Raw genomic sequence first — 144,179 nt, 5'->3', positions numbered from 1 at the left:
GTTCGATTCGCCTCATAATGCACTATGAGGGTCAACTTTGACCCTCTGCATCACAGTCAGCATATGGGGAAGCTGACACACATACCCTGCATGGCACATGTCATGAATCTAGTGGTTCAAAGATTTGTGGCAAAGTACCCTGGCTTAGCGGATGTCCTGAAGCAGGCCAGGAAGTTCTGTGGGCATTTGAGGCGCTCTTACACAGCCATGGCACGATTTGCAGAAATTCAGCGTAAAAACAACATGCCGGTGAGACGCCTCATTTGCGATAGCCCCACTCGCTGGAACTCGACCCTGCTCATGTTCTCCCGCCTGCTAGAACAGAAGAAAGCCGTCACCCAGTACCTCTACAACTGGAGTAGAACGAAACAGTCTGGGAAGATGGGGATGTTCTGGCCCGACAACTGGACACTGATGAAAAATGCATGCAGGCTCATGCGGCCGTTTGAGGAGGTGACCAACCTGGTGAGCCGCAGTGAGGGCACCATCAGCGACTTAATTCCCTACGCGTACTTCTTGGAGCGTGCTGTGCGTAGAGTGGCGGATGAAGCTGCGAATGAGCGTGACCAGGAACCGTTACGGCAGGAACAGGCATGGGACCAATTTTCATCAGACCCAGCTGTTTCCTCAACACCTGCGGCAGCACAGAGGGGGGAGGAGGAGGAAGAAGAGAGGTCGTGTGCAGAAGACGAGTCAGACTCAGAGGATGATGAGCAAGGTGTTTCTTTGGGGGAGGAGGAGGAGGAGGGGACAGCGGCAGGAGAACAACCGCAGCAGGCGTCGCAGGGGGCTTGTGCTGCTCAACCTTCCCGTGGTATTGTTCGCGGCTGGGGGGAGGAGGTTGACTTACCTGACGTCACTGAGGAAGAGCAAGAGGAGATGGAGGGTACTGGATCCGACTTTGTGCAGATGTCGTCTTTTATGCTGTCCTGCCTGTTGAGGGACCCCCGTATAAAAAACCTCAAGGGGAATGAGCTGTACTGGGTGGCCACACTACTAGACCCTCGGTACAGGCACAAAGTGGCGGACCTGTTACCAACTCACCGGAAGGTGGAAAGGATGCAGCACATGCAGAACCAGCTGTCAACTATGCTTTACAATGCCTTTAAGGGTGATGTGACAGCACAACGCCAGCAAGGTACCACTGCCACTAATCCTCCTCCCGTGTCCACGCAGTCAAAGACAGGACGCTCCAGCGATCTCATGGTGATGTCGGACATGCGGACGTTCTTTAGTCCAACGCCTCGCCGTAGCCCTTCCGGATCCACCCTCCACCAACGCCTCGACCGGCAGGTAGCCGACTACCTGGCCTTAAGTGTGGATGTAGACACTGCTGTGAACAGCGATGAGGAACCCTTGAACTACTGGCTGCGCAGGCTTGACCTGTGGCCAGAGCTGTCCCAATTTGCCATCCAACTTCTCTCCTGCCCTGCCGCAAGCGTCCTCTCAGAAAGGACCTTCAGCGCAGCTGGAGGCATTGTCACAGAGAAGAGAAGTCGCCTAAGTCACAAAAGTGTTAAGTACCTCACCTTTATCAAAATGAATGAGGCATGGATCCCGGAGGGCTGCTGCCCGCCCCAAGACTAAGTCAGTCCCCGCACACACAGCATCTCTGCCTGCACGCCGTGTGACTGGCTGCCTGGCCTGCCCCAAAAAGACTAAGTCGCTCCCAGTCCCTCCACACAGCATGTCTGCCTGCAGGCCGCTTCACTACCTTCTCCGCCACCACCAACAGGGTCCGGGACTCCAGGCGGATTGCTGAATTTTTTAGGCCGCTGCTAGCAGCGGCCGCTGTAATAATTTTTATGGTGCGTGTACATGACTGCCTAATTTTTCTGGCTGCACTGAGGGCAGCTGCAACAACAAAAGAAAAGGCATGTACATGCGCCCATTCCCCTTCGTGATCATTACCTTGCCGTGGTGAAGGGGCTTGCGTATCACAATGAAGCAATGACCGGCGCCTAGATGAGTGTCTCGGGGGGCACACAAAAGATAATAAGGTCGTTGCTTCATTGTGGTCAGACCAAATTTGATCAGCTGGACAGTCACTGTTCTGTCATTCAGCTACATCAGCCAGGCCGACCATATGGGCTGTAAAGCCACCAAAACCTGCACTCTCGCCATGGTGCGCACCAGTCCAGCACGGCCGTCACTAGTACAAACAGCTGTTTGCGGTGCGTTACACGGTGAGTTTGGTGTGTCAGTGTGAAGCAGTACCTTAATTACACTACCTGATTGATGTATACACATGCAAGATGTTTTAAAGCACTTTAGGCCTGTCATTTAGCATTCAATGTGATTTCTGCCCTTAAAACGCTGCTTTGCGTCAAATCCAGATTTTTCCCGGGGACTTTTGGCGTGTATCCCACTCCGCCATGCCCCCCTCCAGGTGTTAGACCCCTTGAAACATCTTTTCCATCACTTTTGTGGCCAGCATAATTATTTTTTTTTTTCAAAGTTCGCATCCCCATTGAAGTCTATTGCGGTTCGCGAACTTTAACGCGAACCGAACGTTCCGCGAAAGTTCGCGAACCCGGTTCGCGAACCTAAAATCGGAGGTTCGGCCCAACTCTACTGGAGACTGACTAGGCCACTCCATGACCTGAATGTGCTGCTTCTTCTTGAGCCACTCCTTTGTTGCCTTTGCTGTATGTTTTGGGTCATTGTCGTGCTGGATCACCCATCCACGACCCATTTTCAGTTTCCTGGCAGAGGGAAGGAGGTTGTCGTTCAGGATTTCACGATACATGGCTCCGTCCATTTTCCCGTTAATGCGATTAAGTTGTCCTGTGCCCTTAGCAGAAAAACACCCCCAAAGCAAAATGTTTCCACCCCCATGCTTGACGGTGGGGACGGTGTTTTGGGGGTCATAGGCAGCATTTTTCTTCCTCCAAACACAGCGAGTTGAGTTAATGCCAAAGAGCTCTATTTTGGTCTCATCAGACCACAGCACCTTCTCCCAGTCACTCACAGAATCATTCAGGTGTTCATTGGCAAACTTCAGACGGGCCTGCACATGTGCCTTCTTGAGCAGGGGGACCTTGCGAGCCCTGCAGGATTTTAATCCATTGCAGTATAATGTGTTTCCAATGGTTTTCTTGGTGACTGTGGTCCCTGCTAATTTGAGGTCATTCACTAACTCCTCCCGTGTAGTTCTAGGATGCTTTTTGACCTTTCTCAGAACCATTGACACCCCACGAGGTGAGATCTTGCGTGGAGCCCCAGAGCGAGGTCGATTCATGGTCATTTTGTGCTCCTTCCATTTTCGAACAATCGCACCAACAGTTGTCACCTTCTCTCCCAGCTTCTTGCTAATGGTTTTGTAGCCCATTCCAGCCTTGTGCAGGTCTACAATTTTGTCTCTGACATCCTTGGACAGCTCTTTGGTCTTTCCCATGTTGGAGAGTTTGGAGTCTGCTTGATTGATTGATTCTGTGGACAGGTGTCTTTTATACAGGTGACTAGTTAAGACAGGTGTCCTCAATGAGGGTGACTTATTGAATAGAAGTGTCTAACCACTCTGTGGGAGCCAGAACTCTTAACCACCCTGGCGTTCTGATTAAATCGCCAGGGTGGCTGCGGGAGGGTTTTTTTTAAATAAAAACTGAAAGTTGGCTGCATGAAAGCCCACTAGAGGGCGCTCCGGAGGCGATCTTCCGATCGCCTCCGGCGCCCAGAATAAACAAGGAAGGCCGCAATGAGCGGCCTTCCTTGTTTTGCTTATATCGTCGCCATAGCGACGAGCGGAGTGACGTCAGCCGACGTCCTGACGTCAGCCGCCTCCGATCCAGCCCTTAGCGCTGGCCGGAACTTTTTGTTCCGGCTACGCTGGGCTCAGGCGGCTGGGGGGACCCTCTTTCGCCGCTGCTCGCGGCGGATCGCCGCAGAGCGGCGGCGATCAGGCAGCACACGCGGCTGGCAAAGTGCCGGCTGCGTGTGCTGCTTTTTATTTGACAAAAATCGGCCCAGCAGGGCCTGAGCGGCAGCCTCTGGCGGTGTTGGACGAGCTGAGCTCGTCCAGACCGCTCAGCAGGTTAATGGTTGGTAGGGGTTCAAAAACTTATTTCACTCAATGAAATGCAAATCAGTTGCTATCTTTTATTTAAGGTTATTTTTTCGATTTTCCTTTTGATGTGCTATCTGCCACTGTTAAAATAAACCTACCATTGAAATGATACCGTTCTGAGTCTTTTCATTTCTTTGTCATTGGACAAACTTACAAAATCAGTGAGGGGTCAAATAATTATTTCCTCCACTGTAAGGCAGGGTCCGGCGGCCATTACACTCACTCATGTGCCTGCTAGTGAGAGGAAAGGGACAGCTGCTGCAGACTTGTTCTTCTAGGGACAGATTAGTTAGGTTCTTGGCTGCTTAGTTTGCTCCTGGCTGATTGTTATTGCTTTTATAGCACCCTAGCTCATGTCAGAGCTCATCCTGTACTCTTTTTTTTTTTTACTGTGTGCCAAACTGACACTTTTGTTGCATGCACAGCCTTGCTAATTGATAGTGTGTGTGTGCCACTGCCAGCAGCCCAGCACATTCAGTGACTGACTACCTGTGTGTGTGACAGGGAGCTGCACATTGTACTACCCAGTACTGCATATACCCAGTACCTGTTGTGTTTACTTAACCCACCTCATCACTGCATATACCTAGCTTTGTGTTGAGTGAACCCAGCTCACTGCATATACCTACTACCTGTTGTGTTTACTTAACCCACCTTATCACTGCACATTACTACCTGTAGTGTTGAGTGAACCTAGCTCACTGCATATACCTACTACCTGTTGTGTTTACTTAACCCACCTCATCACTGCATATACCTAGCTTTGTGTTGAGTGAACCCAGCTCACTGCATCCTACTACTACCTGTTGTGTTTACTTAACCCACCTCATCACTGCACATAACTACCTGTAGTGTTGAGTGAACCCAGCTCACTGCATACACCTACTACCTGTTGTGTTGAGTGAACCCAGCTCACTGCATATACATACTACCTGTTGTGTTGAGTGAACCCAGCTCACTGCATACACCTACTACCTGTTGTGTTGAGTGAACCCAGCTCACTGCATATACCTACTACCTGTTGTGTTTACTTAACCCACCTCATCACTGCACATAACTACCTGTAGTGTTGAGTGAACCCAGCTCACTGCATATACCTACTACCTGTTGTGTTTACTTAACCCACCTCATCACTGCATATACCTAGCTTTGTGTTGAGTGAACCCAGCTCACTGCATCCTACTACTACCTGTTGTGTTTACTTAACCCACCTCATCACTGCACATAACTACCTGTAGTGTTGAGTGAACCCAGCTCACTGCATACACCTACTACCTGTTGTGTTGAGTGAACCCAGCTCACTGCATATACCTACTACCTGTTGTGTTTACTTAACCCACCTCATCACTGCACATAACTACCTGTAGTGTTGAGTGAACCCAGCTCACTGCATATACCTACTACCTGTTGTGTTTACTTAACCCACCTCATCACTGCATATACCTAGCTTTGTGTTGAGTGAACCCAGCTCACTGCATCCTACTACTACCTGTTGTGTTTACTTAACCCATCTCATCACTGCACATAACTACCTGTAGTGTTGAGTGAACCCAGCTCACTGCATACACCTACTACCTGTTGTGTTGAGTGAACCCAGCTCACTGCATATACCTACTACCTGTTGTGTTGAGTGAACCCAGCTCACTGCATATACCTACTACCTGTTGTGTTGAATGAACCCAGCTCACTGCATATACCTACTACCTGTTGTGTTGAGTGAACCCAGCTCACTGCATATACCTACTACCTGTTGTGTTGAGTGAACCCAGCTCACTGCATATACCTACTACCTGTTGTGTTGAGTGAACCCAGCTCACTGCATATACCTACTACCTGTTGTGTTGAGTGAACCCAGCTCACTGCATATACCTACTACCTGTTGTGTTGAGTGAACCCAGCTCACTGCATATACCTACTACCTGTTGTGTTTACTTAACCCACCTCATCACTGCATATACCTAGCTTTGTGTTGAGTGAACCCAGCTCACTGCATCCTACTACTACCTGTTGTGTTTACTTAACCCACCTCATCACTGCACCTGTAGTGTTGAGTGAACCCAGCTCACTGCATACACCTACTACCTGTTGTGTTGAGTGAACCCAGCTCACTGCATTTACCTACTACCTGTTGTGTTGAGTGAACCCAACTCACTGCATATACCTACTACCTGTTGTGTTGAATGAACCCAGCTTACTGCATATACCTACTACCTGTTGTGTTGAGTGAACCCAGCTCACTGCATATACCTACTACCTGTTGTGTTGAGTGAACCCAGCTCACTGCATATACCTACTACCTGTTGCGTTTACTTAACCCAACTCATCAGTGCACATAACTACCTGTTGTGTTGAGTAAACCCAGCTCACTGCATATACCTAGCATCCCCCCGAGATGGACAAAATGGACAAACCAGGTAGAGGAAGAGGTAGAGGCAGACCCAGAGGAAGGTCACCAGGCACCGGCAGGTCTGTGCGAGGTGGTGTTGCTGTGATTTCGTGCGGACCTGCCCGAAAATACAGTGCTCAGAAGAAGGCACGTGCCATCACTTCCCAAAATTGTGAGGAGGTGATTGAGTATTTAACACAGAACACTTCATCTCCCGCAGCCAACAGCGCTACAACAAGCACCACATCCGCTGCATTTGACACTTCGCAGGAGTTATTTGGTGGTGGTGGTGGTGAAATCACCGATTCACAGCCACTACTGCAACAACAACAAGAAGGCGCAGGTACACCACCTCCTACGTATGAGTTAGGTGGCGATAGTATGGACGTAACGTGTGTGGATGTGGATGATGGACCACCTGAAGTTGGTGCAGTTGAGGAGGTTTCTGAGGAAAGCGCAGCTGGCCAGGAGGATTGTGATGACGATTATACGGATACCACATATGTTGCCGGTAGAGGAGATGACCAGGGGGACAGTTCAGAGGAGGATTCAGAGAGGACTAGGAGGAGACAACTCCATGATAGAAGCAGAGGGAGCTCGTCCTCAGAAACAGCTGGGGGCAGTGTCCGGCGCCATGTATCGCCAGCTATGGCCAGACAGCCAACATGCCCTTCAACGTCAGCTGCTGATGCCACCGTAGCGCCATCAGCCCAGGGGGGCTCAGCGGTTTGGAAATTTTTTAACGTGTGTGTCTCAGATCGGAGCAAAGCCATCTGTTGTCTCTGCCAGCAAAAATTGAGCCGTGGAAAGGCCAACTGTCACGTAGGGACAAGTGCTTTATGAAGGCACCTGGAGAGAAGGCACAAACAGCTATGGCAAGAACACCTGAGGAAAAGCAGCACCCCTCAAAAGACAAGCCATGGAGAACAACCGCGGCAGCCGTCACAGGGGGCTTCTGCTGCTCCACATTCCCATGGTATTGTTCGTGGCTGGGGGGAGGAAGAATGGATACACTTTCAAACAATTTAAAAATACAACCATCTAAACTTTCAAACAATTTAAAAATACAACCATCTAAACTTTCAAACAATTTAAAAATACAACCATCTATCATTTTCAAAAATTTTTAAAAAAGGGCAAAAAAACTTGCCCTCCGTAAAACATTCTTGGCAAATGCTTTCGACTTGGTTTGTCTTCCGCTGGCCCAAGGGTCCATCTGACCACAGATGCCTGGTCTGCAAAGCACGGTCAGGGCAGCTACAGCATGGGTCTCAGCAGGCTCCCACTTCGGGCCGGAATCCAACCTTCATTCCCCACGGTGACAATGGCAGACTTGCCCTCCATAACGGATTCCCGTTAAAGGATTTAAAGTTAATTCATTTCAAATACACAGCAGGGCCTCGAAAGTCCGCCTCCTGTATTGTTATTTTTGGTCACTACCTCGGGGCGGGCGTGCATGCCTGCCTGCTGCCCTCCTTGGATGTGTAGTGGTAGCCGTTTCTCAGGCTCCACACCGGATTCCATCCCTCATTCCCCGACCATTACCCGGGGTCACAAATGGCAGACTTGCCCGCCTCCATATGATTCTCGTGAAAGGAATGTGGTGTCTTCTTTGCCCGCCATAACTGTTTCTCGTTAAAGGATTTAAAGTACATTCATTTCAAATACACAGCAGGGCCTCGAAAGTCCTCCTCCTGTATTGTTATTTTTGGTCACTACCTCGGGGCGGCCGGCGTGCATGCCTGCCCGCTGCCCTCCTTGGATGTGTAGTGGTAGCCGTTGCTCAGGCTCCACACCGGATTCAAATCCCTCATTCCCCGGCCATTACCCGGGGTCACAATGGCAGACTTGCCCGCCTCCACAGGATTCTCATTGTAGCGGTACTGAACAAGTACACAGCAAGTAGAAAATGTAATTTAAAAACAAAACGTAAGCTTTTTAACAATGCCATAGAAAGTTGAGAAGGAAGTCACACATTACCTGACATCACTGAGTGAGGAAGAGCAATCTCGCCATGTTGCGCAGTAGTCCAGCATGGCCGTCACTACACAAACAGCTGTTTGCGGTGCGTTACACAGTGAGTTTGGTGTGTCAGTGTGAAGCAGTACTCTAATTACACTCCCTGATTGATGTATACACATGCAAGATGTTTGAAAGCACTTTAGGCCTGTCATTTAGCATTCAATGTGATTTCTGCCCTTAAAACGCTGCTTTGCGTCACATCCAGATTTTTCCCCGGGACTTTTGGCATGTATACCACTCCGCCATGCCCCCCTCCAGGTGTTAGACCCCTTGAAACATCTTTTCCATCACTTTTGTGGCCAGCATAATTTTTTTCTATTTTTCAACGTTCGCCTCCCCATTGAAGTCTATTGCGGTTCGCAAACTTTTCCGCGAACCGAACCTTCCGCGGAAGTTCGCGAACCGAAAATCGGCGGTTCGCGACATCTCTAGCCCCAGGTAAGTTCAGTATTGCAATTTTTACGTCTGCTCAGCAACCCTTTAATGAAAGAATGAGCGTCAGAGTTTTCAACAAGACACTGGCATCAATTCACTAAGCTTATCTCCTGTCTTTAATAACGTTTCTATAGTTATCACCATGGAGGTGAGGCATGTAGTATTCAGGAAACATTTTACCTCAGGCAAACCTAAAGTTAACTCTTCAGTCCTTAAAATAACTCCAGAATTCTAGACAGGCTGTTAATTAACTGCATGTGAAAATAACTACAGAGGAGGTAACTTAACTACAGAGGAAGTAATTTAACTACAGAGGAGGTAACTTAAGGAATGAAGAGAGAAGAAAACTCTCTCAGGCCCAGTGCACACCAAAACCGCTAGCAGATCCACAAAACGCTAGCGTTTTTTGGTGCGGATATCAGATATTTGGCCCAGTGCACACCGAGCGGATTTGGATGCGATCCGCCGGCCGCATCCACCTGTAAATCCGCTTGGCTATTGTATTTTAATGGGCTGGTGCACACCTGCGGTTTGAGGTTTTTAGCAAACCGCAAACGTGCAGCAGGAGGCACGTTTGCGGTTTGCTAAAAACCTCAAACCCGCCAGTGTGCACCAGCCCATTGAAATACATTAGCCAAGCCAATGGCCTCAATTCACTAAGATTATGCTGGAGATAATAAGGCAAGAGAAAACTTACCACCACACAGTGAGAGAGTTATCTTATCTCTTCATTACTCAAGTTACCTCCTCTGTAGTTAAGTTATCTCCTCTGTAGTTAAGTTATCTCCTCTGTAGTTAATTTACCTGCTCTGTAGTTATTTTCACATGCAGTTAATAAACAGCCTGTTTTTAACTCTGCAGTTATTTTAAGGAATGAAGAGTTAACTTAAAGACAGAAGAGTTAACTTTAGGTTTGCCTGAGGTTAAATGTTTCCTGAATACTACACGCCTCGTCACCATGGTGATAACACTAGAAATGTTAATAAAGACAGGAGATAAGCTTAGTGAATTGAGGCCAATGTGAGGTTCAGTACATCAAGTAGGAGATGAACTGTACAGTATCTGCCCATCTCAAGCCAGGCACACACTTTTCAGGCTGGTTCACACCGAGAGCACTTCTGAGCGCTTTTTAACCACTTAACGACCGCCTAACGCCCATAGGCGTCGGCGGGTCGTTAGTGGTATAGCATGGAAACGGCCGCTCGATCGAGCGGCCTTTCCATGCTAGTTCACGGAGACTGTCTCCGTGAACAGCGTGCGAGCCGCCGATCGCGGCTCGCACGCATAATGTAAACATCCGGGGAAGAAATCCCCGCTGTTTACATCACACGGCGCTGCTGCGCAGCAGCGCCGTGACGTAGATCGGCGATCCCCGGCCTCTGATTGGCCGGGGATCGCCGGCATCTGATAGGCAGAAGCCTGTCCTATCCGGCGCAGGACGGAACTCCGTCCTGCGCCACTCACAGGTACAGGGAGAGGGAGGGAAAGCTGGGGAGGGCGGAAAGCGCTTCGGAGGGGGGCTTTGAAGAGCCCCCCCCCCGGAAAGTGCAGGCAGCCGGCGGCGATCAGACCCCCCCAGCAGGAAACCCCCTAGTGGGGAAAAAAGGGGGGAAGTCTGATCGCCCTGGCTATTTCCTGATCGGTGCTGCGGGCTGGAGAGTCCACGCAGCACCGATCAGAAGAAAACTGCGTGGTCCTTAAGTGGTTAAAAATGCCAGCACTTTGAAAAGCGCATGGCTAATGTATTAGAATGGGATGGATCACACCAGAGCAATGTGATTTTCTCTCAAATGCAAACGCGAGTCCTGCAGCATTTCTGCGCTTTTCTGAGGCGTTTCACCCTCAATGTTAAGTATAGGAAAATGGAAAACCACTCTGAAAAGCGCTAGATCAGAGCGATTTTCCAAGGGTTTTTATTACAGAAGTTGTTAAGTTCCAGCTCTACTGTAACAAAAAATAAAAAACGCTACATCAAAATGCTCCAAAAATCGCTAGGCATAATTAGAAAATTGCTAGGCACGTGCCTACAATCGCTCTGAAAAATCACTTCAAAAAGCGATGAGCGTTTGCGATTACGCTAGTGCTTTTTGGTGTGCACTGACTCTTAGTTATGATTGGCCAATCAGTGACCAATGTTACCACATTCCATGTAGTATGGTGCACACACAGCACATGGCAATATAACCCTTCCTTCCTCCTGTAGTACCGCAAGTTACACTAATAGCATGACTCGCAGTGCACGAGTAATGCGACCATTGCTACGGTAACACGCATAACTACGAGTTACACTAATAGCTTAACTCGCAGTTCTGCAGGCGGAAGGAAGGGTAATATTGCCCTGCGCAGTGTGTGCATGGCAGTATTACCACTGTTATGTGAATCAACGCCATGGGCCTTTATTCAATTCAGTTTTTCTCCTAAGTTTTTTCCTAGGTGATATTTTCACACCTTATCATTAAAGTGCCTTTTAAAGAGAACCCGAGGTGTGTTTAAAGAATGTTATCTGCATACAGAGGCTGGATCTGCCTATACAGCCCAGACTCTGTTGCTATCCCAAATCCTCCTAAGGTCCCCCTGCACTCTGCAATCCCTCATAAATCACAGCCACGCTGTGAGGCTGTGTTTACATCTGTAGTGTCAGTCTCAGCTGCTCCCCCGCCTCCTGCATAGCTCTGGTCCCTGACCCCGTCCCTTCCCTCCAATCAGCAGGGAGGGAAGGGATGCAGGCGGGGACTGGAGTTCTGCAGGAGGCGGGGAGAGCAGCAGACTGACACTATAGAGATAAACACAGCCAGCTCTGACAAGCTGTTTGTCAGCAGCGTGGCTGTGATTTATGAGGGATTGCAGAGTGCAGGGGGACCTTAGGGGGGGTTGGGATAGCAACAGAGGCTGGGCTGTATAGGCAGATCCAGCCTCTGTATGCAGATAATATTCTTCAAACCCACCTCGGGTTCTCTTTAAGCCAACAGCAAGCAAGGAAATACTCGAAATAATTTAACTTTACATGTACTTTTTTTCCAATTGCAGAATGCTGAAAAGTTATTTTAAACAGAAGTTGACAAATTATCTCCTAGGAGAAAACTTAGGAGAGAAGTAAATTTAAAAAAGGGTAATTTTTTCCCAGAACGTCATTGGACAGCACCCCTGGATGAGACTTGTCTCCCTCCCAACTGTGGACAGGAACTGCAAAAGAAAGATTTGCATAACAAATAGGCAGCCATATATAAGCTACTAGCTTACCCTCAGTACTTCAGTTCAGTTTCCTGTCCCGGACGGAATGCAGAGGAGAGGTCTCCAGGGTGCTATCTTTGACAGGTGTTCAGGGGCAACGTTTTTTCAGGGCTCCATTTAGGCTGATTCAGGTGACAGTGGGAGCCCTGCAGCGTGGAGGAGGCTTCTCCGTACAAGGCAGCGGAGATATAGCGCAGGCGCGCTTGAGAAGCAAGGTACTTCCGGGTCAACCCGGAAGTCGTCACACGCAGCGTCCAGTGTGACTCAGATCAGGCGGCAGGGAGCCGCGGTGGTGATTGCGGATCAGCATCAGCTGATTCGCTAAGGTAATGGATAATATGAGGCAGGTGCCTCAGAAGGGGGATAATTATGCTAATACGCATAAGCAATTAAGCGGCAGGTGCCACGACTGGCTAACCTTTGAGAGGCTTATGCAAATGAGAATCAGGCTAATGAGCTGGTGATTCAGGCGGCTGTTTTGCATTATTTTGTCATGTGATAATTTATTTAAGTCTGTTTCCTGACTCACTCTGGTTGTCAAAAGTGAGCATGGAGGACGCTTCTGGGTCAGCTCCTGCGCAGTCGGCCAGGCCAGCCCAAGATACCTCTCTGGCAAGTACTTATGTATAGGTTATGCTGTGTGTATATACTAGAGAGGGTACTAATGGTGGCTTGATATTATGTTTTTTAGCCAGAAAAACATGAAAAGCCTGAAAAGCATGACAAATCTGACAGATCTTCTACACAGTCTAGTCAGCATGGATCTAGTAAATCTGTGAAGAAATGTGCCATTTGCTCCTCTCGTTTGTCATCCTCTTCCTCAAAGAAGCTGTGCCAGGATTGTACAAACAAACTGGTTAAGGATGAATCCCCAGTAATATTTAAGGATCTGATGGGATGGATGCGGTCAGAAATGTCTTCAGCCATCAAAGAAATTAAGGATTCTGCCATTTCTTCACAGAATGTAGCTCCCAGCCCTGTTGATATGCCTGGTCCTAGCAATGAGGCTCCGGTTATACCTAATGTCAGTGGTTTATCTCCAATTCCTTTATCTCGTGCTCCTGTGCAGGCTAGGAGAAGCAGAGAGAGTGATGTAGAGGGTTCTCAATTTTCTGATGGAGAAATTTCTGCATTAGATGAAATATCTGAGGGTGAGGAGATGGATAAGGCTGAAAAACCACAAAAGTTTGCCTTCTCCACAGAGTTAATGAAGGATCTTTTGACATCCATGCATGAAACAATGGGTATTAAATCAGAACATAAACCCTTGTCTCCCCTTGACCAAATGTATGAAAGTTTGGCGGACCCCCAATCCAGGTTCATCCCGGTCCATTCTACTCTTAAAACTATGATTAAGAAAGAATGGGAAAATCCTGAAAAAAGGGCCTTTTGGCCAAAATCTTTATCTAAGCGTTATCCTTTTGCTCCAGATGACCAGGCTTGTTGGGGCCCTCCGCCTAAACTAGATCCTTCCTTTTCCAGGGTTTCAAGAAAGTCAGACCTTATGTTTGAGGATTTCGGGAACCTTAAAGACCCAATAGACAAGAAAATGGATAATGTTTTGCGAAGGGCGTGGGAGTCTGCTTCATTAACTTTCAAGCCAGCAGTAGCATTGACAGCAGTTAGTCGATCTCTGAAGACTTGGTTGGCAGAATTACAGTATAAAATAGCTAATGGGGTTTCTAGGGAGGAAATCCTTAACGACTTTCCTAAAATTACCAATGCCTCAAATTTCATGGTTGATGCAGCAGACGATACGGTTAAACTAACAGCCCGAACCACCGCACTAGTCAACTCAGCCAGAAGAGGAGTATGGGTTAAAACATGGAATGGGGATAACTCATCAAGATCTAAGCTTTGTGGTATCCCCTGTGAAGGAAATCTGCTGATTGGGTCTAAGCTGGACGATACACTAGATCGTACGGCAGATAATAAGAAAAATTTCCCAAGGAAGCGCCTCTTTCAGAATAAACGGCCATTTCGGGCCCCCGACAAAAATGAAACGGATAGTAAATCCTCCAAAGGTAGAAGATGGGCCCCTTACAGGCAACAGGGACCCGTAATACCTCTACTAATACTAAAAAGACAAACAAACAATGACGCCATCATTCCGGTGGGGGGGAGAATCACCAACTTTTACGAAAGATTGCAACAACTATTCACCAATCAATGGTTACTAAGCATAATATTAGAAGGTTACAGAATAGAGTTCGAACATCTTCCCCCTCAAAACTTTGTCTTAACACCTTGTCCAAAAGACCCAGCCTTATTGATAGCCCTCCAGTCAGAAGTAAAGTCACTTCTTCAGAAAGGAGTAATTCGTCAGGTTCCAGCATGTCAAAGAGAACAGGGATTCTACTCCCCAATCTTCCTGGTAAAAAAAGCCTCAAGGAGCCTATCGATTGATTCTAAACCTAAAGAAATTGAATCTAAAAGTCAAATACAGAAAATTCAGGATGGACAATATTCGATCTGTAGTTCATCTTTTACAGAAGGAAGATTTCTTGGCATCTCTAGACCTGAAGGATGCGTATCTACATCTACCAATCCATTTATCCTGCCAACAATACCTGAGGTTTGTCGTGTGGATGGAGGGGGAGGTAAGACATTTTCAATTTAATGCCTTGCCTTTCGGATTATCTTCAGCCCCATGGCTATTTACTAAAGTTATGTCTGAAGTATTAGCTCTTCTCAGGTTAAGACATGTTAATATTGTCGGTTACCTTGATGATTTTTTATTATGGGGTTCTTCTGAGAAATCCGTTAATGATCAGCTTTTTATAACTTTGGGCTTCCTCCAGGAATTAGGTTGGTTAATTAATTGGGAAAAGTCTGCTCTGGTTCCTTCCCAATGTCTAGAATTTTTGGGCTTCAATATTTCTACCAGAGAAGAAAAACTGTTGTTACCTGATAGGAAGATCATTGCTATTTTTAATAATATTTTCTCATTTCAGAAATTAAGAAGCATATCGCTAAGAAAAGCCATGGCTCTTCTAGGCCTTCTAACTTCTGCCTTTCCGGCAATCCAGTGGGGACAGTTCCATGCGAGATTCTTACAAATATGGATTTTAAAATCCTGGAACAGGTCGCTGGTGACTCTAGACAGGAAGATCATCATTCCACAAAGTGTGAAAGCTTCCCTTCTCTGGTGGCAACAGCTGGATCATCTATCTCCAGGTCCTCTGTGGAATTATCCACAACAGAATACAATCACAACCGATGCCAGTTTGTGGGGTTGGGGAGCCCACTTCAATTCTCTGCCGGCTCAGGGTCCATGGAATATGACAATAAAGTCACAGTCATCGAACAACAGAGAATTGCAAGCAGTATGGCAAGCTTTACTACATTTCGGGCCCCTAATAGAGAATTCTCATGTCAGGATAAGAACGGACAACAGGAGCATTGTAGCTTTCCTGAACAAGCAAGGGGGCACAAGTAGTGTTGGGCGAACAGTGTTCGCCACTGTTCGGGTTCTGCAGAACATCACCCTGTTCGGGTGATGTTCGAGTTCGGCCGAACACCTGATGGTGCTCGGCCAAACCGTTCGGCCACATGGCCGAACTAAGAGCGCATGGCCGAACGTTCCCCGAACGTTCGGCTAGCGCTGTGATTGGCCGAACGGGTCACGTGGTTCGGACCCCGAACGCGCTCTGATTGGCCGAACGGCTCACGTGGTTCGGCCCGAACGCGCTCTGATTGGCCGAACGGTCACGTGGTTCGGGTAAATAAATACCCGAACCACGTCATATCTCCGCCATTTGTCTGTGGGTTTAGCTTTGGGTAGGCAGGCAGGGTAGTTCGCGCTCCAGCCACGCTAGCCAGGGTCCCCCCAGTCATTGTGTGTCGCTGCTGGGAACAGTAGTACACCGCTCGCTCAGCCACACTATATAGCATTGTGTGTACTGCCACTGTGTACCTCGCTCAGCCACGCTATATATAGCATTGTTTACTGCCACTGTGTGTACACGGCTCAGCCAGACTATATAGCATTGTGTGTACTGCCACTCTGTGTACACCGCTCAGCCAGACTATATAGCATTGTTTACTGCCACTCTGTGTACACCGCTCAGCCAGACTATATAGCATTGTGTGTAATGCCACTCTGTGTACACCGCTCAGCCAGACTATATAGCATTGTGTGTACTTCCACTCTGTGTACACCGCTCAGCCAGACTATATAGCATTGTGTGTACTGCCACTCTGTGTACACCGCTCAGCCAGACTATATAGCATTGTTTACTGCCACTCTGTATACACCGCTCAGCCAGACTATATAGCATTGTGTACACCGCTCAGCCAGACTATATAGCATTGTTTACTGCCACTCTGTGTACACCGCTCAGCCAGACTATATAGCATTGTGTGTACTGCCACTCTGTGTACACCGCTCAGCCAGACTATATAGCATTGTGTGTACTGCCACTGTGTGTACACCGCTCAGCCAGACTATATAGCATTGTGTGTACTGCCACTCTGTGTACACCGCTCAGCCAGACTATATAGCATTGTTTACTGCCACTGTGTGTACACGGCTCAGCCAGACTATATAGCATTGTGTGTACTGCCACTTTGTGTACACCGCTCAGCCAGACTATATAGCATTGTGTGTACTGCCACTCTGTGTACACCGCTCAGCCAGACTATATAGCATTGTGTGTACTGCCACTCTGTGTACACCGCTCAGCCAGACTATATAGCATTGTGTGTACTGCCACTCTGTGTACACCGCTCAGCCAGACTATATAGCATTGTTTACTGCCACTCTGTGTACACCGCTCAGCCAGACTATATAGCTGTAACGATCGGTGAAGCACGGAGAGGTCTGATTACCAGTGATCTGCAGTATCACAGGAAATACAGACGTATACCAGATTATATGTGATCTGCAGTATCACCGATAATCCAATATACAAGCTAACCTCTGTTCACCGGAGTAGAGTGTAGTGATTGGTGCAACAGTAATACAGAGGACAAGCCTCAGTGCAGCAAGGAGAACTGCACAGATTCCTTCCGCAGATCTGAACTCTCCAAGACGGGAGGAGTCAGACTGACAGAGGGAAGGAAAGTCCGAAAGTGACACTCAGGAGAGAGTGTCACTAACAGGACGGGGAACCGCCTCCAATCGCGAGGTCGGTTCTCGAGGTCGGACAAGCCAGGTCGTACACACACGGACAGACAAGGTACAAGATCAGGAGGCAAAGGCGGAGTCAAAGTACAGGCAGGGTTCAGCAACGGGGTATCAGATATATCGGGGTACAAAATCAGGAGGCAGAAGCAGAGTCAAGGAACGAGCCGGGGTTCGGCAACAGAGTATCAGATATAACGAGGTTCAAGATCAGAGTTCAGGAGGATAGTCGAGGCAGGCAAAGGTCATAACAGATCATCACAATCAAACTAGTACTTTAAGCTATCAACAGAATCTAGCTTAGTGTAGGATTACAGCTCCAGCTGGTCCCGGCACACTAACGGATCTGACTACGGATCTGGGTGCTCCCACGTATGTGATCGCAACGCCAGACAAGATATGAGTGAACAGCCGGCAGTATATATACTCATACGTGTCCCCCAGCACCTCCCTGATTGCTGGACCAATGGGGAGCGGAGCTAGAGTCAGCTGACCTGCCTGATCAGCTGACTCTCTCCCGGGTGTCATAAACCTTGTTTGAGTGTGCGCGCGCGCGTCACTCTAAACCCTGTGGGACTACGAGTCCCAGCCACAGCAGCCCCGCTCTGCGGTGTCTCCGCAGCGGGGACATGTGCGCGAACCGCCGCGTCGCGTTGCACAACATGCTGCACGGAGGCAGCCGCCTCATGATGTGAAGAGGTGGCTGCCTCTCCGTGTGATGCGGAAAGAGCCGCCCGCCGCTGGCTCATGGTGGCGGCTCTTCCGCGATTCCTCACAGTACCCCCCCCCCCCGAGGAGTGGAGTCCGGACAGCTCCTTCCAGGTTTTTCTGGAAGTACCGCATGAAATTCCCTCACTAATTCGTCCGCATGCATGCGGTTCCCAGGTACCCATTGCCTCTCCTCAATCCCGTACCCCTTCCAATGTACGAGATACTGCACCGAGTTCTGCACAGTACGTGAATCTATGATCCTCTCCACCTCATACTCAGGTTGGGCATCGACTAAGACAGGAGGAGGAGGAGTGGGACCCACCTGGACTGCGGGTTTGAGAAGTGATACGTGGAAAGACCTTACTCCGCGCATGCTGGTGGGAAGATCAACGGTATATGTGACATCGTTGATCTTCCTAGTTACTGAGAATGGACCCACGAACCTGGGACCAAGTTTGTCAGAGGGTTGTTTTAGGGTCAAGTGACGGGTTGACACCCAAACCAAATCTCCTGGTTGGAATCTCCACTCTAACGAGCGTTTTTTGTCAGCCTGACCTTTCTGACTCTGGAATGCTTTTACAAGATTATTCTTGATGGTCCACCACATGTCCTTAAACGACCTTTGCCACGCCTCCAAGGCTGGGAACGGAGTGGCCGCAACTGGCAATGGGGAAAATTTAGGCAGCTTACCTGTCACAATCTGAAATGGACAGAAACCTGAGGACGAACTTTTTAAGTTATTGTGGGCAAATTCTGCATAAGGTAAGTATTTAACCCAATCACTCTGTGCCTCGGCAACGTAGCATCTCAGAAATTGCTCTAACGATTGGTTGACCCTCTCCGTCTGGCCATTTGTCTGTGGGTGGTAACCCGAGGAAAATGACAATTTCATGCCCATTTGGTGGCAGAATGCCTTCCAAAATTTCGAAACAAACTGGACTCCCCGATCGGATACTATGTCTTCTGGAATGCCATGCAGTCTGAAGACATGGATGATAAATAAATCGGCCAGTTCCTGGGCCGAGGGGAGTCCTTTCAGAGGCACAAAGTGGGCCATCTTACTAAAACGGTCAACCACCACCCAAATAACTGACATGCCTTCAGATCTTGGAAGCTCTCCCACGAAATCCATGGACAAGTGGGTCCATGGTTCACTCGGGGTGGGTAAAGGCTGCAAAGTACCTACAGATGCCAGCCGGGAGGGCTTGCTTTTCGCGCACACCGCACATTCCCTGACAAATTCTTTGCAGTCAGCGGCTAGCGACGGCCACCATGCACATCTGGCCACGAGATCTTACGTTCTAGCCGCTCCAGGATGTCCCGCGTTCTTATGAGAGTGGATCATCTCCAAGATCTGGAGACGGAATGGTAATGGAACAAATAATACCCCGTCTGGTTTCCCTTCCGGGATATCCTGCTGAAAAGGACACAAGGTCTCTTTCCAGTCCTCCCAAGTCTCGGTGGCGGCTAACACTACACTTCGTGGGACAATGGTCTCGGGAACAGAGGGCTGTGCTGTCTCCGGCTCAAAACACCTAGAAAGTGCGTCTGCCTTGGTATTCTTACTACCTGGCGTATACGTGATCAAAAATGTAAATCTCGAGAAAAATAGGGACCATCGAGCCTGCCTTGGGCTTAACCTTTTAGCCCCCTCGATGTATTCCAGGTTTTTGTGGTCGGTATACACTGTGATAGTGTGCTCAGCTCCCTCTAGCCAATGACGCCACTCTTCGAAGGCCAATTTGATGGCTAGGAGCTCCCTGTTGCCTATGTCGTAGTTTCTCTCTGCCGGAGAGAACCTTCGGGAAAAATAGGCACACGGGTGTAGTCTACCCTGGAGACCAGAACGCTGGGACAGCACAGCCCCCACCCCGATCTCCGAGGCGTCTACCTCAACAATAAACGGAAAATAAGTGTCCACGTGTCTGAGTATGGGTGCTGAGCAGAACAGTCCTTTTAACTTAGAAAAAGCCTGTACGGCCTCGGGAGGCCAATGAGTGGAGTCTGCCCCTTTTTTAGTAAGGCTAGTGAGAGGGGCGACTACTGTGGAGTACCCCTTTATAAACCTTCTATAATAGTTTGCAAACCCCAAGAACCGTTGCAATGATTTTAACCCCACCGTCTGCGGCCATTCCAGAACCACGGAGACCTTGGCAGGGTCCATAGACAAACCTGAGGTGGAGATTATATATCCCAGAAAGGCAACCGATGTGACCTCAAAAATACATTTCTCGAGTTTGGCGTATAAAAGATTCTGCCTCAGTTTGTCTAATACCATCCTGACATAGGTTCTGTGTTCCGGGAGGTTGTTAGAAAAAATGAGAATGTCGTCTAGATCAGTGTTTTTCAACCAGTGTTCCGCGGCACACTAGTGTGCCGCGGAACGTTGCCTGGTGTGCCGTCCTCTTCTCCCCCTCCCGCCCGTGCCGCCGCTGTTATTAGCATAGCAGCGGCCGCTCTCCCCTCTCCGGCGCCTGTATATTCTAGCAGCGTATCTCCGGCTGCTCTGTCTGTGTGATGCGGAAGGAGGGAGGGCTCGGTTCCCATAGTAACGGCGATACATATCGCCGTTACAGGAAGCCGCTGCCCGGATGCTTCCTTCCGCATCACACAGACAGAGCAGCCGGAGATACGCTGCTAGAATATACACGCGCTGGAGAGGGGAGAGCGGCAGCTGTTAAGGTAATAACAGCGTTGGCCGTGGGGACGGGCGGGAGGCACTATACTGGCTATCCTGGGGCACTATTCTGGGGCACTATACTAGCTATACTGGGGCACTATTCTGGCTATACTGGGGCACTATACTAGCTATACTGGGGCACTATACTGGGGTACTATTCTGGCTATACTGGGGCACTATACTAGCTATACTTGGGCACTATACTGGGGCACTATACTGGCTATACTGGGGCACTATACTGGCTATCCTGGGGCACTATTCTGGGGCACTATACTAGCTATACTGGGGCACTATTCTGGCTATACTGGGGCACTATACTAGCTATACTGGGGCACTATACTGGGGTACTATTCTGGCTATACTGGGGCACTATACTAGCTATACTTGGGCACTATACTGGGGCACTATACTGGCTATACTGGGGGGCTATACTGGGGCACTATACTAGCTATACTGGGGCACTATGCTGGCTATACTGGGGCACTATTCTGGCTATACTGGGGCACTATACTGGCTATACTGGGGCACTATACTGGGGGGCTATACTGGGGCACTATACTAGCTATACTGGGGGGCTATACTGGGGCACTATGCTGGCTATACTGGGGCACTATTCTGGCTATACTGGGGCACTATACTAGCTATACTGGGGCACTATGCTGGCTATACTGGGGCACTATTCTGGCTATACTGGGGCACTATACTGGCTATACTGGGGCACTATACTGGGGCACTATGCTGGCTATACTGGGGCACTATTCTGGCTATACTGAGGCACTATACTAGCTATACTGGGGCACTATGCTGGCTATACTGGGGCACTATGCTGGCTATACTGGGGCACTATTCTAGCTATACTGGGGCACTATACTGGCTATACTGAGGCAACTAAACTCCCTACACTGGGGCAACTATGCTAGCTATGCAGCCGCAACTCCGCCCGTCGCCGCCCCAGCACCACCCCCCCCCCCCCCGCGCCGTTCCCCGGAGAAAAATTTGGTCAGGCAGTGTTCCCCGGGCCGGAAAAGGTTGGAAACCACTGGTCTAGATAGACTAAAACGAACTTTTCCAACACCTCCCGAAAAACCTCATTGATGAGTTCCTGGAAGACGGCCGGGGCATTACACAACCCGAAGGGCATCACCCTATACTCGTAGTGCCCATCAGGGGTATTGAAGGCCGTCTTCCATTCATCGCCCTTCCTTATACGCACCAGGTTGTATGCCCCCCGTAAGTCCAGTTTCGAAAATATCCTAGCCTCAGTGACCTGTGTGAACAAATCGTCTATAAGTGGTAACGGGTAGCGGTTCTTCACTGTGATTTTATTGAGGCCACGATAATCGATGCAAGGCCGTAAACCCCCATCTTTCTTTTTAACAAAAAAGAAACCTGCCCCAGCGGGTGACCGGGACGGCCTAATGAAGCCTTTTGCCAAGTTCTCACGAATGTATTCCTGCATGGCAAGTTTCTCGGGACCAGATAAATTATATAAATGGCCTCGAGGGGGCATACAACCGGAACGAAGGTCAATGGGACAGTCAAAAGGACGATGCGGAGGTAACGTATCCGCGGCCTTGGGACAAAACACATCGGCATAATCAGCGTATTGTTCCGGTACCCCTTCCACCCGTACCTTAGTTAGACCCAATGTCAGTCTCCCCAAACACTGCTGGAAACAATGCGGTGACCAGGCTGTCAACTGTCCTGTGGCCCAGTCTATCTGCGGGGAGTGAACCTGCAACCAAGGCATGCCTAGGATAATAGTGGAGGTGGACATGTGTAAAACAAAAAATTGTAACTGCTCCCCGTGCAATACCCCTATGGTGAGCTTCACAAGCGGAGTCTGGGACAGGGGACAATTCCGCTGCAAAGGGGAATCGTCGACTGCCGTGACCTGAATGGGGGGTCTCACGGGAGTGAGTGGTAGACCCAACTCCTGAGCAAACTCAAAGTTCATAAAGTTAGCCGCTGAGCCGGAGTCAATGAAGGCTTCAGTGGCAACAGACTTATCATCCCATGTGACCGTACAAGGGAGAAGTAATTTTCTTTCTTTAAGGGGTGAGGTTTGTGTGCCTAGGGTGTCACCCCCCACTACTCCTAGGCAGACCCGTTTCCCGCCCTGTTGGGGCAGTTTCGCACCCTATGCCCTGCCTCAGCACAGTATAGGCACAGTTGTTCCGTCATCCTCCGCCTTCGCTCCACCTGGGTCAGTTTTGATCGATCAATTTGCATCGGTTCTGGTGGAGGCAAGGCCGAAACGGGCGAGACAGGCGGAGATGCTGTTATAGAGGATGCAGCAACCGGTGCCGCGTACGAAGTCACCCTAACACGATGACTGCCCCTAGCCTGCCTCTGATGACGTAGCCTGTGATCTACTCGAATGGCCGATGATATGGCCTCGTCAACTGTCTTGGGCTCGGGTACAGTTAACATTAAGTCGGAGACCTCCTCCGTCAACCCAGACAAAAAATAATCCATTAGTGCGAAGTTATCAAATCTAGAGGTGACTGACCACCTACGGAACTCCGCCGCATAATCCTCGACCGAACCTCTGCCTTGCCGCAAAAGTTTGAGCTTCCGCTCTGAGGACGCAGCAAGGTCAGGGTCGTCGTAGATTATGGCCATGGCCTTAAAGAATTCCTCTACCGAGGTCAGAGCGGTATCGGTAGAAGGCAGATTATATGCCCAGGACTGGGAGTCCCCAGTCAACAACATTTTAATAAAGATGACCCGTTGGGTCTCAGTCCCCGAGGATCGGGGTCTCAACTCGAAATACGACAACACTCTACTCCTGAAATTCCGTAAGTCAGATTTGTGGCCGGAAAATTTGTCAGGTACAGGCATACGTATGTCGTCACTAGGAGGGGATCGCACTGCATCAACTGACGTCTGGAGGGTTCGCACTGAGCCTGATAAGGCATCAATTAAGGCTTTGTGCTGGCCCAGTGCTTGATGGATACTGTCCACCGAAGTGGCAAGCGCAGTCAGAGGATCAGCGCGTTCCATCTGTCTTTTGGTCTGGCGTTCTGTAACGATCGGTGAAGCACGGAGAGGTCTGATTACCAGTGATCTGCAGTATCACAGGAAATACAGACGTATACCAGATTATATGTGATCTGCAGTATCACCGATAATCCAATATACAAGCTAACCTCTGTTCACCGGAGTAGAGTGTAGTGATTGGTGCAACAGTAATACAGAGGACAAGCCTCAGTGCAGCAAGGAGAACTGCACAGATTCCTTCCGCAGATCTGAACTCTCCAAGACGGGAGGAGTCAGACTGACAGAGGGAAGGAAAGTCCGAAAGTGACACTCAGGAGAGAGTGTCACTAACAGGACGGGAAACCGCCTCCAATCGCGAGGTCGGTTCTCGAGGTCGGACAAGCCAGGTCGTACACACACGGACAGACAAGGTACAAGATCAGGAGGCAAAGGCGGAGTCAAAGTACAGGCAGGGTTCAGCAACGGGGTATCAGATATATCGGGGTACAAAATCAGGAGGCAGAAGCAGAGTCAAGGAACGAGCCGGGGTTCGGCAACAGAGTATCAGATATAACGAGGTTCAAGATCAGAGTTCAGGAGGATAGTCGAGGCAGGCAAAGGTCATAACAGATAATCACAATCAAACTAGTACTTTAAGCTATCAACAGAATCTAGCTTAGTGTAGGATTACAGCTCCAGCTGGTCCCGGCACACTAACGGATCTGACTACGGATCTGGGTGCTCCCACGTATGTGATCGCAACGCCAGACAAGATATGAGTGAACAGCCGGCAGTATATATACTCATACGTGTCCCCCAGCACCTCCCTGATTGCTGGACCAATGGGGAGCGGAGCTAGAGTCAGCTGACCTGCCTGATCAGCTGACTCTCTCCCGGGTGTCATAAACCTTGTTTGAGTGTGCGCGCGCGCGTCACTCTAAACCCTGTGGGACTACGAGTCCCAGCCACAGCAGCCCCGCTCTGCGGTGTCTCCGCAGCGGGGACATGTGCGCGAACCGCCGCGTCCAACGCGGCGGTTTCGCCGCGTTGCACAACATGCTGCACGGAGGCAGCCGCCTCATGATGTGAAGAGGTGGCTGCCTCTCTGTGTGATGCGGAAAGAGCCGCCCGCCGCTGGCTCATGGTGGCGGCTCTTCCGCGATTCCTCACAATAGCATTGTGTGTACTGCCACTCTGTGTACACCGCTCAGCCAGACTATATAGCATTGTGTGTACTGCCACTCTGTGTACACCGCTCAGCCAGACTATATAGCATTGTTTACTGCCACTCTGTATACACCGCTCAGCCAGACTATATAGCATTGTGTACACCGCTCAGCCAGACTATATAGCATTGTTTACTGCCACTCTGTGTACACCGCTCAGTCAGACTATATAGCATTGTGTGTACTGCCACTCTGTGTACACCGCTCAGCCAGACTATATAGCATTGTTTACTGCCACTCTGTATACACCGCTCAGCCAGACTATATAGCATTGTGTACACCGTTTAGCCAGACTATATAGCATTGTTTACTGCCACTCTGTGTACACCGCTCAGCCAGACTATATAGCATTGTGTGTACTGCCACTGTGTGTACACCGCTCAGCCAGACTATATAGCATTGTGTGTACTGCCACTCTGTGTACACCGCTCAGCCAGACTATATAGCATTGTGTGTACTGCCACTCTGTGTACACGGCTCAGCCAGACTATATAGCATTGTTTACTGCCACTGTGTGTACACGGCTCAGCCACACTATATAGCATTGTGTTTACTGCCACTCTGTGTCTGCTGGGAACAGTAGTACACCGCTCACCCGCCACTGTATAGTATTGTGCTCTGTGTCGCTGCTGGCAATAGTGGTACACCGCTCACCCACCACTGTATAGCATTTCTGTACTGCCACTGTACTGCTGCCAGTCAGCGTGTACTTTAAGGATAAGTGAAATGAGGAAGAAATCCGGTGAAAGAGGGAGGGGCAAGGAAAGAGGTGTTTCCCCTGACGGTTCACGTACAGGCCACAGGGGAGCACCCAAGAAAACCCACTCAATACCGCCCATGTTGTTCAGGACAACAACCCTCACAGATCCAAAAGAACAGGACCAGATAATTACTTGGATGACCTCTCAAGCGTCCAGCAGTGGGTTAAGCAGCACCAGCACATCACGCACGAGGTCCGAGTCCTCAGCCAGTTACAAGGAGCCAGTGGGCACAAAGCTGACACAACCGGCAGCGACACCACGCACACAACTGCCAGATAACCAGTCGGATGAATTACCTCATGACACAATGGGGTATTCGCAGGAGCTATTCCCAGCCCAACAAACTTCCACCTTTCAAAGGTCAATGGAGGAACAGCCAGAAATGTTGTGCCCGGATTCACAACCATTAACTGTGGGAAATGCACCGCGCACTGAAATACAAGGCGAGTCCGAGGAGGACTCGGAAACCCAAATCCCAGAGCAAGTTGGGCATGAGGGGTTGCAATTGCAGGAGGTCGGCCGACAAGATCTGGAAGACGACGTTGGAGTGAGCTGCGCAGAGGTTGTTCTGGGGAGCTCTACTCCACGGCGGCGGCCCCCCACAATGACATATGACGAGTTTCAGGAGATGGAAGAGGAGGGTATGGACAATGTGGACAGAGACCCAGATTTTGTTTGTGAACGAGAACATCGCCATCGTAGCAGCAGCACAGATGAGTCTGTTGAAGAACCCACTGCTGCACGAGTTCGCCTTGTGCCACAAGGTAGGCGGCGCGCAATTTCAGGCACCACAAGCGTGGAAGTTCAAGTGAGAGGCAAAAGAGGCTCAAACAGAAATCGCCAGCAAGGCAGGTGCTCCAAAGTCTGGGCTTTCTTTGAAGACTGCACTGAGGATGTTACCATGGCGATTTGCAAGGTGTGCAAGACCCGCCTGAGCAGGGGGAAAAGTATTAACAACCTCTCCACCACCAGCATGAGCCGCCACATGCTATCCAAACATCCCACTCTGTGGGCAAACTCGACAGGACAGGGTACCAGCAACACTGCCTCCCTTGGGTTCACCAGACTCACCACCAGACCCACCTCAGCAGCAGCAGTAGCCCAGCCATTGCGTGGTTCACAACATTCACAAACATCAGACGACGCTGACACTGTCACTTTCCGGAGTAGTGCTCTTGAGGTCTCCCAGTGTTCATCAAACACAACAACCAACAGCCCTTCAGTGTGCAGCCCTACGGTTCAGTTGTCTGTCTCGGAGATGTTTGAGCGCAAGAGGAAATTGCCAGCAAATGACCCCCGGGCCGTGGCAGTAACAGCCAGCATAGCCAAGCTTCTGGCCTGCGAAATGCTGCCATATCGAGTGGTGGAGACAAACAGCTTCAAGGGCATGATGTCAGTGGCCATCCCACGTTACGTGGTTCCCAGCCGCTACCACTTTGCGCGCTCTGCAGTGCCTGAGTTGTATGAGCACGTGGTCAGCAAAATAACCCGAAGCTTGAAGAATGCCGTTGCCTGCAAGGTTCACCTCACCACTGACACCTGGACGAGTGCGTTCGGCCAGGGTCGATAAATCTCCCTTACCGCGCACTGGGTGAACCTTGTGGAGCCTGGCAGCGATTCCTCACCTGCTACGGCGCGGGTGTTGCCCACGCCGCAAACAGCTGCACCGCCGTCCCTCCCACTGGATAACAACAGCAGCACCTACCTCTCTGACTCCTTCTCCTCCAATGCATCTCAAAGCTGTACCTCATCCGGAAACGCGAACTCAGCACCAGCAGCAGTAGGATCGTGGAAGCAGTGCAGCACAGCTGTTGGCATGCGTCAGCAAGCGTTGCTGAAGCTGATCTGCCTTGGGGATAAGCAGCACACAGGGGAGGAAATTTGGAGGGGAATAAAGGAACAGACGGATTTGTGGCTGGCACCGCTGGACCTGAAACCGGGCATGGTTGTGTGTGATAATGGGAGTAATCTCATTCGCGCTTTAAGGTTGGCTAAGCTCACACACATCCCTTGCCTGGCGCACGTGATGAACCTAGTAGTTCAGTGGTTCCTGAGGACATACCCAGGCGTGTCCGATCTTCTGTTGAAGGTGCAACGAGTGGCCAAACATTGCAGTAATTCCAGTACTGCTTCGGGGGCACTCGCCAAGATGCAGGAGCGCTTCAATCTCCCCCACCATCGCTTGCTGTGTGATGTCCCTACGCGCTGGAATTCTACGCTGCACATGCTAGCCCGCTTTTGCGAGCAGAAGAGTGCAGTGGTCCAGTACATGACGGCGCAGTACCGAGGCGCATCCGGACAGCTGCCAAGCTTCTGTGGATCCGATTGGGCCAACATGTTGGACCTCTGCCAAGTCCTCCAAAATTTTGAGCAATCCACGTTGCTTGTGAGCAGTGACAACTCTTCAGTCAGCATTACCATATCACTGCTGTGTTTACTGAAGAGGTCAATGTTGAAAATCAAGGAAACAGCTGTCATGATGCAACTGGGGGAATCTGAAGGAGAAAACGATCAGCGTGATGGTACCAACATCAGGCCATCCGCCTCAGGAAACGCTGGCCCCAGCAGCTATGACGAAGAAGAGGAGGAGGAACAGCTGGAGTTGGAGCAGGAATTTCCTGCCACCACTGACGAGGGCCAGAGCGGTGCACGTTGGACTTCCACAATTCAGCGCGAATGGTCAGCAGAAGCAGACCAGGAAGAAGGTGACGACTATGATGCATCACAACAACTATCACAACGCTCACAAGAGGATGATGAGGATTCTGGTAGGACTCTGGCACACATGGCTCAATTCATGCTAGACTGCATTGAACGCGACCCACGCATTGTGCGCATTCTGGACAACACCAATTACTGGGTTTATACCCTTCTGGATCCACGGTACAAACACAATGTTCCAAAACTGCTTGAAGAAAGAGTCAGACAGGTCAAAATGGAAGAATACCAGCAGGCCCTTGTGGAGACTTTAGAGAGGAGATTGACATCCTCCCCCTCCTCTAGCCAGTTGTACGCCGACAGACTGACTTCCGCAAACCCAGGACGACCAGGAGGGCAGCAAACAACACAAGCCGCAGCTAGTGCCCAAAAGGGAATGGTATCGGCAGTGTCCTTGGAGTGGGAAAATTTTCTGACACCCATGCAGCAGCAGCCCACAGAACAGCAAGCGTGCAGATCCACCTCCAACACCGATCGCCTGGAGAAGATGGTCAAGGACTACATGTCAGATGGCGTAGCTGTATCTAACAATCCATCTGCACCCTTCAACTATTGGGTATCGAAGCTAGACACCTGGCACGAACTGGCAATGTACGCAATAGAGGTGCTGGCTTGCCCGGCAGCCAGCGTTATGTCGGAACGCTGTTTCAGTGCTGCCGGAGGCATCGTCACAGATCGGCGTATCCGCCTCTCCACAGAAAATGCAGACCGTCTGACTCAAATTAAAATGAATCAATCCTGGATTGGAAACGACTACGCAACACTCCAGGACCCCAACCAAGTAACATGACCAATGAACATCTGGGATGGTTTAGCGTTTCCGGTCCCTGTTTATTGAACCTCTCATCTGTATTACATTTATGACTGCATGGCGGCAAAAAGCATTGCTGCTATATCCGCACGCTTTTTGTCCTCATGCAAGGCCTGGGTTGTTGTGTCTCAAAGCGTGGCCTTCTCCTCCTGCGCCTCCTCCTGTTCCATCACGTGTGCTGCTGCTGCTGCTGGGTTAGCGTTACCGGTACCTGTTTATGGAACCTCTTCTCTTTATTACATTTATGACTGCATGGCGGTAAAAAGCATGCTATCCGCACGCTTCTTGTCCTCATGCAAGGCCTGGGTTGTTGTGTCTGAAAGCGTGGCCTTCTCCTCCTGCGCCTCCTCCTGTTCCATCACGAGTGCTGCTGCTGCTGCTGGGTTAGCGTTACCGGTCCCTGTTTATGGAACCTCTTCTCTTTATTACATTTATGACTGCATGGCGGTAAAAAGCATGCTATCCGCATGCTTCTTGTCCTCATGCAAGGCCTGGGTTGTTGTGTCTCAAAAAGCATGGCCTTCTCCTCCTGCGCCTCCTCCTGTTCCATCACGTGTGCTGCTGCTGCTGCTGGGTTAGCGTTACCGGTCCCTGTTTATGGAACCTCTTCTCTTTATTACATTTATGACTGCATGGCGGTAAAAAGCATGCTATCCGCACACTTCTTGTCCTCATGCAAGGCCTGGGTTGTTGTGTCTCAAAAAGCATGGCCTTCTCCTCCTGCGCCTCCTCCTGTTCCATCACGTGTGCTGCTGCTGGGTTAGCGTTACCGGTCCCTGTTTATGGAACCTCTTCTCTTTATTACATTTATGACTGCATGGCGGTAAAAAGCATGCTATCCGCACGCTTCTTGTCCTCATGCAAGGCCTGGGTTGTTGTGTCTCAAAGCGTGGCCTTCTCCTCCTGCGCCTCCTCCTGTTCCATCACGTGTGCTGCTGCTGCTGCTGCTGGGTTAGCGTTACCGGTCCCTGTTTATGGAACCTCTTCTCTTTATTACATTTATGACTGCATGGCGGTAAAAAGCATGCTATCCGCACGCTTCTTGTCCTCATGCAAGGCCTGGGTTGTTGTGTCTCAAAAAGCGTGGCCTTCTCCTCCTGCGCCTCCTCCTGTTCCATCACGTGTGCTGCTGCTGCTGCTGGGTTAGCGTTACCGGTCCCTGTTTATGGAACCTCTTCTCTTTATTACATTTATGACTGCATGGTGGTAAAAAGCATGCTATCCGCACGCTTCTTGTCCTCATGCAAGGCCTGGGTTGTTGTGTCTGAAAGCGTGGCCTTCTCCTCCTGCGCCTCCTCCTGTTCCATCACCTGTGCTGCTGCTGCTGCTGGGTTAGCGTTACCGGTCCCTGTTTATGGAACCTCTTCTCTTTATTACATTTATGACTGCATGGCGGTAAAAAGCATGTTACCTGTGCAAAGAAACATGACATTTTCAGCATTTAAAAGACAGTTTTTCCTTTGAAACTTTACAATCAATTTTCTTAAAAACTATAAGCTCTTTTTCAAATATTTTTTTTCCCTCTTGTACCCACTCCCAAGGTGCACATACCCTGCTAATTTGGGGTATGTAGCATGTAAGGAAGCTTTACAAAGCACGAAAGTTCGGGTCCCCATTGACTTCCATTATGTTCGGAGTTCGGGGCGAACACCCGAACATCGCGGCGATGTTCGGCGAACGTTCTCGAACCCGAACATCTAGGTGTTCGCCCAACACTAGGCACAAGGAGTCAATCCTTATGGGAAAAGACGTCAAAGATCCTATACTGGTCAGAAAGAAATCTTTTATCATTAACTGCGACACACTTAAAAGGAACCTCAAACCACCTGGCGGACTACCTCAGCAGGAGGAAGTTGGACTCGAACGAGTGGTCACTAGATATGGAAGTCTTTCAGCAGGTGACGTTACAATGGGGTTGCCCAGAAGTAGACCTGTTTGCAAGGAGAGTGAATGCGAAATGTCAACAATTTTGTGCCCTGTTTCCGGAGGACCTACCTTGGAAAGTAGACGCCTTCTCGATCAATTGGGGAGAGTTACTGATGTATGCATTTCCTCCAACTCCATTGCTACCACGAGTAATAAAAAAGATTATTCAGGACAAGGCTCGAGTAATCCTGATAGCTCCACTATGGCCGAAAAGACCATGGTTCACGTCACTAAGAACACTAGCAGTTGCAGATCCGATAATCTTTCCACCCATACCTCATTTGCTGTCCCAGGGTCCAGTATGGCATCCGGGTTTAAACAGCCTTCACCTTTCAGCCTGGAAGCTGAGTGGGGCATCCTGAAGTCCAAAGGCTTTTCAGACGAACTATCAGAAACCTTGATACAGAGTAGGAAGAAGGTGACTCGGGTAATATACCAAAAGGCCTGGAGAGTGTTTAATGAATGGTGTGCGGAAAGATCCTGTGACAATACATCACTTAAATCTGTATTAGAATTTCTTCAGTGTGGATACAAGAAGGGGCTTAGTATAAGCACTCTGAAGGTACAAGTATCTGCTCTAAGTGTATTTTTAGAAAAACGGCTGGCAGAAGAAAATCTAATTATAAGATTCTTCCAAGCTTTAAAGAGACTGAAACCAGCAATCAAGTCCAGAATACCCTCATGGGATTTAAATGCTGTCTTACAGGGGTTATGTGATTCCCCATTCGAACCATTATCACAGATTTTGGACAAATTTCTTACTTTGAAAACCATTTTTGTGCTAGCCATTACTTCAGCTAGAAGAATAGGTGAATTGCAATCGTTATCTATTAGAGAGTCCTACTGCATCGTTTCGGAAGATAGAATTACATTACGCACGTTGCAGCGTTTCTACCTAAAGTTGTTTCCTCATTTCACAGGAATCAAGAAATCTTCCTTCCTTCCTTTTGTGAGAATCCTAACAATGACAAAGAAAAGAGACTTCATTGCCTGGATGTAAGGAGATGTCTTATACAATATATGGAGAAAACAGGTCCATGGAGTAAGACTGATGCAATGTTCATTCTATTTGCTGGGAAACAAAGAGGCAACAAGGCGTCCAAAACGATTCTAGCACGATGGATCAAACAGACTATTACATTGGCATATCAGGCTCAAGGAAAGCAGTTAGGTTGTTCAATTAGAGCTCATTCTACAAGAGGAATATCAACTTCCTGGGCAGAGAGGTCAGGGGCATCAATAGAACAGATATGCAGAGCTGCTACCTGGTCAAGTCAAAATACCTTTGTGAAGCATTATCGCCTAAACATCTCAGCAGCAGCAGACTTATCATTTGGAAGAAAAGTGCTGCAGGCAGTGGTCCCGCCCTAAATCCTATATCTGGTATATCGTCTCATCCAGGGGTGCTGTCCAATGACGTTCTGGGAAAGACAACTTTACTTACGGTAACGTCTTTTCTATTGTTGGGTGGAATTATAATTATGTAAGTAGGCATTTATACTGGTCCGTGTCATCTTTTGTATTAACTGAAGTACTGAGGGTAAGCTAGTAGCTTATATATGGCTGCCTATTTGTTATGCAAATCTTTCTTTTGCAGTTCCTGTCCACAGTTGGGAGGGAGACAAGTCTCATCCAGGGGTGCTGTCCTTCTGACTACTGGAAAAGACGTTACCGTAAGTAAAGATGTCTTTATAAAGTGTGAAAAAATCCCCTAGGAAAAAACTTGAATAAGGGCGATAGTGTTAAAGCACAAAAATGCTTATCGTTTTACCTTAGCAGTAATAAATCCTCATATACAACTGGAAAATAGTCACCTTTATTTTTTAGGTGGGGTTAATGGACTTAGTAGAGAAGAATAATGACAACTCTTACAAACCATTTTAAATGTACTGCACATACTTTATTTGCAATCAACGGACAGCCAGGCATGGAAGCAAGTGGGCTGGCGTTGGTGTTCCATAATAAAAATGCCAGATATTTAGCAGCTTATACATTTTGTAGTTGTACTCCAACCCAGGACCTTCACTTAAAGGAATACTGTAAGGGGTCGGGGGAAAATGAGCTGAACTTACCCGGGGCTTCTAATGGTCCCCCGCAGACATCCTGTGTTGGCGCAGCCACTCACCGATGCTCCGGCCCCGCCTCCAGTTCACTTCTGGAATTTCTGACTTTAAAGTCAGAAAACCACTGCGCCTGCACGCCCGTGTCCTCGCTCCCGCTGATGTCCCCAGGAGTGTACTGCGCAGACACAGACCATACTGGGCCTGCGCTGTGCGCTCTTGATGACATCAGCGGGATCGAGGACACGGCAACGCAGGCGCAGTGGTTTTCAGACTTTAACGTCTGAAATTCCAGAAGTGAACCAGAGGCGGGGCCGGAGCATCGGTGAGTGGCTACGCCAACACAGGATGTCTGCGGGGGACCGTTAGAAGCCCCGGGTAAGTTTAACTCATTTTCCCCCGACCCCCTTACAGTATCCCTCTATAGCAGCGCAAAAAATTCGGTATTACTGCATGGTTGTTTTTTTTAGGTGTGTGTGTGTGTGTGTGTGTGTGTGTGGGGGGGGGGGGCAGATACATCCATTAGGCTTAGCAAAGAATGGTAAAGCAGAGGCGTCTAGAAGGAGAACATAGACTAAAAACAGTTTAAAAAGGAAGTTAGCGCTGGACTTACTGTACCTCTCCATTAATAACGCAATATTTTCTGATTCAAAAAAGAACTTCATTGTATACTCTACAAAGCAATGCTTTTCGCAGGTAGGCAAAATTGAGGAGCAACTGAAACAAGCTCTGTATTATGCCAAGCACCTCTGTACAGTAGTTTACCACTATCTCCTTTTTAAACTGTTTTTAGTGTATATTATCCTTCTTGGCGCCATTCTTTGCAAGTTTTTTTAACCTTGGGGAGTGGTGTACCCCCTTTTTCTTCCAATCTACAGAGAGAGACTTCTTAACCCTAGTAGGACAGGGTCTAAATTCTCCATTTGCCTGTACAGTGGTTGCCTTAGTTGTAACTCACCTTTGCGAGTATCATTTAATACAAAGTATTTCACAATTACATAACCATAACATACTTACACTATTGTGGGATTTCCCCCTTTGTCTTCCTACAAGTCTAGGCTTAGACTCAGCCAAAAGAAATTGTTTTGCAGTGTGTTTAAAGGATACCAGAGCTGAAAGGTTCTGGTAAAAATGTAAGATGCAGTGATTAGGGGGTTAAAAATCGATACTTACCGCACCTCTCGTTCCCCACAGTCAGTCTTCTGCTATACATCCCGGTGTCCTGACGACTTGGCTGACTTTTAACCCGGACAGTCTTTGCTTCTGCCCAGCGCATAATTAAGGGCAGAAGTACGCACACTCCCCCGCCTCCTCCGTCCTAGCGCCTGTGCTCCACTGAAAAGCAAGTGAAGTCGCACTCACTTAGCATCTGACGCTTGCTTTTCAGTGGAGCGCAGACGCTAGGACGGAGGAGGCGGGGGAGTGTGCGTACTTCTGCCCGCAATTTTGCAGCGGGCAGAAGCGAAGACTGTCCGGGTTAAAGGTCAGCCAAGTTGCCAGGACACTGGGATGTATAGTAGAAGACCGGCAGCTGACTGCGGGGAATGAGACGCACGGTAAGTATTGACTTTTAACCCCCTAAGCACTGCATCTTCCATTTATACCAGAGCCTTTCGGCTCTGGTATCCTTTAAAGGGGTTCTGTGGGGGCTGCTGCAGATAAAAACAGACACTTACCTTGGGCTTTTATCAGCTCCATGTAGCTGTCGTGTCCCACGCCGTCCTCTTCCGATCTGCCGTTCCCCGGCACCGGCCCAGGGCTATTATTTGTCTAACACAGACGAATAATGCGCTCTCCCGTTCAGGCTCTTCGGGAGCTTACTGCGCAGGCACAGTGCAAAGTTTTCTTGTACTGCGCCTGCGCAATAAGCTTCCGATGACGTGGGCGGGAACGAGCAGGCCACGCAGCCGCAGTTGGATGCATGACTCGCTAGCCGGGGCCGGCGGTGAAGAACGGCAGATCAGAGGAGGATGGCGTGGGACATTACTGCTACAGGGGGCTGATAAAAACCCCAGGTAAGTGTCTGTTTTTATCTGCAGCGGTCCCCACAGAACTCCTTTAAGAATTTTGGTGGTGTGTGAAATGACAAGATTAGCCTTTCATACAAGGACCTGGCAGTAAGATCATCTTGGAAATTGCTATTCTTCCACACCAGCAGACCGTAGTGCTGAAGATCTGAAAGTTGTGGTTCTGAAAGTTGCACCTGCCTTCCCCCTCCCCTTCCCTGTAGGCTCGAGAATGCTATTTGCGATGCAGGATTTTGCAGCCCCTAGTATGGGTTAGCCAGAGGTGTCCCCCAGTGTTAAGTATCCAGATGTACCCCCCCAGTATAAGTAGCCAGATGTGACCAGGTAGCCAAATTTAGTCCCCCCCCCCCCAGTATAGGTAGCCAGGTGTCCCCTAAGTATAGTTGGCCACATGCAGACCCCCCCCCCCCAGTATGGTCATACGCAGAACCCCCCTTCCCTTGCCAAATGTGCCCCCAGCTTAGGTAGCCAGGTTGCCCCTGTACCCCCCCCCCCCCCCCCCCCAGTATAGGTCCCCATTCTGTGCTCCCCTTCTCCCCATTGCAGAGCTTTGGCAGTGGATACAGGTTACAGAGAACACTCACTTCTTCTGGTCTCCATACAACAGAGGTCCATGTGCCGCTGGTCTTCTCTGTCTGTAGCGTTGCTCAGTCTACTTCCTGATTAGTGGAAATAGAGTGAGCAGAGCTGCAGACAGAGAAGGCCAACGGCATGTGGACCTCTATTGCATGGTGCCCGGAAGAGGAGATTGTAACCTGCACCTGCTGGCGAAGCTTTGCAATGGGGGGAATTACAGAAGGGGGGCCCAAGGGAAGGGAAGGAGGGAGTTGCGCCCCTTTCCCACTGCTATGTCACAGTGTGTCCACTGGTCTCCCCTCCTGCAATGCGCCCCAGGCGGACAGTTTTTCTTCATTTTAACATTTAAAATTAAAATATATATCAATTTAAATGATTGGAATAAAATTTAAAGTCAATCAAACATTTTTCATTAGAAAAATACATTTATTTACACAAATCTGTACATCAGTCTTGAAAGAGGGACAAATTAAGCAGAAAAGGGGACAGAGGGATTTGGTTCATTAAGAGGGACTGTCCCTCTGAAAAAGGAACAGTTGGGAGCTATGGAATTTGGGCCCCTTTGCAGCTAAAGGAGCTGCTTTCCCTACTGTTATGTCTATGTATTTGGAAAATAAATCTACATAAGTGTTTTAAGATCATACTGTTACTTAAAGGGAACCTAAACTGAGAAGGATATGGATTTTTCCTTTTAAAATAATACCAGTTGCCTGACTTCCCTGCTGATCCTGTGTCTCTAAAGGTGCACACTCATGCACTATGGCCGCCAAAGACTGGTCCGTCAGACTCTCCTGCTGGGCGGACTTTCAGCCGACAGTAGCGCGTGTGTTGCCTTATCAGTCTGCCGACAGCGTGCACACACGCACTACTGTAGGCTGAACGTCCGCCCTGCTGGGTCTGACGGACCCATCGTTGCCAGATGTAGTGCATATGTACACACCTTCATACTTTCAGCCACAGCCCCTGAACAAGCATTCGGATCAGGTGCTCTGACTGAAGTCAGACTGGATTAGCTGCATGCTTGTTTCAAGTGTGTGATTCAGCCACTACTGCAGCCAAAGAGATCAGCAGGACTGACAAGCAACTGGTATTGTTCAAAAGGAAATATCTATATCCCTTTCAGTTAAGGTTCCCTTTAAGAGCGGGTTTCCACTAGGAACTGCGGCCATTTCCGATTCGGCCGCAGCTCCCGTCATGCTGTGAAGCCGCATCCTAAATCGCTAAGCCGAGCCATGCATGGCTATAGGTGTTCAGGTGCTTGCTACAGGAATCTGCAGCATGCTGACCAGAATCGCACGGAAGCCCATTATAGGTATAGGTAGCGCCTCCCCGTCAGCTGGTTCTAGACTTTTTGCCGCCTGAGGCAAACTTGTGAGGATAACCACACACATACAGAGGGGGGGGGGGGGGGGGGCGGGGAGTGCGACCCACACCAGGTGGGGTGAGAGATTGGCAGGGCAGGGGTGATATAGCCCCGGATAGCCACTCTGAGCGAGGGGGCACTGTAATGGAGGGGGGAAGTCAGCCGCGGGGAGGGCACCCTGACCTCTCCCCCCCTTCCTCTCCCCGGGCCGACCTCCATGCTCCCCCCTCCGAATGCTGAGTTAGCGCAGGAAGGCGCTGTAAATAGTCAGTTTTGACTCACTTCCCTGGTTTCAATCGCCGCTCACTTGCCGCCGGTCTCCTCCTCTGCATAGATGCTTATACACACGCACACAGGGGGCACCTACCTACCTAACCTAACCTTTACTGGGGGGCAGCTACCTATCTAACCTATACTGGGGGGCAGCTACCTAATCTAACCTATACTGGGGGGCAGCTAACTAATCTAACCTATACTGGGGGCAGCTACCTAATTTAACCTATACTGGGGGGCAGCTACCTATCTAACCTATACTGAGGGGCACCTACCTAATCTAACCTATACTGCGGGGCAGCTACCTAATCTAACCTATACTGGGGGGCAGCTAACTAATCTAACCTATACTGGGGGGCAGCTACCTATCTAACCTATACTGGGGGGCAGCTACCTATCTAACCTATACTGGGGGGGCACCTACCTAATCTAACCTATACTGGGGGGCAGCTACCTATTGAATCCTATACTGGGGGACAGCTACCAATCTAACCTATACTGGGGGGCAGCTACCTATCTAACCTATACTGGGGGGCAGCTACCTATCTATTAGATTACCTATAGATAGGTAGGTGCCTCCAGTATAGGTTAGATAGTATCTAACCTATACTGGAGGCACCTACCTATCTAACCTATACTGGGGGGCAGCTACCTATGTAATCTATACTGGGGGCACCTACCTATCTAACCTATACTGGGTTCACCTACTTATCTAACCTATGCTGGGGGAGCCCCTCCCCTCCCTCACCTGGGGCTCCCCCATCCGTACTCTCCCTCCAGTACGGTGACCATACGTCCCGCTTTACCCGGGGCGCGTCCCGCCTTCGGGGGGCGCTGTCCCAGGCTGCATGAGGTCCCGGGAAATGTCCCGCTTTTAGCAGCGGGACGTCCCGGCCTCGGGACTCTGGCCACCGTACAGTGAACTAGCCGCAGCGTCTACTAGACGCTGCGCTAGTTCATTCCCTGCAGCACCGCTCCAGCCTGCAATGTTCTCCTCCGGCAGGCACAGGCAGAGCAGGGCTACAGGAAGATGGCGTCCGGAGGCGGAGCCCTGTATTGGAGACTATTTGTGTCTCCAGTACAGGGCTCCGCCTCCGGACGCCATCTTGCCGTAGCCCTGCTCTGCCTGTGAGAGGCTGAGCGGGAGATTGAAGATCGTCCAGGCCAGGGGGAGCTGCACACACCAGAGGCCGGCTGCGTGAGGGGACGTCTTCTGCCAGGTGAGTAAATGCTTTTTCTTGCAGGTGAAGTGTTTGCCCACATTGTGTACATTTTGTACTGACATGTTTGCCCAAATTGTGTTCATTTTGTACTGACATGTTTGCCGCATTGCGTTTATCTTGTACTGACATGTTTGCCCGCATTGCGTTTATCTTGTACTGACATGTTTACCCGCAGTGCGTTTATCTTGTACTGACATGTTTGCCCGCAGTGTGTTTATCTTGTACTGACATGTTTGCCCGCAGTGCGTTTATCTTGTACTGACATGTTTGCCCGCAGTGCATTTATCTTGTACTGACATGTTTGCCCGCAGTGCGTTTATCTTGTACTGACATGTTTGCCCGCAGTGCGTTTATCTTGTACTGACATGTATGCCCGCAGTGCGTTTATCTTGTACTGACATGTTTGCCCGCAGTGCGTTTATCTTGTACTGACATGTTTGCCCGCAGTGCGTTTATCTTGTACTGACATGTTTGCCCGCAGTGCGTTTATTTTGTACTGACATGTTTGCCCGCAGTGCGTTTATCTTGTACTGACATGTTTGCCCGCAGTGCGTTTATCTTGTACTGACATGTTTGCCCGCAGTGCGTTTATTTTGTACTGACATGTTTGCCCGCAGTGCGTTTATTTTGTACTGACATGTTTGCCCCCATTGCGTTTATTTTGTACTGACATGTTTGCCCCCATTGCGTTTATTTTATGCTGACATGTTGCCCGCAATGCGTTTATTTTGTGCTGAAATGTTGCCCATTGCGTTTATTTTGTGGTGTCTGGGGTAACTATTGCTGCATTTATTATTTAATGGTCATAGTTGGCTGTGTTTGCTGCTTTGGGGTTATGGCATTAGATTGCATCCATTAGATTGTAAGCTCGCAAGGGCAGGGTCATCCTCCTAATGTTTACTGTCTTTGTAACAATATTTGTGCTGCTTGGAACTCTGCTGTATATTTGTTAGTTGTATCTATGTTCCCCTTGTCGTCTTATTGTGCTTTGTAAAGCGCTGCGGAATATGTTGGCGCTATATAAATAAAAAATAATAATAATAATAATAATAAATAATAATAATGGCATACTATTAAATAGCATCACACAGTTTCTGCACACCTATGATGTAAATCCACGTTTGACCACATCACGGCGTAAACACTGCCTTCTTATGCCTCGCTGTTGCATCATTACGTTAGCTCCGCCCATAGAATGTCATGGCCATGCCCATTTTTCGCGCGCGCTGCAGACACCACATTCTTCGGCGCGGCGCACCCCCTATTTTTCCAGGGCTGTGGAGTCGGAGTCGTGGAGTCGGGCAATTTTGGGTGCCTGGAGTCGGAGTCGGAGTCGGGAAAAAATGCACCGACTCCAACTCCTAATGAATTTGTAACTGTAATTAAAATAGAAAATATGATACATTTTTCTATTTCTCAGATAATAGTCATTAAAAATAATGTATATATACACTATATATACCGTAATAGCTGTGCTTAGTCCACAAAAATGAAATAAACCAATCAAAATTAGTTACTTGTGCTGCTTCAATAAAGCAGTCCCCGTATTTTTAAGGTCAGATATACATATCTGATTGTGACTGTATATATGATGTGTACACAGGAATCTCTTATATATACTAAATAACATCTATGCTGTAAGAATAAAGCCTGATGTGTAGCTGTGTCACTAATAGAGATGGTCAACGAGATGGAAATAATTCTGCATTGATGCTGATTTATGCAAATGTATGCACTCCCTTTGCTGATGAAATCAAATAATTTGATATGTTGTTAAAATTTGGTTTGGTGACTACAAATTAAAGGGTAACTGAGACGGATGAAAAGTAAAGTTTTATACATACCTGGGGCTTCCTCCAGCCCCCTTCAGTCTAATCAGTCCCTCGCTGTCCTCCACCACCCGGATCTTCTGCTATGAGTCCTGGTAATTCAGCCAGTCAGCGCTGTCCGGCCGCATGCCGCTCCCACAGCCAGGAACATTCTGCACCTGCGCAATAGTGCTGCACAGGTGTAGTATGCTCCTGGCGGCGGAGTGTGTGCATGCGCACTACGCCCGACTGGCTCAAGTACCTGGACTCATAGCAGAAGATCCAGGTGGTGGAGGAGGACAACGAGGGACTGATTATCCTGAAGGCAGCTGGAGGAAGCACCAGGTATGTATAAAACTTTAATTTAATCTGTCTTAGGTTTACTTTGTTACACAGTAGTACTATACTCTACATATGCACTCCCCACAGAGCTGCAGGGAATCCACTGAGAATGTTGTGCACATTGAACACAGAGGTGTTGTCTGTTTACAATCTCCTCATTCCCCTGCAGAGTACCTGCACATCATTCTTACATGTACCCACACTTACATTGCCTAGGGCCTGATAGATGTTCCTTGTTCCGGTTTGTACCTTTTACAAGTACTCTTACCAAGGACTAGTTTTAGTCTAAAGGGAATAAATATAGTAGTCTGCATATCCTTCTCACTTCAGTTGTCTTGTAAAATTCCTAAGCGTTGGCAGTTAAGAGACGAATTTCATGTTACATACTTTTAATCAACAAAATTGTAATATGCAAATTAGAGGAGTCGGAGTCGAGGAGTCGGAGTCGGAGGAATCCTAAACTGAGGAGTCGGAGTCGTGGATTTTTGGACCGACTCCACAGCCCTGTATTTTTCACCGAGCAGCGAGCGTGGAAGCAATTACCTATTCCTTACTTGCGTTCCACCGCTCGCCGCAACACAACCAGGAACACAAGGTGGGGTTAACATATAAAAGCTTCTTCGTAGTAGATCCATTTAGCATAGATCAGCACCTATTCAGTAAGGGGTTCTTGGGCGAGACTCCCTAACACTGCTACTGCCTACAGAGCGCGTTCTAGTGGCTGCCTTGCAAGCGTTTTGAGTCCAACAGGAGAAAAGCGCAATACAAATACTGGAATTATTATTATTATAGACAAGTATTTTTTTATTACTATTAGGGTTGCCAGGTCGGCTGATGGAGAAAACCGGACAGGGGGTGGAGTTAGGGGCGGAGTCAGAAGCACACTTTTATGTAGAGTGGGGCTAAGCAATGGGCTTTTTAAAAAATGTTTTTTACAGTATTTATATCGCACTGACATCTTCTGCAGCACATTACAGAGTACATAGCCATGTCACTAACTGTCCTCACCAGTACATGCACATAAGAGACCACTTTTCACCAGTAAATGCACATAATAAGAGATCGCTTTTCACCAGTAAATGCACATAATAAGAGACAGCTTTTCACCAGTAAATGCACATAAGAGACAGCTTTTCACCACTAAATGCACATAAGAGACATCTTTTCACCACTAAATGCACATAAGAGACATCTTTTCACCACTAAATGCACATAAGAGACATCTTTTCACCACTAAATGCACATAAGAGACATCTTTTCACCACTAAATGCACATAAGAGACAGCTTTTCACCAGTAAATGCACATAAGAGACAGCTTTTCACCAGTAAATGCACATAAGAGACAGCTTTTCACCAGTAAATGCACATAAGAGACAGCTTTTCACCAGTAAATGCACATAATAAGAGACAGCTTTTCACCAGTAACTGCACATAATGACAAACAGCCAGTTGTCCCCAGTATATGTAGCCAGGGATATATGTGCCCAGTATATGTAGCCAGAGGTATATGTCCCCAGTATATGTAGGCAGGGGAATATGTCCCCAGTATATATAGCCAGCGGTATATGGGCTCAGTATATGTAGCCAGGGTGTATATGGGCCCAGTATATGTAGCCAGGGTGTATATGGGCCCAGTATATGTAGCCAGGGTGTATATGGGCCCAGTATATGTAGCCAGGGTGTATATGGGCCCAGTATATGTAGCCAGGGTGTATATGGGCCCGGTATATGTAGCCAGGGTGTATATGGGCCCAGTATATGTAGTCAGGGGGTATATATGCCCAGTATATGTAGCCAGGGTGTATATGGGCCCAGTATATGTAGCCAGGGTGTATATGGGCCCAGTATATTTAGCCAGGGTGTATATAGGCCCAGTATATGTAGCCAGGGTGTATATGGGCCCAGTATATGTAGCCAGGGTGTATATGGGCCCAGTATATGTAGCCAGGGTGTATATGGGCCCAGTATATGTAGGCAGGTGTCCGTCCCCCCCCCCCCAGGAGGGAAGCAGTCAGCGCAGAGAAGAGGGAGAGCGGTGAAGAAGGGGGCCATCTCCCCCCCTTCGCTCACCTTAGGGTCCTCTCCCTCCCTCGCTGTCTCCTCCGATCGGTGTGTGCGGTGGCTGGCAGAGGGGCGGAACTTACCTTCCGTGTCTCCTCCGTCTGGTGACTGGACTCGTCGCAGGCGCCGCGCGGGATGAGTTGCCACTACTCTGGTCTGATGCAGACCAGAGCAGCGGCTGCGGCACCAGAACTTCCGGCCGGCGCATGGAGCGACACGGAAGGTAAGTCCCGCCCGCTGCCAAGCGCCACCGCCAGTCAGCCACACACAGATCGGAGGAGACAGCGAGGGACGGAAAGCATCTAAGGTGAGAGAAGGGGGGGAGATGGCCCCCTTCTCCGCCGCTGCCCACCGCTTTCCCTCCACTGCGCTGCTCTCCTCCTGCTACAGGCGGCTGTCAATACTGACAGCCGCCGGAAAAGGCATAAAACCGGACATCTTAATTGTCCGGTTTAGCATGCCTTTTTGCACCGGACACAGCGGCCAAAAACCGGACTGTCCGGTCTAAAACCGGACACCTGGTGGCAACCCTAATTACTATTATTAGATAAGTTAATTCATTATGTGGTGATTTAGGTACAAACAATTTTCTGATAGAATTGTTGGTATTGAATGTAGCTCTCTGCACTATTTTGAACTTTTTCAAAAATAAAGCACTTTGTTTCCCCTGTTGTTATTCTGTAACGCAGGCAACTAAGCTTTCTCTTGCAGCTGCCTTGGTCACATGATGTTTTTCAATAAAGTTTTGCCTTTTTTTATTTTGCTTCCTCTTTCTGTGACGTCATAGCGTACGGTCAGCTGAACAACTTGTAACGCGCACGCTGGGTCATGTGCTCGTGTAGACACAGCCAGAAATGTGAGGGCGAGCACGCAAAACCTGAAGAGCCAATCGTGACTCTGGAGCGCGCGCGAGTACCAGCCAACCAGCAGGGAGGAACGGGAAGAGGAGGGAGCGCGGGAGCGCGCACCGGAGTAAGGGGGGCGGAGAGGCCAAGAAAGGGAAAAAGAGGGAGAGAGATGCTACGGATCCAGGTGAGCGAGCTGTGATCACGGGTTACGGTGGCCGCAGGCGACCGCATTGTAGTCCTCATAGTGGCTAGGTGGTTTGTAGAGGGATAGCTCTGTTCCTAGACCCAGAGTCTGACCCACAAGCCATGGCCACATTTGGGGGCGCATTTTTTTTTCCTGTTGGGGGCTAAAACTTGCATATTAGATGATCACCTTCCAAGTGGATGTGGAAATGATTCTATGGTTGTGTGGGAACTCTGTGCCCTCTACTGGCACCCTCTAGCCAGTTACCCTTGTGGGAGAGAGCTGATTGCATGGCATGAACTTTTTGGGCTGTGCGATGATTGCTATGGCTCCAGTCATTTATATGGGTGCACTCGGTAATACATGCTGACTGGCACAGTTATGAAGAGCTGTCTTCTTGCAGTAGGACTTTCTTATTACAGTGTACATTAGTGTCAGAACATGGGTTTGTTCACACTGTGCATTGTTTAGTGGTGGTGTGGTAGCATATTTTGCAACCTATCTGATTTTGCATCCTATAGGAGAAGTTTAGTGTTAGGGGAGAGGGGAGTTTGGTGTTAGAGAAAGAATGGGTGGAGGGTAGTTTTAGGCACAGGATGGGGTAATTTAGCGTTAGGCATGGGATGGGTGGAGGGTAGTTTTAGGCACTGAATAGGGTCGGTTAGTGTTAGGCATGAGATAGGTAGAGCGGATTTTAGACACTGGATAGGGTAGGTTAGTGTTAGGCAGAAAGATTAGAAGGCTCATGTGAGGTGGAGGAATGGTAAAAGTTGCAAATTCTGACGAAGTTGCAAATATTTTCACTATAGGTAGCATTTTATGCAATCTGTCAGAATCTGCACCCCATAGGAGAAGAATGGTAAAGGTTGTACATTTTGACAAAGTTGCATTTATTTTCACAACGGTGGCCACCTTTGAAAAACATGCTTGTTGTAGTTTTGTTTGGAGGCCTGTGTACTCCTTCGCACCAATGTTGTGCGCTGTGGAATTTTAGAAGAAATATTGTGCCCTGACATGCGTGCAACCATTCAGTTAAATCTATTGCAGCCATTCTGCACTACCTGGCAATTCATTTGGTTATAAGTCACTATTGTTGAATAGTGTAAATCAGTGGTCCTCAAACTACGGCCCGTGGGCCGAATGCGGCCCCCTGAGGCTTTTTTTTTTTTTTTACTGCCCCCCAAATGTATAACTTATAGATGTGGCCCACTGCACCTTAAAAGGGAACCAGAGAGGAAGCAAAAATAAAAAACAGAATAAGCTTTTATACATACCTGGGGCTTCTTCCAGCCCCATGCGCACAGATTGCTGCCACGCCGCCGTCCTCCGCTTCCTACATCGGCGGTACCGGGTGCCGTCACTTCCGGCGGACGCGGCCAATTGTCCGCATGAGCAGGCGCTCCCTGCATGCCCTTACGCGTGCGGCTGCTCAGTATGCAGCTGTACGGGTATGCTGGGAGCCCATGTGATGCGGACAATTGTCCGCGTGCTGCTGCCGACTGCCTGAAATTACGGCACCCGGTACCGCCGGATACAGGAAGCTGAGGACGGCGGCGTGGGAGCGATCAGTGCGTATAGGGCTGGAGGAAGCCCCAGGTATGTATAAAACCTTTTTTCTGGGGCCTCTGGTTCCCTTTAAATATAGAATAGCAGCCTGCATATAGAATAGCAGTGCTGGCTTCCAATCCAATTCTGCATCAGACGATACTGCTGTCAAACTGGATGACAGGTTGTCACCTGGGTATGCTTCACTGTCTGGTGCTCAGACATTCCTCGGGCACCGCCTGACTGAATGGCTGCTGCTGGGAGTTCTCCTTTTCAACATTTTATGCATGTTCCGGCCCCTCGGCAGTCTGAAGTATGTTGACCAGGCCCTTGACCGAAAAAGTTTGGGGATCCCTTGTGTAAATGTTCACATAACCACCAAGGTTTTTTGTGCTAGTATGGTTGAGGTGAGCTAGTGTGAGGGTCCATAGGGAAATTAGGCTAGCGTGATTGGGTGGACAGCACCATCTTGAACTGCTTGATTTCAGATGGGCTGTAGGATAATACGCCCATACTATTTGGCCAATTTGAATGCTTCAAGGACAACTGAAGTGAGAATAGGCACCAGGGAAGCTATAGTGGGAAGGGAGGAAGACGCTAGTCACTAGGGAAGCTATATTGGGGAGGGATGAAGAAGCTAGGCACCAGGGAAGCTATATTGGGAAGGGAGGAAGAAGCTAGGCACTGGGGAAGTTGTATTCAGGAGGGAGGAAGAAGCTGGGCACCAGGGAAAGCTATATTGGTGAGGGAGGAAGAAGGTAGGCACCAGGGAAGCTATATTGGGGAGGGAGGAAGATGCTAGTTTCTAGGGAAGCTGTATTGTGGAGGGCAGAAGAAGCTAGGCACCAGGGAGGGAGGAAGAAGCTAGGCACAAGGGAGGGAGGAAGAAGCTAGGCACCAGGGAAGCTATATTGGAGAGGGAGGAGGGAAGCTAGGCACCAGGGAAGCTATATTGTGGAGGGAGGAAGAAGCTAGGCACCAGGGAAGCTATATTGGGGAGGAAGAAGCTACGCACCAGGGAAGCTATATTGGGTAGGAGGAAGAAGCTAGGCACCAGGGAGGGAGGAAGAAGCTAGGCACCAGGGAGGGAGGAAGAAGCTAGGCACCAGGGAAGCTATATTGGAGAGGGAGGAGGGAAACTAGGCATCAGGGAAGCTATATTGGGGAGGGAGGAAGAAGCGCAAACCCGATCCTCCCCATAAAGAGACCGGAGCTGTGCCGGGAGGCTGCGCGATCACTGGATCCGGGGGGGGGGGGGTAATGTATAAACCGGGGGATTGGGGGTTGACGGAGACTCTTACTAGCTAGCCTAGTGCTAGCTAGAGGATTTACAGCCATTTGCCACATTTATTTATTTATGGGGGACTCCTGGGGCCACAGAGCGGTATGCCCGACAGTGTTGGGCATGCCGCTAAGGAGGTTAAAGAGAACCTGAGGTGGGGACATACAATTTTAAAAAGACCATGCTACCTGATCCGGGAAGCTGGGCAAATCAGGTAGCTGCCATCTCTGACGCTTCTGTGGCCCTCATCTTCTTACTTTCATTTCTGTGACCTCTGGGGTCACGACGCTGGAAGGAGAGCGAGTTTCTCTCTCAGCGTGCGGGGAGGCAGGGGAGCAGCCAGGGAGAGACAGCTGCCCAATGGCAGCTGGGGAAAACCTACAAGAATGCCCCCAGGGGGGCGTTTTGAGCAGGGAATCCCTCTCCTTCTTTCCCCTTGAGATTAGTGACACTCGTCTTCAATTTCGGGGGTTAAAGGGAACCTTAAAGAGACTCTGAAAAAGAATAAATCTCGCTTCAGAGCTTATATTCAGCAGGGGCATGCGTGCCCCTGCTAAAACGCCGCTATCACGCGGCTAAATGGGGGTCCCTTACCCCCCGAAATCCCCTCCTAGCAGCGCATCCCCTCTTCCGGATTAAGGCAGGGCTAATGGCCGCAGCCCTGCCTCACGCGCGTCTGTCAGCGCGTATCTCCGCCTCTCCCTCGCCCCTCTCAGTCTTCCTTCGCTGGGAGAGGCGGCGATGCGCCGCTGATAGGCGGCGCTTAGAGGCAGGGCTGCAGCCGTTAGCCCTGCCTCAAGAGCAGCAAAATCTATGACCGAGTTGGTCGTGGATTTTGCAGGGGGGGATTTGGGAGGTAAGGTCCCGTTTAGCCGCGGGATATCGGCGTTCGCTCTGAAGCAAGATTTATTCTCGCTTCAGTGTCTCTTTAACTGAGAAGAATGTGGATTTTTCCTTTTAAAATAATACCAGTTGCTCGACTTCTTTGCTGATCCTGTGCCTCTAATACTTTTAGCCGCAGCCCCTCAACAAGCATGCAGATCAGGTGCTCTGACTGAAGTCAGACTGGATTAGCTGCATGCTTGTTTCAGGTCTGTGATTCAGCCACGACTGCAGTCAAAGAGATCAGCAGGACTGCCAGGCAACTAGTATTGTTTAAGAGGAAACATCCATACCCCTCTCAGTTTAGATTCCATTTGAGGTGCGGCGGTGGGGGAGACACAGAGGCATGTCATGAGGGAGGAAACATGTCCCACCTGCCTGAACCCACCACCACCACCCTCCCCCACCGCATTGCCTCAGGTACACTTTAAGTCCATTCATAAATATTTTTGGGGATGGAGTATAAAAAGTAATAAAAGAGAGGTGTTCTCTTAATTCTCCAGAAGATAGAACACTAGTTCGACTGAAAAAAAAAAAGTTTCTTATTCAAAACACAGACAAGTGTTTCACGGTTACTAGCTCAATTCCTCAGGTCAATACACAGTGCATTTGACTATAGGTGAAGCCTATACTCTGTTCTAAGGCACTGTGTATTGACCTGAGGAAGCGGGCTAGTACCGTATAATTTATATTCAATATTCACAATTTCCCAGTCAGACCTCTTCTGGGAGGTAATAGTTTTACCCAAAACGACATCCGGCAGGGACGGTTTATTTCCCGAAAGCTTATATGGTGGTTGCAGGGATCTGCAACCCACCCTTTTAAGTATAAAGCTATATACTTACAATTACTCCTATAACTAACGATACTGCACCATTGCACTCCTGCTCTCTGTTTCCTTTACATCCTAAGTGTACCTCGAATCCACTGCGTGAAACACCTCAACCTTCCCATTCATAAGAAAGGCTGATGCTTTTGATCAGCTGACAGTTTGTGTTATGGGTTGTCCTGCAGCTAAATTGCTTATCTTAGTCACTGCTGTCTTTCAGTCTCTCGATGATGGTGATGGCTTCCCGGAGCTGGAGGAAGATGAGGACATTGACCAGTTTAATGATGATACATTTGGAGCTGGGGCAATTGGTAAGTAACAAACTGATGTTTTAAGCTGGCCCTGAACTATTCAGTCTTTGAATAAAAGATCAGTTTTCAAAATGTAGAAGAACAGACTCTAGAATTCCATTAACGGGAACCTACAGTGAGAGGGATATGAAGGCTGCCATGTTTATTTCCTTTTAAACAATACCAGTTGCTAGCAATCCTGTTGATTTTTTTTTTCTGGCTGCAGTAGTGTCTGAATAACACCAGAAACAAGCAGGAAGCTAATCTTGTCAGATCTGACAATAATGTCAGCGCATATATGTGGGCACTTTAAAAATCAATAACAATGTCAGAAACGCCTGATCTGCTGAATGCTTTTTCAAAGTCTATGGCGAAAAGCTTGGCGGATGAGCTTTTTGTCCCTTCTCAGAGGATTAGAGGACATGATCTGCACATGGAGGAAAAACGTTTTGGCCATTTATTTAGGAAAGGGTTCTTTGCAGTAAAAGTGATTAAGATGTGGAATGCATTGCCACAGGAAGTCTTTATGGCAAACTCTATACCTGCATTTAAAGGGGGCTTAGATGCTTTCCTTGCGTTGAAAGACATCCATGGCTACAATTACTCGGTAATGCCCAATGATGTTGATCCAGGGATGTTATCTGATTACCATCTGGAGTCGGGAAGGAATTTTTTTTCCCTTTTGGGGCTAATTGGACCATGCCTTGTAAGGGTTTTTTCGCCTTCCTCTGGATCAACAGGGATATGTGATGGAGTAGGCTGGTCTTTGTTCTCTGGTTGAACTCGATGGACGTATGTCTTTTTTTCAACCAAAATAACTATGTAACTAAGTATTAGAGGCAGAAGATCAGCAGGATAGCCAGCCAACTGGTATTGCTTAAAAGGAAATAAATAAAGCAGCCTCCATATCCCCCTCGCTTCAGTTGTCCTTTAAACAATCCCAGTTTCTTGCCATCCTCCTGTTTTTTTATAGCATCCGTATTGTTTGAATCACACACCTGAAACAAGCATGTGGCTAATCTAGTCAGACTTCAGTCAGAAACACCTGATTTGCTGCATGCTTGTTCAGGGTCTATGGCTGAAAGTATTAGGCCGATGATCAGCAGGTCAACCAGGGTATTTGTATTGTTTTAAAAGGAAATGGATATGGCAGCCTTCATATCCCTCTCATTTCAGGTGTCCTTTAAACTGGTGCTTCTGGTTTGTAATGTTTTGAACGTTGAGGAAAAATTTCTAGAAGAATTGCACCTGGCACAAAATGTAGCAGGATTTGTCATCCACAGAAAACGGGGTGGTTAGGGGCTCTTTTCCACTATGAAACTCAATCGCGTTTCAAACAATTTCCAAGTTTGTAATCAGGGCTGTGGAGTCGGTACAAAAATCTTCCAACTCAGACTCCAACTCCTCAGTTTATGAAACCACGACTCCAACGCCGACTCCAGGTACCCAAAATGGCTCCGACTTCGAATCCTCGACTCCGACTCCTTAGTCTAATACTTAACAGGGCTGTGGATTTTGTACAAAAATCATCCGACTTCAGACTCCTCAGTTTATGAAGTCAACGACTCTGGGTGCCCAAAATTGCTCCGACTCCACAGCCCTGTTTGTAATTGCTATTGAGCTACTATACTCTGTATAGTAGAGCTCAATCGCATCCAAAACGCGTCAGGATGATGATTGCAATCGGGCCAAAATCGCAATCGGATCGCACTAATGGAAATAGCTGCTGCCGTTTCCATTAGTTTTACTGTACCCTGCGTTTTGGGATCAGTAGGCAATCAGATTGCAAAATGCAGGGTAGTGGGAAAAGGGTCCTAACTCCTCTTGATATTTACTTGGTCAATTAGATGGCTCTCATCAGATGTCTTACTTACATACTGGACAATAGAAAATGTGTACTCTGGTAGAATCAGGCAAGAGATACAAAGAGGAATGGGGAAAAATGAAGTACAGAAAGAGCAAAGGTCTAATGAGGCTTGAGGAACAGGAAAAGCTGAGGTGTAGGGTAGGCCTGAACAATAAATCGTTTTGAGATTGAAATCGCGATCACGGAAATTTTTATCCCTCTCTGCAGTCTAGCTGTAGCCCAGCAGTCCCCTTTACCGCTCCGTGCAGCGGTGGTTCAGCACCAGTGATTTTTGCCTTGACGGAAGCGGCTCACTCTCTCCCCGAACTTCCGCCTACTAGTGTGAAGGAAATCAGAAGAGCGGGTGCCCGCAGGCTTTCAAACTCGTGGCGGCTCACTCTTTCCAGCACCTCTACATCACTAACTGGGTGGACGACAGACTCCGCCCACGTGCCAGGGAGGCTGACCATCACATTTAGTAATACGGGCAGCAGACTCCGCCTGCAGGCTCTCACAAAATGGCAATGTATGCAAAAGGGGGACTGAATGACACAGCTTCACACTTGGGGGAGCTCACTCCTCCCAGCACCTCCATGAATTTAGCTGGGCACTGGGCAGGCAGACTCATATTTTGTAATACAGGGAGGGGGGCAAACTCCACATCATTTGCTGGGCGGGCAGCAGACTCCGCCTGCATGCATGTAAATCAAACTGTGTCGTGGGCAGCAGACTCCGCCCACACCCCTGTCATTAAAGTTTTGTATTGCCTCCTTTGCACAGTGTGTCAGCAACTCAGCATGATAATGATGATGATGGTGTGACTGACTGCAGTGGTGATCTATTCTTTCTGCATTCTGAAAAGTTGCAGTGGGGCACTTTGAATCTGTGCAAACTAAGGTGCCACATTCCTAAGCCATAATTGTGGTTGCAGGGCAGGCTAGTCTTGATAACTGTCCAAAGCAAAGCTTGACAGGTCTACACAGAAAGCCAGAAAGTTAAGGAAGGACTCTAAGTGGCCATATTGCTGCTCACACAAAGTGAGCCTAGTTGTGAAATCGCAAGGCAAGCTGTTCCCCCTATGTCCAGAGGTGGTAATCGACTAGAGTATCGTAACTGTCTTAGCGTGAAGCTGTGAACTGAACAATCCTTTGTTACGGGCCTGGGGCCGTCTTCTTGCGGCAATAACGTGGTGGCTTACCAATAGCTCCAGCTCCTCATGCTTTGAAAACTCTGGCAATGGCTTTTGCTGCAGACCCAGAAGCGGAGTTAGGTTTAATCTCCAAGACAAACAGCACGTCAGTCATTTGGAAGTATTTTGGCTTTGAGACTGCAGACGTGCAACAGAACCAGATACTGTGCCAGACCTGTCACGCTAAAGTTGCAACCAAAAGTGGAAGCGCAACAAACTTATACCGGCACTTGAAAAATCACCACAAGCATTTGCATGAGGAATGCATGAGTAAAAAGTCTGGTGACAAGTCGAGTGAAAGTGATGCTCAGGCCCACTGTAGTAAACAATCTACAATTATTCAATCTTTTACCAGTGTGACGCCATATGATTCCGGCAGCAAAATACATGGGGAGATAACAGCAGCCATAATGCACTACATTGCCAGTGACATGATGCCTGTTAACACTGTCAATAAATCTGGATTTAAAAACCTTCTCTGCACGCTGGACAGAAGATATGCGATAGCCTCCCGCACCTTCTTCAACCAAGTTGCCATCCCACAGCTGTACACAGAGTGCAGAGAAAAAGTAGTGAAAAATGTGCAGTATTACGCCACAACTACTGATATGTGATCAAGCAGAACAACCGAACCATATCTGAGTTTGACTGTACATTTTGTGAATGGCGACTTTGAAATGAAAAGTCGCTGTCTGCAGACCGCATACTTTCCCATCGATCACACCGGAGAGAATATCGCACAGGGTTTGAGAGAGTGTCTGTCAAGTTTGGGTCTGAGAGAAGAGGACCAGATGTGCATCACAACTGACAAGGCAGCAAACGTCATCAAAGCAGTGGAACTTAAGGACTGGACCAGACTTCAATGTTTTGGACACAGGCTGCATCTTGCAATTGAAAATGCTGTTAAAGATGATGCAAGAGTCAAGCGGGCAACTGGACTTTGCAAACAAATAGTTGGTGTCTTCTCTTATAGCTGGAAAAAGACAGTGCTGAAAAAGGCACAGCAAGAATTTAATTCACCTGAGCACTCACTAACTAGAGTGCAACAAGATGGGGTTCAAGGCAAACAATTATAGTGACGGTGTTTGAACAGAACAAGGCATTGTCTCAGGTTCTGTCTGAAGACAAGACAAGTCACCTGGTCTCCACTTGGCAGGACACAGATGTCCTTGAATCAATCAACCATGCCAATGGACCTCTGCAGGAATTTACAGATGCTCTTTCTGGTGAAGCATATGTAAGTGTGTCCTACCTGAAACCAGTTCTCCTTCTGAGAACATCAACCCTAAAGGCTAGTACACACTAGCAATTTCGATTGGCCAATGATTGGTCAATTTTACCACCTCCATGTAGTATGAGGGCAAAACAGATTTTCAATTCTATGCAGATTATATAGATAAATGGTCATACTACACGGAGGTGGTAAAATTGACCAATGATTGGCCTATCAAAATTGCTAGTGTGTACTAGGCTTTAGTGAAAATGAGAATGCAGATCTTACTAAGGGAAAAAAAGTCCAGATCTCTTGCCTACATTGAAGATACAGTGACCCAGCCACACAGGAGTTACTGGATATATCTTCATTCCTTGATCCGAGATTCAAGACTGACTACATAAGTGCAGAGAATGTCCCAGACATCAAAGAAAAGGTGCAGATTCAAATGGAGCAGGTGGCACAAAAGAAGAAGAGGGCTTGTCTTGGCACCACAGATGCCATGCCCCAGGGTGCAGCAGAGGCAGCTCCATACACCACTGGGAAGGGAAAGCGGTCACTGGGCAGCTTCTTCAAGAGCAAGGCTGTGCCTCCTCCGTTCACCATCCAGTTGGAGGATGCTTTTAAAGGGAACCTTAACTCTAAAAAAAAAAAGTTTTACTTACCTGCGGCATCTACCAGCCCACTTTAGCCATCCTGTGCCCTCGCAGTCACTCATGGCTCCTCTGGTCCCCTGCTGCCAACTAGTTTCGTTTTTGCTGACTGGGAGTCGGCCTGCCGCCATGCGTACGTTTTTACGCATTCCTGCTCGGGCAGGAAGCTATTGCAGACATCAACAAGTAAATTTTACGCGTTACGGGTGTAATGCGTAAAATTTTACGCATTAATAATCAACATTTATATAGCGCTTTTCTCCTGGCGGACTCAAAGCGCTCAAGAGCTGCAGTCACTGGGACGCGCTCAAGAGGCCACCCTGCAGTGTTAGGGAGTCTTGCCTTGAACTCCTTACTGAATAGGTACTGACCCTAGCCAGGAATAGAACCCTGGTCTTCCATGTCAAAGGTGGTGCCCTTAACCATACACTATCCAGCCACTATCCAACATTACAACCGTAATGCGTAAAAATGTACTTGTTTTCTGCAATAGCTTTCTGCACCAGCAGGAATGCTTAAAAACGTACGCATGGCGGCCGGCCGACACCCAGTCGGCAAAAACGAAACTAGCTGGCAGCAGGGGACCAGAGGAGCCATGAGTGACTGCGAGTGCACAGGATAGCTGCAAGGGGGCTGGTAGATGCCCCAGGTCCCCAGGGGGACAGCCGTGTCACACGGCTGTCCCCAGTACAGCGCTGCTGCTGATCACAGCGCAGTACATGTAAATACACGCCGGTTTTGCCGTGTAACAGTCTTCCGAGCGGAGACCACCAAACGGGAGATGCGCGCGCAATCTCCTGCAAAACAGAGCCCCAGGACTTTATGTCGGCGTCAAGCGGTCCTGGGGCTGCTGCCACGCCCATCGGCGTGACGCGGTCGGCTAGAGGTTAAAGCTGAACTGGACAACTACCTGATTAGTCCAACTATTGATTGAGAGCAAGATCCACTAGCTTGGTGGAAAGTGCAGAGTTAACTTTCCATGGTTGAGCAAAGTTGCTTGTAAATTTCTGTGCATACCAGCCACCCGTTTACCATCAGAGAGATTGTTTAGTGCTAGTTGCAATATTGTCACATGCCAGCACGCATGTCTAAAACCATCCAAGGTTGACATGCTGGTTTTCTTGACCAAAAATCTGTAAAGAGTGATGTACAGTTGTCTGGGATAAAGTTGTTACATTTTTGAGATTTTGTTTTGCATGTCACTCTTAGTGTCTGGCTATCGACTGTTAGCCTTCTTTTACATAAGATGTATTTGTCATTTTTCATGAAAGTTTCTGCATGAGTGCAACTGTTGGGCAAGAGAAGACCCTTTTTGATGATTTTGGAAATGTTTGCACGTTTTTCTATTTCTTACATATTTAAAGTGAACCTGATCTGAAGCATGGGCTCAAAATCAGATACTGACCCTGAAGAGAGGGAAGCCCCAGGATCCTTGAGTCTTCCCTCGCTTCTCTGAAGCCCCCCATTGCAGAGTGCGGCCCTCCTTCCTGGATCATGGACTGGATGGACGCGCAGTTGAACGGAGCCCATGGCTCCGGCTTACTGCACATGTGGGGGCCGGAAGAGGAGCTGCGCGACCTTGATGTGATAAATGACAATGCCTTGTCACTAATCTTCCAGGGGGCCGCGCTCAGCGACGGGGAACAGAGTAACGAGGGAAGCCTCAATAGGCTTCCCTCTCTTCAGGGTAAGTAGTAGTAGTATCTGATTTTGTACCCAAGCTTCGGCTCGAGTACACTTTAACATAGTTTACATTTTTTTTGCATGTTATGTAACTGAAAAGTAAGTTTTTTTTTTTTTGTTTGTTTTTGTTTTTTTTTGCACTACTGAGGATAACGATGGCTCTTTTAGTTCTTCATTTGTAACAAACTTTAATAGGAAGAAGCATCCATGTATTTATAGCTCTTAAGTTTGCTTTATTCAGATCCGTCACAAAGATACACAACGTTTGGAGTGACTGCTGGCACCAGTCTGTCACTAACTTGATAAAGGAGCAGCAGTGAGTCGCTCCGAAACATTGTGTACCTATGTGACAGATCTAAATAAAGCAAGATTAGGGCTGATGTACGCTGCAAGTGCTTTTTAAAGAGGCACTGAAGCGAAAAAAAAACTATATTATGATTTATATGTGTAGTACAGCTAAGAAATAAAACATTAACCACTTCCCTACCACGCTATTTTGTGCTGATCTGTGCTGTGTGGGCTCTCCAGCCCACAGCACAGATCAGGTTGCAGCCAGGCCGATCAGACTTCCCCCCCCCCCCCCCCCTTTTTTCCCCACTAGGGGGATGTCCTGCTGGGGGGGTCTGATCGCCGCCGGCTGCTTGCGCTTGCAGGGGGGGGCTCTTCAAAGCCCCCCTCCGCAGCGCTTCCTGGCCTCCTTCCCCTTTCCCTCCCTCTCCCTCCCCCTGTGAGCGGCGCAGGACTGATTTCCGTCCTGCGCCTGATGGGATAGGCTTTAGCCTATCAGGTGCCGGTGATCCCCGGCCAATCAGAGGCCGGGGATCACCGATCTCCTCTACGGCGCTGCTGCGCAGCAGCGCCGTATACATGTAAACACCGGGGAAGGTCTTCCCCGTGTGTTTACATTTACCCTGCGAGCCGCCGATCGGCTCGCAGGGTGTTCACGGAGACACCCTCCGTGAACTGACATGGAACTCCATGGAATACACTTCAGGATTCAGGGGCGTGTATATACGCTCCGAGAATCCGGAAGTGGTTAAGATCAGATACATCAGTCTAATGGTTTCCAGTACAGGAAGAGTTAAGAAACTCCAGTTGTTATCTCTATACAAAAAAGCCATTATCTCTACAACTTTCAAAAGTCGTGGAGAGGGCTGTTTTCTGACTTATTATCTCAAGTGCTAGTTAACTGTTTACATTTCCTCTGGCAGAGGAGAGTTCATTAGTTCACAGACTGCTCTGAATGAATCATTTTGAATGCTGAGTGTTGTGTAATCTGCACATATTATAGAATGATGCAATGTTAGAAAAAACACTATATACTTGAAAATAAAAATATGAGAATATTTTCTTTGCTGCTAATCTTCTAGTAATTATTCATAGTACACAACCAATTCATTAATATCATATATTTTTTTTCGCGTCAGTGTCTCATTAAGCACTAGTGATTTGAAAAAGCTCTGCTAATGCAATGCTATGGACAATTTCTACAAAATCACATCGCTCCAGAGTAAACACACACACACATAGCATTACATTAGCAAGAGCTTTTAAAATCACAAAGCGCTGCCACCTACAAAAACTCTTGTAGTGTGAACCAGCCCTTAGAGTTATAAATACATGGATGGCATTGGTGCCCACTGCCCAGGTGCTGGCTGCTGCTTCCTATTGCGATTGGATTGGTGATCCATAAGCCAGGCACATCGCCATTCATGTGATGGGGTGCACTACTGCACTGGATTTCTATAGGAAGTTACTGCTGTTAGAAACTTTAAAGAATGTTCATGCAAGACACATGCATGTTTCTCATTAATAAATACGTTAATTGAAAGCAATTCTTGCCTTTAATTTTCATCATTGCATTTTAGATTAATAGCCATTTGTTTTGATAAATTCACATTATGCAGTAACATTTACAAACATGCCAGAAAATGACATCATACTATCAATTTGATAGTGTGATGTCATTTTCTGTCAGTGCATGTTTGCAAATGTTACTGTGCACATTTCTGTTACTGTGAAATTAGTGATAAAGCTTGATTTGAAGAAAAGTGTGAATGGAATAGAAATCACAGCGCGTTTGCGCTGGCTGAATCGCAAAACCGCAAACCGCTAGCGATTTTACAATCGCTACGGTTTGCTTTTTAACATAGGAATCGCGGTAGGTCATTTCCACTACCGCGATTCGCTTTTGTCGGGAACGCGAACGCGCGGCGGAGCGATAATTGCCGCGATTTTGCTATGCAGTGCATAGCATAGCAAAATCGCGGCCGCAAACGTCGGGAATCGCCGGTTTTGCGATTCAGCAATCGCTAGCGTTCAGCATGAACGCTAGCGATTGCAGGTGGAAAAGGGCCCTTTCTGACAGAAATCGTGCAATTCAATCTTTTCCTAAAATCGGCCAAGCCTAGTGTAGGGTACAGAAAATGCTGAATTCTAATGAGGCACGCAGGAACACTAGACAGGGATGGTGTGAGAAAAGGATATTGGCTAGTATTTGTTTTTACAAATAGTGGTATAGTAGCAGAAGTGTGAATTATTATGGAACCGTATGTGCTTTTTTAATTGTATCAAAATTCAGTGTTTGTTTATTTTATTATAGATGATGATTGGCGAGAGGAGCACGATAGGCTGGCAGAGATTCAAGAGAAGCCACCAAGCGATCACATTTTGGCCAGAGGCTCCTCCCCCATGATTGACCTGCTTGGGGAACAGCAGGAGGAACTGGAGCACAGTTTGAGTCAGCTAGTGAGGGAGATTGAGGAGCCGGCCCTGCCAAGGGGGTCACGCACACAGGTAAGTAGTGGGAGCCTAAATTGGGCAAACTGATTTGTTGTTGAGCTACATGTTGTTCACCATCACAAAACAACCATTTTATAGACAAGACAAATAATATTTATATTGCGCTTTTCTTCTGGCAAACACAGAGCTTGAGCTGCAGCCACTAATGCGCACTAAGTAGCAGAGTTAGGGAGTCTAGCCCAAGGACTCTTTACTGAATAGGTGCAGGTTCTTTTACCTTTACTTTAATCTTTCTGTTTGCCAACACTAGTAGACTTGTAGTCATTTTGCCCTCCGTAGTTTGGTACTTGTAGAGTATATTGAGACAGTCACATTGCTAAATTGCAGACTGTGTCCAAAGAGTTGATGAATGATTAATACAAATCATTAATACAAAATATTGAAAACTGAGTACAGCAAGATCTCGGTTTCCAAATGACAGAGAAAAATGTAAGTGTAAGACAATCCATTGAATCCATGAATTCAATAACTGGATGATATACATGAGCATTGAGGTTTACTGTAGATTACAACATTGTACACTTGAGGACTAAAACTGTTCATGCTGAATATAATTCAGAGATGGATTAAGATGTAACGGGGCCCTAGGCAAGGTAGTAGATTCGGGGCCCCTTGGTGGTCCTTTTGGTAAGCTGAAGTGAAGACAAAGAAGATGTCACGTGGGCGCTTTGACACCCACTAGGCCTCAAGCACCTGCCTGGGTCAGGGCTTTTCAACCCTGTCCTCAAGTACCACCAACAGTGCATGTTTTGCAGAAAACCACAAACATTCACAGGTGAGGTAATTAGTGTCTCAGCAGAGCTGATTTAACTACCTCTGTGGATTTCCACAAAACCTGCATTGTTGGTGGTTCTTGAGGACAGGGTTGAAAAGCCCTGGCCTAGGTTACCTGATGGATAATCCTGCTCCTTGGTGGGATCAAATTAGAATAATTCCATAAAAGAAATGGATCTGGGTGTCTTGGTAGATTTTAAAGACTGTATCCACATGAAATGCAATTGCTTGCTTGCATTAGATTAGACATGGATGAAAGTGATTTACAGTAATTTCTCTAACCATTCCAGTGTATGACCTTGAAATGAGACTCCAGGCTCCTCCTCTTAATGAAACACAATCAGCAAGAAGTTTAAAAGACCCCACCCTACCCCCCTGTCTCCAGTATTCTTGCATTTCCGGCCTGCCGGGGACACATTCAGCATGTACCAGTAAAGGTGCCCATACACTCGTCAGATTGGCAGCAGATAGATAAGAAATGCATCTGATGATCTATCTGATGCGTTTTTAGAACATTTTTTACCAGGATAGAATTCCAATAGATTTCAGTTTGAAATCTATTGAAATTCGATCTGATGGCATTTTTTTGCCATCAGATTTCCATTAAGGCCAATGCAAACTGATAAGCAATCTCATCAGATCGACCTAAATTTTCCATCCTGCCAGTTCGACAGAAATCCATCGAAATCGGCCATCGATCGGTCGATTGGCCAACCGATTTGCAATCGATCGATCGGGATCGGTCGGCCAGAAAATCGGCTCAGTGTATGGGCCCCTTTAGACTGGATAGAGGGCTATACAGGTGGCTATTTTGGGGGAAAAAGCTCCTTTCCTGGCCTGTGATCAGGCGCTGGGAGAGTTATTCCTAGCCTGTACTAGCCAGCTATTTATAAAGCTACTGGGAGGCCGTGCATGCACCTGAAAGAAAAACTCAGTTCCTATGCAGCACGGCGTCCGCTTCCTGGGAAATCCCTTCCGACGGCAGGCGAAGTTGTCACAGGCGGCCATGCGACTGAAGAAGGGCGGAAGTTGTGGTGACGTAGGTGGGCGCGTGATTGCGTTATTCATGGCGACCAGTAGGCGTGGCAAAGAGGAAGTCTCGGCGGCTGACCTAATTTTGTAGCTATACAAAGCAATAGTTAAACCAGGCCTTGAATATTTAGTTTAGTTTGGTACCTATCTATTTATTTATATATTAAAGTTTATATAGTTTACACAGCAAATCTAGCTGCAAACAACTTCAACAGTATATGATTATTTCTTCCTGTGATACGAGAGCAGCCATGTTCTGTTTGTCACATTACACACAGGCAAGCTGCTGTGCATCTCCAGCGCATACATACAAAAAGGACGCTGGAAAAAAGGGCGTGGGATATAGACGAAATTACGAATGTTTATAGCTTATAAAGTGCTAAATATGTGTAATAAATGGAAATGAAACGGCAAAATACTGTCTATAACAAAAAACAATATTTACACTTGTATTAAACATAGTAATACAATTGTAGATATTACAGGTATTTTACTGCAACTTTATCTGTACTGTAACTGTACTCTCACACAGATCTATCCCTAACACCTAGACCCCCCCCCCCCCCTTTGTGGAAATAAACATAATTTAATAAATTGTATATATTACAAATATTGTACTGTAACTATACTCTCACAAAGAACCCTCCCTGTACCTATCCCTAACCCCTAGACACCCCCCCCCCCCCTAACCCTAACCACCCCCCGGTGGTGCCTAACCCTAACCATCCCCACTGCACAAACACCCTTACACATATAAACAATATGTTTAGTCATTAAAAGTCCTCGGACCTCTCCTTTTCTCTATCTACACCATACATGTCAAACTACGGCCTGTGGGCCAAATTTGGCCCTCAGAGCCATTCAATTTGGCCCTCAAGTGGTTCCCTCACTTTGCATTATGTTTGGCCCACTCTAGACCACCAGGAAAGCTATATTGGAGGTGAAGCCCTAGAGCACCAATTAAGCCATTTGTGGGAGGCAGGGGGAAAGTGCTAAACACTAGGGAATTGTATAGGGGAAGGTGGGGGCCTCCGGACACGAGGGAACTATATAGGGGAGTGAGTACCATTAGACACCAGGAGACTGTATGGGTGTTGGAGGACAGCCTTTAGAGACCTGGGAACTTTATAAAGGAGGAAGGTGGCCCGTAGACATTGAGGTTTGTCCGCGACTGGGTCCCAGTGTACAATTTTGACCTACTTTGCATTTGAGTTTGACACCCCTGATCTACACATATGGTCTTGATTAACTCATCAGCTTCTTTGGTTTCCTATATCACCTATACGCTGACGATGCCCAGATCTAAATTTCAGCACCTGACTTGGACACCTTAACGACCCATGTCCCGGACTGTCTCAATGCAATCGTCTCTTTCATGTCCTCCCGCTTCCTGAAACTAAATCTGGACAAGACTGAAATAGTAGTCTTCCCACCTCACAGCTCATTGCCCCTGCCAGACATCACTATTTCTGTTGATGGCACCTCCATAACACCTGTCCCCCAGGCTCGCTGTCTAGGTGTAATTATGGACTCGAATCTCTCCTTCAAACCACACATTGACAAACTATCCTCCTCTTGTCGCCTCCACCTAAAAAACATCTCCCGCATCCGCCCTTTTCTAACACAGGACACTACCAAACTTCTGGTGCACGCCCTGATTATTTCCCAACTAGACTATTGCAACTCTCTGCTCTGTGGCCTCCCTGCCAACCGTTTAGCCCCGCTAGAGTCTCATGAACTCTGCTGCATGACTCACCCACCTCTCCTCCCGCTTCTCTAGCCCAATCCCCCTCTGTCAGTCCCTTCACTGGCTGCCAGTTACACAAAGGATACAATTTAAAATTGTTACTCTCGCCTACAAAGCTCTCCACAACATAGCTCCTTCCTATCTAAATAAACGTATTTCCAGATACCATCCTACACGCAATCTCCGCTCTGCTAACGATATTCTTTTGTCTTATTCCAATGATCACCTCTTCCCACTCCCGCTTGCAAGACTTCTCTCAATCCTCTCCCCTCCTCTGGAACACTCTCCCTCAACACATCCGCCACTTACCCACACTTACTATTTTTAGGCGCAATCTGAAAACTCACCTCTTCAGGCAAGCATACTCTCCTATCTAGGACCCCGCCCACTAACCACCATTTCTACCACTCCACACACAGCTTCCCTTTACCTACTGTCCTATACCTTAATCGTTTAGACTGTAAGGCGTTTTGGCCAGGGCTCTCTTCCCCTTTTGTCTCACAATGCTGTGTAATGGGAGTACATACCTTAATAAGGGACGTGAAGGACTTTCGATAAAACGGACCTAAAATCTGTGTATATCTAGGTTTTTTTGTTTTTTTTTCATATAATTGACATTTGAGTACAGAAGTGGTTTTTTTTGTTTTGTTTTGTTTTTTTTCCCTCTTAAACTTACGTGCTGCCATGCTTTTCCCTTCCTCCCTTTCTAGCTTTCATCTGGACTAAACTCGAGCATATGGGAGCCTTCTCCTGACTTGCGGCCTATCAGGGGGCCTTTACTTACAGAGGTAAGAGATTTTCTGTCTTCATTTTGGAAGTGGTAAATTTGCTTTGGCGATGATCAACCCTGCCTGTAGGCCACCTAGATGAGTTGACACACATTTGTAGCGTGCTTTAGGCGTCCTCTAAGTTCAGGCCATTGTGTTTGCAGTGTGATGCTCCGCCTGCACAAATCGTCCTACATGGGACCCTGAGGCAGAGTGCACCGACAGGGTCCTGTATAGCTCCGTATACCCCTCACCATGTGACGTATTCCCTGCTGGGATTGCTATCATTCATCGCACGCGCACCACCATTGACTTACATTCTGCTGCCGCGGAAGTCCGGTAACACGCTGTTAACTTTGCGGCGGCTCTGGGGCAGATCGGGCACTTCCGATGTGACGCGGTAGGTGTGCTAGGCTGCATTGCCTTGCATTGTCGATGCATTACCATACCGTAAAACAAGGTAACGCAACACACACTTGCGAGGCAAGTATAAAAGGGGGCTCCAAGTCCATAGACCAGCCTTGATAAAGTTGGGCTAAGACCCTCCTACTGAGTGACCACTGCCGTTTCATTAATGGGTTTGTATACTGAATGGCAGAGCTTTGCCACTGTGTTTTTCTATTAAAGGATTTGTACACCTTGGGTTTAGGGCTTTTCTACCAATCTTTTAAAGGTTTTCAGAGTTCCGATCTTTATAGTTGCCTGCGCTAGACACATGGTGGAAAGATTTCTTAATAGTAATAGTAAGGCAAAGATAGAATGGTGTATGTACACTAGGTTCCCTGTTTATGGGTTGTGGTTTGTTTCTTTTCTGTTTCATACATGGATCTAGAGAAGTGTATGCAAGTCTGTATGTTTGAAGCTTTTGCTACCAGGGACTTCATAAACCTTACCGTTTGCTTTTCATTAACAGGATATGAGTCCGCTATCCTTATTAGAGGAGTATGGCCTGGGTCCCAGCCGAGATGACACAGATTGTGATGCCTCTGAAAGAGCTCTGCCTCGCCGGTCAACATCTCCAGTAATCGGGAGCCCGCCTGTACGAGCAGTTCCTATTGGAACTCCCCCGAAACATGTCGGCCCCATGTTCACTCAGCAGGTAACCACATCAACTTGAGTGAACTTGTTAGCATTGTCAACATTGGTAAACTGATACTGCTGATTAGTTGTAGGTGCAACAAGTTGTATGAAAGTGTCTTTTCCAAACCCCGGGGGAGAACAATGTTATCTCCTGTTGCCTGGCTGAAGTAATCCACCAGGCGAATTGCTGTCCGAGTGGTCGGAGGCATCGGGGCTGCTGTACACATGCTGGATTCTCAGCAGAGCTAGTCATTATCAGCTGCCTTGGCTGAGTTCCATCTGTTGTGTATACAGGCCTCAAATTAAATAATCGTATCTATCTTCCTTCAAAAAAAAAGACCGTTTTCTAAGCTATCCCAAAGTTTTTATTTTATTTTTTTAAATCTAGTTTTTAAGTTTTTACGATTTCATTGTCTCTGCTCAATGACACCTTCATTAAAGTTTTGACCCTTTTTATCTCTTTCCTGCTCACAGAAGCCATTTTCTGCCAGGAAAGTGTTTTAAGGCTATAATTCCTCAGTGAAGGCTTTGCGATATTGCTGACAATTTTCCCAATGACCAGAGATTTTTTTTTTTTTTTTTTTTTTTTTTTTTTTCCCCCAAAACATTTTTTGAGCAACAAACGGTTGTTTCTGTGATCTCACGACATGAGTTCAGGCGCAAACGTAGTTTAGCGGATCAGATCTTAATGTTTCAAGATGACTCCCGTGCAAAATACCGCAATTTCTAGAAGCCTCGTTCACGCCCGTTGTGTGACGTCGCACATACCCGCCGGCCGGAAGATGGATCAGGGGAGCCTCGTCATGGTGGGACGTCACTGGGATCAATCTTCCTGGTTCCCAAAGTGAGTATGTAGCTTAAAGGGAACCTTAACTGTAAAAAAAAAAAAAGTTTTACTTACCTGGGGCATCTACCAGCCCCCTGCAGCCATCCTGTGCCCTCGCAGTCCCCCGCTGCCAGCTAGTTTCGATTTTTTTGCTGACAGGGAGTCGGCCGCCCACCATGCGTATGTTTTTACACATTCCTGCTGGTGAACGAAGCTATTGCAGACATCAACTACATTTTTACGCGTCACTGGTGTTTGGTTTTTTTTTTTTTTTTTTTTTTTTTTTTGTACAGTTAAGGTTCCCTTTAAGGGTTACTCTATAGTCTGACCTGGACAGAAGCTGTCACTTGCATACCTGATTTTAAACTCTTTCAGGCAGAGAAAGAGGGAAAAAGAAGGAACACACCAGTTATTTGCGTGCTCGGCACTGTACATACGTCTATCTTATCATGTCGGATGTCACCTTGTATATCTTTTAAGTGACTTCCATCACCTGCTCCCTATTTCTCTTTGTTCTGCAGCTGTCACAGGCTGACAATTATGTGGTGTAGCCTACAGATGGTAAAGCTTAATTTTCCTGGGCATTTAGCATTTGAAACAAAGATGAGTAAATTATCCACTATATTAGGGCTCTGGAGATGTAACTTGGTATTGATTTTTTAATTACCTCAGTTTAAATCGCAATTGCAAGATTTCTTGTTGTTAATAGTTTGCGGTTTCATCACAGTTTTTATATTATACAGCAGCTTTGTTTCATTAAATGTAATGAGAATATTTTGACTATTCAACAGGTTTTGTGCCCAAATCCTATCCACATTCGAGCTTCTTCATCGCCATTCAACAGCCATCCGGTAAGTAACAGCGTAATCGTTTCTCTGCTGCATAGTTACACAGGTGTGGCAACCTGAAATCTACGTGGAAGGAGAAAAGAGTTGATGACTCAATATTTGCTGTAGGGGAAAATGTCATTTTTCCAGACTTTATGGGTGGAGCTCATAGCACTACTATAGTTAGTGTGACATTTTTAGTCAAGCTTGCATGAATAGGTTTTTTGTGTTAAAGAGAAACCGTAACCAAGAATTGAACTTCATCCCAATCAGTAGCTGACACACCCTTTCCCATGAGAAATCTTTTCTTTTTCACAAACTGATCATCAGGGGGCTCTGTATGGCTGATATTGTGGTGGGAGCCTTGTTGCATTGTGGGAAATAACAGCTGTTTTCAACTGCCAAAAAAGCAAACAGCATCTCCTTCCACTGACATCACCTGGCAGCAGTAAAAATATCACTATGTGATAAATGTTAGAATGTAAATCAGGGAGAGGAAAGATTTTACAATGAGCAAACACTGGCTAAATCATTTATACACAATTATTGTACAAAAATGTATTACATTATTTTCACTGGCGTTACTCTTTTTTTATTTTCACAAATGGCGCACTTGAAGAAATTCTACACTCACAAATCTGAAGTTGAATGTGTTAATTTTATATATTTGATATATGTGGTGCTCAGGTCCCTTTTTAACAGAGGCAGAGTTTGGCTTATCTCCCCTGGAGAAACACTATGTGCTAATAAATTTACATTTCCAAGACACCATTGACATCTCTTCAGGAGAGGTAAGCCAACCTCTGCCACTGTTTGACGGGACCCAAGCACCACATATAACAAATCTATAAGAAGAACCCCCTTAAAGAAAACCTGAGACAAACTCCTTTGTAGAAACTGAGGCTCCATGTATGGGCAGCAGTACTCAAGTGTCCACTGCTCCCCCCCCCCCGTTCCCTTCATTACCATGTAAACATTCCTATAAGTTCCATGTTGCAGCCAGGTCACGCCCTACTGCACAATCACTGGCCCAATGGCGTGTGTCCTTGATTGCGCTCCCATGGCCAGGAAGTCGTTATGTAGTGCACATGTACAGTGCAAGACGCGTCCACAGTGGTGCATGACCTGACTCATGGGGGCATTTACAAGGGAACGGGGGGGGGGGGGGCAAGTTGAAGTACCTGCAGTGATGTTTAGCTCCCCTAGATGCCGCAGTGCATGCCGGGAGATGTAATGACATGAAGACTACATCTCCCAGCATGCACTGGGGCTTTTGAGGGGAGTTCAATATCACTGCGTTTGCTTGCAGTTCTGCAGCTCGGGAAGAGAGAAAATGAAGGCTCTGATAGACCGGGGGCTACAGTCCCTTTGTAGGCAAGTGGATTTCCGCAGTATTTACGAACCTCTTAAAGGGAACCTAAACTGAGAGGGATATGGATGTTTCCTTTTAAACCATACAATTTACTTGTCAGTCCTGCTTATCTATTTGGCTGCAGTAGTGGCTAAATCGCACACCTGAAACAAGCATGCAGCTAATCCACCTGATCTGCATGCTTGTTCAGGGGCTGTGGCTAAAAGTATTAGAGAAACAGGATATGCAGGAGAGTCAGGCAACTGGTATTATTTTAAAGTAACAGATATATTGATGCGCTCCCTTATCCCACCTATTCTAAAATATTTGTACTGAAGGTTTGCTGCAATATGTTCAAATGCCACATAAACATTCTTTGCAATAAAAATCTATTTAAAACATTGCTCTGTCTTACAGTCCAATTTAAATCTCAATGTAGGTCAATGTTACCAATACCAGTCAACTGTTCTCCAAACCGTGATCAGCCAACAGTTCTCCAAACTGTGCTCAATATTCCACTGCAGTCTTTCCGTGAATATCCACCTTGAGAAAGAAGCAAAAATACAAATCATCGCATAGACTGTATGTCACTTTTCTAGAATGCCACCTCGCCACTATGTGAGAGGTCCCCGTGTGGTTTTTACAAAGATCACCATTCGTTTGTGTTCCGCCACCAATAGGAACCGCTCTCACCTTGTGTGGTAGCTGCCCTGACCCACAGACAGCACCAGTATAATGGTTAAGGGTTCTGCCTCTGACACAGGAGACCCGGGTTCGAATGTCTGCCTGTTCAGTAAGCCAGCACCTATTCAGTAGGGAGACCTTGGCTACTGCCTATAGAGCAGCTCTGGCGCTTTGAGTCCGCCAGGAGAAAAGCGCGATATAAATGTTCTGTCTGTCTGTCTGTCACTCACATGTATAATTCCCCTCTGGCAATCAGCTTCCTTGGATGCTCCTGAAGTCACTCTCCCTCAGACATATGCAATATAAATAAACATATCCTTCATTGCACAGGCTGCTTAAAAAGAGTCTGAAGCCTAATAAAATAATTATTTTTACCTGCTACTTATGTAAAGCAATATCAGCAGTACTGAAAAGCCCTGGGGATGCGCCGTTTCAGCACTGCTGATATTGCTTTACATAAGTAGCATGTAAAAATGATTATTTTATTAGGCTTCAGACTCTCTTTAATTACTGCTAGGCATCCACCACCAAGAAACTTGAGACTAGCACGCCATGTGTTGGCCAAATCACCACAACAGAGCACCATGTGCCCAGCACCAGCAGGGACCGAGCTCACCTCTTACAAGGTCTGCCCCAGTCACAGACAGCGATAACGGCTTATTAGCACAGTCCTGGCGTTGATGCCCCTCTCCTGCAGCCTCTGTCCTCTCCTTGTGGGTCACCTCACAGCTTATAGTTTAAATCTGCTAAATAGATAAGGCTTCTGTAGTGTAAAATCTTTTATTAAGAGCCATACAAAGGCTGCAGGAGAGGGGCATCCACACTATGCTATGCTAAGCTAATAAGCATGGGTCCATGTTGGTGCTGGGCACGTGATGCTGGGTTTTGGCGATCTGGCTAACACCTGGTGTGCAAGTCAAGTTTCTTGGGGCGGATGCCTAGCAATGTGGGCGTGGCTCGGAGACGCTAGGCTGGAGGAGCGTCCCCAAGCAGCCGTACGTGCCAATGCCGGTTCTCTGCGGCTGGAAGTAATCGCATATCGCTGGATACCGGTACCTGTTAAATAAACCGTGGGCCGCCGCGGAGCAACACCGCTACCTAGCAACATAGGAGGCCTCACGTGAGAGGCACAGCACTGTGAACTGACAAGTTTTTAACTTGAAAGGTGAAGCTGACATCTTTAGCAGGCTGTCATTGCTAATTGCAGGCCCAGCGGAAGTACTTTGCTTATAGACTGTCAATGCATGAAGGCATTATTGGTGACACTATGGTTTCTAAAGGCACATGGATTTATTTTGGCAAGGATTGAGCAGATGCTAGTGCTGTATTTAAGAAGCCAAATTCATTGCCATCTGATAACTATAGACCAATACAACGTTGACACCTGTTCATTGCACACACATGCTCTAAAGGGTCGGCCGATCCAAGTGTATGTGAGTTGTTGTATGAGTGAGTACGGTTCTGCTTATGGAGCACTCTTATTTTATTTTTTTTCCAGCCCAGTTTAATGTTTTTAAATGGGGTTTGGGTTTATGCAGAGTGTTGTTCACGTTCACTAATTTTTCTATCAATAAAGTTGTTGTTGCATATAGTTCATGGAGTGGCGGTTGCATGATTTTTGGTTATCAAACAAACCAACCTCTTAAGAGAGGTTTGTAGAGTGTGTGAGCTTTTGGGGGTGCAGCGAGCCTGCTGGATATGGTTGCAGGCCGTGCAAAAGTGCTTGTATGGTAGTTGTGATGTTTAAAATGTTTTACCTGTGGTGCACAACCATTTACTTTAGTGTAAGCAGTGGGGAATGGATGCCATGTTATTGAAATGATGCATGTGCTGTTCAGTCATCTGAGCACTTTGTCTATCAATGACCAGACAGTCAAAGGATAGTGGTGGTGTGACATTACAGTAGTGTAATGTAAAAGTGGGGAATTTCTGTTTCTAAAATTCACTGCATGACTCAGGAAGTTGTACTAGGTTATGGATTTTGAGTATCTGCCTCGCATTCACTACAAATTATTCAGTCTGGCAATATGTTGCTAACGCCACTGAAAAGCAGTTTGCCATGCCTAGTGTACGATTGCATTCTTTCCAGTCAGGCTGCATTTCCACTTGTGCGGTGCGAATCGCCGCGGTAAAAATTTGCATGCGGATGTGAAATTCGCATGCGGGTCCATGCGAATTTTCATGCAAACTCGCATGCGAATTCGCATGGATGACGATGTATGCGAATTCGCATGGATGACGATGTATGCGAATTTAACTATGGCAGTGCTGGTGTCCTTTTCCATTGTTTCTGTGCGAATTCGCATGCAAATTCGCATGAAAATTCGCATACCCAAACCTCATGCGAATTTCCTATTAAATATATTGTATGCGATTCGCATAGCGGTATGCGAATTCTGATGGCTCTGCCATACGAATTTTTTCTGCACAGAAAAACGCAAAGGAATCCTGAGGCAGGGGTCACATTTGTCTTTCAGTTTCTACACTTTGCAGAAAACTGAAAGACAAGTGTGACCTCTACCTTACATCAGCTAATGTAATTTATAGAGAAAACTGACAAAATTGCGCAAGATGAAGTTTTTTTTTTCTGCGTGCAAAATCTACATTCAAGTGTGACCTAGCTCATTGATTAACATGAGTTCTCAGTTGAAAACAGTTTTTCTGTGCAGAAAACGCGCACGAAAGCCGACAAGTGTGACCCCTGCCTAACAAGTGGAAACAGTCCCATTCACTTGTATTGCTATGCGAATTTGCATGCGAAAAACGCGCCCTCACTGATTTTTCCCAACAGACAATAGTGTAGAATTTATTATAGTATTTCTGTCTCTGCAGAGTAACCCAGCAGCACTTTTGAGGCACCCGTTCCCTTCCGCCCTCTCCCCACTACAGCGGGCACAGCTCCTGGGAGGAGCACAGGTAACACGCAACATGCTTTTGTATTTGATGCTGTGCTTTATATTTGCATCTTTCCAAATAGTCTTTTTGCAGTGTATGTATCTTCTTTAACCTCCTTGGCGGTAACCCCGTGTGTGACACGGGGTAAGCCGCCGGAGGGTGCCGCTCAGGCCCTGCTGGGCCGATTTTAATAATTTTTTTTTTGCTGGACGCAGCTAGCACTTTGCTAGCTGCGCCAGCACTCTGATCGCCGCCGGCCCCTTTGCGATCGCCGCTATCTGCTGCGGCGCGGGCCCCCCCCCCCCCTCCAGACCCCAGCGCTGCCTGGCCAATCAGTGCCAGGCAGCGCCGAGGGGTGGCCCGGGACTCCCAATGACGTCCCGACGTCAGTGACGTCGGTGACGTCATCCCGCCCCGTCGCCATGGCGACGGGGGAAGCCCTCCAGGAAATCCCGTTCTATGAACGGGATTTCCTGATCGGAGATCGCCGAAGGCGATCGAAGCGGGCGGGGGGGTGCCGCTCAGCAGCGGCTATCATGTAGCGAGCCCTCGGCTCGCTACATGATTAAAAAAAATTTTTTTTAAAAAAAAACCTGCTGCGCTCCCTCCTGGCGGTATTTTTCATACCGCCAAGGAGGTTAAAGAGTTCTTATTTATATTTCCTCTGTCAAAGGACAGCTATCTATAAAACAACTTTTTTAAAGAAAAAATTACTGTATGTTGGGGCACACATTACCACAAGTTCTAGGAGCAATGTCTTTCTTCACACAAGCTCTGCCTCTCTGCTGTAAAATCACCTCCACATTTCCAGGTACAGAAAATCATGGCCCTGCGGGACGGAACAATTTTCCTGCACAGGGGGTTGCAATGAACTCCTCCGTGTATACTGGACTAATCACCTTGCTGAAAGAATCTTATTTAGTTGGTCATAAGGGGTTAAGTTTCCAGCAATGTGTGTTTATTGTCTTCACTTCTCTGATGGCTCTCAGTCATCAGGAATCAGGAATTCTTTATTTCGCCAAGCATGACTAGGTCATGCCCGGAATTGGTTTTGGCACAGAACATATAGCTCAAGGAGAGAAAGAAGAAACAGAGGACAAGCAATTACATTTACATTATATCACACTTAACATTTGCGTTACATTACATTAGCAGCAATTTTGCATCACCCGTGACAGTACTGAAAAAGTCCTAGAATGGCCTATTTTTTCCAATAACCCTCCAGGACAGGTGCTACATATGAGATTAGGGCCCGCCCCCAACAGGAAACACAAAGAACTAGCTCTCTATAAGTTCCACCTCTAATCTCTACCTGCCAGTTCTTTGTGTTTCCTGTTCCGGGGAACACCTAGCTCTCTTAGCTAGTTGTGGTCAGCAGCCAGGCAGTGCTGAGGCCATAAGAACTACTATAATGTAGCCCTGTCCTGATGGATATGGTGGCTACCTGGTATCCGGCGTCCGCTTTTGTGGAGGCTGAAGGCGGCTTTGGAGGCAGTCTTGGCGGAGGCTATCCGCGTGTCGGAAGGTGGCTAAACCTGGCGGAGGCGGAGAGGTAGCTGCTAGGTGGGAGTACGCTGAGCAGGGTGTCCGAGCGGAGCATGGGCAAGCCGGCTGTCAGCCATGTACTTCCGCCCTTACGGAAACGTCACGTCCGGTGACGTCATTTCCGCTTCCGGATCACGCGTCTGTCTAGAAGCCGCGGCGTCCATCCTCACACGCGGCTGATGTGTCGGAGGAGATGGACGCTAAACAGAAGACGGCAGATCAGGTAAGAGGCAGTGTCGGAGGACAGGTCGCCCGTCTGGTCTGCGAGGTCTGATGTTGCTATAGGCCGCAGTCTGGTCAATGGAGGTCTGCAGGGGGTACTTGTATTTGCCTATCTCTGTGGATCTTTTTTATAGCTTGAAAAGATATATATTGATCATGTGGGCGGCTGTTAAGGGTAAAGCAGTCTGGTTATATTACTCAGAGCACTCGGTTGTTTTTCTACTGATATAAGGATATGGTGAATATTACTATTTGGTCATTGTTACTTATATAGTATATGTGATGATTAATCTCATACTGAGGCAGAGCATGGCTTCATATGATTTGATATTATAGGCTGAACATAGATTGGCCTTCAGGATATATATGGTATTAACATTATATTATGGCATGATGTTAGAATAGCTGGTGATTTTACTGAAAAAGATGGTCTTAGGATAAAACATTGATTATGTTATTTGTATGTTTTCCTAGGATGCTATGGAGTCTGATAACTCTGATAGGCCCAGGAGTTGCATTCTATGTAACAAACCTTTACAACAACACTGGCCAAAAGCATCATGTCAGAAATGTATATCTAGTATCATTAATGAGGATAATACAGCTTCATGTAAAGATTTTATGTTCACCATGCGGCAAGAGATGGTGGAGACCTTTAAGGCATTTAGAGAGAGTCTACCAACTACCTCAGCACAAGATCAACAATCAGTGCGTCCTGTTAAACCCAAGAAGGCTACGAGTAAATCTCCCAGGATAATTTATTCCTCAGAGGAAGAGCAGGATAGTCACCATGACACTGGTGAACCAGAATCTAAATCTTCTGAAGAATTGTCAGATTATGAAGATCCTGAGGATGCATTTAAGTCTTCTAGGTTTAAATTTGCTTCTGAAGAGACGGAGGAATTGTTGAAGGCAATTTACTCAACCCTTGATATACCCCAGAAAAAGATCTCTGAGAAATCCTTACATGATAAGTTGTATATGGGTATGGAGCCCTCTGAGCAACTTTGTTTCCCAGTCCACAATTCAATGAAAAATTTAATCACATTACAGTGGAAAGAACCCGATAAGAAATTGTTTATTTCAAAGGGATTCAAAAGGCGTTTTCCTTTCTCAGAAGAGGATGCTAAGTTATGGGAATCATGTCCCAAGCTGGATGCAGCTTTTAGTCAGGTTGAGAAGGATAATGAGTTAGCCTTTGAGGATTTGGGTCGATTAAAAGACCCAGGAGATAAGAGAATTGAATTCTCTCTAAAAAAGGCATGGTCAGCCTGTGCGACTAACTTTAAACCGGCTGCGGCGACAACTTGTGTGTCTCGCACCATGTCAGTATGGTTAGAGAGAATAAAGAAGTTGGTAGAGCAGGATGCCCCTAAAAAAGATATTTTAGAAGCAATTGAGGTTGTGGAAGGAGGCAATGACTATGTCATAGATGCAGCCTCAGAGTCTTTAAGGGTCACAGCTAAATCTACAGCATTAATAAACAATGCACGTCGGAATTTATGGTTAAAAACTTGGGAGGGTAGTCAAGCTTCCAAAGCTAGAGCCTGTAGTCTTCCCTTCCAGGGAAAGTTGTTGTTTGGCCCTCAACTCCAAGAAGTATTGGAGCGGACAGCCAGCAAGAAAACTACATTTCCTAAAAAGAGGAAGTTTGAGCCGAAAAAGAGACCGTTTTTTTCGGAGGAATCAGACACAGGGCAGAGATCAACAGAGGCGTAAGCCTTGGATGGGTAATAAGGCGTTTACCAAGAAAAATCCGCTCTTTAGAGCAGCGGAAAATAAAGATAAGCCATGACGCCAACAAGGTGGGAGGAAGGTTAAAAGCATTCCTATTAGGTTGGAAAGAAATAACAAGAAACAAATTTATTCTAGATCTAGTAGAGAATGGATACAAAATTCAGTTTTCCAGTCCTCCTCCCAAACGATTTATTGTTACTCAGGCTCCAAAAATACCAGAGGAAAGGAGGGCCATGCGACAGATTGTGAAAGATATGCTCGCAAGAGATGTGGTTTGCACAGTGCCTTCCGATCAGGAGGGAGAAGGATTTTATTCCAGAGTGTTTCTGGTAAAAAAGCCCACGGGGCAGTATCGATTGATACTAAACCTCAAACCTTTGAATCCTTTCATAAGGTACGAGAGATTCCGAATGGAGACGGTTTTCACAATGCGAAACCTTCTATCCCCAAATTGTTTTATGATCAATATCGATCTAACAGATGCCTATTGGCATATCCCAATAAGAAAAGAGTCTCAAGTTTTCCTTCGGTTCAGTGTAAAGACAAGTGTAGGTCTGGAACATTTTCAATTTTGCTGTCTCCCATTCGGAATCTCGTCGGCACCCAGAATTTTTACAAAAGTCATGGCAGAGATTGTGGGAGCTCTACACCTGAAGGGAATTTTAATAATTCCTTATTTGGACGATTTGTTGGTGGTAGCCGACAGCATACAGAGTCTGGAGAACCACAAGGAGATGGTGATAGGACTATTGGAGCAAACCGGGTGGTTAGTGAATCATCAAAAGTCTTACCTAGTCCCAACACAAGAAATTCAGTTTTTGGGGTTCAGGATAGATTCTATTTCACAAAGATTGTATCTCCCTCAGGACAAGATAGTAAAACTTCAGAAAATGATACAGCAATGTCAGGAGGAAGTTATTACAACAGTAAGGCAGGTAATGAGACTGATCGGTTTTTTAACCTCCACAGCACCTTCAGTATATTGGGCACTGAAACATATAAGACCTCTTCAGCAATGGCTTCTACACAACTGGAAGGGAGCTCATACAGCTTTAGACCAAACTCTTTGCATACCAATAGAGGTAAAACAGACATTAGATTGGTGGATTCAGGAAAACAATCTTACACAAGGTCGACTGTGGAGGTGTCCAGTAACAAAGATCCTAACGACAGATGCCAGTCTCACAGGTTGGGGGGCCCACATAGAAGGCATCTGTTTACAGGGTACTTGGTCAAAGGAGGTAATGTCACAATCATCAAATTTCCGAGAACTACTTGCAGTAAAGGAAGCTTTGATACAAACGACATACAGATTAAACGGCCACCATCTACAAGTCCGTTCGGACAACATTACAGTTGTAATGTACTTGAACAAACAAGGAGGAACGAGATCAGATCAGCTTCTAGGGCTGGTGCTGCAGATATTAGACTGGGCAGAGCAGAATCTTCAGTCAATCTCAGCAGTTCATCTCAAGGGGTCTCTAAATACTATGGCAGATCTATTAAGCAGAAAGAAGATGTCAAATTCAGAGCTAAGTCTAAATCCAAAAATATTCAGAGAATTGACACAGAGATGGGGACATCCCCAGATAGATCTGTTTGCCAATTGGGAAAACACGCACTGCACCCGGTTCTTCTCTCTAGACCCAAGAGGAGCTTTAGGAGTAGATGCATTGGCCCAGACATGGGACTTTCAGATCGCCTATGCATTTCCTCCAATCCCTCTATTGTCAATGGTATTGCAGAAACTAAGAACGACAGCAATGTATCTGATATTGATTGCGCCCAATTGGCCAAAACGACTCTGGTTCCCAATACTAAATTCAATGTTGGTGGACAGACCGATCCATTTGAGAGACAGACACAATGTACTAAGAAAAGAAGGCGAGTTGACTCAGATTCCCAATCTTCAGCTGACAGCGTGGTTTCTGAAGGGCAAATCCTAAGACAAAGAGGTTTATCTGACAGAGTGACAAAGACAATATTAAATAGTAGAAAGAAGGTTACAAGAGCTATTTACTTAAAATATTGGAAAACCTTTTGTAGCTGGAAAAAAGAGGTAGGTCTGAGATCAAATAGACTGGCGACAGTATTAGAATTCTTGCAAGACGGTATTGACAAGAAGCTGGCATTAAGTACATTAAAGGTGCAAGTTGCAGCCCTTTCAGTTTTTCTTAATAGGCGGTTAGCCTTAGAACCATTAGTTATTAGATTTATGAAATCAGTAGAACGATCCAGACCAGTAATAAAACGTTCATATCCTAGATGGGACTTAACCTTAGTGTTAAACACTCTAATGAGTGATGAGTTTGAACCGTTGAGCAGTATTTCATTACGATTGTTGACTATTAAGACAATTTTCCTCGTAGCTATGACCTCAGCAAGGAGGATAAGTGAACTGGAAGCCCTGAGTTCAGTCGAACCTTTTTGTATGGTTTTTCATGATAGAGTAGTCCTGAAGACGACAAGTGAATTCTTGCCAAAGGTAGCTACTATATCCAATAGGATGCAAGAGATTGTATTGCCATCCTTTTGCAAAAACGCCACTGATCCCAGAGAGATGAGATGGCATAACTTAGACGTCAGAAGATGTTTACTATATTACCTTGACAGAACTAAGGAATTCAGGAAATCTACAGCATTATTTATTAACTTTTCTGGAGCAACAAGAGGGAAAAGTATGTCCAAGGCATCGATAGCAAGATGGATCAAGATCTGCATTAATGAAGCATATAGACTTAAAGGTATACCATGTCCAAAGGATATAACAGCACATTCAGCTAGGTCAGTTGCAACTTCCTGGGCTTACAGAGCTGGAGCTACGGCAACCGACGTCTGCAAGGCGGCAACCTGGAAGACGGTGAACACCTTCATCAGACACTACAGGTTGGATCTACTATCGGCGGAAGAACAGGCTTTTGGAAGGAAAGTTCTTCAAGCTGTGATCCCTCCCTAAGGTTAGTGTTGTTCATTGCATATCATCTCATATGTAGCACCTGTCCTGGAGGGTTATTGGAAAAAACCAAAATTAGCTTACCTGGTAATGCTGTTTTTAATAACCCTCCAGGACAGGTGACCCACCCTAAGACTTATACGTGCACGTAAATAACGGTATGTTGTAAACATGTGTTTATGTAAGTTGTAAGTATATATTTATGTAATATGTAAGGTATTCTATCGGAACAGTTAATTGAGACGTACTGGCAGGTAGAGATTAGAGGTGGAACTTATAGAGAGCTAGTTCTTTGTGTTTCCTGTTGGGGGCGGGCCCTAATCTCATATGTAGCACCTGTCCTGGAGGGTTATTAAAAACAGCATTACCAGGTAAGCTAATTTTGGTTATCAAATAGTTTTTATGTCACATTGATTTGTGTGCTGATGGGAGTATGTGGAGGGAGTTAAGGAGGCTGACGGCCGAGGGGAAGAAAGAGTTACTGTGTCTGGCATTCCTTGTGGAAATGGCCCGAAGTCTCCGTCCTAGTGGGAGCTGGCAGAAGTAGCGATGGCCCGGGTGAGTAGGATCGTTAGCGATCCTCAACGCCCTTGATCTCAGCCTTCTCCTGTGTAGGAGGTCGAGTGAGGGGAGAGGTCTTCCAACGACCCTCTCCGCTGCCCTGATGACCCTCTGAAGTGCGAGCCTGTCGCTGGCGGTGGCGCCGGTGTACCAGACCAGGATGGAAGAGCAGACGATCGATTCAATGGTGGTGGAGTAGAAGCTGATCAGAATCTCTGGTGCCATGCCGAACTTCCTTAGCTGACGAAGGAAGTAGAGTCTCTGCTGGGCTTTCCTTTGGATGGCAGTGATGTTAGGTCTCCAGCTAAGGTCACTGGAGATGGTAGTGCCCAGGAGACGGGCACAAGGCACTCTGGCCACTTCTGTCAGTGCCCCCATCAGAGCCTTGGAAGTTACAGGTCATGCTGCAGAGAAGTATACACCATTCCTACTGACTGCTTGTGAGGTTATACATTTTGCCCTGACTGTTAGTTATGTTACAGCAACAGACTACCTGTTACCTCTTGTCTGGTGTCAGGTCTATACATTTTTACTTTACTCCAAATCTTTATTACTTTCCCACAACAGAAACGTGTGAACAATTGTGATTATCGGGGCATAAAATGAGGAGATGATAGAATTCTGTGCATCCTGTGAATCATGTGCAAGAAATGAAGGGCCTAGGGAGCTGTTTGAGGGACTATTTTAAAAGACAACTGAAGTGAGAAGAATATGGAGGCTGGCATATTTATTTCTTTTTAATAATACCAGTTGCCTGGCAGCCCTGCGGATCTATTTGGCTGCAACAGTGTCAGAATAACACCAAAAACAATCATGCAGCTAATCTTGTCAGATCTGACAACACCTGACCTGCATATGCTTGTTCAGGGTCTGAGTATTAGGGGCACAACTAGGCAACTGGTATTGCTTAATAGGAAATGATTATGGCAGCCTCCATATCCCTTTTGCTTCAGTTCTCCTTTAAAACAGAGAGATTGTTGTACCCAGCGGTAATGTGTACCCTAATATAGAGTATTAAAAAAGTTGTTTTTATCAATAGTTTTACTTTGTTCTTTTTATCTAAACTGTGGCTGTTGTCATTCATAGTGTTGTTTTTAAAGGTGCGTACACACGCACTACATGCGCCAACGACGGGTCCGTCAGACCCTCCCGCTGGGCGGACTTTCAGGCGACAGTAGCGCGTGTGTACGCACTGTCGGCGGACTGGTAAGGCTGTTTCTGAACAATCCGCTAAGCGGATCGCTCAGAAACTGCCTGATCAGTCCGCCGACGGTGCGTACACACGCGCTACTGTCGCCTGAAAGTCCGCCCAGCGGGAGGGTCTGACGGACCCGTCGTTGGCGCATGTAGTGCGTGTGTACGCACCTTTTAGGTTGTCTTAAATGTGAAATACTAGTTTTCTGGAATGTATTTGTTCTGTCCAGAACTGGGAATACATTTGTAAAATTAGCACTAACCCGTGAGTTACTGTCATATTATGACCCTATAGGACCTTTTTGACTGTCCAATGTAGTAAGCATGGGTGGGCAAACACACACTTTGTTCTGCATGCTGAACGCTGCTACACCTCAGCTGACTTCATAATGACAAGGTGGTTATCTGTTAGTAATGTCTGGTAATTCAGCAGGTGTTTATTTTAAGATATGCTCATTTTTTTTAAATGAAAACTGATTTCTATAACCTTGTCATTGCATCCTATTTTTGCTATTGCTATCATGTTACGTTTTGCTATTTTTAATGCTTTATTAATGAATGGTATTTTTCTTTCTTTCTTTGTCCTCAGGCAGCCGCTGGACGGATGTCACCCAGCCAGTTTGCCCGTACTGCTGGCCTTCCCACACCTGGTATAGCTGGAGTCGCTCCCAAACTCCTGCAGGGACACGTAGGTCCCATGGTAACTCCAGGAGCTGGAGGATTTCGGCCTTTCTTCGGCGTTCCCCCTGCAGCAGCCCCAGGAGCTCATCTGAATAACCTTAGGTGAGAGAGGAGCAGGTCTGGAGGAAGCAGCTTGTGTATACCTTGAACATTACATAACCTTTCCAATATTCTTCATAGGTCTCCACAGCAGCAGCCTCTTCCGTTCCGCCCTGACACAACTCACCTGCACCCCCAACACAGGAGGCTGCTTTATCAGCGTCAGCAGAATCGAAAGTGAGTCCTTAGCCTAGCCCTCTCATTATTTACTGATAAACCAAAAGCTTACATATTGGTTACATGCCATTCCTGCAAGAATCTGTGCATGTAGGCATTTGTCTCTGCATAACTTAAACATAGGAATATTTTTTTTTCTGTTATTTTTGTTGTTGCTATCAGCCAGCACAGAGGAGTGAATGGTGTCGGTGGGGATCGCTCTTCACGCCAGCAACACGGAGAACCACATAGAAGAGACCCTTATGCAGGCCTTATGCTTCAGAGAGAAAAGGAATGGGTTTGTCGTATCCAGTTGCTGCAACTACAGAGCACAGACCCCTACCATGATGACTTCTACTATCAGGTATTGTCGGTGGGAAGTGACAAGTTGCCCATAAGATCAGTGGTTTGGCCATGATCACAAATAGTCCATTTCATAATACTCTCCTCCTCCTATATCATTTGCATGTTGTTATGCGTGTGCAGCTGTTCCCCAGATATATACACAGACAACAGAGCGAAAGTAATCCCTTATATAAGAAGCACCATAACTACTGATTTATATGAAAATTGCATTTCCTTAAACCAAAAGGTACTTGTTAATACGCCCAGTGTAAATCCTTTTGGTGTTTTTAATGTTTTTATGGCAATGAATTTTTTTTCTAATAAAGTGATTTTTTTTTTTCAATTATATAAATCAGTAGTTATGGTGCTTCTTATATAAGGGATAACTTTCTCTCTGGTGTGTATGTGTTTATAGTTGTGTATTATTCCTCTTAGCACATTCTACCCAATATGGGGAGGTGGTCTGAATCCTGACCTGTGGAACAGCCACTTAAAAATAATTTAAATTATTATCCATTTATATGGTGCTGGTCCAATCTTTGTGTACTAAAACAGCTGTTCCCCAGATTCTTCTACTCTTGCTGCATGAACGTTAGCCTGAGCAGGAGCCAGAAATCAGACATATCAAGCTGCTCTCTGTCACACTAAGCAGTATGGTCAGATGACAGGGATGGATGCTCAATAGGTTTTAGAGAGGGGGCATTTTGTCATGGTGTCTGCATTAAATAACTGGCATATTTTTATTATAAAATAGTTGCTACTTATGTAGCAAAGGATTAGCAATGAATTTCCCTGATTTTACAAGAGAAGCCCAGCTGTCTGCAATGGAAGGCAGATAGGACCTGAAATAATGGGCAGTTTGTAGCATGACTTATAAGGAGGAAGAATAAAAAAGCAATACATTATAATGCTTGACTGATAAAACAAGCAAACCTCAATCAATAGGACAATTGTTATAATAGTAATTCTAATATTTTATATAGTGCTTTTCTCCTGTGGGACTCAAAATGCTTGCGAGGCAGCCACTAGAGCCCACTCAGTAGGCAGTAACAGTGTTAGGGATTCTTGCCCAAGAACTCCTCACTGAATAGGTGCTGGCTTAGGCCCGGTTCACATTAGCGTTTTTTCCCGGAACATATACTGTACGAACGTATGTGAAAGGATCCAGTGTAAACCTATGGATCCATTCACATGCGTCCGTTGGTATGGATACATGCCGGTCCCTGGATCTAAAAATTGCTGCAGGCCCGAAATTTTCTGGACCGTTCTGCCCAGCGGAAGGGATCCAGACAAAAAATACTGCAGCATTGGGGAAATGGAAACCGGAACGTTTCTTCACACTAGTGAAGAAACGGACCGTTCCACGGGGAATGGGGGCATGGGCCGACGCTAACCTGAGCGACGGGAGGGTGCAGAAGCCAGGAGGGTGCAGCAGCCGGGCGGGTGGGTGAGGGAGGGTTTATACATACCTTATCTTCAGTAGCAGCTGGCATTAGAGGTTTCCATCTTCTTATGAGTCATGTGACTAGTCACATGACGCTCTGTGTAGTCACAGCAGAAGAAGAGGAAGCCTCTACCGCCGGCTGCTACTGAAGATTAAGTATGTATTTGCTGAGTGAAAACCGATCCGATCAATCATTGATCAGATCCGTTTTCACTATGTAAACCGTGCTGCGGACAGAGCCATCCGGATCCGGTGAAGTGGAGACCGGATCTGCTTACCCCAGATCCTTTTGGCCCCAAACGCAGATGTGAACCGGGCCTTACTGAATAGGAAGAGCTGATGTATTGTTTCAAATTTATTTTTTTATTTCAATTGCATCTAACTTTGAATCGACTGAGAATGTCAAATAGTAACAGACAGCCTCAGTCAGAAAATGGACTCTTAAAGGGAACCTAAACTGAGAAGGATATGGATTTTTCCTTTTAAAATAATTCCAGTTGCCTGACTCTCCTGCTGATCCTGTGTATCTAATACTTTCAGCCACAGCCCCTCAACAAGCATGCAGATCAGGTGCTCTGACTGAAGTCAGACTGGATTAGCTGCATGCTGGTTTCAGGTCTGTGATTCAGTCACTACTGCAGCCAAAGAGATCAGCAGGATTGCCAGGCAACTGGTATTGTTTAAAAGGAAACATCTATATCCCTCTCGGTTTAGGTTCCCTTTAAAGCTTATAGGAGAATGCCAGGAAGAGTTACTGTATTGACCATGCAACAGAAATAACATCTTTATTATCTTGACAAATCTATACAATTTGAAACATGATTTTTTTATCATCATTCCAAAGTTATCAGGAGCAAATCTAGCCAGCTGGCTGCTCATCTTTGTGAATGATTTAGGAGAGGAGCAGAGAAAATGGTCACTTGCATTACAGCCTCAGGGATACTGTTCTCTCTATAGAGGAAAATCTCATCAGTCTGAGGTCAATCAGTCATTGTTAAAACAGCTGGAGGTGGTAAAATAGCTTTTAAAAGAACACAAACTCAAGTACAGGAGCTTGTCAGCCACTGTGCTGTAGACTTTTGGTTCATAAGCAAGGCAGTTTTTAAAGGAAACCACAGAGGAATAAAAAAAATAAAAATTTCATACATACCTGGGGCTTCCCCCAGCCCCCTCCGGCCTGATCGCTCCCTTGGCGTTGTCCTCCGCCTCCTTGATATTCTGTAAATGCTCACTGTACCTTCAGCAGATGGGGCTTACTGTGCATGCACGGGCCTGGCTGTGCGCTTCCGTCACAGGTGCAGAACTCTCCTGGCCGTGGGAGCACGCACAGCCGCACTGCACATGCGCCAACTGGCCGAATATGCTATGACCCCTTACGTAACATCGAGGAGGCAGCGATCAGGCCAGATGGGGCTGGAGGAAGCCCCAGGTATGTGTTGTGTGTGTTTTTTTTTTTTTTCTTTTTTTAATTCATCTCTGGTACACCCCACTTTCTGAAAAAGACTCGAACATTGCAGAGCTCTTGTATCTGTATGGTTAGACATACAGCTGCAGGCAAACCGTTATAAATAGATTTTTACATTTAAAATGTGATTCCAAAGTAATAATTATAAGTTACAATAAACATGTTTGCCTTTAGAATTAACAATTTGATTTGGCTTTAATCCTTTTGTTCCCTTTGTTTTGGATTCCAGAATTACTTTGAAAAGCTGGACAAACTGTCTGCCAACCCAGATAGTCTAAATGAGGGCCCCAAAAAGGAAAGGACGAAGCTGATCACCCCACAAGTGGCCAAGCTGGAGCACGCCTACAAGCCAGGTAACCCGTCTGACTGTGCTGCTGCAGCATCTAGGTTTGCATTCACTGTTTCAGAAACGCCGAGCATGTTGGTCTCTCAAGACCTGCCTTCAGGAAACATCCATTGATAAACTAAAGGTAGCCATACACTGGTCGATTTGCCATCAGATTCGACCAACAGATAGATCCCTCTCTGATCAAATCTGATCAGAGAGGGATCGTATGGCTACCTTTACTGCAAACAGATTGTGAACCGATTTCAGCCTGAAACCGTTCACAATCTGTTGTGGTGGTGGTGCTGCTGCCGCCGCTCCCCTCCCCCGCCGCATACATTACCTGCTCCGCCGGCGCGAGTCCTCCCGGTCACCGCTGCTCTGTCTGCGCTCTGGTCTTCAGGTCCGGCATGCTTTGCTTCTTCCTGCCCGGCAGGAAGTTTAAACAGTAGAGGGCCCTCTACTGTTTAAACTTCCTGCCAGGCAGGAGGAACTGAAGCATGCCGGAGACCAGCGCGGACACGGAGCAGCGGTGGCCGGGGGTAGTCGCGCCGGCGGAGCAGGTAATGTATTGCCGCTCTATTGCGTCGGTCGTCGGGCACTCGAACGCCGCTAGCGAAGCGCTCCCTACCCGCGGGTGATCGATGGTAATTTTCCGCACGGAGCGATTGACGGGATCGGACGAAATGGATCGAAATTCGGCGTGTAGCGCGAACGATTAGCAGCAGATTCGATCCCAGTGATCAAATCTGCTGTTGAAACGGTGGGTAAATCGGGCCAGTGTATGGCCAGCTTAAGACTAGATTGTGTGCTATGAAATTTTGCATAGCATCCCTTAGAATATCATTATCATCAACTGTTTGCACACAACTGAAGTAGTTATGGCAAATTCTATATCTGCATTTAGAGGAGGCTTGGATGCTTTTCTTGGATTGAAGGACAATCACTGCTATTTTTACTAGGTACCGTAATTCCCAGCAGAGTTGATTCAGGGATTTTATCTGACTGCCACTGCTAATTGGCCCTAGCCTTTTAAGGGTTTTTATGCCGTCCTCTGTGAACACTTTCATTCCAGCGCAGGAGACTTGCAGCAGTGAGTAACTTCAGCGCCGTCAGAAGACGGAGCTGAAGTTACTTTTAAAACACTATAATTTGGCTTCCTGCAGTTGCTGGAAGCCAAATTATTTCATTCCCCACCATCCATGGCGGCCTGGAGGGGGAATAGTATTTAATACGGCCGGGACTTGTACAGCAGCAGGATCGGCCATATACCGGCTTTATCCTGCGCCCAAGTCTCCTGCTCTGATTCCTCTCGTACGCGTCCTCTGGATCAATTTGGATAGGTGAGGGTATAGAAATGTACTTTAATTTTTACTGATTTGTTTTTGGTGGTATCGTCTTGCTAGGTCTGGTGTAACAAAGTAATCCTAAAATTTCATCTTGGTGCTGTAACTTCAGTCTGCAAGCATTGTTAAAGGGAACCTGAATTGTGAGGAATATCGTCATTCCCTTAAAAGGGTTCTGTGAATAGTAAAAAGAAACAAAAGCAGACACTTACCTGCCGCTTCTATCGGCCCCCTGTAGCTGTCATGTCCCATGCCGTCTTCCTACGATCCTCCGTTCCCCGCTGCCAGTCCCGGTCTGATTATTTCTCTAGCGAGACTGCGGCTGCGCGGCCATGGCCGCACGCAATCGCGTGTCTCTGGGAGCTTACTGCACTGGCGCAGTACAAGAAAACCTCATGCTCCCGGAGTGCGCACTATTTGTCTTGTAGGAGGCTGGCGCGGGACATGACCACTACAGGGGGCTGATAGAAGCCTTTTTTTTTTTTTTATCCTATCCACGGAACCCCTTTAAACAATGTTGATTGCCTGGCTGTCAAGCATGAGTGTTTTTGTGAGAAGCAAAGTATTTAATCTACATGCTCATTCTGGGCCAGTGACCTAAAATAACAGAGACAGGGGATCCACACTGAAGTCAGGCAACCGGCATTGTTTATTGGAGATTGAAGATGATGGCCCCCGTATTGCTCTCACTACAGGTTCCCTTTAAGTTCAGTGTGATGCTGGAAGTGTTGTGATCATGCTCAAGACACCCAAGTAAACCAGGTTTATATACAACAGACCTTTTCATTTCACAGTGCAGTTTGAAGGCTCTCTTGGAAAGCTGACTGTGTCCAGTGTGAACAACCCTCGAAAAATGATTGATGCGGTGGCCACGCATCGCACTGATGAAGAGGTGAGTGTCAGAACCTACCTGCATTTGTGTGGACTGTGTATTTTTCAACTGGGTAACTTAAAGGATACCAGAAGTGACGTGTGACATGATGAGATAGACATATGTATGTACAGTGCCTAGCACACAAATAACTATTCTGTGTTCCTTTTTTTTCTTTCTTTGCCTGAAAGAGTTAAATATCAGGTATGTAAGTGGCTGACTCAGTCCCGACTCGGACAGGAAGTGTCTACAGTGTGACCCTCACTGATAAGAAATTCTCCTTTTTACCTCTTTCTCTCGGGGGCCACTTTCTGCTAGGAAAGTGTTTTATAGTTGGAATTTCTTATCAGTGAGGGTCACACTGTAGTCACTTCCTGTCCGAGTCAGGACTGAGTCAGCCACTTGCATACCTGATATTTAACTCTTTCAGGTAGAGAAAGGAAAAAAAAGGAAAACAGCATAGTTATTTGTGTGCTAGGCACTGTACATACACATGTCTATCTCATCATGTCACATGTCCCTTCGGGTATCCTTTAATATCTGCATTTGTTATAGGAAACCCGGGAGAAACAAGTGAGAGACAAGAGGCGGCAGACCCTAGTTGTAATAGAAAAGGTACAAATCACTTTCAGTATCCATTATCCTTGCATGCTGCTCTTTGTTTTTCCATACATTATTGGGCTATGGGAATTGTACTCCTTTTTCAATGTAAAATGTAGCTTGTGCAGGACTCCAAAAAAAAGTTTCTCTTCCAACAATTTAATTTATATAAAAGTAATCAGGTATGCATTCAGTAAGAACTCTTTATGTTACTGTAATGTTTATAGACAATGTAGGGGTTGTTTCTAAATGGAGAACATGCGTCTTAAACCAAAATAACAGATAGGGAAAAAATAAAAAATAAAAATTTAAGAAAGGGTTTCAGTAGCAGCAAATGCCTAAATCATTAAGCACTCTTATGCAGCCACGATTAAGGCCTGTACAGTACGCACACTAGATGGAGGTTGCTCAATGGGGACCGGTACCTGATCCCTCAGGTGACAACGCTGGACCAAGGCTGTACAGACGAGTAGTTAGCCTGCAGGCTAATGATGTGATTGTGTTGCAGTGCTGGGGAATGAAGGACCAACGGAACACCACAGCTGTGACAGGGAGAGCGAAGCTTTCAGCCGAATAGCGCAGACCATCCTTACCTTCCTCCCTTCTCCAATGACAGCTGCATCCCTTTATGTGATCCAAGTGTGAGGATCCATAGCTGATTGCTGTTGCAGTTCACTTCCTGCTGATTCCCCTCTCCCCCACCCTCTATCTATAAGACTGCATGCATATCTATACACACCACCCAAAGCAAGTAGACCATTTTAATCAATTATCATCTAATGTGTGTTTGTAGCTGTACTTTCATCTTTTATGCTCAGACTTGGAGTATTTTTCTTATACATCATACATACTCATGTATAAGCAGAGGTACCCACTTTTCTCTTAGAAACCAATGAAAAGTGATTGGCTCGGGCATAAGCCCCCTCGCCAATACAGCCCCATCCACAGTATGAATAGCCAGATGTCCCCCCAGTATGAGGCATCCCCATACACCAGTATAAATAGCCAGATATGCTCCCAGTAGGCAGCCCCCCTCCCCATAGTCAGATATGCTCCCAGTACGCAGGCTTCCCCCACATGGTGACCAGAATGGATCTTGCCTAATTTGGGATAATTGCCCCGCAGCAGAATGAATTCTACAGAGCTTTTAGTGGAGCATATCACAGATTGTGCAGCAGGATCCTGCTCTAGTCAGCTGGCTATGCTTGGTGCCCCCCCACCCCACACAACATGGTGACTGCGGCAGTGAACTGTACAAGACTGCCTGTGCTCCCCTGGCTTGTGGAGTGGCAGTGAGCGCCAGAGTATAGAGGGGGGATTCACTCTCCATCGCACTCGCTCTGTCTCAAGATGCCACCAGATGGCATCTTAGATAAGACAGACTGAGTGAGGTTGAGAGGCAAGAGGGAACCTCCCATCATTGCAGCGGAATTGATACACTGCAGTAAAAAATGCAGCTTGCCTGGCTAATGTGCTGCATAGCTGATCCAGAACAGATATGCGCATCAAATGATCTGATTACACTGATTGCATGCTCATTACAGGTACACTACTCTAAAACCATATCATGCAGGCCGTTGGATATTTAAAGGGAATCCGAGGTGGGGATGCTACTAATAAAAAAAAAATAAATAAAAAAATGCTACTTGATCTGCTGGGCTTGCCGGATTAGCCACAATCCCCACTGCTCCAGTGCCCTGCAATGGCACACTTTCACTTTGCGTGTAACAATGCTGGAAGCTGTGCTCTGTGTGTCTTACACAGAGCACGCAGAACTGAGTGCAGGGAGGTGGGGGAGGGGCCAGGGAGAGGCACAGCTGCCCAATGGCAGCTCTGCTAGGGGAATCTGGTACACCCCCGGTGGGCGTTTTGCAGGAGTTCTTCTCCTGCTAGGGATGCCCCTACCCCTTGAGATTGCTGAAAATCTGAATTTTGGCAATTGGGGGGGGGGGGGGGGGGGGGTTACAGAGGCATGTCATGGACCAGGTAACATGCCTCTGTGTCCCATCTGCCCCGGGTACACTGGAAAGAGTGTAAAGATAGACGCCTCTGTTGCGATCCTTTTAGTAAGTGCTTTTGTAAATAAATTCCTGAGAATTCCTCCATAGGAAAATGGACTAGTCCAAAACCTGTCAAGACTTTCAGACTTTCACTAGCTACTTCAAGTCAAAGGGACGTAGGATGAAAGTAATTTGTAGTGCATTTTACTCTGGGTGAAATCTACATTTCATTTGTGTTTTAAATTGTACAATTTTTTCATGTTCGTTGTCCTTTAAATCCACTATAGTAATAAATAGAAATATATAAAAGCCCTATTCATTCCTTTTTTTTAAATGGATTGAAGAAGCTGTAGTAAGTTGTGCTGTGTACCTGTAATTAGGCTTGCTTATTGTTAACATGTTTGTGTTGCAGACATTCTCTGTGGTGCTAGAATTGGAGGACTTTGAAAGACGGTTTTCTCTGTGCTGTGAAGATCATGAAAGGGAGGCTCTGGCTGAGGAGCGCAGACAGAAGCTGCAGCAGCTTTGTGAAATCCTGCGGGGAAAAGAAGGAAGTGAAAGGTGAGACTAGCCAGGAAGGTTTATCTCCAGCTCACGGTGTTGAGGAGCATTTACAGTGGAGTTCCAGGGTTATTTTATCTTTAAAGTGGATCCGAGATAAACTTTTACTCATTGCATAATTGTGTTTCTTTCATATAGTTTATAGGGCATTCCTCAAGCCAAATACTTTTTTTGTTTTGTTTTAATACTCTAATTCCCTATAAACTAAACAAGCCTCGCCCACAGCTTTTCACGGTTCCTTGGCACTGTAGCAAGGGCTTATGGGAGCTCAGTCTGGGCAGGAGGAGGAGGAGGTTATTAGCCATTGATTTCAGAAGCAGAAGGGAAGGAGGAGGAGAGGGGAATTTACACAAGGGCAAGAGCATGGCTACCCTCGTATCACAGGAATAAATAATCATAAAATGTTGAATCTGTTTGCAGCTAGATATGCTGTGTAAATTATCTAAACTTTAGATAAGATATATAGACAAGTTACTATCTAAACAGTGGAAAATTGTAAAAATAAAATGTCAGATTACCTGAACAGATTTTGAAAACAAAGTTTTTAGTTGCAGAATTCTTGTTCCACCCAAAAGGTGATATTTGGGTAATATTGGCAAGCTTTCATATGGTTTATTTAGGCCTGTAACTGAAGATACAGTGGTTTGCAAAAGTATTCAGCCCCCTTGAAGTTTTCCACATTTTGTCATATTACTGCCACAAACAAGATTGAATTTTATTGGAATTCCACGTGAAAGACCAATACAAAGTGGTGTACATGTGAGAAGTGGAACGAAAATCATACATGATTCCAAACATAAAAAAAAAAAAAAATAATAACTGCAAAGTGGTGTGTGCGTAATAATTATTCAGCCACCTGAGTCAATACTTTGTGGAACCACCTTTTGCTGCAATTACAGCTGCCAGTCTTTTAGGGTATGTCTCTACCAGCTTTGCACATCTAGAGACTGAAATCCTTGTCCATTCTTCTTTGCAAAACAGCTCCAGCTCAGTCAGATTAGATGTTCAGCGTTTGTGAACAGCAGTTTTCAGATCTTTCCACAGATTCTCGATTGGATTTAGATCTAGACTTTGACTGTTCCATTCTAACACATGGATATGTTTTGTTTTAAACCATTCAATTTGTCGCCCTGGCTTTATGTTTAGGGTCGTTGTCCTGCTGGAAGGTGAACCTCCGCCCTAGTCTCAAGTCTTTTGCAGACTCCAAGAGGTTTTCTTCCAAGATTGCCCTGAATTTGGCTCCATCCATCTTCCCATCAACTCTGACCAGCTTCCCTGTCCCTGCTGAAGAGCAGCACCCCCAGAGCATGAAACTGCCACCACCATATTTAACAGTGGGGATGGTGTGTTCAGAGTGATGTGCAGTGTTCGTTTTCCGCCACACAGAGCATTTTGGCCAAAAAGTTCAATTTTAGTCTCGTGATCAGAGCACCTTCTTCCACATGTTTGCGGTGTCCCACCACATGGCTTGTGGCAAACTGCAAACAGGACTTCTTATGCTTTTCTGTTAACAATGGCTTTCTTTTTGCCACTCTTCCATAAAGGCCAACTTTGTACAGTGCACGACTAATAGTTGTCCTATGGACAGATTCCCCCACCTGAGCTGTAGATCTCTGCAGCTCGTCCAGAGTCATCATGGGCCTCTTGACTGCATTTCTGATCAGCGCTCTCCTTGTTCGGCCTGTAAGTTTAGGTGGATGGCCTTGTCTTGGTAGGTTTACAGTTGTGCCATACTCCTTCCATTTCTGAATGATCGCTTGAACAGTGCCCCGTGGGATGTTCAAGACTTTGGAAATCTTTTTGTAGCCTAAGCCTGCTTTAAATTTCTCTATAACTTTATCCCTGACCTGTCTGGTGTGTTCTTTGGACTTCATGGTGTTGTTGCTCTCAATATTCTCTTAGACAACTTCCTGAGGCCGTCACAGAGCAGCTGTATTTGTACTCGCATTAGATTACACACAGGTGCACTCTATTTAGTCATTAGCACTCATCAGGCAATGTCTATGAGCAACTGACAGCACTCAGACCAAAGGGGGCTGAATAATTACGCACACCCCACTTTGCAGTTATTTATTTGTAAAAAATGTTTGGAATCATATGATTTTCGTTCCACTTCTCATGTGTACACCACTTTGTATTGGTTTTTCACATGGAATTCCAATAAAATTGATTCATTTTTGTGGCAGTAATATGACAAAATGTGGAAAACTTCAAGGGGGCCGAATACTTTTGCAAACCACTGTAGCACATAAGTGCATTTGTCCACTTGTCCCACAGACAATTGACAATAGTACCCCTACCTCGGACTCCTGCATTGCAGTTGCTACGTTGCAGATACAGTTGTTCATAGAGTGGTTGCATATCCTATTTTGGTTCCTGGACGTAGTTTCTACGTCCAGAAACCATGCGCGCTACCGCGGCCGATCGTGCACGCGCACTCCCGGCCGCGGATTCGGTAGCCAAGGAATCAATGTATCGGGCTATGGAGCCCGATCACTGATTCCTCTCCCCCGCTGAAAAAGCGACAGCTTCTCTCGGAAGCTGCGCCTTTTCTGGCCGTTCCCTTCCCGATGTGTCACTCTAAGCGCGTGCTACGCTTAGTGACGTCATGTAAACAAACTCATGGCCGCCATCTTGTGGCCAAAAAGTAATACTACACCTGAAAAAAAAAATATTATTTCCAAATAAAATATTGTCGCCATACATTGTGATAGGGACATAATTTTAACGGTGTAATAACCGGGACATATGGGCAAATACAATACGTGAGTTTTAATTATGGAGGCATGTATTATTTTAAAACTATAGTGGCTGAAAACGGAGAAATAATGAATTTTTCCATTTTTTTCTTATTCTTCCTGTTTAAATGCATTTACAGTAAAGTGTCTCTTAGCAAAATGTACCCCCCAAAGAAAGCCTAATTGGTGGCGGAAAAAACAAGATATAGATCAGTTCTTTGTGATAAGTAGTGATAAAGTTATAGGCTAATGAATGGGAGGTGAACATTTCTCACGTGAAAACGACGGAACCTGAATGGGATATGCAACATTTACCCTGTGCTGGGGACCAGGGGGCCACTGGAATCCTATCTGGTAAAATGAATATTCCAGGTGTGAAGGGAATAAGCAGATGTTACTAGGGAACAAGTAGATCAGCGCACATTTGTTATTACATGTATTCTTTGATAGCTGTACTTATGTAGTACTCACATTGACTGTTTTTAGCTAGCACATTGTAAGGGCTTCTGTCTGTATCTTCAGAACAACCTTGGGTAGGATTAGCAGTACTGTCTTCTAAAATTGTTGCAATGTCTACAGCTGACCAGAAAGATTATTTTATCTCGAGGAAAAAATTGATGTAGTACGATTGACTTGCATTGAGTGACCATTTCCTTTCTATTTGCCTACAGAGCTGCGGAGGATCAGTTTGTCCAGATCATGTGCATCAGGAAGGGGAAGCGCCTGGTTGTTCGGATCCTCCCCTTCCTGCCTCTGCAGCTAAGAACAGCTTTACTGTCCACCACTGCACACAGCTTGCCCTTCCTGATCAAGAAGGATTATCAAGACCAGGTAGAAGAATGTGTTTTACCCACAGAATACTGTGCAGCTTTATTAAGTTCTGCTTTGCAGAAACAAGTGTCTGAAGATTATTTTTTTTTTTCTACACTGCAGATTCTCCCCTGCCTGGTCAGTCCATATGCCCATGTAATTAATCAGCTGCCTGCAGACGCTCTTCCTTCGCTCTTACAGAGTCTCTGCAGTTCTGGGAGCACTTCCTCTCAGCAGCAGCTGGCCTCTGTCCTACAGAACAAGGTGAGCGCTTAAGTTGCTATGGTGATTTGTTTTGATAAGTAGACTTATATGTCATAGCACCCCTTAGATTAATGGGCTGACCTGATATTTATTGGCACCTACTAAAACCAGCCTGAATTAAACTTATCTTTGAGCCTCCCCAAACAGGATTCTGCATTGACGGTGGTGTAGGGGTTGGCACATCTCTTCAGTGCCCTGGTTCAAATCCCAGTCAGTGCACTATCTGCAAGGAGTTTGTATGTTTTCCCTGTGTCTGTGTGGGTTTCCTCCAGGCATTCCAGTTACCCACATATCCCCAAAACATACAGATAATTGTCTTCCCCATAAAAAAAAAATTGGCCCTAGACTACTATACATATACTACACAATACATACTGTACATTTTGAGGGACCGTTAGGTGACTAGACAAAATACACTGTACGGTGCTGCGGAAGATGCCGGTGCTATATACAGTAAATACTAAATAATAATTGAAGACGAGTGATGCACTCCACTAGGAGATAATTGTCTGTTTTATTTCTGCATCATAGCTCTTTGTTTTACTGATAATGTGACTGAGGCCTCCATAATTCTACTACACATTATTTCTTCAAGTAGAGATCATGCCCTTCGCATCGTCCCCAGACAGTTGGAAACATGAAAACATTTGCTAAGAACATCTTTACTTTCGGGATCAGGCCTCAGACAAGTTTTAGCCAAAGTGTGTGTGAGCTCCCAACCCAGTGTATAGTGACTACCAGGAGCAACAGCAAGGTCAAGTCAACCTGAAGGCATGACATAAACTCACTGGGTGAGCAAGGGCCTCAGCTTCACTATTTTCAGAAATTAGACAATCTTTGACACCTAGGTGAGGAATGCTGGAATGAATTTATGTCCCACTCATCAGATCAGTTCTAACACTCCTGGAGCCAATCATACAACGTGTACCTGTTACATTTGTATCGCTGAGGAAGTTACTCCTAGCCTTAACCACCAATGGTACTGGTATTGAGTAGTAGACCCTTAGTCACTGTGCTAGAAGGCCTAGGGATATCTTATAATTTTTTTTTTAAGTGCAGGATTTTTCTAACTCCATAACTGAATGAAATATTCCATATATCATAACTTTCTTTTTTTCCCTTTTTTCCTATTCCATAGTTGGGATTGACTTTAATCTGCCAGATTCTGGAGCGAGCAGAAGAGCTGATGAGTTCAGAGAATTCAGCGGTGTTAAATCAATCACTCTGGTATGTTATAAAACAGTTTGTGATCAAACCTTTTGGGTTGAAGGCTTAAAGTATGCCTGAGATGACAGGATATAAAAGTGTTTTTTTTTTTTTGTTTTTTTTTAATCTATACGTACCTGGGGCTTTCTCTAGCCCCTCCCGCCGATTGCTACCTCGCCGCTGTCCTCCACCTCTTGGATTGCTCTGAGTATGCCCCGCTAGATTTGCAAGTTGGAGCGTACTGCACATGCCTGCCACGCTTCAGTCGTCGGGAGCGTTCTGTGCCAGCGCAATACTACTGCCCAGACGCAGAACGCTCCCAGCCGCAGGAGAAGACTGCGCTTGGGCCGACTGGCAAATGTAACGGGCGAGCAATCCAGGAGGCTAGGGAAGGCGGCGAGGGGGCTGGAGGAAGCCCCAAGTTTGTATAAAATGTTTATACCTTCAGGTACACTTTAAGTGAACAGCTCTGACTTACTAATGGGACTGGTTAAGCTGCTGACAGATATGCAGATTTACCATCAGTTTACATTTAGACTGTATAATAAAAGGGAAAATCCTCTTGGCATTTTGATTTGTCCCTCCTTGTCCACGGCTTCCTAACTCCATAATTGGCTAGTTAACAGCAGAATCGTCATCCTGCTGCTATTGGAAGTACAACGTACAATGCAAAGGGCAATCATTATGCTAATATCAGGCCTGCTCTTCAATGACACGTAAATGGATGTTTTCCATTACATTCTGAAAAATGTTTGCAGATCCCTGACTGATTTTACTGGTTGCAGGAACTGCATTTATCTTGCCAACGCTCATGCTTTTTTTTTTTTTTTTTTTTAAATTGTTAACTTATATTATTATCTCATATCTATAATGCTTTGACTTTCAGGACACCACTGGTTGCACAAGTTGCCCACTTTCTCCTGCAGATCAAAACCACATCCCTGCCACAGCCGCTGTGCTCCCCAAGGAATGCTCTCCTTCACTTCTCACGGTACCTTGATGATCAGAGTCTCAGCCAGCTGCGGTGTAAGCTCAGGTAATGATCTAAGTCTCCAGCATAGGGGTTGCACAGCTGGGGGTCAATGAGGACCATGTATATAATAGATATACAAAAGTAAAAATCTGGTCTTGTCAAGCATGAGAATGACTTTACAAGCTGATTAGTTGGTTGGTTTTAGCAATGATAAATGTGTTTAGCACAGTTTTTATATACAAGGCATCTGAAGATGTTAGATATGGATGTGTCATTAATTTATCTGTAGAACATTGATGTGCATGTGAATAAAGAATAACGAATAGCAGAAAGTATCTATTAGACATCAGAGTGCAGTGCTGTAGTGGTAACTGCAATCCTTCCACTAAGTCCAAGTGAAAAAAGTTTTAATCGGATGAAATTGCCATTCTGTTTTGGGTATGTTGATAAAAAGGACTATATGTAGGTTTTTTTCGCCACACCACCATTTAGGCTTTCTGGGGAGGGGGGGGGGGGTACTTTTTGCTAAGAATTATTTCATTTTACAAGTGTTTTATCAGGAAAAAGAGCAAAATTGAAAAAAAATATTATTTCTCAGTTTTTGGCCATTATAGTTTTAAAATAATACATGCTACTATAATTAAAACCCATACATTTTATTTGCCCATTTGTCTAGGTTATTGCAACATTTAACATTTTTCCCTAGTACAATGTATGGCGCCAATATTTCATTTGGAAATAAAGGTGATTTTTTTTTTCAGTTTTGCATCTATCCCTGATTACAAGCCCATAATTTATGAAGTAATAGTAATATCATCTTGACATACATATTAAAAAAGTTCAGTGCCTAAGGTAACTATGTATATTATTTTTATTTTTCAAAAAAAAATTGCTAACTATTGGGGAGTTTAGAAGTTCAGGCGTTAATTTAAAAAGTAGAAATAGGTCATTGAAAAAATAAATGCAGATATAATTTTACTATTTTGCCACAAGATGTCCTTCTAGTGTCTTCTGTATGCGTAGTATTTATACACTTACAGGAAGCACTGTTACAGGTTTTGCGAATGATGGTGCCGTCTAATAGATGGCTACAGTCATTCACACGGGGACTTAGATCAATGAAGGAGGGGAAGTGGTTAAATCTTTCGTCTTACCCATTTTGACATTAACGTCAGTGGTAGCTAAGTAATCCAAAGCTGTGTGTGTGTGTGTGTGTGTGTGTGTGTGTGTGTGTGTGTGTGTGTGTGTGTGTATATATGTATATGTACGTACGTACGTACGTGTGAAAAACTATTTGCCCCCTTACTGATTTCTTATTCTTTTGCATGTTTGTCACACTTAAATGTTTCTGCTCATCAAAAACCGTTAACTATTAATCAAAGATAACATAATTGAACACAAAATGCAGTTTTAAATGATGTTTTTTATTATTTAGTGAGGAAAAAACACTCAAAACCTACATGGCCCTTTGTGAAAAAGTGATTGCCCCCCTTGTTGAAAAAATAACTTAACTGTGGTTTATCACACCTGAGTTCAATTTCTGTAGTCACCCCCAGGCTTGATTACTGCCACACCTGTTTCAATCAAGAAATCACTTAAATAGGAGCTATCTGACACAGAGAAGTAGACCAAAAGCACCTCAAAAGCTAGACATCATGCCAAGATCCAAAGAAATTCAGGAACAAATGAGAACAAAAGTACTGTAACAGATCTATCAGTCTGGTAAAGGTTATAAAGCCATTTCTAAAACTTTGGGACTCCAGCGAACCACAGTGAGAGCCATTATCCACAAATGGCAAAACATGGAACAGTGATGAACCTTCCCAGGAGTGGCTGGCCGACCAAAATTACCCCAAGAGCGCAGAGAAAACTCATCCGAGAGGCCACAAAAGGCCCCAGGACAACATCTAAAGAACTGCAGGCCTCACTTGCCTCAATTAAGGTCAGTGTTCACAACTCCACCATAAGAAAGAGACTGGGCGAAAACGGCCTGCATGGCAGATATCCAAGGCGCAAACCACTTTTAAGCAAAAAGAACATTAAGGCTCGTCTCAATTTTGCTAAAAAACATCTCAATGATTGCCAAGACTTGTGGGAAAATACCTTGTGGACCGACAAAAGTTGAACTTTTTGGAAGGTGCATGTCCTGTTAAATCTGTCGTAGAAGTAACACAGCATTTCAGCAAAAGAACATCATACCAACAGTAAAATATGGTGGTGGTAGTGTGATGGTCTGGGGTTGTTTTGCTGCTTCAGGACCTGGAAGGCTTGCTGTGATAGATGGAACCATGAACTCTACTGTCTACCAAAAAATCCTGAAGGAGAATGTCCGGCCATCTGTTCGTCAACTCAAGCTGAAGCGATCTTGGGTGCTGCAGCAGGACAATGACCCAAAAGACACCAGCAAATCCACCTCTGAATGGCTGAAGAAAAACAAAATGAAGATTTTGGAGTGGCATAGTCAAAGCCCTGACCTGAATCCTATTAAGATGTTGTGGCATGACCTTAAAAAGACAGTTCATGCTAGAAAACCCTCAAATAAAGCTGAATTACAACAATTCTGCAAAGATGAGTGGGCCAAAATTCCTCCAGAGCGCTGTAAAAGACTCGTTGCAAGTTATCGCAAACGCTTGATTGCAGTTATTGCTGCTAAGGGTGGCCCAGCCAGTTATTAGGTTCAGGGGGCAAATTCTTTTTCACACAGGGCCATGTAGGTTTTGAGTTTTTTTTTCTCACTAAATAATAAAAACCATCATTTAAAACTGCATTTTGTGTTCAATTATGTTATCTTTAACTAATGGCTAACGGTTTTTGATGAGCAGAAACATTTAAGTGTGACAAACATGCAAAAGAATAAGAAATCAGGAAGGGGGCAAATAGTTTTTCACACCACTGTACATACATACAGTGGAGGAAATAATTATTTGACCCCTCACTGATTTTGTAAGTTTGTCCAATGACAAAGAAATGAAAAGTCTCAGAACAGTATCATTTCAATGGTAGGTTTATTTTAACAGTGGCAGATAGCACATCAAAAGGAAAATCGAAAAAATAGCCTTAAATAAAACATAGCAACTGATTTGCATTTCATTGAGTGAAATAAGTTTTTGAACCCTCTAACAATAAAAGACTTAATACTTAGTGGGAAAACCCTTGTTTGCAAGCACAGAGGTCAAACGTTTCTTGTAATTGATGACCAAGTTTGCACACATTTTAGGAGGAATGTTGGTCCACTCCTCTTTGCAGATCATCTCTAAATCCCTAATGTTTCGAGGCTGTCTCTGTGCAACTCTGAGCTTGAGCTCCCTCCATAGGTTTTCTATTGGATTAAGGTCCGGGGGCTGACTAGGCCACTCCATGACCTTAATGTGCTTCTTCTTGAGCCACTCCTTTGTTGCCTTTGCTGTATATTTTGGGTCATTGTCGTGCTGGAACACCCATCCACGACCCATTTTCAGTTTCCTGGCAGAGGGAAGGAGGTTGTCGTTCAGGATTTCACGGTACATGGCTCCGCCCATTTTCCCGTTAATGCGATTAAGTTGTCCTGTGCCCTTAGCAGAAAAACACCCCCAAAGCAAAATGTTTCCACCCCCATGCTTGACGGTGGGGACGGTGTTTTGGGGGTCATAGGCAGCATTTTTCTTCCTCCAAACACCGCGAGTTGAGTTGATGCCAAAGAGCTCTATTTTGGTCTCATCAGACCACAGCACCTTCTCTGTCACTTACAGAATCATTCAGGTGTTCATTGGCAAACTTCAGACAGGTCTGCACATGTGCCTTCTTGAGCAGGGGGACCTTGTGAGCCCTGCAGGATTTTAATCCATTGCGGTGTAATGTGTTTCCAATGGTTTTCTTGGTGACTGTGGTCCCTGCTAATTTGAGGTAATTCACTAACTCCTCCCGTGTAGTTCTAGGATGCTTTTCTCTAACCATCTCAGTGTACGGCAGGAAAAGGAGAGACTCCAGGCTCCTCCTCCAAGGGAAACACAATTGCCAAGAAGTTTAAAAGGCCCCCACCCCCTGCTACCCTCAGTATCTTGTGTTTCCGGCCTGCCGAGGACACAGTTGACAGCTGTAGTTTATTTATCTATTTGGCGACTTTGTGTAGCTATGCAGAGCAGTTTGTTTGGGATAAGATCCCATCCTGGCCTGTGATCAGGCGTTGGGAAGTTTATCCTGCCTGCAATAGTTAGACATAGTGCTTCTGTTCCCAGGTGGTCATCATGTCTGTGTGTGTTATGATGCTGGGAATCTCCCCCCTTTGGTAGCCTGAAGGGTCGCAGATGATCTCACTTAGCTCAGGCCAGGTGGGCAGTTTGAGCGGTGAGTGCACGCGGGGGCGCTTGATAGCTTTGCTTTCATTTGCAGGCACTTGATAGCTTTGCTTTCGTTTGCAGGCGCTTGATGGCTTTGCTTTCGTTTGCAGGCGCTTGATGGCTTTGCTTTCATTTGCAGGCGCTTGAGGGCTTTGCTTTCATTTGCAGGCGCTTGAGGGCTTTGCTTTCATTTGCAGACGCTTGATAGCTTTGCTTTCATTTGCAGGCACTTGATGGCTTTGCTTTCATTTGCAGACGCTTGATAGCTTTGCTTTTATTTGCAGACGCTTGATAGCTTTGCTTTCATTTGCAGACGCTTGATAGCTTTGCTTTCATTTGCAGACGCTTGATAGCTTTGCTTTCATTTGCAGACGCTTGATAGCTTTGCTTTCATTTGCAGACGCTTGATAGCTTTGCTTTCATTTGCAGACGCTTGATAGCTTTGCTTTCATTTGCAGACGCTTGATAGCTTTGCTTTCATTTGCAGACGCTTGATAGCTTTGCTTTCATTTGCAGACGCTTGATAGCTTTGCTTTCATTTGCAGACGCTTGATAGCTTTGCTTTCATTTGCAGACGCTTGATAGCTTTGCTTTCATTTGCAGACGCTTGATAGCTTTGCTTTCATTTGCAGACGCTTGATAGCTTTGCTTTCATTTGCAGACGCTTGATAGCTTTGCTTTCATTTGCAGACGCTTGATAGCTTTGCTTTCATTTGCAGACGCTTGATAGCTTTGCTTTCATTTGCAGACGCTTGATAGCTTTGCTTTCATTTGCAGACGCTTGATAGCTTTGCTTTCATTTGCAGACGCTTGATAGCTTTGCTTTCATTTGCAGACGCTTGATAGCTTTGCTTTCATTTGCAGACGCTTGATAGCTTTGCTTTCATTTGCAGACGCTTGATAGCTTTGCTTTCATTTGCAGACGCTTGATAGCTTTGCTTTCATTTGCAGACGCTTGATAGCTTTGCTTTCATTTGCAGACGCTTGATAGCTTTGCTTTCATTTGCAGACGCTTGATAGCTTTGCTTTCATTTGCAGACGCTTGATAGCTTTGCTTTCATTTGCAGACGCTTGATAGCTTTGCTTTCATTTGCAGACGCTTGATAGCTTTGCTTTCATTTGCAGACGCTTGATAGCTTTGCTTTCATTTGCAGACGCTTGATAGCTTTGCTTTCATTTGCAGACGCTTGATAGCTTTGCTTTCATTTGCAGACGCTTGATAGCTTTGCTTTCATTTGCAGACGCTTGATAGCTTTGCTTTCATCTGCAGACGCTTGATAGCTTTGCTTTCATTTGCAGACGCATAGGCTTGTTAGCCTTGCGGTCATTCGCATAGGCTTGGTGGCCTTGCGTTCATTCGCATAGGCTTGTTGGCCTTGCGTTCATTCGCATAGGCTTGTTGGCCTTGCGTTCATTCGCATAGGCTTGTTGGCCTTGCGTTCATTCGCATAGGCTTGTTGGCCTTGCGTTCATTCGCATAGGCTTGTTGGCCTTGCGTTCATTCGCATAGGCTTGTTGGCCTTGCGTTCATTCGCATAGGCTTGTTGGCCTTGCGTTCATTCGCATAGGCTTGTTAGCCGTGCGTTCATTCGCATAGGCTTGTTAGCCGTGCGTTCATTCGCATAGGCTTGTTAGCCGTGCGTCCATTCTCCTCCGCATAGGCTTGTTAGGCTTTGCGGTCTTTCGCATGGGCTTGGCAGCTTCGCGGTCTTTCGCAGGGGCTTGGCAGCCTTGCATTATTTTCAATCTACAGAGAATTGAAGCGATAAGCTTTTTGGGAGAACCAAAGACTGATTGGTCCAGATATGCATTTTAGATGGGACTCTTCTTCAGTCAGGGCCAACATTTTGGTCGAAAGGTGCTTCAGGCAGCAGTCCCTCCCTCATGTAAGTAGGGGGTTACTTGCCTATCTCTCCTTTTCCTGCCGTACACTGAGATGGTTAGAGAAAGGTCAGTTTAGACTTACCTGGTAAAGATGTTTCTAAACATCTCAGTGTACGGCATACTACATCCCTCCCTCTATGCTGCCTTCTATCCTTTCTTCCTGACTTTTTTTGCACTGTTTTGGTGTGGATTGAGCTGTAGACAGGAGTCTGGGTCACGTTTGGGTGTCTCATTGGCCGGATTTCTTGTCTATATACTGAGGGTAGCAGGGGGTGGGGGGCCTTTTAAACTTCTTGTCAATTGTGTTTCCCTTGGAGGAGGAGCCTGGAGTCTCTCCTTTTCCTGCCGTACACTGAGATGTTTAGAAACCTCTTTACCAGGTAAGTCTAAACTGACCTTTTCACCTTTCTCAGAACCATTGACACCCCACGAGGTGAGATCTTGCGTGGAGCCCCAGAGCAAGGTCAATTGATGGTCATTTTGTGCTCCTTCCATTTTCGAACAATCGCACCAACAGTTGTCACCTTCTCTCCCAGCTTCTTGCTGGTTTTGTAGCCCATTCCAGCCTTGTGCAGGTCTACAATTTTGTCTCTGACATCCTTGGACAGCTCTTTGGTCTTTCCCATGTTGGAGAGTTTGGAGTCAGCTTGATTGATTCTGTGGACAGGTGTCTTTTATACAGGTGACTAGTTAAGACAGGTGTCCTTAATGAGGGTGACTAATCGAGTAGAAGTGTCTAACCACTCTGTGGGAGCCAGAACTCTTAATGGTTGGTAGGGGTTCAAAAACTTATTTCACTCAATGTAATGCAAGTCAGTTGCTATCTTTTATTTAAGGTTATTTTTTCGATTTTCCTTTTGATGTGCTATCTGCCACTGTTAAAATAAACCTACCATTGAAATGATACTGTTCTGAGACTTTTCATTTCTTTGTCATTGGACAAACTTACAAAATCAGTGAGGGGTCAAATAATTATTTCCTCCACTGTATGTCTTTTTCTAGGTTCTTCAAAGCAGGGCTGTGGAGTCGGTACAAAAATTTTCCGACTCCTCAGTTTATGAAACCACGGCTCCAACTCTGACTCCGGGTACCCAAAATGGCTCAGACTCCGACTCCTTAGTCCAATACTTAACAGGGCTGTGGATTTTGTACAAAAATCATCCGACTCCCGACTCCTCAGTTTATGAAATCAACGACTCCCAACTCCGGGTGCCCAAAATTGCCCCGACTCCTCGACTCCAACTCAGACTCCACAGCAGTGTTGCCAACTCATCCCTTTAATTACTGACACATCTAAGTTATACAGGTTCTGGGGTTATTTGCACATACTCAGTGCCTTAACTGCATCTACCTAGCCACAAAACCTGTATAATTCATATGTGTCAGTAATTAAAGGGGTGAGTTGGCAACATTGCTCCACAGCCCTGCTTCAAAGTAGCCACCTTTTACTTTGATTACTGCTTTGCACACTCTTGGCATTCTCTTGATGAGCTTCAAGAGGTGGTCGCCTGAAATGGTCTTCCAACAGTCTTGAAGGAGTTCCCAGAGATGCTTAGCACTTGTTGGCCCTTTTGCCTTCACTATGCGGTCCAGCTCACCCCAAACCATCTCGATTGGGTTCAGGTCTGGTGACTGTGGAGGCCAGGTCATCTGGTGCAGCACCCGATCACTCTCCTCCCTGGTCAAATAGCCCTTACACAGCCTGGAGGCGTGTTTGGGGTCATTGTCCTGTTGAAAAATAAATGATGGTCCAACTAAACGCAAACCGGATGGAATAGCATGCCGCTGCAAGACGCGGTGGTAGCCATGCTGGTTCAGTATGCCTTCAAATTTGAGTAAATCCCCAACAGTGTCACCAGCAAAGCACCACCACACTATTACACTGCCTCCTCCATGCTTCAGGGTGGGAACCAGGCATGTAGAGACCATCCGTTCACCTTTTCTGCGGCGCACAAAGACACGGTGGTTGGAACCAAAAATCTCATATTTTGACTCCTCAGACCAAAGCACAGATTTCTATTGGTCTAATGTCCATTCCTTGTGTTCTTTAGCTCAAACAAGTCTCTTCTGCTTGTTGCCTGTCCTTAACAGTGGTTTCCTAGCAGATATTCTACCATGAAGGCCTGATTCACACAGTCTCCTCTTAACAGTTGTTCTAGAGCAGCACGGTGGCGTAGTGGTTAGCGCTCTCGTCTTGCAGCGCTGGGTCCCTGGTTCGAATCCCAGCCAGGGCACTATCTGCAAAGAGTTTGTATGTTCTCTCCGTGTCTGCGTGGGTTTCCTCCGGGCACTCCGGTTTCCTCCCATATTCCAAAAACATACGGATAAGTTAATTGGCTCCCCTAAAAAATTGGCCCTAGACTACAGTACTTACACTACATAATATAGACATATGGCAATGGTAGGGATTAGATTGTGAGCTCCTTTGAGGGACAGTTAGTGACAAGACTATATATATATATATATATATATATATATATATATATATATATATATATATATATATATATATATATATATATATATATATATATATATATATATATATATATATATATATATATATATATATATATATATATATATATATATATATATATATATATATATATATATATATATATATATATATATATATATATATATATTTATATATATATATATATATTTATATATATATATATATATTTATATATATATATATATATTTATATATATATATATTTATATATATATATATTTATATATATATATATTTATATTTATATATATATATATTTATATATATATATATATATATATATATATATATATATATATTTCTGTACAGCGCTGCGTAATATGTCGGCGCTATATAAATACTAAATAATAATAATAGAGCAGGGGTCTCAAACTCGCGGGCCATTTTCGGCCCTCGGTACAATATTTTGTGGCCCATGTCGGCAAAAGCAAAAGAGACACTAGAGCGAACTATTTTTGCATATTTTACCTTATAGTTCGCTTCAGTGCTCCCAAGTAATCCGCCGCATCCCCGCCGCTAAACGAGGGCTGCAGAGCCCCGGAATCCCCAAGGCAAACATCCACGACTGCGCTGAGGGGCAGAGCTTCCAGCTGTAGCTCTGCCCCTCCTGACGTCAATCGCCGCACGGATCGCCGCCTCTCCCCGCCCCTCTCTGTGAAGGTAGAGTGAGAGGGGCGGGCATTGGTGCCGAACCGCCGCGATTGACATCAGGAGGGGTAGAGCTGAAGCTGAAAGCTCTCCCCCTTCCAGGAAATGCCGGCGGATTGCCCCCCGGGGGATTTGGGGGCTCTGCAGCTCTCGTTTTGCGGCGGGGACACTGAAGCGAACTATAAGGTAAAATAGGCCAAATAGTTTGGACACTTCATGCTCAGAAGAAATAATTAAAACTGCTAATAATGACATTTGAGGACTTTTTTTGTGAAATCCCTTATGCAGTCCAGCCTCATCCTGACTTTGCCTCTTGAGGCCCCCAGGTAAATTGAGTTTGAGACCCCTGTTCTAGAGGCAAGGTATTAAAATTCTCTAAAAAGAACTCTCACTGGGAAACTTCCCGTAAAATAGTTTTTAGATGGTACTTAACACTAGGCCTGAACGATTTCAGCAAAAGATTGAATTGCACGATTTTTGTCAAATTGCGATTTCGATTCTGTACACGATTTTTGCTATAAAACTATGGTTCAGATCGCTCCGACCATCCAGTCGCTCTCTACCTGGCGGGGGACAGTCTGCGACAATTACTATTACTGCGGTCCCCTCTCTGCCTTTCCTGTGTGTGTGAGCTGCTGCCTGGCTGGGTAGTGACATTGATTAACACTGATAAACGTCGCCTCCCTGCTGCTGGCTGGACAGCTTCTACTAATCACCCAACCACTGGCTAATTCACACAACTATTCCACTCATCATCTCTCCTGAGCACTGATAGGTTCCATGGGGAGTCACTGCTGTCATGTCACACAGTACTGAGCAGTGTATAGATAGGAAGGCAGCTAGATATATTATGTAGAGGTAGGGGAATATATAATCCTATTGCCCTACCTCTTCATATATCATATATCTACCGCAGCAAAACCGAAGCTCTGACGATCTCAAGATCGTCTTACCCTTGATCACGATTTTCGGTTTAAAACCGAAAATTGTTCAGCCCTACTTAACACCAAGAAGAATGGCCTTTGACTCGAAGTAGAGTCCCTGATTAAAAAATTCTTCTATAGCACCTTTAAGATTTCACCCAAGCTGGCACTACTACTGGTTGACCTCCATCTCCTACCCAAACCCATACAACCGCAAATAGCCCATGTTTTATTATCAGCTATATCCCTAATAGTGACAAATTGGAAATCCGCAAACCAAATCAACATAACCCAAGTGTTTTCTGTGGTTAATAGAAACATCTCGATGGAACACAAAATAAGAAGCAGGACATCAGGGGATCACAATAATTTCGTTCTTCCAAAAAACTGGCTGAGTTACGTTAGCCAATTACCACTTTAATTTGGTGAACTGATAGTCCTATACTTTTAGCCTTGTCGGTACCTTTCTTCCTCTCTTCTTTCTCCTTTCTACTCAAATCCTACTTCTTGCTCTTTTCTCTACTAGTACTTTTCATTCCTCCTAGTAGCTATTACCTCAGTATATGTAGATGGATAGTTACCCTTATAAAATTGTTGCTATCACTCTAACAACAAAGTCACAGTACTAATAAGTGTCGTAAGCCTGATGGGCTACCTGCCTCGACACTTTTTTTTTTTGCGATCCCACAGTTGTTCTAGAGATGTCTGCTGCTAGAACTCTGTGTGGCATTGACCTGGTCTCTAATCTAAGCTGCTGTTAACCTGCGATATCTGAGGCTGGTGACTTGGATTAACTTATCCTCCGCAGCAGAGGTGACTCTTGGTCTTCCTTTCCTGGGGCGGTCCGCATGTGAGACAGTTTCTTTGTAGTGTTTGATGGTGTTTGAGACTGCACTTGGGGACACTTTCACTTTTGTTTGAGACTGCACTTGGGGACTTTTCGGTAAGTAATGATGGCCACTCGTTTTTCTTGCCATAATACAAATTCTAACAGTCTATTCAGTAGGACTATCAGCTGTGTATTCACCTGACTTTTCCACAATGCAACTGATGGTCCCAAACCCATTTATAAGGCAAGAAATCCCACTTATTAAACCGGACAGGGCACACCTGTGAAGTGAAAACCATATCAGGTGACTACCTCTTGAAGCTCATCAGGAGAGTGCAAAGCAGTAATCAAAGCAAAAGGTGGCTACTTTGAAGAACCTAGAATATGACAGCGCCACGGAATATGTTGGCGCTTTATAAATCAATAATAATAATATGACATATTTTCAGTTGTTTCACACTGTTTGGTTATGTACTAGTGCAAGGAGTGAGTTTCAACCAACATCAATCACCACAGACTAATACATCATCCATTACCCCAAACATGACTCAGAGTGGTTTGAGAACTAGGAATTTGTAGAAAAAGCAGACAGGAGTCTGCAAATCAAAGCACTCAATGAGTCATGGATTATATAAAAAGTATAAAGCTTTTATTTAACACATTTAAAAATTCAATTGAAAGCACATAGAAAAGACCCCATAATAAAAGGCAGTTGTTAAGGCACGGTCTGCTAGGCCACTCCGCTCACTATCCAATTGCTATGGTATTAGATACTGGTATTAGAACCGTCATATGTAAAAGCTGGGTTAGCAATTCAAATGGCTGTGTCCATTTTATGGCCTGATACATTAGGAGTGGACCCAAGTTAGCTCTTGATGATGATATACAATGTTCTGATGATAAACTCCACAGTAAGATGCAGGGACATGCAGTCAAGTTTGCATAGTGTTCTCAAGGATTGAAAGTTGTTGGTAACAATTTACACAGTATGTGTTACTCAGTTTATATTGTAGTGATGCCCACTCGCAGCATCCACACTGCCAACAATGAATCTGTCCAACAGTAAATCCACTCAATTTAGATGTCCAATCGCAACAGCTTCATAGATCCAAGCCGGCACAGTCCCATAATACAGAGATAAATAATAAGGTCGTATAGCTACCACAGCGTTGGTACAGGCCTGTACTAGTGGAGAGGCTTCTTCTATAGGAGTTGTGATGGCAGCATATCCGGATCATCAAGGGAAACCAGCAGAGCTGAGTGGTGTAGGAGCGGAGGTGATGGAGTGATAGCCGACCAGTTTCGCCGGGATACCCGACTCTTCAGGGCGCCTAGCCATGCAGAAGCTGCCTATGGGTGTAGCGGTGTCGCCCCACGCCATAAATGGCGTGTTTGTGGAAGTGCGTCTGCCGCGCTCCACAAGGGGCGCGGCCTCTGCGTTCCACGTAGCTCGGATCAATTGCGGAAGTGACGTGGGCGGCGCATGCCCAGAGCCCAGCCCAGGTTTCCGCATCAGGTAAGCGCCGACAGTAAGAGACAGGGGGCGGATGCCAGGGCACAAGCCACATCCCCTAGCACCGACCCCCTTTGTCGCGCCCCTGTGTAGCCACTCCCACCAAGGCACCACGCATCGGAACTAGAAACTGGGGAAGGAAAGGAAAAGTGGGGGAAGGGGAAGGGAAGAGTAAGTCTCCACGCGTGTGAGTCAAAGGAGGGGGTATGGCCACACAGCCAAGCTACAGGTGAAGCACCGCTGCAAATAAAGTTTTAATAGTAAGACTGGTCAGATTTTTCTAAAAAAAGACTATAAGGCTCTTCGTGATTTACAAGCTTTGTGGGAAGAGGGATATGTTCCAGATCAGCAATTGGTCGATCAGTCCAGGGAGCTGGATGAAGAAAAGGCCAAATTTAAAAATAGGTCACGATACTTCCCACCTCTTTCAATGAATCCACGTGTGAGCGTCTTCGTGGAAATGGTCTTGAAGGACCTGGATAGAATCCAGGCCAAACATACACCGGATAACCTTTCAGCCGCACAGAAGAGGGCTCTTGTGCAGTTATCTGAAATGTCCATGCTCACGGTGAAACCCTCTGATAAGGGGGGCAACATCGTGGTCATGGACAATGATCAATAGGAATCAATGTGCCTAAAAATACTGAACAATAGGGAATGGTATTACAGGGCCTCGGCGTCCAGTGTCCTGAGGGATCAGGGCATACTTTTTGGCATCATTGATTGGGCCCAAAGTAATGGCATTATCTCAAATGCAGTTTCTGCTTTCTTAAAAAAAAGTTTCCCATCCTCAAGTACCTACCTTCTACGCTTTGCCCAAAACTCATAAATCCCTATCCTCTCCCCCAGGTAGACCAATTATATCGGCCTGTGGTTCACTAACCGAAAATATTAGCAAATATATTGATTTCCATTTACAAAAACACGTACAATCACTACCCTCATACGTCCAGGATACAATGCATGTGCTACGTATCCTGGATGATTTACATGTGCGTCCTGGTACCTTCCTGATGGCACTGGACGTTGAGGCCCTATATTCTAGTATCCCACACGCTGGGGTAATACGGGCAGTTGCAAGATATTTGGATACCTTGCCAGTCACGGACTCTGACCACTCCTTTTTGTTGGAACTCCTTGAGTTCTTACTGACACAATCATTTTTTGTTCAGTTCCTCCCACTACCTCCAGGTGCAGGGCACGGCGATGGGGACCACATGTGCCCCCTCGTATGCCAATCTGTACCTGGGGGCGTGGGAGGCAGACATTTTTTCCAACGATGATTGGGTTGAGTACCTGTGCCATGTGGATGCATGGCACAGGTACATTGATGATATTTTGATGCTATGGACGGGAGATGAATCCCTCCTCATGTAGTTTATTGATGTTCTCAACAACTCACTAAATTTAAAATTGACGTGCAGCTATGACTTGAAGTCCTTACCTTTTTTGGACTTATTGATAAAGGTTGGGGAAAATGGGGACCTCAACACAAGGCTGTATAGAAAACCCACGGCTTCAAACACCGTTTTGCAGGCGAATAGTTTTCATCCGCAGCATTTAATACGCAGTATTCCTACAGGTCAATATCTAAGAGCGAGACGCAATTGCTCTACCCTACAGGACTTTCAACAAGAGGCTGAAGCTCTACATGATAGATTTCAAGCGAGAGGTTACTCTAAAACCAATACTCGCAAGGTGTACAAAAGAGCACTCGCGTCTGATCGCGAGACTCTCATTCATTCACGTACCAAGAAGGGCAGATCTAGAGCAGCCTTGGATGTGGTCCCCATGATTACCACCTATAACAAACAGCAGGGACAGTTTTATAAAATTCTCTCTAAACACTGGCATCTCCTGACGGATGACTGTCGAATTCGCCAATGTGTTCCACCCGAACCTAAAATAATATTTAGGACACTCGCAGCATCCACACTGCCAACAATGAATCTGTCCAACAGTAAATCCACTCAATTTAGATGTCCAATCGCAACATCTTCATAGATCCAAGCCGGCACAGTCCCTTAATACAGAGATAAATAATAAGGTTGTATAGCTACCACAGCGTTGGTACATGCCTGTCTAAATTGCAGTATGGATATATGCTTTGCGGATCAATTTATGATGCTGTTGCTGTCTTGGAGTTATACAAATGTAATTTAGTAGGGTGCAGTAATATTTACTATTAAAACTTTATTTGCAGCGGTGCTTCACCTTTAGCTTGGCTGTGTGGCCATACCCCCTCCTTTGACTCACACGCGTGGAGACTTACTCTTTCCTTCCCCCACTTTTGCTTTCCTTCCCCAGTTTCTAGTCCCGATGCGCGGTGCCTTGGTGGGAGTGGCTACACAGGGGCGCCGACAAAGGGGGACGGTGCTGGGGGATGTGGCTTGTGCCCTGGCATCCGCCCCCTGACGCACTTCCGCGAACACGCCATTTATGGCGTGGGGCGACACCGCTACACCCATAGGCAGCTTCTGCACGGCTAGGCGCCCTGAAGAGTCGGGTATCCCGGCGAAACCGGTCGGCTATCACTCCTTCACCTCCGCTCCTACACCACTCAGCTCTGCTGGTTTCCCTTGATGATCCGGATATGCTGCCATCACAACTCCTATAGAGGAAGCCTCTCCACTAGTACAGGCCTGTACCAACGCTGTGGTAGCTATACGACCTTATTATTTATTTCTGTATTATGGGACTGTGCCGGCTTGGATCTATGAAGCTGTTGCGATTGGACATCTAAATTGAGTGGATTTACTGTTGGACAGATTCATTGTTGGCAGTGTGGATGCTGCGAGTGGGCATCACTACAATATAAACTGAGTAACACATACTGTGTAAATTGTTACCAACAACTTTCAATCCTTGAGAACACTATGCAAACTTGACTGCATGTCCCTGCATCTTACTGTGGAGTTTATCATCAGAACATTGTATATCATCATCAAGAGCTAACTTGTGTCCACTCCTAATATATCAGGCCATAAAATGGACACAGCCATTTGAATTGCTAACCCAGCTTTTACATATCTATCTTACCTAGCAGACCGTGCCTTAACAACTGCCTTTTATTATGGGGTCTTTTCTATGTGCTTTCAATTGAAATTTTAAATGTGTTAAATAAAAGCTTTATACTTTTTATATAATCCATGACTCATTGAGTGCTTTGATTTGCTGACTCCTGTCTGCTTTTTCTACAAATTCTTGGTTATGTACTTTACTTCCACATGTCTTAATTCATAGTTTGGATGCCTTCAGTGTGAATCTACAATGTTCATAGTCATGACAATAAAGAAAACTCTTTGAATGAGGGTGTGTCCAAACTTTTGGTCTACGCACACGCACGCACACACACACACACACACACACTTGTAAATATAGAAAACTTTTTTTTTGTTTGTATAACGCAGACACCATAAACAGCAATACTTCTTTTCAGAGGTAATCAGTATATCCAATTAAAATTGGTAATTTTTCATACACCTGGAATATTTGAAACAAAGGCCAGGTAACTTGGAATTGTGATAACTGTACTTTCTTTAGCTGACAAAGCCGGCTTGTTTCCAGTCTAGTGACTCTTCCTCAGGCCTTGTTAAGACAGTGCACATCTAACATTAAGTCAGCAAAAAGTCATCTGGACTAAACAAATCCAGGAAAGGACCACCAGATGTAGTACCAGCTATTCCTGTGTATGTTGTCTGCATTAGAAAAAAAAAAACCAAAGACTTTTCTACATTTACATTTGGTTTCTGGTAAATATATACATATCCTTATACTTTCCTAATGTGAATACTTGTTCCAGTTGATCAACACAGAAGACATTCCAGCCATACAATTAGTGTTGTTGTAGAAGGTCGAAGTCAGATGGGTGTTGTCCTTCTTGGTGAAGCCCCATCAAAAAAAAAACCATCAAGGTGGAAAATACAGGACAACACCTCATGACTTTTATTTTTAAGATGTAATCCTCATGGCTGCTAACTTTTTATTTAGTTAGTGAGTCACTAATATGAAACTTTATTCTAGGAAGTTAAAAATGTACTTCTTTCTAGGTTCTAACTACTTTTTTATTTCTGTGGTATGCATTTATTTATTATACGCCTTTTTAATTTTAGGTCTACTCCAAATACATGAAATAAAGAGTCCTGCTCTCGGCCTCAGCCAAAACTTTTCTTCCCTACTCTTTGCTTCAAGAGTTTTATGTGAGATTTTATGAGATACCTGCGAAGATTTGAAGCACCAGAGTCTTAGTAGGGATGGTGAAGCTCAAGAGAAGTCTCTGCTTAGTCTGCATTGCCACCTGCAGGACATCACAGTAGCTGCAAGAACTAATCGGCACAAGTCAGGATGAAGCCTGCATCATTGTAGACATTTTTAAAACAATTATTCTGAGGAATTCCTCATTGTTAACAGCACCGACTTGGGATTTCAGATGGATTATTTTTTTTCTTTTCTTTTTATATATAGCTCCGTGTAAATAAATATAAAGTATTATTAAAACGGACTCTTAAATCACCATATTCTTGTGCCTGTCGTCTTCACTAATTTGCAGGAAGAGTTATTTTCTTTTGCCATATCCATTGCCAAATGGAAGTGAGTGAACTATTCCTACACTGGAAAGTAGACCATAAGTAAATGGTTCAGCCTTGGATAATGGCTGGGCACAATTCTCTCTATAAAAATGTCATACTCTAAGGGGTGGGGGGGACACTTGACTGTCGGGGAATGCTGTAGAGGGATGGGGCCCAATAGACTACCAGGGAATGCTGGTGAGGGGTGGGGGCCAATAGACTGCCAGGGAATGCTGTATTGGAAAAATGTCCCTGTCCTGCCTCACCCAGCTTTTTTTTTTTCCATGCCATCTGGCTAGAAAAAATTTCTGCAGAGAACTCTGGATGAGTAATTTTGATTCAATACTACTCACATGGGGTGGTTGCCCAATGTAACTAAATGTTACGCTTTTTGAGAAACCTTGTCTCCACCAAGGTATCTTTTAGTTGCACAACACAAGTGGAGGTTGAACCAGCTAAACAATATAAAACTTGTCTGCTGGTGGTACAACAGGAGAAAATGGCAGCACTTTCAAATGCAGGCTGCACCCAAGTTGACCAGCTGCATAGATGTGCAGAGCCCAAAACACGGACAGATGACACAACTTGCATTCAAAACAAATGCAGCAAATGGAGGATGTTTGCTTCCAAAACAATCTGCGTGTGCGTGCAGATTGTTCAGTACTAGACTTTTCCATGATGATGACATGCCTTCGCGGAAGAGACCACTAACCGACAACCAAAACATAGTGGGAACTTGGGTCTGCTAGCCACAAATGGTCTACACATCTTCTAAAGATCAGCAAAAAAAAATGGCAGTGCTCCTAATCAAACTGCAACTGAAATGAAGCCAGTATTTCAGCTGGTGCTAGCCAGTTGAAGCAGCGTGATGGCTGATATTTGGTCACCACCATAGCCCGTAATGTGAATTATAGCTGTAGTGGCGCTCGATGAGTAATGTGGGCTCCGACAAAAGATAAAGCCTAAAATATAAAAAAAAACCCACTATAATTGTCTTACCCCACTGAACAACTGCTTTAGAGGGGGAATAGTGTTTAACGTATATAACTTTTTTGTTTATTAAACATTTTGATAGCAATACTATCAATAGTGGCATTTTGTTACGGAGAGGTCAGACCACTACTACTTCTCACTTTTATGTTGTTTCGGGTTGCCTGGAGGAAACCCACCAGACATAGGGAAAACATACAAACTCCTTGTAGATAGTGCCCTGGGTAAGATTTTACCTGGGGTCCCAGCACTGCAAGGTGAGAGTGTTAACCACTATGCCTGCGTGCTACCCCACTGTTTTAGATTTAAAAGTGGTGTCCTGTGGGTACCTTGAAAAAAATCTCAGGTACAGTACCTAAATGTGGGCACTGCAATGCGGTGCTCCTATTGATGGGAAGGTGGCATGCTGTCACCTACAGTAAAAAAAAAAAAAAATTAGAGCACCAACCTGTGCTGTATACTTTGTTCCATGAACATGCTCACAGCAAGCTGGAAGTTACAATTGTATTGTAGGATGGTTAGGCCAGTGGGTTTATGAGTGGCAGCTCCATACTACGAACAGCTGTTTTTGTGCAAAAACAATGCTTGCCTTCAGCTTTTGGCAATATGGACAGAAGGGACAATGTCACCATGCTCTGAAATGCTTGTGGCACATGCATGTCAACTGTAGACCTATACCCTACATCTATACAACCAATCACAAGGAGGGATAAGGAGGCTACATGTGTACAAGGCAAAAAATTACATGGCATGTATACAATGGTTATGACTCGCCATGGAAATGCCAGATGCTGCCGGTACAAGTGCTGGGTTGTCTGCAATGTTGTAACGTGTTGTTTGCTGTGAGCACATAAACAGCCCAAGTTGGTGCTCTCCAATTCATCTTTTTATTTACTGCACACAATTATGCATATTTCTAGCTCTCAAGGGTCGTATAATATAGAGAGGTGGGCCAAATATGGTCTTCAAGTGAACCTGAGCTGAAGCTTGCGTCAAAAAGGAAATGCCTAAGAAGAGGAAAGCCTATAGTCTTACCGGGTCCTCCTGCTGCTGCTCACCGGGACCCTCCCTAACATCTAGCACATTGTGCTGCACCAACACAAGTACAGCCACAGCTGTGCAGTGACACACAAGCAGCTCGTACTCATGAAAGCATGGTATGGCCACTCTGGGTGATAGAAGAGGAGCACTGACCCAATCAGATTTCCAACAAGCCTTTGAGTGGTCCACAAGCGTCATTGGAGGACTGTACAAATCTGTGGGAAGCCTCTACAGCACAGTTCCGCAACCCTGTCCTCAAGGCCCACCAACAGTACATGTTTTGCAGAAAACCACAAACATTCACATGTGGGGCAATTAGTGACTCACCAGAGCTGATTAACCACCTCTGTGGATTTCCACAAAACATGAACTGTTGGTGTCCCTTGAGAACAGGGTTAGGGAACACTGCTCTACCGGACCCGGAGGCTTCTCTCTTCTTAGATCAGTATTTCCTTTTTAACCTGAGCTGTAGCTCAAGTACCTTTTCTAGGTTTGACACCTGTGCTTTAGAGAGAGAACCCCCTGGCACTGTTTTAGTGAGAAAAATCTAAAATGCACGATAACCATTGCAAGAAGTCTTAAAAATGAAATTGACAATTTTTGAGTTGCAAATGAAAGATAAGGTCTATAATATAGTGAGAATAATAAAAACCGGTTTTCTGACAGTCATGAATGAATGTAATGGGACAAAATGTTTAACACCTGCTATGAATGAAGAAATGTCTGAAAGTCATGTAAATTGCTTATTTAGGTTATACAGTATATGCTATAAGCCATCACACATAAATAAGACTGAAGAAGTACAACTGTTATTAAAGTCTAAAAAGTTATTTTATCAAATTTAAGCAAAATAAGAGAAAGCGGCAGGGGGGCAGGAAGTGCTGAGGAGAATCTGGTAAAGAAAGGACATGCTCAGGCCTCTGGGAGCCAAGACAGACCCTCCAACGGTGCAAGAGGTTTGTGGGGTTGTAATGTCTAAGAATATGGCGGAGTTGGTGTGATTTCTCTAGGTTGAAGCCGAATAAAGAGGTTACATGTGTAGCTGCAGGGAAAGCTAGGTTATCATACAGAGCAGTTGGTGGTCCTGGAATAGTAGAGATGGGCCACGAGGCTAGCAATGCATCCCCACATGGACAAAACCCTTTGCAAGTTTTCCCCATCAGCCTCGCCCTCAGCAGCAAACTCAGATTGAACAAACAACCACCACAGAAGTGTTAGAGGAACTCCAGTGAAAATAATGTAATAAAAACGTGCTTAATTTTTACAATAATTTTGTATAAATGATTTAGTCAATGTTTGCTTATTGTAAAATCTTTCCTCTCCCTGATTTACATTCTGACATTTATCACATGGTGACATTTTTACTGCTGGCAGGTGATGTCACTGGAAGGAGATGCTGCTTGCATTTTTGGCAGTTGGAAACTGCTGTGTTATTTCCCACAATGCAACAAGGCTCCCACAGTGTGATGTCAGTACCTCAGAGCTGTGAGGCACTGGCATCACACTGTGGGAGGGGTTTCACCACAAAATCAGCCATACAGAGCCCCCTGATGATGTTAAGGTTTTTCTTTCACACTGCATCCATTGCATTCTGTCGCAATGGACAATATAATGGCATACCATCACAATGCTGTTTTATTTCTATGGTATGGCCACATGAAGTGCAGTGGGGCGAGGAGCACCAGGGTAACGCACAGCATGCAGTGTGTTTACCGGACATTGTGCGTTTACAGTGGCAGTGAAGCATACTTTCAATATACTCATCTCTGTATCGTGTATTGTGTGAAAGAATCCTTATGATTGTTTAGTTGATACAACTTTGTGAAGGCGTAATTACATAACTTAGTGAAATCTTTCTCTAGGCTTGGGTTCATACATAAATGTGTACATTTCCGGTCCTATCAGTTCTGCATTCGTTTTTTTTTTAATCATTTTTACCTGACCGGATTATGTAAGTTGAAAAAAAACAGTCTTGTAAAAGTAATACCTTTTAATGGCTAACTGATAAAGTTACATTATGCAAGCTTTTTGGGATCTAGTCCTCTTCTTCAGGCATATTTCCAGAAGGGAACTAGATCCCAGAAAGCTTGCATAATTTAACTTTATCAGTTAGCCATTAAAAGGTGTTACTTTTGCAAGACTGTTTTTCTACCTACATAATTTGTTTGGCTAACACTGTACTGAAACATTTTTACCACTTGACAGGATTGGAACTGTACGCCTTTTATGTGTGAGCACTAGGGATGTCGCGAACATCAACTTCCGCAAATGTTTGCGAACAGACAAATTTGGTGAACCGCCATAGACTGCAATGGACAGGACTGTTTCTGGTCACAAAAATTATGGAAAAGTTGTTTCAAGGGATCTAACACCTGGACTGTGGCATGCCGATCCATGCCAAAAGTCCCACCAACAATTACGGAGTTGACGCAGCCATGTGTTAATTGCTAAAGAGCAGAAATCACATTACATTCCTATAAATAATGCACTGGAGTGGTACTCTGTGCCTGCAACTTAATCGGACCCAAACCAAACATTTTATTCAAAATATTTAGTTGCACCACTCTGACACATACAAAGATAAATAAACACTCCTTCAAGCCAATGCTTTTCACCCTTCTCTTTGCATAACTAGGGTTGTACAGGTGGCAGCCATTAGCAATTCCTCCTTTGCCGGACACCTCCTACTCCACCAGTCTGCCAGATTCTGTCCCGGCAATATGGAAGGGAGGGATTCCTCCAATAAATGTAAAATATTTTATATTTGTCATCATGCAGCTGAAAAAGGGATGCTATTTATTATTATAATGTAGAAAATAGATTTTATATTCTGAAATCTTGTATTTTTAATTTGGGTCCACTTTAATGTAGCAACTATAGAAGTAGTGTGCACAACTCTGGGTGTCAGTGGGCTGTGGAGTGTCACACACAGAAATGCAATAGTACTGTAAGAATACAGTGAAAAATAATGCACTGGAGTGGTATTCTGTGCCTGCAACTTAATGTGGCAACAAATGGCAGTAGTGTGCACAGCTATGGGTGTCAGTGGGCTGTGGAGTGTCACACACACAAAAAAAAAAAAAACACATGAGACCGATGTATTAGCCCTCAAAAGTGCTATTTGGGATGCTTTCAGCAAGTAGTCAGGAACAAGAACCCAGGCCTAGCTAATGCTCTCCTTACCTATCTGCAACAAGTCTGACCCTGTTCTCACTATCACTGCAGCCAGAGAATGAATCCAATATGGTGGCCATTGCAACTGCTTTTTTGGTTGCTAGCTGATTGGCTGCCATGTGTCTGCCTACTGTGAGGTAAGGGGTCAAAGTTTAGTTCAATTATGATGTATAGGGGGCGGGTTGAACACACCAAATGTTCGCTGTTCACCGCGAATGCGAACAGTGGAAGTTGGCAGTGAACGAAGCCATAGAAAACTCATACAAAACTGACAAGTCAGGACTGGATCAGAAATGTACAGATGTATGCAAGAGCCAAGCCATAGAAAAAGCATACAAAACTGATGCCACTTGTCAAAAACTGACAGGAGTGGACACTTTTTATGTGTGAACCCAGCCTTATGCAACTTCAATCATTGTCATGTCTGTTCCAAGGCCACTGAAATGTACTTTACTAGTTCTTGTGGATTTTTTTTTCATTTTAGACTTGTTAGGTACCCGTTTGGCTACCTTTGAATGACAACTAGCTGCCTTTTGTTCCATTTCTCTTTCTTTGGAAGTTTCCTCTAAATTTCAGGGTTATGTCCCAGTCTTTTGCAGAGATTAATAAACTATTAACACACGTAAAGATTGCATAATAATAAATGGTGAGGAATGAAGATGCTTTGTTTTGGATGATGATGGACAATGTTAAATAATGGTTAGTAATAGATGATACAGTGACTTATGTTGTGCTATAAATGAATAATAGATGCTGATAAATGATGATTGAATTTAATTAATACTATATACCCATGTAAATAAGTGATAGTGCAGTGTCAGTTAAGGTATGCTTATTGAATAAAATTACACATATGTCTAATAACATTTCTTTAGTGAATATATAGAAGGCATGTTTGAAATCATGTCATGAACAACAATATACAAATATTACAAATGTATTTGTGGGTGCCTCCATATGATCAGTACTGCCGGTTGTTGTATTGCATATTGTTTCCTGGGTATCTATTGCAGAGTTCCCAACCCTGTCCTCAAGGCCCACCAACAGTACATGTTTTGCAGAAAACCAGACACATTCACAGGCGAGGTAATTAGTGTCTAAGCAGAGTTGATTTACTGCCTCAGTGGATTTCCACAATACATGCACTTTTGGGGGGCAGGGTTGGGGAACACTGATCTATTGTTCATTCTGTTGTCACCATCATTTTGATAGTTCGGTTGTGCTGAAGATGGAGTCTTTCTTAATCCAAACTGAGCAGAAGACATCATAAGGAACCTGTGGCTGCTCTCTTGATCCTCTTCATAGTTTTGTGGCTGACTATATGGGCTTGCGGTTGCAGTTCTTGATACAAAGGTTGTCGCTGGTAAGGTTGTCATTTGATTTTCATACTGATTTTGCAGTGTAAATACTTGCATGCCAGGCTTATTAAGAGAACAAAAATAATAATGTTATGCAAGGTGAAAACATGGCAAACAGAGCAAAATATAAAAAAACAAAGGTAAAACTCATAGATCATTTGAAACCTGGTGACCCTCTGGACCCAATCATGTCTACAATTTTTATCTTGAAGGAAGTGGCTGGTTTATAGAACCAGAAAGTATTTGGGTTTCACAGTAGGCTTGGTGTAAGTGTAAAAATGAAGAATAGATTGGGATATAGTGAGCTAAGCCCATAAGGTCTGCATTTTGGGGACACAAAAGAGTGGTGAACTTAAAACATAGTGGGGGTTAACTTTGGCTCGGTTTTGGTAACATCCATGTTTTTCCACCTCCACAGCCAAAATGGTTTTTCAGAAGTCAGTAGGTGACCAGACCTCCAGCAAAAACTTGGAAATCAAATTCTGGTGTCCCTACCATTTATAGTTTTTGTTTGGAGAATTTACTAGCAATATATTTCCTTGATGGATTTGTGCCATTGTGTTAGGTGCCTTTCAGATGCATAATTTACTATTCTGACGGTAGAGACACAAATTAAGAAATTACTTGTGCCAGTACCTTCTAGCGTGCGTGCAAGGCTTAAAGGACCACTATCTTGAATTTATTGCAATAATTAACCTGGGCATCATATATTTTTTTTAATTAAGAGAGCTAATTTATTTAAAATACAGCAACTTCTGATGTACACATGATTACAATAAATGTGGATCACAGGTAGCTGACTTGCAGGAGGAAGAGTTATTGGATGCTATAAACCGATATTTCAGCATTGTTTTAAGTGACCCATGTGCATCTCAGCTGAAATATTATTTTATCACTTTTCTGAGCAATGATTCCTTCAGTAGTGAAAGTGGAGAGCTAAACATTGCCATTTATCCTCCCTGAATTCCATTCTGCTGTAATCAAAAACCTGTTGCTCAGCTATCAAAATGCTGCAACACAGTCTTGCAGTATGAAACGTGGTATAAATGTTATTGGCACATATACAAAAATTCAAAGAATCAACACAGCTATAAAAACTTTTTATCCGTGAGGACAATCTCCATGATCCATAAAAAAGAGGCTATCATGAGACTAATATATGATCTGCCTTGACGAAATAATTAATTCAGGCAATAATATAGGTGGCAACCACACATGTTCATTTCGGGCACTCCCTCTATAGCCGCATGGTTTACTCTTGATGCCTGCCATTGGGATAGTGTGATAGCGTCTGGTTGGTGCAGACGCCATCCCTCCATTTCTGTGTCCTGGCTATTTAACGAGCTGGGCCCTATAGAATTATTCATGTATTCTCCGGCCTGATGAAGGGCAGATTGTAAGCCCGAAACGAACATGTGTCGCCGCCTTTATTATTGCCTGAATTAATTATTTTGTCAACCCGGATCATATATTAGTCTCATGATGGCCTCTTTTTTATGGATCATGGAGATTGTCCTCACGGATAAAAAGTTTTTATAGCTGTGTTGATTTTTTGAATTTTCGTATACCGGTATGTGCCAATAAAATTTATACCAAGTTTTATACTGCAAAACTGTGTTACAGCATTTTCTCTACAGTCCTTTTTATAAAAAACAAGTGTGGCTGTTGGGTGTGGTGGATCATCCGCTATAAGGACTGACATATATATTTTTTGGCCCCCTTTTTTTTGAAAGGGACAAATTCCTATTAAATATCAGCTCAGCTATCAAAAGGCAGTAAAATTATTAGCTGTCAGCCTGTCACTCAGTCCACACTAAATTGGGGCTGAATTAACAGCAGCCAGCTTCTTTCCTGTTCTGTACATCAAGCAGTTAATCTGCCTTCCATTTACTTATGCTAAACATGGTCTGTTCCATCACTAAAGCCAAGTTCACCGCTGCTGTGCTGACGAGACTGGAATTCAGATTCAGGCTAATCTCTGAATCTGAAAAAAAGATGCACCCATATACTGTATATTGAAATGCTGCTTTTCTTTTTGTACCTTTACAAAATTAACCTTAAATTCATGATATTGGTCCTTTTAGTGAACTTAACCCCAACCAATTACCCCAACTCCTTGAAGACTCCACTTTTAAAGCAACCATATTAGACTAGCAAGTAAAAAGTTTCCTCTAGGTCCAACACATGCCCAATGTCTCCATGCTGAGTACATTTTGAAAGTTAATTGATAAATAGAAAATGCATAAGCAGAAACTCTGCATCAACTTTATCATACAAACCTACATCCACATTTCTCCATTCCTACTAATAGTTCAACACACTGCCATACCAGTATACCCATCAGGTACCCTCAGGGTATGCCAGTCCAAGTAGTAGCAAGTGAAGTCATCATGACCCGTGTGATGATGTAATAAGGCATGTAACACTAATGTGAACACACAAGATGCTATACTAGTTTTACTGTGATCATTGGGAAAGATCTATGCTCCTCCTGCTCATATGTCACTGAAGGACGTAACTGATCCAACAACAAACCTGAACGGGATTAAAGAAGAAAAAGTGGCAGTAATAAAGTTATATCTCCTGATATAGGTTATATGAGGAGATAGTGGGGATTACTTAACCACTTGAAGGCTTACACCCCCCCTAGTTACCAGGCTATTTTTTTTACAATTCAGGCCACTGCAGCTTTAAGGGCTTGCTGCAGGGCCGTACAACTCAGCACACAATTGATTCCCCAACCTTTTCTGCCCACCAACTGAGATTTCTGTCGGTGGGCTCTGATCGCTGTTTTTTTATTATTTGTTTTTTGTTTTGTTTTTTTATAAATTTGCCTATTTTTTGTTTATTTTTGTTAAGACCCTCCCCCCGCTTGTCAATCCCAGCGATCAGCTCTCTTAGGCATCAGCCTATGAGAGCCGATCGCTCTGTGAGCCTCCCCAGGGGACAGGCAAGTGACACGGCTTTAGAGATGGCCTGAACGGTTCGCCCAGCGGGTAGTTTGCGTGGATTTTAGCTACCCACGGCGGGTAGCGAATACATAGCGCGTTCGACCTACCGCCTATACCTCATCATTGGGCTAAACTTTGACCCTCTACATCACAGTCAGCAGACACATGGCAGCCAATCAGGCTGCATGCGCCCATGGACCCCCCTCCCCACATAAAAACGCTGCAGTGTCGTCCATGTTCTCAGTCTGCTTATGCTGTATTGAGAGGAAGGGAGAGACATTTGGAGCTAGGGAAAGCGTTAGTTAGGCTGTTGTTAGCTTGCTCCTCACTGAATTTTGTTGCTGAAAGTACCCCACAAAAGCTCTTTTGAGAGCTAATATTCTTCTGATGTGGCATAGATACAGCCCTGTCGCAGCTGGGCCTAGTTGCTGTACTGTGCCAGGTCCAGCACATTCTGTATTACCATTGCATATCTTTCCACTGTATTTGTGATTTAACTTACTAAAGCATAGCTGTTTTTGTGGGTGACACTGCATAGATAACGCCCACAGACAGTTGCCAGCCAGGCCAGCTGGGATTTGTAGTCCCGCACTGGCAGCACACTGTATTACCATACCAGTGCATATCTTTCCACTGTATTTGTGATTTAACTTACTAAAGCATAGCTGTCTTTGTGGGTGACACTGCATATAGATACAGCCCACAGACAGTTGCCAGACCAGCTGGGATTTGTAGTCCCACCACTGGCAGCACACTCTATTATACTAGTGCACACCTTGAAATTGTATCTGTGTGACAGCACACTCTACTATACCAGTGCATACCTATCCACTGTATCTGTGAGTGAACGTACTATACCATAGCTCCCTTTGTGGGTGACACTGCATACAGCCCACAGAGAGACAGGGACAGTTAGCTAGGCTGTTCTTTATCGCTGAAACCAGCCCAAAACAAAAACCCTTTTGAGGGGTGTGTGTGTGTGCGTGCGTGCGTGCGTGCGTGCGTCACTGCATACAGGGCAGGCCACAGTCATTGCTGCAGCATTTACTTTACTGATTCCCACCGCCCGGATTCGGATTCTCCAGCCCGTCTCAGTCATCTCAGTCCCGTCTCTATGACCTTCTGCAGTGGTACACACAATGTGAGATGCCGCTAGAGGGCGTTATAGAAATGACGCTGGCAGACAAGCTGGAGAATCCGAATCCTGGCAGCGGGAACCGGTAAAGTAAACGCTCCGTTGTGCTCCCATCCACTCTGCATTTGCCGGGGGAAACACTTGAAAGGGGGACAGAACACTGCTGCGGAGGGGAGCACACTCCACTGCGTATGCATGCAAACACCTGGGGGGAGATGGCAAAATACAGAACACCGCTCCGGCGGGGGGGGGGCGCGGCATAACTAAACGGGGGAACAATCTGCAGATAACGCTCCAGCTGACTACTAAACGTCCTGCATTGCACTACAAATACAATAACACCTGGAGGGGGACGGCATACATAAATACAGGGCATGCTCTGGCATGGGGGGGCTGGGCACAACTAAATTTGTGGAAACAATCTGCACATTGTACTGTTAAAGTGGACCCAAACTAAAAATACAAGATTTCAGAAATAAAATCTATTTCCTAAATTATAATAATAAATAGCAGCCCTTTTTCAGCTGCATGATGACAAATATAAAATATTTTACATTTATTGGCGGAACCCCTCCCTTCCTTTCATATTGCCGGCAAATAATCCGGCAAACTGGTGGAGTAGATGCTGTCTAGAGATGTCGCGAACCTCCGATTAACTGCCGCGGAAGGTTCGGTTCGCATGAACTTCCGCGAACCGCAATAGACTTCAATGGGGAGGCGAACTTTAAAAACTAGAAACATTTATGCTGGCCAGAAAAGTGATGGAAAAGATGTTTCAAGGTGTCTAACACCTGAGATCTTTCAGTGACTACAAGAGGGGAATTTTTTTTTCAAAAATACCTTATAGTTTTTGAGAAAATCAATTTTAAAATAACTCCTTCTGACCGTGGGAAAATTAAGCGCCCGCCGACTTTAGCAGTTAATAGCAAAGCCGCTTTAAAAGCTAGAAACACCAAACTTGCAGAAAATGTTAAGAAGAACAGTGGGAATAAGAGGAAATTTTTTTTTTCAAAAAGACCTTATAGTTTTTGAGAAAATCCATTTTAAAGTTTTAATGCAAATTCTCCTTCTGACCGTGGGAAAATATACCCCCGCCGACTTTAATGGTTAATTGCAAAGCCCCTTTAAAAGCTAGCAACACCAAAATTACTGGGAATGTTAAGAAGAACAGTGGGAACAAGAGGAAACATTTTTTATAAAAAAGAACCGATTCATTAAAAAGATCCGGCTCATTCACAAGCCACAAGCCACTTGATGGCTTTGCTTTCATTTGCAGACGCTTGATAGCTTTGCTTTTATTTGCAGACGCTTGATAGCTTTGCTTTCATTTGCAGACGCTTGATAGCTTTGCTTTCATTTGCAGACGCTTGATAGCTTTGCTTTCATTTGCAGACGCTTGATAGCTTTGCTTTCATTTGCAGACGCTTGATAGCTTTGCTTTCATTTGCAGACGCTTGATAGCTTTGCTTTCATTTGCAGACGCTTGATAGCTTTGCTTTCATTTGCAGACGCTTGATAGCTTTGCTTTCATTTGCAGACGCTTGATAGCTTTGCTTTCATTTGCAGACGCTTGATAGCTTTGCTTTCATTTGCAGACGCTTGATAGCTTTGCTTTCATTTGCAGACGCTTGATAGCTTTGCTTTCATTTGCAGACGCTTGATAGCTTTGCTTTCATTTGCAGACGCTTGATAGCTTTGCTTTCATTTGCAGACGCTTGATAGCTTTGCTTTCATTTGCAGACGCTTGATAGCTTTGCTTTCATTTGCAGACGCTTGATAGCTTTGCTTTCATTTGCAGACGCTTGATAGCTTTGCTTTCATTTGCAGACGCTTGATAGCTTTGCTTTCATTTGCAGACGCTTGATAGCTTTGCTTTCATTTGCAGACGCTTGATAGCTTTGCTTTCATTTGCAGACGCTTGATAGCTTTGCTTTCATTTGCAGACGCTTGATAGCTTTGCTTTCATTTGCAGACGCTTGATAGCTTTGCTTTCATTTGCAGACGCTTGATAGCTTTGCTTTCATTTGCAGACGCTTGATAGCTTTGCTTTCATTTGCAGACGCTTGATAGCTTTGCTTTCATTTGCAGACGCTTGATAGCTTTGCTTTCATTTGCAGACGCTTGATAGCTTTGCTTTCATTTGCAGACGCTTGATAGCTTTGCTTTCATTTGCAGACGCTTGATAGCTTTGCTTTCATTTGCAGACGCTTGATAGCTTTGCTTTCATTTGCAGACGCTTGATAGCTTTGCTTTCATTTGCAGACGCTTGATAGCTTTGCTTTCATTTGCAGACGCTTGATAGCTTTGCTTTCATTTGCAGACGCTTGATAGCTTTGCTTTCATTTGCAGACGCTTGATAGCTTTGCTTTCATTTGCAGACGCTTGATAGCTTTGCTTTCATTTGCAGACGCTTGATAGCTTTGCTTTCATTTGCAGACGCTTGATAGCTTTGCTTTCATTTGCAGACGCTTGATAGCTTTGCTTTCATCTGCAGACGCTTGATAGCTTTGCTTTCATTTGCAGACGCATAGGCTTGTTAGCCTTGCGGTCATTCGCATAGGCTTGGTGGCCTTGCGTTCATTCGCATAGGCTTGTTGGCCTTGCGTTCATTCGCATAGGCTTGTTGGCCTTGCGTTCATTCGCATAGGCTTGTTGGCCTTGCGTTCATTCGCATAGGCTTGTTGGCCTTGCGTTCATTCGCATAGGCTTGTTGGCCTTGCGTTCATTCGCATAGGCTTGTTGGCCTTGCGTTCATTCGCATAGGCTTGTTGGCCTTGCGTTCATTCGCATAGGCTTGTTAGCCGTGCGTTCATTCGCATAGGCTTGTTAGCCGTGCGTTCATTCGCATAGGCTTGTTAGCCGTGCGTCCATTCTCCTCCGCATAGGCTTGTTAGGCTTTGCGGTCTTTCGCATGGGCTTGGCAGCTTCGCGGTCTTTCGCAGGGGCTTGGCAGCCTTGCATTATTTTCAATCTACAGAGAATTGAAGCGATAAGCTTTTTGGGAGAACCAAAGACTGATTGGTCCAGATATGCATTTTAGATGGGACTCTTCTTCAGTCAGGGCCAACATTTTGGTCGAAAGGTGCTTCAGGCAGCAGTCCCTCCCTCATGTAAGTAGGGGGTTACTTGCCTATCTCTCCTTTTCCTGCCGTACACTGAGATGGTTAGAGAAAGGTCAGTTTAGACTTACCTGGTAAAGATGTTTCTAAACATCTCAGTGTACGGCATACTACATCCCTCCCTCTATGCTGCCTTCTATCCTTTCTTCCTGACTTTTTTTGCACTGTTTTGGTGTGGATTGAGCTGTAGACAGGAGTCTGGGTCACGTTTGGGTGTCTCATTGGCCGGATTTCTTGTCTATATACTGAGGGTAGCAGGGGGTGGGGGGCCTTTTAAACTTCTTGTCAATTGTGTTTCCCTTGGAGGAGGAGCCTGGAGTCTCTCCTTTTCCTGCCGTACACTGAGATGTTTAGAAACCTCTTTACCAGGTAAGTCTAAACTGACCTTTTCACCTTTCTCAGAACCATTGACACCCCACGAGGTGAGATCTTGCGTGGAGCCCCAGAGCAAGGTCAATTGATGGTCATTTTGTGCTCCTTCCATTTTCGAACAATCGCACCAACAGTTGTCACCTTCTCTCCCAGCTTCTTGCTGGTTTTGTAGCCCATTCCAGCCTTGTGCAGGTCTACAATTTTGTCTCTGACATCCTTGGACAGCTCTTTGGTCTTTCCCATGTTGGAGAGTTTGGAGTCAGCTTGATTGATTCTGTGGACAGGTGTCTTTTATACAGGTGACTAGTTAAGACAGGTGTCCTTAATGAGGGTGACTAATCGAGTAGAAGTGTCTAACCACTCTGTGGGAGCCAGAACTCTTAATGGTTGGTAGGGGTTCAAAAACTTATTTCACTCAATGTAATGCAAGTCAGTTGCTATCTTTTATTTAAGGTTATTTTTTCGATTTTCCTTTTGATGTGCTATCTGCCACTGTTAAAATAAACCTACCATTGAAATGATACTGTTCTGAGACTTTTCATTTCTTTGTCATTGGACAAACTTACAAAATCAGTGAGGGGTCAAATAATTATTTCCTCCACTGTATGTCTTTTTCTAGGTTCTTCAAAGCAGGGCTGTGGAGTCGGTACAAAAATTTTCCGACTCCTCAGTTTATGAAACCACGGCTCCAACTCTGACTCCGGGTACCCAAAATGGCTCAGACTCCGACTCCTTAGTCCAATACTTAACAGGGCTGTGGATTTTGTACAAAAATCATCCGACTCCCGACTCCTCAGTTTATGAAATCAACGACTCCCAACTCCGGGTGCCCAAAATTGCCCCGACTCCTCGACTCCAACTCAGACTCCACAGCAGTGTTGCCAACTCATCCCTTTAATTACTGACACATCTAAGTTATACAGGTTCTGGGGTTATTTGCACATACTCAGTGCCTTAACTGCATCTACCTAGCCACAAAACCTGTATAATTCATATGTGTCAGTAATTAAAGGGGTGAGTTGGCAACATTGCTCCACAGCCCTGCTTCAAAGTAGCCACCTTTTACTTTGATTACTGCTTTGCACACTCTTGGCATTCTCTTGATGAGCTTCAAGAGGTGGTCGCCTGAAATGGTCTTCCAACAGTCTTGAAGGAGTTCCCAGAGATGCTTAGCACTTGTTGGCCCTTTTGCCTTCACTATGCGGTCCAGCTCACCCCAAACCATCTCGATTGGGTTCAGGTCTGGTGACTGTGGAGGCCAGGTCATCTGGTGCAGCACCCGATCACTCTCCTCCCTGGTCAAATAGCCCTTACACAGCCTGGAGGCGTGTTTGGGGTCATTGTCCTGTTGAAAAATAAATGATGGTCCAACTAAACGCAAACCGGATGGAATAGCATGCCGCTGCAAGACGCGGTGGTAGCCATGCTGGTTCAGTATGCCTTCAAATTTGAGTAAATCCCCAACAGTGTCACCAGCAAAGCACCACCACACTATTACACTGCCTCCTCCATGCTTCAGGGTGGGAACCAGGCATGTAGAGACCATCCGTTCACCTTTTCTGCGGCGCACAAAGACACGGTGGTTGGAACCAAAAATCTCATATTTTGACTCCTCAGACCAAAGCACAGATTTCTATTGGTCTAATGTCCATTCCTTGTGTTCTTTAGCTCAAACAAGTCTCTTCTGCTTGTTGCCTGTCCTTAACAGTGGTTTCCTAGCAGATATTCTACCATGAAGGCCTGATTCACACAGTCTCCTCTTAACAGTTGTTCTAGAGCAGCACGGTGGCGTAGTGGTTAGCGCTCTCGTCTTGCAGCGCTGGGTCCCTGGTTCGAATCCCAGCCAGGGCACTATCTGCAAAGAGTTTGTATGTTCTCTCCGTGTCTGCGTGGGTTTCCTCCGGGCACTCCGGTTTCCTCCCATATTCCAAAAACATACGGATAAGTTAATTGGCTCCCCTAAAAAATTGGCCCTAGACTACAGTACTTACACTACATAATATAGACATATGGCAATGGTAGGGATTAGATTGTGAGCTCCTTTGAGGGACAGTTAGTGACAAGACTATATATATATATATATATATATATATATATATATATATATATATATATATATATATATATATATATATATATATATATATATATATATATATATATATATATATATATATATATATATTTATATATATATATATATTTATATATATATATATATATATATATATATATATATATATATTTATATATATATATATATATATATATATATATATATATATATTTATATATATATATATATATATATATATATATATATATATTTCTGTACAGCGCTGCGTAATATGTCGGCGCTATATAAATACTAAATAATAATAATAGAGCAGGGGTCTCAAACTCGCGGGCCATTTTCGGCCCTCGGTACAATATTTTGTGGCCCATGTCGGCAAAAGCAAAAGAGACACTAGAGCGAACTATTTTTGCATATTTTACCTTATAGTTCGCTTCAGTGCTCCCAAGTAATCCGCCGCATCCCCGCCGCTAAACGAGGGCTGCAGAGCCCCGGAATCCCCAAGGCAAACATCCACGACTGCGCTGAGGGGCAGAGCTTCCAGCTGTAGCTCTGCCCCTCCTGACGTCAATCGCCGCACGGATCGCCGCCTCTCCCCGCCCCTCTCTGTGAAGGTAGAGTGAGAGGGGCGGGCATTGGTGCCGAACCGCCGCGATTGACATCAGGAGGGGTAGAGCTGAAGCTGAAAGCTCTCCCCCTTCCAGGAAATGCCGGCGGATTGCCCCCCGGGGGATTTGGGGGCTCTGCAGCTCTCGTTTTGCGGCGGGGACACTGAAGCGAACTATAAGGTAAAATAGGCCAAATAGTTTGGACACTTCATGCTCAGAAGAAATAATTAAAACTGCTAATAATGACATTTGAGGACTTTTTTTGTGAAATCCCTTATGCAGTCCAGCCTCATCCTGACTTTGCCTCTTGAGGCCCCCAGGTAAATTGAGTTTGAGACCCCTGTTCTAGAGGCAAGGTATTAAAATTCTCTAAAAAGAACTCTCACTGGGAAACTTCCCGTAAAATAGTTTTTAGATGGTACTTAACACTAGGCCTGAACGATTTCAGCAAAAGATTGAATTGCACGATTTTTGTCAAATTGCGATTTCGATTCTGTACACGATTTTTGCTATAAAACTATGGTTCAGATCGCTCCGACCATCCAGTCGCTCTCTACCTGGCGGGGGACAGTCTGCGACAATTACTATTACTGCGGTCCCCTCTCTGCCTTTCCTGTGTGTGTGAGCTGCTGCCTGGCTGGGTAGTGACATTGATTAACACTGATAAACGTCGCCTCCCTGCTGCTGGCTGGACAGCTTCTACTAATCACCCAACCACTGGCTAATTCACACAACTATTCCACTCATCATCTCTCCTGAGCACTGATAGGTTCCATGGGGAGTCACTGCTGTCATGTCACACAGTACTGAGCAGTGTATAGATAGGAAGGCAGCTAGATATATTATGTAGAGGTAGGGGAATATATAATCCTATTGCCCTACCTCTTCATATATCATATATCTACCGCAGCAAAACCGAAGCTCTGACGATCTCAAGATCGTCTTACCCTTGATCACGATTTTCGGTTTAAAACCGAAAATTGTTCAGCCCTACTTAACACCAAGAAGAATGGCCTTTGACTCGAAGTAGAGTCCCTGATTAAAAAATTCTTCTATAGCACCTTTAAGATTTCACCCAAGCTGGCACTACTACTGGTTGACCTCCATCTCCTACCCAAACCCATACAACCGCAAATAGCCCATGTTTTATTATCAGCTATATCCCTAATAGTGACAAATTGGAAATCCGCAAACCAAATCAACATAACCCAAGTGTTTTCTGTGGTTAATAGAAACATCTCGATGGAACACAAAATAAGAAGCAGGACATCAGGGGATCACAATAATTTCGTTCTTCCAAAAAACTGGCTGAGTTACGTTAGCCAATTACCACTTTAATTTGGTGAACTGATAGTCCTATACTTTTAGCCTTGTCGGTACCTTTCTTCCTCTCTTCTTTCTCCTTTCTACTCAAATCCTACTTCTTGCTCTTTTCTCTACTAGTACTCTTCATTCCTCCTAGTAGCTATTACCTCAGTATATGTAGATGGATAGTTACCCTTATAAAATTGTTGCTATCACTCTAACAACAAAGTCACAGTACTAATAAGTGTCGTAAGCCTGATGGGCTACCTGCCTCGACACTTTTTTTTTTGCGATCCCACAGTTGTTCTAGAGATGTCTGCTGCTAGAACTCTGTGTGGCATTGACCTGGTCTCTAATCTAAGCTGCTGTTAACCTGCGATATCTGAGGCTGGTGACTTGGATTAACTTATCCTCCGCAGCAGAGGTGACTCTTGGTCTTCCTTTCCTGGGGCGGTCCGCATGTGAGACAGTTTCTTTGTAGTGTTTGATGGTGTTTGAGACTGCACTTGGGGACACTTTCACTTTTGTTTGAGACTGCACTTGGGGACTTTTCGGTAAGTAATGATGGCCACTCGTTTTTCTTGCCATAATACAAATTCTAACAGTCTATTCAGTAGGACTATCAGCTGTGTATTCACCTGACTTTTCCACAATGCAACTGATGGTCCCAAACCCATTTATAAGGCAAGAAATCCCACTTATTAAACCGGACAGGGCACACCTGTGAAGTGAAAACCATATCAGGTGACTACCTCTTGAAGCTCATCAGGAGAGTGCAAAGCAGTAATCAAAGCAAAAGGTGGCTACTTTGAAGAACCTAGAATATGACAGCGCCACGGAATATGTTGGCGCTTTATAAATCAATAATAATAATATGACATATTTTCAGTTGTTTCACACTGTTTGGTTATGTACTAGTGCAAGGAGTGAGTTTCAACCAACATCAATCACCACAGACTAATACATCATCCATTACCCCAAACATGACTCAGAGTGGTTTGAGAACTAGGAATTTGTAGAAAAAGCAGACAGGAGTCTGCAAATCAAAGCACTCAATGAGTCATGGATTATATAAAAAGTATAAAGCTTTTATTTAACACATTTAAAAATTCAATTGAAAGCACATAGAAAAGACCCCATAATAAAAGGCAGTTGTTAAGGCACGGTCTGCTAGGCCACTCCGCTCACTATCCAATTGCTATGGTATTAGATACTGGTATTAGAACCGTCATATGTAAAAGCTGGGTTAGCAATTCAAATGGCTGTGTCCATTTTATGGCCTGATACATTAGGAGTGGACCCAAGTTAGCTCTTGATGATGATATACAATGTTCTGATGATAAACTCCACAGTAAGATGCAGGGACATGCAGTCAAGTTTGCATAGTGTTCTCAAGGATTGAAAGTTGTTGGTAACAATTTACACAGTATGTGTTACTCAGTTTATATTGTAGTGATGCCCACTCGCAGCATCCACACTGCCAACAATGAATCTGTCCAACAGTAAATCCACTCAATTTAGATGTCCAATCGCAACAGCTTCATAGATCCAAGCCGGCACAGTCCCATAATACAGAGATAAATAATAAGGTCGTATAGCTACCACAGCGTTGGTACAGGCCTGTACTAGTGGAGAGGCTTCTTCTATAGGAGTTGTGATGGCAGCATATCCGGATCATCAAGGGAAACCAGCAGAGCTGAGTGGTGTAGGAGCGGAGGTGATGGAGTGATAGCCGACCAGTTTCGCCGGGATACCCGACTCTTCAGGGCGCCTAGCCATGCAGAAGCTGCCTATGGGTGTAGCGGTGTCGCCCCACGCCATAAATGGCGTGTTTGTGGAAGTGCGTCTGCCGCGCTCCACAAGGGGCGCGGCCTCTGCGTTCCACGTAGCTCGGATCAATTGCGGAAGTGACGTGGGCGGCGCATGCCCAGAGCCCAGCCCAGGTTTCCGCATCAGGTAAGCGCCGACAGTAAGAGACAGGGGGCGGATGCCAGGGCACAAGCCACATCCCCTAGCACCGACCCCCTTTGTCGCGCCCCTGTGTAGCCACTCCCACCAAGGCACCACGCATCGGAACTAGAAACTGGGGAAGGAAAGGAAAAGTGGGGGAAGGGGAAGGGAAGAGTAAGTCTCCACGCGTGTGAGTCAAAGGAGGGGGTATGGCCACACAGCCAAGCTACAGGTGAAGCACCGCTGCAAATAAAGTTTTAATAGTAAGACTGGTCAGATTTTTCTAAAAAAAGACTATAAGGCTCTTCGTGATTTACAAGCTTTGTGGGAAGAGGGATATGTTCCAGATCAGCAATTGGTCGATCAGTCCAGGGAGCTGGATGAAGAAAAGGCCAAATTTAAAAATAGGTCACGATACTTCCCACCTCTTTCAATGAATCCACGTGTGAGCGTCTTCGTGGAAATGGTCTTGAAGGACCTGGATAGAATCCAGGCCAAACATACACCGGATAACCTTTCAGCCGCACAGAAGAGGGCTCTTGTGCAGTTATCTGAAATGTCCATGCTCACGGTGAAACCCTCTGATAAGGGGGGCAACATCGTGGTCATGGACAATGATCAATAGGAATCAATGTGCCTAAAAATACTGAACAATAGGGAATGGTATTACAGGGCCTCGGCGTCCAGTGTCCTGAGGGATCAGGGCATACTTTTTGGCATCATTGATTGGGCCCAAAGTAATGGCATTATCTCAAATGCAGTTTCTGCTTTCTTAAAAAAAAGTTTCCCATCCTCAAGTACCTACCTTCTACGCTTTGCCCAAAACTCATAAATCCCTATCCTCTCCCCCAGGTAGACCAATTATATCGGCCTGTGGTTCACTAACCGAAAATATTAGCAAATATATTGATTTCCATTTACAAAAACACGTACAATCACTACCCTCATACGTCCAGGATACAATGCATGTGCTACGTATCCTGGATGATTTACATGTGCGTCCTGGTACCTTCCTGATGGCACTGGACGTTGAGGCCCTATATTCTAGTATCCCACACGCTGGGGTAATACGGGCAGTTGCAAGATATTTGGATACCTTGCCAGTCACGGACTCTGACCACTCCTTTTTGTTGGAACTCCTTGAGTTCTTACTGACACAATCATTTTTTGTTCAGTTCCTCCCACTACCTCCAGGTGCAGGGCACGGCGATGGGGACCACATGTGCCCCCTCGTATGCCAATCTGTACCTGGGGGCGTGGGAGGCAGACATTTTTTCCAACGATGATTGGGTTGAGTACCTGTGCCATGTGGATGCATGGCACAGGTACATTGATGATATTTTGATGCTATGGACGGGAGATGAATCCCTCCTCATGTAGTTTATTGATGTTCTCAACAACTCACTAAATTTAAAATTGACGTGCAGCTATGACTTGAAGTCCTTACCTTTTTTGGACTTATTGATAAAGGTTGGGGAAAATGGGGACCTCAACACAAGGCTGTATAGAAAACCCACGGCTTCAAACACCGTTTTGCAGGCGAATAGTTTTCATCCGCAGCATTTAATACGCAGTATTCCTACAGGTCAATATCTAAGAGCGAGACGCAATTGCTCTACCCTACAGGACTTTCAACAAGAGGCTGAAGCTCTACATGATAGATTTCAAGCGAGAGGTTACTCTAAAACCAATACTCGCAAGGTGTACAAAAGAGCACTCGCGTCTGATCGCGAGACTCTCATTCATTCACGTACCAAGAAGGGCAGATCTAGAGCAGCCTTGGATGTGGTCCCCATGATTACCACCTATAACAAACAGCAGGGACAGTTTTATAAAATTCTCTCTAAACACTGGCATCTCCTGACGGATGACTGTCGAATTCGCCAATGTGTTCCACCCGAACCTAAAATAATATTTAGGACACTCGCAGCATCCACACTGCCAACAATGAATCTGTCCAACAGTAAATCCACTCAATTTAGATGTCCAATCGCAACATCTTCATAGATCCAAGCCGGCACAGTCCCTTAATACAGAGATAAATAATAAGGTTGTATAGCTACCACAGCGTTGGTACATGCCTGTCTAAATTGCAGTATGGATATATGCTTTGCGGATCAATTTATGATGCTGTTGCTGTCTTGGAGTTATACAAATGTAATTTAGTAGGGTGCAGTAATATTTACTATTAAAACTTTATTTGCAGCGGTGCTTCACCTTTAGCTTGGCTGTGTGGCCATACCCCCTCCTTTGACTCACACGCGTGGAGACTTACTCTTTCCTTCCCCCACTTTTGCTTTCCTTCCCCAGTTTCTAGTCCCGATGCGCGGTGCCTTGGTGGGAGTGGCTACACAGGGGCGCCGACAAAGGGGGACGGTGCTGGGGGATGTGGCTTGTGCCCTGGCATCCGCCCCCTGACGCACTTCCGCGAACACGCCATTTATGGCGTGGGGCGACACCGCTACACCCATAGGCAGCTTCTGCACGGCTAGGCGCCCTGAAGAGTCGGGTATCCCGGCGAAACCGGTCGGCTATCACTCCTTCACCTCCGCTCCTACACCACTCAGCTCTGCTGGTTTCCCTTGATGATCCGGATATGCTGCCATCACAACTCCTATAGAGGAAGCCTCTCCACTAGTACAGGCCTGTACCAACGCTGTGGTAGCTATACGACCTTATTATTTATTTCTGTATTATGGGACTGTGCCGGCTTGGATCTATGAAGCTGTTGCGATTGGACATCTAAATTGAGTGGATTTACTGTTGGACAGATTCATTGTTGGCAGTGTGGATGCTGCGAGTGGGCATCACTACAATATAAACTGAGTAACACATACTGTGTAAATTGTTACCAACAACTTTCAATCCTTGAGAACACTATGCAAACTTGACTGCATGTCCCTGCATCTTACTGTGGAGTTTATCATCAGAACATTGTATATCATCATCAAGAGCTAACTTGTGTCCACTCCTAATATATCAGGCCATAAAATGGACACAGCCATTTGAATTGCTAACCCAGCTTTTACATATCTATCTTACCTAGCAGACCGTGCCTTAACAACTGCCTTTTATTATGGGGTCTTTTCTATGTGCTTTCAATTGAAATTTTAAATGTGTTAAATAAAAGCTTTATACTTTTTATATAATCCATGACTCATTGAGTGCTTTGATTTGCTGACTCCTGTCTGCTTTTTCTACAAATTCTTGGTTATGTACTTTACTTCCACATGTCTTAATTCATAGTTTGGATGCCTTCAGTGTGAATCTACAATGTTCATAGTCATGACAATAAAGAAAACTCTTTGAATGAGGGTGTGTCCAAACTTTTGGTCTACGCACACGCACGCACACACACACACACACACACACTTGTAAATATAGAAAACTTTTTTTTTGTTTGTATAACGCAGACACCATAAACAGCAATACTTCTTTTCAGAGGTAATCAGTATATCCAATTAAAATTGGTAATTTTTCATACACCTGGAATATTTGAAACAAAGGCCAGGTAACTTGGAATTGTGATAACTGTACTTTCTTTAGCTGACAAAGCCGGCTTGTTTCCAGTCTAGTGACTCTTCCTCAGGCCTTGTTAAGACAGTGCACATCTAACATTAAGTCAGCAAAAAGTCATCTGGACTAAACAAATCCAGGAAAGGACCACCAGATGTAGTACCAGCTATTCCTGTGTATGTTGTCTGCATTAGAAAAAAAAAAACCAAAGACTTTTCTACATTTACATTTGGTTTCTGGTAAATATATACATATCCTTATACTTTCCTAATGTGAATACTTGTTCCAGTTGATCAACACAGAAGACATTCCAGCCATACAATTAGTGTTGTTGTAGAAGGTCGAAGTCAGATGGGTGTTGTCCTTCTTGGTGAAGCCCCATCAAAAAAAAAACCATCAAGGTGGAAAATACAGGACAACACCTCATGACTTTTATTTTTAAGATGTAATCCTCATGGCTGCTAACTTTTTATTTAGTTAGTGAGTCACTAATATGAAACTTTATTCTAGGAAGTTAAAAATGTACTTCTTTCTAGGTTCTAACTACTTTTTTATTTCTGTGGTATGCATTTATTTATTATACGCCTTTTTAATTTTAGGTCTACTCCAAATACATGAAATAAAGAGTCCTGCTCTCGGCCTCAGCCAAAACTTTTCTTCCCTACTCTTTGCTTCAAGAGTTTTATGTGAGATTTTATGAGATACCTGCGAAGATTTGAAGCACCAGAGTCTTAGTAGGGATGGTGAAGCTCAAGAGAAGTCTCTGCTTAGTCTGCATTGCCACCTGCAGGACATCACAGTAGCTGCAAGAACTAATCGGCACAAGTCAGGATGAAGCCTGCATCATTGTAGACATTTTTAAAACAATTATTCTGAGGAATTCCTCATTGTTAACAGCACCGACTTGGGATTTCAGATGGATTATTTTTTTTCTTTTCTTTTTATATATAGCTCCGTGTAAATAAATATAAAGTATTATTAAAACGGACTCTTAAATCACCATATTCTTGTGCCTGTCGTCTTCACTAATTTGCAGGAAGAGTTATTTTCTTTTGCCATATCCATTGCCAAATGGAAGTGAGTGAACTATTCCTACACTGGAAAGTAGACCATAAGTAAATGGTTCAGCCTTGGATAATGGCTGGGCACAATTCTCTCTATAAAAATGTCATACTCTAAGGGGTGGGGGGGACACTTGACTGTCGGGGAATGCTGTAGAGGGATGGGGCCCAATAGACTACCAGGGAATGCTGGTGAGGGGTGGGGGCCAATAGACTGCCAGGGAATGCTGTATTGGAAAAATGTCCCTGTCCTGCCTCACCCAGCTTTTTTTTTTTTTTTTTTCCATGCCATCTGGCTAGAAAAAATTTCTGCAGAGAACTCTGGATGAGTAATTTTGATTCAATACTACTCACATGGGGTGGTTGCCCAATGTAACTAAATGTTACGCTTTTTGAGAAACCTTGTCTCCACCAAGGTATCTTTTAGTTGCACAACACAAGTGGAGGTTGAACCAGCTAAACAATATAAAACTTGTCTGCTGGTGGTACAACAGGAGAAAATGGCAGCACTTTCAAATGCAGGCTGCACCCAAGTTGACCAGCTGCATAGATGTGCAGAGCCCAAAACACGGACAGATGACACAACTTGCATTCAAAACAAATGCAGCAAATGGAGGATGTTTGCTTCCAAAACAATCTGCGTGTGCGTGCAGATTGTTCAGTACTAGACTTTTCCATGATGATGACATGCCTTCGCGGAAGAGACCACTAACCGACAACCAAAACATAGTGGGAACTTGGGTCTGCTAGCCACAAATGGTCTACACATCTTCTAAAGATCAGCAAAAAAAAATGGCAGTGCTCCTAATCAAACTGCAACTGAAATGAAGCCAGTATTTCAGCTGGTGCTAGCCAGTTGAAGCAGCGTGATGGCTGATATTTGGTCACCACCATAGCCCGTAATGTGAATTATAGCTGTAGTGGCGCTCGATGAGTAATGTGGGCTCCGACAAAAGATAAAGCCTAAAATATAAAAAAAAACCCACTATAATTATGTCTTACCCCACTGAACAACTGCTTTAGAGGGGGAATAGTGTTTAACGTATATAACTTTTTTGTTTATTAAACATTTTGATAGCAATACTATCAATAGTGGCATTTTGTTACGGAGAGGTCAGACCACTACTACTTCTCACTTTTATGTTGTTTCGGGTTGCCTGGAGGAAACCCACCAGACATAGGGAAAACATACAAACTCCTTGTAGATAGTGCCCTGGGTAAGATTTTACCTGGGGTCCCAGCACTGCAAGGTGAGAGTGTTAACCACTATGCCTGCGTGCTACCCCACTGTTTTAGATTTAAAAGTGGTGTCCTGTGGGTACCTTGAAAAAAATCTCAGGTACAGTACCTAAATGTGGGCACTGCAATGCGGTGCTCCTATTGATGGGAAGGTGGCATGCTGTCACCTACAGTAAAAAAAAAAAAAAATTAGAGCACCAACCTGTGCTGTATACTTTGTTCCATGAACATGCTCACAGCAAGCTGGAAGTTACAATTGTATTGTAGGATGGTTAGGCCAGTGGGTTTATGAGTGGCAGCTCCATACTACGAACAGCTGTTTTTGTGCAAAAACAATGCTTGCCTTCAGCTTTTGGCAATATGGACAGAAGGGACAATGTCACCATGCTCTGAAATGCTTGTGGCACATGCATGTCAACTGTAGACCTATACCCTACATCTATACAACCAATCACAAGGAGGGATAAGGAGGCTACATGTGTACAAGGCAAAAAATTACATGGCATGTATACAATGGTTATGACTCGCCATGGAAATGCCAGATGCTGCCGGTACAAGTGCTGGGTTGTCTGCAATGTTGTAACGTGTTGTTTGCTGTGAGCACATAAACAGCCCAAGTTGGTGCTCTCCAATTCATCTTTTTATTTACTGCACACAATTATGCATATTTCTAGCTCTCAAGGGTCGTATAATATAGAGAGGTGGGCCAAATATGGTCTTCAAGTGAACCTGAGCTGAAGCTTGCGTCAAAAAGGAAATGCCTAAGAAGAGGAAAGCCTATAGTCTTACCGGGTCCTCCTGCTGCTGCTCACCGGGACCCTCCCTAACATCTAGCACATTGTGCTGCACCAACACAAGTACAGCCACAGCTGTGCAGTGACACACAAGCAGCTCGTACTCATGAAAGCATGGTATGGCCACTCTGGGTGATAGAAGAGGAGCACTGACCCAATCAGATTTCCAACAAGCCTTTGAGTGGTTCACAAGCGTCATTGGAGGACTGTACAAATCTGTGGGAAGCCTCTACAGCACAGTTCCGCAACCCTGTCCTCAAGGCCCACCAACAGTACATGTTTTGCAGAAAACCACAAACATTCACATGTGGGGCAATTAGTGACTCACCAGAGCTGATTAACCACCTCTGTGGATTTCCACAAAACATGAACTGTTGGTGTCCCTTGAGAACAGGGTTAGGGAACACTGCTCTACCGGACCCGGAGGCTTCTCTCTTCTTAGATCAGTATTTCCTTTTTAACCTGAGCTGTAGCTCAAGTACCTTTTCTAGGTTTGACACCTGTGCTTTAGAGAGAGAACCCCCTGGCACTGTTTTAGTGAGAAAAATCTAAAATGCACGATAACCATTGCAAGAAGTCTTAAAAATGAAATTGACAATTTTTGAGTTGCAAATGAAAGATAAGGTCTATAATATAGTGAGAATAATAAAAACCGGTTTTCTGACAGTCATGAATGAATGTAATGGGACAAAATGTTTAACACCTGCTATGAATGAAGAAATGTCTGAAAGTCATGTAAATTGCTTATTTAGGTTATACAGTATATGCTATAAGCCATCACACATAAATAAGACTGAAGAAGTACAACTGTTATTAAAGTCTAAAAAGTTATTTTATCAAATTTAAGCAAAATAAGAGAAAGCGGCAGGGGGGCAGGAAGTGCTGAGGAGAATCTGGTAAAGAAAGGACATGCTCAGGCCTCTGGGAGCCAAGACAGACCCTCCAACGGTGCAAGAGGTTTGTGGGGTTGTAATGTCTAAGAATATGGCGGAGTTGGTGTGATTTCTCTAGGTTGAAGCCGAATAAAGAGGTTACATGTGTAGCTGCAGGGAAAGCTAGGTTATCATACAGAGCAGTTGGTGGTCCTGGAATAGTAGAGATGGGCCACGAGGCTAGCAATGCATCCCCACATGGACAAAACCCTTTGCAAGTTTTCCCCATCAGCCTCGCCCTCAGCAGCAAACTCAGATTGAACAAACAACCACCACAGAAGTGTTAGAGGAACTCCAGTGAAAATAATGTAATAAAAACGTGCTTAATTTTTACAATAATTTTGTATAAATGATTTAGTCAATGTTTGCTTATTGTAAAATCTTTCCTCTCCCTGATTTACATTCTGACATTTATCACATGGTGACATTTTTACTGCTGGCAGGTGATGTCACTGGAAGGAGATGCTGCTTGCATTTTTGGCAGTTGGAAACTGCTGTGTTATTTCCCACAATGCAACAAGGCTCCCACAGTGTGATGTCAGTACCTCAGAGCTGTGAGGCACTGGCATCACACTGTGGGAGGGGTTTCACCACAAAATCAGCCATACAGAGCCCCCTGATGATGTTAAGGTTTTTCTTTCACACTGCATCCATTGCATTCTGTCGCAATGGACAATATAATGGCATACCATCACAATGCTGTTTTATTTCTATGGTATGGCCACATGAAGTGCAGTGGGGCGAGGAGCACCAGGGTAACGCACAGCATGCAGTGTGTTTACCGGACATTGTGCGTTTACAGTGGCAGTGAAGCATACTTTCAATATACTCATCTCTGTATCGTGTATTGTGTGAAAGAATCCTTATGATTGTTTAGTTGATACAACTTTGTGAAGGCGTAATTACATAACTTAGTGAAATCTTTCTCTAGGCTTGGGTTCATACATAAATGTGTACATTTCCGGTCCTATCAGTTCTGCATTCGTTTTTTTTTTAATCATTTTTACCTGACCGGATTATGTAAGTTGAAAAAAAACAGTCTTGTAAAAGTAATACCTTTTAATGGCTAACTGATAAAGTTACATTATGCAAGCTTTTTGGGATCTAGTCCTCTTCTTCAGGCATATTTCCAGAAGGGAACTAGATCCCAGAAAGCTTGCATAATTTAACTTTATCAGTTAGCCATTAAAAGGTGTTACTTTTGCAAGACTGTTTTTCTACCTACATAATTTGTTTGGCTAACACTGTACTGAAACATTTTTACCACTTGACAGGATTGGAACTGTACGCCTTTTATGTGTGAGCACTAGGGATGTCGCGAACATCAACTTCCGCAAATGTTTGCGAACAGACAAATTTGGTGAACCGCCATAGACTGCAATGGACAGGACTGTTTCTGGTCACAAAAATTATGGAAAAGTTGTTTCAAGGGATCTAACACCTGGACTGTGGCATGCCGATCCATGCCAAAAGTCCCACCAACAATTACGGAGTTGACGCAGCCATGTGTTAATTGCTAAAGAGCAGAAATCACATTACATTCCTATAAATAATGCACTGGAGTGGTACTCTGTGCCTGCAACTTAATCGGACCCAAACCAAACATTTTATTCAAAATATTTAGTTGCACCACTCTGACACATACAAAGATAAATAAACACTCCTTCAAGCCAATGCTTTTCACCCTTCTCTTTGCATAACTAGGGTTGTACAGGTGGCAGCCATTAGCAATTCCTCCTTTGCCGGACACCTCCTACTCCACCAGTCTGCCAGATTCTGTCCCGGCAATATGGAAGGGAGGGATTCCTCCAATAAATGTAAAATATTTTATATTTGTCATCATGCAGCTGAAAAAGGGATGCTATTTATTATTATAATGTAGAAAATAGATTTTATATTCTGAAATCTTGTATTTTTAATTTGGGTCCACTTTAATGTAGCAACTATAGAAGTAGTGTGCACAACTCTGGGTGTCAGTGGGCTGTGGAGTGTCACACACAGAAATGCAATAGTACTGTAAGAATACAGTGAAAAATAATGCACTGGAGTGGTATTCTGTGCCTGCAACTTAATGTGGCAACAAATGGCAGTAGTGTGCACAGCTATGGGTGTCAGTGGGCTGTGGAGTGTCACACACACAAAAAAAAAAAAAACACATGAGACCGATGTATTAGCCCTCAAAAGTGCTATTTGGGATGCTTTCAGCAAGTAGTCAGGAACAAGAACCCAGGCCTAGCTAATGCTCTCCTTACCTATCTGCAACAAGTCTGACCCTGTTCTCACTATCACTGCAGCCAGAGAATGAATCCAATATGGTGGCCATTGCAACTGCTTTTTTGGTTGCTAGCTGATTGGCTGCCATGTGTCTGCCTACTGTGAGGTAAGGGGTCAAAGTTTAGTTCAATTATGATGTATAGGGGGCGGGTTGAACACACCAAATGTTCGCTGTTCACCGCGAATGCGAACAGTGGAAGTTGGCAGTGAACGAAGCCATAGAAAACTCATACAAAACTGACAAGTCAGGACTGGATCAGAAATGTACAGATGTATGCAAGAGCCAAGCCATAGAAAAAGCATACAAAACTGATGCCACTTGTCAAAAACTGACAGGAGTGGACACTTTTTATGTGTGAACCCAGCCTTATGCAACTTCAATCATTGTCATGTCTGTTCCAAGGCCACTGAAATGTACTTTACTAGTTCTTGTGGATTTTTTTTTCATTTTAGACTTGTTAGGTACCCGTTTGGCTACCTTTGAATGACAACTAGCTGCCTTTTGTTCCATTTCTCTTTCTTTGGAAGTTTCCTCTAAATTTCAGGGTTATGTCCCAGTCTTTTGCAGAGATTAATAAACTATTAACACACGTAAAGATTGCATAATAATAAATGGTGAGGAATGAAGATGCTTTGTTTTGGATGATGATGGACAATGTTAAATAATGGTTAGTAATAGATGATACAGTGACTTATGTTGTGCTATAAATGAATAATAGATGCTGATAAATGATGATTGAATTTAATTAATACTATATACCCATGTAAATAAGTGATAGTGCAGTGTCAGTTAAGGTATGCTTATTGAATAAAATTACACATATGTCTAATAACATTTCTTTAGTGAATATATAGAAGGCATGTTTGAAATCATGTCATGAACAACAATATACAAATATTACAAATGTATTTGTGGGTGCCTCCATATGATCAGTACTGCCGGTTGTTGTATTGCATATTGTTTCCTGGGTATCTATTGCAGAGTTCCCAACCCTGTCCTCAAGGCCCACCAACAGTACATGTTTTGCAGAAAACTAGACACATTCACAGGCGAGGTAATTAGTGTCTAAGCAGAGTTGATTTACTGCCTCAGTGGATTTCCACAATACATGCACTTTTGGGGGGCAGGGTTGGGGAACACTGATCTATTGTTCATTCTGTTGTCACCATCATTTTGATAGTTCGGTTGTGCTGAAGATGGAGTCTTTCTTAATCCAAACTGAGCAGAAGACATCATAAGGAACCTGTGGCTGCTCTCTTGATCCTCTTCATAGTTTTGTGGCTGACTATATGGGCTTGCGGTTGCAGTTCTTGATACAAAGGTTGTCGCTGGTAAGGTTGTCATTTGATTTTCATACTGATTTTGCAGTGTAAATACTTGCATGCCAGGCTTATTAAGAGAACAAAAATAATAATGTTATGCAAGGTGAAAACATGGCAAACAGAGCAAAATATAAAAAAACAAAGGTAAAACTCATAGATCATTTGAAACCTGGTGACCCTCTGGACCCAATCATGTCTACAATTTTTATCTTGAAGGAAGTGGCTGGTTTATAGAACCAGAAAGTATTTGGGTTTCACAGTAGGCTTGGTGTAAGTGTAAAAATGAAGAATAGATTGGGATATAGTGAGCTAAGCCCATAAGGTCTGCATTTTGGGGACACAAAAGAGTGGTGAACTTAAAACATAGTGGGGGTTAACTTTGGCTCGGTTTTGGTAACATCCATGTTTTTCCACCTCCACAGCCAAAATGGTTTTTCAGAAGTCAGTAGGTGACCAGACCTCCAGCAAAAACTTGGAAATCAAATTCTGGTGTCCCTACCATTTATAGTTTTTGTTTGGAGAATTTACTAGCAATATATTTCCTTGATGGATTTGTGCCATTGTGTTAGGTGCCTTTCAGATGCATAATTTACTATTCTGACGGTAGAGACACAAATTAAGAAATTACTTGTGCCAGTACCTTCTAGCGTGCGTGCAAGGCTTAAAGGACCACTATCTTGAATTTATTGCAATAATTAACCTGGGCATCATATATTTTTTTTAATTAAGAGAGCTAATTTATTTAAAATACAGCAACTTCTGATGTACACATGATTACAATAAATGTGGATCACAGGTAGCTGACTTGCAGGAGGAAGAGTTATTGGATGCTATAAACCGATATTTCAGCATTGTTTTAAGTGACCCATGTGCATCTCAGCTGAAATATTATTTTATCACTTTTCTGAGCAATGATTCCTTCAGTAGTGAAAGTGGAGAGCTAAACATTGCCATTTATCCTCCCTGAATTCCATTCTGCTGTAATCAAAAACCTGTTGCTCAGCTATCAAAATGCTGCAACACAGTCTTGCAGTATGAAACGTGGTATAAATGTTATTGGCACATATACAAAAATTCAAAAAATCAACACAGCTATAAAAACTTTTTATCCGTGAGGACAATCTCCATGATCCATAAAAAAGAGGCTATCATGAGACTAATATATGATCTGCCTTGACGAAATAATTAATTCAGGCAATAATATAGGTGGCAACCACACATGTTCATTTCGGGCACTCCCTCTATAGCCGCATGGTTTACTCTTGATGCCTGCCATTGGGATAGTGTGATAGCGTCTGGTTGGTGCAGACGCCATCCCTCCATTTCTGTGTCCTGGCTATTTAACGAGCTGGGCCCTATAGAATTATTCATGTATTCTCCGGCCTGATGAAGGGCAGATTGTAAGCCCGAAACGAACATGTGTCGCCGCCTTTATTATTGCCTGAATTAATTATTTTGTCAACCCGGATCATATATTAGTCTCATGATGGCCTCTTTTTTATGGATCATGGAGATTGTCCTCACGGATAAAAAGTTTTTATAGCTGTGTTGATTTTTTGAATTTTCGTATACCGGTATGTGCCAATAAAATTTATACCAAGTTTTATACTGCAAAACTGTGT

General features: G+C 45.2%; 1 protein-coding gene across 1 annotated transcript; it reads left to right on the top strand.

The window, feature by feature from the left end:
- Positions 1–43,668: 43,668 nt before the first annotated feature.
- PATL1 (PAT1 homolog 1, processing body mRNA decay factor) lies at positions 43,669–111,288 on the top strand. Its single transcript, XM_068255586.1, has 19 exons — positions 43,669–43,846; positions 48,605–48,695; positions 57,861–58,054; positions 62,324–62,401; positions 63,294–63,479; positions 65,078–65,137; positions 69,981–70,064; positions 78,845–79,038; positions 79,117–79,212; positions 79,375–79,555; positions 82,675–82,798; positions 84,911–85,008; positions 85,543–85,602; positions 88,000–88,148; positions 91,558–91,717; positions 91,820–91,960; positions 93,099–93,187; positions 94,053–94,202; positions 110,886–111,288. The coding sequence occupies exons 1-19, from the start codon at positions 43,832–43,834 to the stop codon at positions 110,902–110,904; spliced, it is 2,169 nt and encodes a 722-aa protein (XP_068111687.1). The 5' UTR covers positions 43,669–43,831; the 3' UTR covers positions 110,905–111,288.
- Positions 111,289–144,179: the final 32,891 nt, after the last annotated feature.

This window comes from Hyperolius riggenbachi, chromosome 10 (genome assembly GCF_040937935.1).
Source record: "Hyperolius riggenbachi isolate aHypRig1 chromosome 10, aHypRig1.pri, whole genome shotgun sequence".
NCBI classification, from domain to species: domain Eukaryota; kingdom Metazoa; phylum Chordata; class Amphibia; order Anura; family Hyperoliidae; genus Hyperolius; species Hyperolius riggenbachi.
Note: the sequence above shows the minus strand (reverse complement) of the source record. Positions and strands in the feature narration are given on the sequence as shown.

What these genes read in the sequence shown, in the direction of transcription:
- PATL1 (XM_068255586.1), top strand. An exon ending in CAAGGGGGTCACGCACACAG is followed by an intron (nt 58,055 to 62,323) that starts GTAAGTAGTGGG and finishes CTCCCTTTCTAG; the next exon opens with CTTTCATCTGGACTAAACTC. An exon ending in CAGCGTCAGCAGAATCGAAA is followed by an intron (nt 79,213 to 79,374) that starts GTGAGTCCTTAG and finishes TGTTGCTATCAG; the next exon opens with CCAGCACAGAGGAGTGAATG.